At 37.6% G+C, this 144,179-nt stretch overlaps 1 protein-coding gene across 3 annotated transcripts; it reads right to left on the reverse strand.

The window, feature by feature from the left end:
* Positions 1 to 4,248: 4,248 nt before the first annotated feature.
* Positions 4,249 to 89,652, reverse strand: ABCD3 (ATP binding cassette subfamily D member 3). Of its 3 annotated transcripts, XM_082832411.1 has the most exons (23): positions 89,483 to 89,652; positions 65,803 to 65,839; positions 59,470 to 59,568; positions 55,514 to 55,602; positions 46,432 to 46,501; positions 44,931 to 45,028; positions 44,450 to 44,573; positions 42,175 to 42,231; positions 40,087 to 40,229; positions 37,332 to 37,401; positions 34,975 to 35,044; positions 34,793 to 34,890; positions 34,589 to 34,680; positions 32,918 to 33,009; positions 32,768 to 32,831; positions 32,576 to 32,639; positions 19,968 to 20,045; positions 19,797 to 19,862; positions 19,606 to 19,695; positions 19,007 to 19,126; positions 12,350 to 12,454; positions 9,347 to 9,403; positions 4,249 to 7,223 (listed from the first exon to the last, which is right to left on the reverse strand). In XM_082832411.1, the coding sequence occupies exons 1-23, from the start codon at positions 89,590 to 89,592 to the stop codon at positions 7,146 to 7,148; spliced, it is 1,971 nt and encodes a 656-aa protein (XP_082688537.1). In that variant the 5' UTR covers positions 89,593 to 89,652; the 3' UTR covers positions 4,249 to 7,145. The 3 variants fall into 3 exon arrangements, with proteins under 3 accessions (XP_082688537.1, XP_082688539.1, XP_082688538.1); XM_082832413.1 differs by lacking the exons at positions 4,249 to 7,223; positions 9,347 to 9,403; positions 12,350 to 12,454; ... (2 more) ...; positions 19,797 to 19,862; positions 19,968 to 20,045 and adding exons at positions 27,862 to 31,066; positions 31,951 to 32,046; XM_082832412.1 differs by lacking the exons at positions 4,249 to 7,223; positions 9,347 to 9,403; positions 12,350 to 12,454; ... (2 more) ...; positions 19,797 to 19,862; positions 19,968 to 20,045 and adding an exon at positions 27,862 to 32,046.
* Between the last annotated feature and the right edge of the window lie 54,527 nt (positions 89,653 to 144,179).

A 144,179-nucleotide genomic window follows, 5' to 3' on the forward strand; every position in this document is an offset into this window, starting at 1 on the left:
CCATAGGGCTGTCAGCTGGTTTTTCAACAGAAACTCTGCAGGCCAGAAGGAAGTGGCACAACATAAAGTGATGAAAGAGAAAAACCTACAATCAAGAATACTCTACCCAGCAAGGCTCTCATTCAGATTCAACAGAGAAATCAAAAGCTTTACAGACAAGCAAAAGATAAGTCAGCACCACCAAACCAGCTTTACAACCAATGCTAAAAGAACTTCTCTAAGTGGAAAAGAAAAGGCCACAGCTAGAAACAAGAAAATTACAAATAGGAAAGCTCACCAGTAAAGGTAAACATATAGTAAAGATAGGAATCATCCACACACAAATATATCAAAACCAGCAATCGTGAGGAGAGTACAAATGTAGGATATTGGAAATGCATTTGAAATTAAGAGACCAGCAACTTAAAACAATCGTGTGTGTGTGTGTGTGTGTGTGTGTGTGTGTGTGTGTGTGTGTGTATATATGGACTGCTATATCAAAACCTCATGGTAACTGCAAACCAAAATTCTACAATACATATACACAAAAAAAAGAAAAAGCAAAAAAATAAAATTAAATTTAAAAAAAAGCAACCCAAACACAACACTAAAAATGGTCATCAAAACACAAGAGAACAAAAGAGGAAGAGAAGTAAAAAGACCTACAAAAACAAACAAAACAATTAACATGACAATAAGAACATACATATCAATAATTACCTTAAATGTAAATGGATTAAATACTCCAACCAAAAGACAGACTGGCTGAATGGATATAACATATATATGTTATCTACAAGGACCCACTTCAGATCAAGGGACACATACAGACTGAAGGTGAGGGGATGGAAAAAGGTATTCCATGCAATTGGAAATCAAAAGAAAGCTGGAAAAAAAAAAAAAAAGAAAGCTGGAGTAGCAACACTCGTATCAGACAAAATAGACTTTAAAGACTGTTACAAGAGGCAAAGAAGGACACTACATAATGATCAAGGGATCAATCCAAGAATATGTAACAACTGTAAATATGAATGCACCCAACAAAGGAGCACGTTAATATATAAGGAAAATGTTAACAGCCATAAAAGGAGAAATCAACAGAAACACAATAGTAGTGGGGGATTTTAACAACCCACTTACATCAATGGACAGACCGTCCAGACAGAAAATCAATAAGGGAACACAGGCCTTAAATGACACATCAGACCAGATGGACTTAATTGATATTTACAGAGCATTCCACCTGAAAGCAGCAGAATACACTTTCTTCTCAAGTGCACATGGAACATTCTCCAAAATAGATCACATGCTGGGCCACAAAGCAAGCCTTGGTAAATTTAAGAAAACTGAAATCATATCAAGCATCTTTTCCAACCACAACACTATGAGATTAGAAATCAACTTCAAGTCCTCGTGCAGGAAGATCCCACATGCCATGGAGCAACCAAGCCCGTGCACCACAACTACTGAAGCCCGCGTGCCTAGAGCCCGTGCTCCACAACAAAGAGAAGCCACCGCAATGAGAAGCACGCACACCGCAACGAAGAGTAGCCCCCACTGGCCACAACTAGAGAAAGCCCATGCGCAGCAACAAAGACTCAACACAGCCAAATATAAAATATAATAAATTAAAAAAAAAAGAGAAATCAACTACAAGTAAAAAACTGTAAAGAACACAAACATGTGGAGGCCAAACCATATGCTACCAAATAACCAATGGATCACTGAAGAAATCAGAGGAAATCAAAAAAATACCTAGAGACAAGTGAAAATGAAAATATGATGATCCAAAACCTATGGGACGCAGCAAAAGCAGTTCTAAGAGGGAAGTATTCAATATATAGCAATACAAGCGTATCTCAGGAAACAAGAAAAATCTCAAACAACCTAGCCTTACACCTGCAACAACTAGAGAAAGAAGAACAAACAAAACCCAAAGTTAGTAGAAGGAAAGAAATCATAAAGATCAGAACAGAAATAAATGAATTAGAGATGAAGAAAACAACAGAAAAGATAAATGAAACTAAAAGCTGTTCTTTGAAAAGACAAACAAAATTGATAAACATTTAGCCAGACACATCAAGAGAGAAAGGGAGAGGGTTCAAACCACTAAAATTAGAAATGAAAAAGGAGAAGTTACAACTGACACCACAGAAATACAAAGGATCTTAAGAGACTAGTACAAGCAACTATATGCCAATAAAATGGATAACCTAGAAGAAATGGACAAATTCTTAGAAAGGTACATTCTTCCAAGACTGAACCATAAAGAAACAGAAAATATGAACAGGCCAATCACAAGTACTGAAATTGAAACTGTGATTTAAAAACTCCCAACAAACAAAAGTACAGGACCAGACAGTTTCACAGGCAAACACTATCTAACATTTAGAGAAAGTTAACACCTACCCTTCTGAAACTATTCCAAAAAATTGCAGAGGAAGGAACACTCCCAATGAGGCTCCCATCATCCTGAAAACAAAACCAGATAAAGATATGCCTAAAAAAGAAAATTAGAGCCAACATCATTAATGAACATAGACACAAAAATTCTCAACAAAATACCAGCAAACTGAATCCAACAATACATTAAAAGGTTCATATACCATGATCAAGTGGGATTTATCCCAGGGATACAAGGACTTTTCAATATCTGCAAATCAATCAGTGTGATACACCACATTAACACATTGAAGAATAAAAACCATATGATCATCTCAATACATGCAGAAAAAGCTTTTGACAAAATTCAACACCCACTTATGATAAAAACTCCCCAGAAAGTGGGCATAGAGGGAACCTACCTCAACATAATAAAGGCCATCTATGACAAACCCATAGCTAACAGCATACTCAATGGTAAAAAGCTGAAAGCATTTCCTCCAAGATCAGGAACAGGACACGTTTATTCCACATAGTTTTGGAAGTCCTAGCCATGACAATCAGAGAAGAGAAATAAATAAAAGGAATACAAACTGAAAAAGAAGTAAAACTGTCACTGTTTGTAGATGACATAATACTATACAGAGAATCCTAAAGATGCCACCAGAAAACTACTAGAGCTCATCAATGAATTATGATAAAGTTGCACGATACAAAACAAATACACAGAAATCTGTTGCACTTCTATATATTAACAATGAAAGATCAGAAACAGAAATGAAGGAAACACTCCCATTTACCATCGCATTAAAAAGAATAAAATACCTAAAAATAAACCTACCTCAGGATGCAAAGTACCTGTACTCTGAAGGGAGTACACAAAGGGTATCCAATTACATATGAAGTTCACAAACAGGCAACCTAATTTATAAGTCAGGATAAAGTGGCTTTTATGGGCTAACGATTGGAAGAAGACATGAAGGAGGCCCGGAGGCGTGACAACGTCCTATTTCTTGATCTGGGGGGTGGTAATGCACATGAACACTTTCTAAAAATCCAATGAGCGTAAGATTTGTGGGCCTTTCTGCTTATGTATTATATTGCAATAAATATATTGGCTGTGGCTGGAATATGGGCAGCAGGGGATGCCTAGAACTGAAAAAGTAAGAAGTAGCTATATAATACACTGCTTAAAAATAAAACCACCAGGGCTTCCCTGGTGGCGCAGTGGCTGAGAGTCTGCCTGCCGATGCAGGGGACATGGGTTCGTGCCCTGGTCCGCGAAGATCCCACATGCCACGGAGCGGCTGGGCCCGTGAGCCATGGCCGCTGAGCTTGCGCGTCCGGAGCCTGTGCTCAGCAACGGGAGAGGCCACAACAGTGAGAGGCCCACGTACCGCAAAAAATAAATAAATAAATAAAACCACCACAAAACAGTTACAGGTTAAAAATGGTTGCCCCACTGAACAGCAGAAACGACCTCAGCATTGTAAAGCGATTATACTCCAATTTAAAACAAAAAAAAAGAGACAGAGAGAGAGAGAGAGATTGCCCTTAGGGTGTGGGGAGGGACTGTTATTTATGAATTTCTGGTGCTAGATTTTTTTAAGTGGCATGCATACGTTTATAGGTCAGAGCATTTCAACTCTTCACAAAAGGAAAATTACTGATGGAGGTAAAAATGTAAACAGCTTCCTACAACTAACAATGCTAAAGTCCCATCTGATAGGAGAAAACTCACTCTGCTTTTAGGCAAACTATGGTTTTAAACACCAAATTTAAAAAATTATATAAGGAAATGATAGATGCTATAATATCACCACAGTTTTAAGCCAAATGCTAATCATTAAAGGGTGGAGGGGGAAGAGGTGAAGGGTGGTAGGATTTGTCATCCCCAAATATGCCACTTTGGCATAAGGACTAGTTTGAGCTACAGGCACTTAAACATTAAACAGCAGGTGCAGGAAGGGCACTCTGACTCTCCCCTTTTTCTTCCTTAAAACAGGCGATAAAACCCCCATATGGAATATGTCCTCACTACACCCGAAGGAGAATAACACTGTTATCAAGGACAGGATGTTGAGGCTGAGAGAATTCTATACAAAACTTATTAAAATAATTCTTACCTTCTTTTAGCCTCTCCACATAGTTATTTTCCACAATTGCTTGTTTGTTCAGCTTTGTAGCCTCAGGTTTTGCCACTTCTTTGGGGCTTTATTTCCTTACGAGGGCTCCCGTGTCACATAAAACTTATATTAAATAAATGTGTATGTTTTTGTCCTGTTAATCTGTCTTACGTCAATTTAATTCTTAGGCCCAGTCAAAAACACAAAGAGGGTAGAACTTTTGCCTACCTTATAGAGGCAAACCCCAGATACATTTATTCTATTAGTGCATAGCATACAACCCTAGGTGTCTGCATCCCTATTTTCTCATAGAAAAAGTAGAAGCTTGGTATGATACACTTGATATGCAGTGTGTTGCTCATGGATGAAAGTCCTTATCTTCAGTTTATTCTTCAGATTAAACTGCCATTTCCCAGTTCAGTCTATGAACGATACTAACAGGAATTATATGGGAAAAGACGTTCCATGGTCAATCACGTTCTGGAAACACTGGATTCCTTTACTGCAAGCCTTCCTAGAACCAACAAGTTAATGTATACTGTGATTCTCCAGGAAAGGGATCTTTCTTTATACCTCATATGGTGAGGCACTTTAACATTTGTTAAATTAAAAATGGAAGAAAAAATAAAACAAAAAAATTTTTTTGATTCCAAGAATTCATTACAGGGCTTCCCTGGTGGCACAGTGGTTGAGAGTCTGCCTGCCGATGCATGGGATGCGGGTTCGTGCCCTGGTCTGGGAAGATCCCACATGCCGCGGAGCGGCTAGGCCCGTGAGCCATGGCCGCTGAGCCCGCGCATCCGGAGCCTGTGCTCCGCAACGGGAGAGGCCACAACAGTGAGAGGCCCGCATACAGCAAAAAAAAAAAAAAAAGAATTCATTACAGAGAAATAAGGAGGCAGCTAGGAAAATACTTCTATTAGTAGGCTTACGATAACCTAGAAATCTGAAAATCTGAAACTTCCCCTATGCCATAAAATGTTTCCCAGGACTGATACTATCTTTTAAGGTCTCCTGTCTATTTGGTAGCATTTGTGAAGTACACTGAAGGTTTTTTCCTGGCTTTTCTAAAAAGAAATTCATTCCATTAAAACCACATTTGACAAAAATTTTTAAAAATTAGATACTGGATGCTAAAAGGGCTTTCTGAATGTTTATTTTTGTATTTTTCAAGTCAAGACTGTATAACTCTGTATGAACTACCTAGGATTTATATACCAGAATAAAAAGAACAAGCAAAGGTTGTATAGGATATCTGATTCTTTTTTAATCTGAACAGAAAATAAGTAAGTATACAAGTTTGCTAAAGAGAAGTGGTAAAAATTGAATGTTATGTATTATGGAATCAGTACATCAAGTTTTAACTTTGGTAGTCAGTGATTCTTATAGTTAATTCTGCAAAAAAAAACCCCAAACCAGTTATGCAGAGACAAGAATATAAAAAGCCCCTTTCTGAATCCCAGTTTGATAAAACTGATTTCATATCTAGCTTATTGATAATACTCAATTTCAGTTCTCCCTGTGCAAATAATACACATAGTCATTAATGGTGGTCTGGTGAGATGAAATTGATTTCTCTTAGGATATAGTTCAACATAATGACCCAAATACAAAAAAGTTATTAAAGAGTCACAGAGATAAACGAGTGCCTTAGGAAACATAATTCATTCATGTGCATAATTTTATAACATATTTTTTAAACATAAAATCACAGTCAAAGACAGTGATAACATTGCATACTCAGTGCTTTACTTCATGTAGTACATTCCTATGGCTCATCTGGAGTTTAACGCCATGTAACCACCACACTTCTAATGAATGGGCTCCTAACATATACAAATCCATCCAATTCTTTAAAAATTCTAAAAATCTTATAAGACCTCGAGCTTGACATGTAAGGACTTTGTGTTTTCATCTCCCATCACTGAGATTAGGTGTGAAACACAGTAACCATCCCCTGTAAGCAAGACTGCACATATACTTTTGTTGCATCACCACAAATAACCCTCAAAACAACTCAATAATGAAGATTGCGAGTGGCACATTTATTATTTAGCCAAAGAAAATCCAAATGGCTTTCCTGGATTCAAATGTATCCCAAGACATAAGTAAGGAATGAGTATAACTGTGGCAGCTAAAGACATCTGCCACAGGGTAATAAAGGCCATTATGCCAAGATGTACATTTTGATAATACACTATGATTTGTTTGTTTCCCACTATCATGGGGCACAAGAAAATGAAACTCAAGACTATCTTGTTAGAACAGGACAAGTGATGACCCTAGTTTTAAATAGGGTTCTTCATTGAAGGAAAAGATAGAGCCATAAAAGTCAAAGTAGCTGACTTCAAATGGTTTACATCCCAGGATGAATCAGGTTACACTGATTTAAGCCCAATTTAATTTAGGCAGGTTTTTAACCACAAGAATAAGGACATTCTTAGTACATATTAATAATTAAACCAACATATACACAATTAGCAATATCCTATATAATATTAAATGTTTCAACAACTTATTTGTGATTATTTTATATCTAGTTAATTTGTTGTTTTGTTTAAAAAAACAAGCTCAACTTTATTTTACAATGTACTTTGTATTTCTAATTGTATTGTGTAATTATGTCATTGAAGCTGGTTCAATACAGTTCTCTGGATTCTAAGAGCCAAACTCAACTGTATCTTCTGTTATCTGTTTGAATTCATAATTGCCTCTGCCATCCATATGCAGGTAGTACTATGGGAAAGAAGGGGGGAAAAAATCAATAACTGAGAATCTCCATTTTGTCAGGAATTTATGTAGATCTTATTATACGAGAAAATGATTGAAAATAATTATTTTAAGCCACTAAAATCTTCAAAAGTTTATACTCAGAAATGCATACCATTTTCCAAGGAAAGACTAAAAGAAGATGTCCGCTCTCTTTAAAAGGAGCCACAATATACAACTGCTTGTAGTGGATATAGTACTTTCCATTAAGAGAACTAAAACACCAGACTTCCTTATTATTTTTTTTTCCTTATTATTTTAAAGGAACCAAATCTGTAAGCATCCCACAAATCAGAAAGCTTCTAGCACTCCACAACCAACAATCTGATCTACAGAGGTGCAAGTGCACTAAGTGCAAGCCTGTCGTATAGGACAGCCTCTAAAATACTTACTTTAGCTGGTTTCCCAGATCAGCTCAGAACCTCTAACTTAAGGCTTTTTGTTCATTTGTTCTTTGACTTAGCAGAGGAGGATGAGAACTAGAGTGAGCTCAAATATTTCATCCTATGAAGATGCTTAGGACAGCAGTTACAAAGCCTTCCGTTTTATTTAGTGGCTTTTTGTTTACAGAAAAGACTTTTATTTTTCCATTTTCTATATTGTTATTTTTAAGCTATTCTGGACTCTTTTAACATTGCAGTTCTTTGTGTTACCCCTCCTTCACATGATCAATGGCCTGACGGTTATTTTGATAACTGTCTATACACCTCCAGGAGAAGAGGAGAGGGGAAACCCAAGTCCTTTCACTGTCCTATGGCTGTAATGTTTATGAACTTCTGAGAAAACACAAAGGCTTGGGTATATTTTAAACTGCTTTGATTTCTAGTTATTTAGTTTTTCATTCAATTCATGAAAATGGGCAAATTATAATTATGTCATTAAGATAATAAAAGTATCTTTAAAAGTCAACAGCTATATAGAACTTCATTACGGTTTATTAAGAACTTTCATACAGGCTACCTCTTTGATCCTCACGGTAATCTATGAGACAGTTAGGCAAGGATCAATACTTTATTATACGAAGGAAGCAATTAATGCCAGAAACAGTGATGCCTGAACCCAGGTTTTCTGACTTCAAATCCCATGCTCTTCATTTAACCATTTATACACTATCATCTAAACCATAAGGTTCTTGAGTGTAAGGACAGTACTCTGTATCCCTCATGACACTTAGCCCAGTATCTGGTTAAAAAGATAATCAATCAGGTATGTATTTTATGGGACAAAACACCCTTACCATGTTCCAATTTTTCTCAACCCTTTCTGTATCATTTAGGTAGGAAAAAAAGGAAAGAAGAGAAGAGGGAAGGGAGAAAGAAAGGATGGAAGGAAGGAAGGGGGGGGAGAGAGGAAGGAAGGAAGGAAGGAAGGAAGGGAGGGAGGGAGGGAGGGAGGGAGGGAGGGAGGGAGGAAGAAAGGAAGGGAAAAGAAAAGAAAAGAAAAAAGAGAAGAGGAACTAAGCTGGGTTTATTTTTAGGGTTTGATTATTTTACATTAAGAGTTGAAGAGAACTCCCACACTGAGAATGGCACTATGGCACTGCTGGAGCACCTGTACCTATGTAAACCTCACTGTAATATCTTTGTAAATTATAGTGACCACCTAATGAATTCTGTTTATTACAGTGTGATGACAAATATAGCTGACATTATACAGTTTCCTCCTTGTAGTCCTGATCTCTACTAAAACTGTCTCTAAACTTTTTGCTACCTGATCCTTCTTAAAACTTTCTCCTTCTGTCAATACAGAATGGTAAGAAAAAGTTTGTTTGGCCATAGTTGTGATAAGATTATGCACATTTTAGTCAGTTATTATACAACAGTCATTTATAAAACTGGAGAACCACTAACTGGTTCTCTATTATCTATCATATATAACAAGGGACTGTTTACATATATTGTAGCTTTCAAAATCAACAACTACAATAATATTTATGAAAATCCTGTTTTATAAAAATGAATTAGAATCACCTTTTTCCCTTAAGTTATATATTTATAAGGGAATATACACCAAGAAATCTAAAACCATAATCACCTGAATTCATATATGAAAATAAACTCTCACTATACCATTCAATAAGAAATACAAACCTCATGGTGTTTCCAAAGAGACTTTCTATGTGACACAGTGAAGAGGGTAATGCCAACCTAATACAAGGAAAATGATTTAGGTTTATATCAAGAACACAAAGTCACAAATTAAACTAGTCTATATAATTTAAGCTGTTATGATGACTGTCTTCAGTAGCTATAGTTAAAAATCAATGCCAAAGAGAAAGAACTGTAACCGATGCCAAATGTTTAAGGTAATGCAAAGTACAGGCCATTGACCGCATAATAAAAACTAACAAGTATCAACAGAATCTTAAAGAAAAAAAAACTAAAGTAATAGGTACTAGCTTAATTAAGTGTATTATTTTGTTTGGGGCAGGAAATATATATCCTAGCACATTTTGTATTTTATTGTGAAAAATATATGAAAAGAGTATAAAGGTGGTAAAAGTAGCAAAAAGTCAAAAACAGGAAAATTAAATCAATATAGTACTGCCTACAGCAAATTTGTTTTTCAAATACAGGGTCATAATCTTTTATTGGAAACCCTTATTTTGGAATGTCTTAGAATTCAGACTTTGTGAAAGTAGTATTTACCACCCCCAGAGGGTTCTGAGGCAGAATTCAGAAATCAAACACATCAATGTTTCTGCATCAACACATATGGACATGAACATTCAGTGAGATAAATAAGAGCTTAAAAGTCTTCTGTTAGCTCAGGCCAGGTCTGGCTACCCAGTGAGCTTGCTACAAAATAATGAAAAATCTTTTGGTTTTACAAGCTTACTGGATTTCAGACTGTGAATTAGGATTTATAGATTGTTCTTCAAATTTTCAAAACAACACTAAGAGATACAGCTAGTTGCTCTGGATCAGTGATTCTCAACCAGGGAGGGGAGGCAGGGGATTTTGTCCCATAGGGGACATTTGGCAAGGTCTTTTTGATTGTTGCAACTGAGAGTGCTACAGAAGTCTAATGAGTAGAGGTCAGAAATGCCGCCAAACATCCTACAAACAAAGGACAGCCTCCCACAACTAAGAGTCATCCAACCCACAATGTCAACAGTGCTGAGATTGAGAAACCTTGCTCTAGATCAGTGTTTCTCAAAATGGATCTCTCGAGGCTGAGATACATGCTAGGGTAGCCAGGAAATCTCCACCATGAGTTCCAATTTTCATATTCATTTTGATAATTAAAAAGAATTTTGAGTATGTTCTTCTTATCACTTCTATCATGAGATTTAAGTGCCCAAGTTTGTGTTTACACTTCTGTTGGCACCAAGTGGTGACTTAAAGTGGTATCATTTAAAACTTTTAATGTATCATAAGTTTGGCTGCCATGGGAAAGGTTTTCAAACAGGTTAGGAACTGCATGACAAGTATACGGTCCGTTATTAATAAAACATATATTTCGATGGTGCAACACATATCTGATTTTTGAAAGCTCACTTCAGATATTATCTCTCTTACAACTCTAAAATAACTGGATTAGATCTCAACTGAATGAAGACATTCTTATAATAGAATTACTTAAGTCAAAATACGTAAGCAAAATTCAAAACATAAGATCTGGACCTCCTATTATTTTTGGACCTCAGATTAAACCTAAACCAGTGGTTAACTTTCAGCAAAACAGTATCATAGGTCTCTCTAACGCTGCAGTTTTGAAACTGTGTTTTAAAGTTTTATCTGTACTTAACTTATAAGTTTATATTGGTTTTGTAGCTTTTGTAAATGAGTTTAAGTTCATACTTCATTTCATGCTTATCCATATTCAAGTGCCATTATAGTAATACAATTTATCAACTGGGGGCTCCATAAGAATTTTTTTCTTTTAAGTGGAATCTATACATAGGAGAATTGCATCCTTTGTGGGGACTTGCAGCCTACAGCTAGATATAAGAGGAAACTGCATGGACAAAATTACCAGCAAAGTGTCTCTAAATCACTAATCAAGTACAGACTACGTGGTTTTATGTGTAAGAGATTCCACAAACACCTCTAATGCCTATAAATCTGAAAATATGTATGGACAAATGGATAAAAAATTATAAATGACTAAAACTGATTAAGAACAGAAAACCATTAAAGAAATAATCAGTAGCTATAAAATCTTCCTAAAAGATGAACATAGCAAATTTATTCCTCCTTCATTATGCCAATTCTTCTCAAACTTTAATGTGCATTTGAATCATCTGGGGGTTTTGTTAAAATGCAGGCTCTGATTTAGTAGTAGGGCTTGAGACTGCATTTCCAACAAGCTCCGAGGCGATGCTGCCGCTGCTGAGCTATGACCAACCACACTTTGAGCAGAAGGAATTGATACTGTATATATGCATCGTGACTTTTTATATTTATTTTGAACTCCCGAAGAGCAGTTACAAAATGTTAAAAGACTCCTGTACTTCATTTGCTTACACTGAAACTCTAAAAAACAGTTAGGATACACTGCTCTTGTTCTCAAAATCCAACACAAGTATAGATGATGGTGACAATTCCTCACAGGAAAAAAGAAACAAACAAGAAAACTGAGATTACTGGATAATTACTTAAAGAATGGAACCAATGTAGACAGCCTCAGAAAAGGCTACTAAAAGAAGCCTTGGTAAAATACTGGCCAGGCCAGAGAAAAAAATGGATAAATTAAAAGTTGCCAAATAATTACTATCAAATGTTTTTAATTAAAATTTTTATTTTTTGAATTTTCTTTATAAAAAAACAAATGATATTTAGGTAAAGTTGATGGAACAAATTAAGAAAATATCAGTTTACTAACTCTGAGTATAGAGAATGAGTTAAAAGGAAAATAAATGTAAACACTTATTTTATATCTAATACACGGCTAAAAAGAATTATATTCAGAATTCATTGATAATGTTTTTTTACTCATATCTATTAATTATCAGTTTAAAATATTAAAGCAAGATATCATCCTATGATAGTAATTTTGTCCCTTTATAACTTGGAATCTTCTCTTTGGGTAGATATTTGGTTGGACACAGAGTAAACTGAAAGGGGGGACTGAGAATTTATCACACTTACCTTTCGACAATGACTGTAAATGTAGTCTTCCACATCCACACTAACTGCACTTGTGCATTCATCCAAAATGGCAAACTGGGGCTTATGATAAAATAATCTTGCCATCTGAAGCATAAAAAGAAATATTCTGTGCAATCATTTAGAGAGCTAAAATTAGTATGCGAAAGTAGATTTACTTTAAATTAAATACTCATTTACAGTCTTCTAAAGCAAAGATGAAAATTATTCTAACTCAAAAAATCTACTTCTCAGAAGCAAAAACAATATAAAGAAACCTGATTGTTTTTATTATCGTCCCGAACAAAGGGAAAAATGTAACACGTGGGAAATATTGTTAAGAGTAAAGCAAAAACTTTTAAGACTGATGGGAGATGAAGTTGAGTTTTAAACTAGTATTAAAGAAAGCTCTCTAAAAAAGGTCAGAGGGTACACTTTTTGATGAAATCTTAGAATTCAGACTATAGATGACTCATGCAAAAACTGACTATTTTTAAACATTTTGTTGCTAAAGTAATGTCAATATTATGTTGCCAATTAATATTCCCACCAACAATGTTTGAGTGCACCTGTTGTATATATCCCTGTGGTCAGTATTGGGCATGCTCATTTTTAAAAGGCTGTGCTAATTTTATAAGTGAAAATTAACATCAAGGTTATTATAGCTTACATCTCTTTGATTAGCAGTAATGCTGAACATTTTGCTGTTTATTTTCCATATGTATCTTATTTTCTGGGAATTATTTATTCTGATCCTTTGTCTAACAGATACTCCAAATTGTCATCTGCTCCTAACAGTGATCTCCATGTTGCATGACCATGGACACTTTCTATCCTTGCCCAATTTATCTTCTCTGCAACATTCAACGCAGGTGACCAGTCCCTCCTTCTTGAGAAAGTGAAATCATGTTTTTAAGTTTCTTTCCATTTCTTATGCTGTTTTCTCAGTTTCTTTTCCAGCATTTTCTCTTTCACTTGACCATTAAATGTTGGGGTCCCTGAGGGTTAATTCCTAGGTCCTCTCCGCTTTTTCCTATGTTGTTTCTGAGTGATCTCATCAAATCTCATGATTTCAAATATTATTTACATTTGTAAACTCTCGATATATCTCCCTCACCCATACTTCTCTTCTGATTTCCAAACTAATACATAAAAATTCCTATTTGATCTTTCTATTTGGATATCTTACAGGACTCGCAGACTTTAAAAAGGACTCGCAGACTTTAAAAATCTAAAACTCAACGGATTTTCTAGATTTTTCCCTTAAATCCATTCATCCATTTCCCCCACCCCATCTTGAACATTTCAGAAATGAAGCTATCAAACAAGCTGCTCAAGCTAGAAAGCTGTGAGTCCTCCTTGATCTTTCCCTTCTCCTCCTCCCTTCCCCTCCCCCCCATTTTTAGTCCATTCAAGTCAGTCCTGTGGACCCTATTCACTTTCCCCCAGCTCACAATCATGTCCTTAGCCCAGAGCATAATCCTCTCCTGCCTGGACGACCACAAAGAGCCTCCTGCTTCCTCTTTTGCACCTCTTTAACCCATTCTCCATGTAATCAGAGAGGATCTTCCAGAAACGTAACAGAGAATTTCATTCTTCTGCTTAAAACCCTTCAATAACTTCCTATTTCACTTAGAATAAAATTCAAACTCTTTACCATGGTCTACAAGGCCCCGCACAACCTTATTACTACTCACTCTCTAACTTCAACATTCCAGCCACCCTCTCCTCTCAACTACCAGGACACAATGTGTCACAGGTCTTACAGGCTTAGCACGTCACTTTCCTTGTGTCTCAAACGCCTTACTCTGCTCCTTGCATCTTTCAAATTTCTGCTTAATGTCACCTTCTCAGACAAACCTACCCTGATCCCTTTCCCCAATCCAAGTAGGTCCCTTCTGTAACATCTCTGCAGCTCTTCACATACTGTGAATTGTATGTTGTCTGTTTCTTTGTCTACCCCTTAGGCTATAATATTCACAAAAGCCGAGACTCCGTTTTAATCACTACTGTACACCCAACACCTGTATAGTATAGGAAACATTCAAATATTTGATAAATGAATGACTAAAACATAAAAACAGCTTTCTTGGGGTTTATATGTTATTTATGAGAGGTGTGAGGAAGGGGAAGCAGCAAGGACAGACCATCAAGAAGGTCAGCTGTGCAGAGAATGAAAGGTATAAGCTACATGGGACCTTTGGTTAAGGCAGAGTTTGCTTTTTAGATCACAGAGACCTGAAAATATCTTTCTATAAGAGGACTAGAAGAGATTAAATATGGGGGGGGGGGTGTCGGAGGGGGTGCATAACTGAAGGAGAGGGATGTGATAAAGTTGGAGGAGGGAGGGTCCAAAAACATAGATGGAGACATTTAGCCTTTCTCAAGAGGAAGGATGACATATCCTCCACTAACAGTGGGAGCAGGGAGGTCAGGACAGCCCAGTGCAAAGTTATTAAGAGGAGTGATTATTTGAAGGCATTCCACAAATGCCCCTCCTCTGTGTTCCCATGCAATGCTTTGCATACCTTCGTCACCACACTTAGCACATTATATGGAAATTTTCTCATCATGTGTCTTTCTCTCTCCCACTATGCAGTCAGCTACTCGGTTTCTCAATACAAGGAGATTTGGGAGTATATGAACTCTGCAGTCATACTGCTGACTAAGCATGACAGGCCACTCCCACCCCCCACCAGCTTTAACATTTCCTAGATATCTTTGCCTGGCAAGCCACTTAACTGTTCTACATTCTATTTCCTCTGTGAAATGGGACACTCACAGCTCTCATCTCACAGGACTATGGCGAGAATGAAATGAGATAACCTGTGTAAAGTGCTTGGCATACTGCCTATCGCCTGTTTAGCACTCAATAAAAATTAGCAGTCATGTAACTGAAATAACAGCATCTCTTTTTTCTTTAAGGAGGGGGCTTCCCTGGTGGCACAGTGGTTGAGAGTCCACCTGCCAATGCAGGGGAGACGGGTTCGTGCCCCGGTCCGGGAAGATCCCACATGCCGTGGAGCGGCTAGGCCCGTGAGGCGTGGCCGCTAAGCCTGCGCGTCTGGAGCCTGTGCTCCACAACGGGAGAGGCCGCAACAGTGAGAGGCCCGCGTACCACCAAAAAAAAAAAGAAGTAGGAGGAGTTATTCTGCTGAGAGTGGTGGAGAAAGTAATGGGGTAGAAAGCCTGAGACTGGTAGTTTTCAAATGATTATCATGAAAAATGAGACAGAGGGACAAAAATCAGTAATAGGATTGCCAAGCCATGCTGTGAATCCCTGTAAGACTGGAAACCATGGAAGTGCAGTGCCACCAATCCATCTTATTCTCTGATTTTTTTCCAGCGGTGCTCAGAAGCCAATGTACAGAGATGCCAAGGCAAACAAATGCTCTTGGATTGGTGTTTAAATAATATGAGAAAACAGAAAGTGGGAAAGGAAGTTAAGGGGAAGGGATCATTTGTTCATTCCTTTAAGAAATATCTCCTGTGTACCTCCTATGTTCTAGGCCCTGGATTGTTAAGTCTGTGCTGGACAGGAAAGAAGGTAGTCAGAAGGGAACTGATCAATTATAGAGAAGGAATGGGTCAATATTAGAGAGACCTCAGTGAGTCTGAAGAACGGGGACAGCTGCCAATTAGGTAAAAGAAAAAGAATTAATTACAAAAATGAATTTAAAAAAACACTAAAAACCTTATGACAGTGGTATGTCTGGTAAGGTGGTTTGGGCCTTTCTTTACACTTTTATAAACATTCCAACTTTTCTATCATATATACTTTTTCATAATTCAATATAAAGAAACCATCACTGAAGAGGAAGAGCAAGAACAGAAGAGTAGAAAAGAAAACTATGGGTCAGAGAAATAAGACAGCCCAATTTATGATATTTGGTGGAGCAACCCTGGCTGATGTTTGGACCAGGGTTGGACTAGCTGATGGCTGGACACAAATGCGTACAATGGGGCAAAAAGACATGTCACTTGAGACTTCAAGGCACAGTGAGAGAAGAGAACTGGTCAGACAGTTCACCTGCATATTGAAGGCCATATACTGTAATGTACTGGTTAAGAGCAAGAGTTCTGGGGTCAGACTCACCTGCACGTGGATCTCAGTTCTGCCATGCAGCAGCTGTTTGGTATCAGTAAGCTGCTAAGTTCTCCAAGTCTTTCCCTCATCTGTACCTTACTTCACAGGGGCTCTTGAGAGAATTAAATGGGACCTGCCATCCCAAACCAATCTTTCCCTCATCAATATTCTAGTGCATTTTCTTCGTAACTATCACTGAAGACTGCCTGCCTGGTATCACAATTAAAGGAGCATATCTGGCTCTCCTAACTAGATTATAAAGGCAGGCACCTAGCTAAGTGCCTTGCACAGAATAGATTCTTAGCTAATCCTAAACTCTGTGGCAAGCATACCATAATTAATTTTTTTGCTGTTAAAATAATGGAATATTTCCCCCTATATTTATGTTGGTATTTTTCAAGGGACTTTTAGAAATGTGTTCACCAGATCTCCCTTTATTCAGTAGTTTTATTCCATCCCCTCAAATTCAAATCCTGATTCTCCTTACCTAAGACTTCCTTTGGTTCATCTGTTTTATACCAACCTTCACTCATAGATCCACTGTTTTGGTTAAACCTCTTAAGTCTGTTCTTCCTAAAAACTATAATTTTTATAATTTATAAATTATAGGTTTTTATAATTTATAAAAATTACGTCTTCTCTTCCCATCAACTTTTTACTTTGAAAATTTTAATCCTACCAAAAAAATGAAAGAACAATAAAATGAATACACATACATTCTCCACCCAACTTCAGCCATGTTAATATTTATTGCATTAGCCTTTTCTATCTTCCTCCAACCCTTCTAAAGTAGCAAAACAATATGCTCTCTTTTAAACTTCACATTCAATTCTCCAAATATTGGCCTATACAGAACACATCCTGTCAAGGGCTTGGCCATGCAACCGTGTTACAGGTGAGCTCTCCCCATTTCCCAGCTCTATCATGGTTCATCTAGCTTTACAGGGTTCCTTCCCCCACTCCCTATTCTTCCAAAATAACCTCTCACACCTCTAGGCATACCCTTAAATTTTGTATCTTCTAATAAAAACTACCCTCTGTGTAACATTTATACCAAACATATAGAATTCCTTAGTTTAAGCAGATTTATTTTTCTTTCTGAGTCTCCGTTGTGTCCACTTGTGAATCTTGCCTTATCCTTCCATTTTCTTTGAAGTCATAGTATAGGAATGTAAATTAGTTTTCTTGAATTGCAGTTATTTCTATAGGCATCTTCTAAACTGATTCCAGAAATGCTCAATCACTTTAAATTTTCATGCCTTCAGCCCAATTTCCACTTTGAGTATGGCTGATATCTCCTCTTTCGTTTATGATTCATTCATCACTCTAGATTAATCTCACTAGCCAGACAAATCACAATATTAAGTTGATATTAAGTTCATATAGAATGGGTATGACCTGGAGAAAAACAACATGCAAAACAATCATGGAATAGGAGGTAAGCAAAAGGTAGAATATAACCTGAAGATAAACAGTAAGCAATTCTGAAATAAGTCCATTCTGCGGCTATCTTTCCTTGGCTACAGTTTTCTCTAATTTCCACAAGGTTATAACACTCCCTCACCAAAAAATTCCTCTGGATCTGCTCAAATTATGGTATGTCTAGTTAGAAAATGACTCCCTAAAAGTTATCCCCCTTGCGACTTCCCTGGCGGCGCAGTGGTTAAGAATCCGCCTGCCAATGCAGGGGACACGGGTTCAATCCCTGGTCTGGGAAGATTCCCACATGCTGTGGAGCAATTAAGCCCGTGCACCACAACTACTGAAGCCCACGCGCCTAGAGCCCGTGCTCCACAATGAGAGAAGCCAATTCAACGAGAAGCCTGCGCACCACAACAAAGAGCAGCCCCTGCTCGCCGCAACTAGAGAAAGCCCACGTGCACCAATGAAGACCCAATGCAGCCAAAAATTAATTAATTACAAAAAATAAAATAAAAAAATAAAAGTTATCCCTCTTTACAGAGCACTCAAAGAATCACTCTTAATGTGTCACATTTTGTAGTTATGTTTGATTGAGATAACTTTAGTTGATCATAAAATAATTGCTTTGAAATGTTTCTTTATATTAGGAAAATTTTAAAATTCTAAATAACTTTAGGTAGTAGATACTGAGCCCTGAAACAAGGATAAATATAAGGATAGAGGGAAAGGACAAGAACAGAATAAAGAATAAAATGATAATAAAATTAACATCTCTAATACCTTCAGCTACTTTAGAGAGAACAGGCTAAGACAGAGAGGTGTCTATAGGGAAAAAATACTGAAAGTGATCTCATAACCCAACCAGGACCTATGTGCTACAAAGTTCCCCAAACTTTTGGAAAAACGGATTAACGGTATATAATTGGATCTGCATCTTTTCCTTTCATAGGAATATTTTTGAATTTTTCAGAATTCCAAATTTACATGCAAGCTATACTTCTATTATCATATAAACTAAACCACACTATAATAATTGCTAAATAAAAAGATTAGAACAAAACTGTATGCCTTGATTATCAAAATGCTGGATTCTAAGAGTGACTTTATGCAACCAGCTGCATTGCTGTGCAGTGTTTTCAGAGCACACTTACTGCCATTCTTTGCTTTTCTCCACCACTGAGTACATCCATCCAATCCTGAACACTGTCCCAGCCTCCTTCACGTTCAAGGATATGACCCAGCTGGACATTGTCTAAGTATTCCTTCAGTACCTTTCAGCAAAATGATTAAAGATGAAATCATGCTTAATATAAACCAATATTCTCTATCTTGCTTTATTTTTTAAACTAGAAGGACTATAATACTACTGTCAATATCACTAAAAAAAGGCACATTTCACAAAAGAATGTGGCACAAAGGTAAACAAACTCTTTACTTCCTATTTATACTAATTTTGACAAAATATATCTAGAGGCATAAAGAAAATAATACTATTGTACATAATTAAAGGACAAGGGCAATGAGAAAACAAACAATAGTGTAAAGACAAGGTTAAACATTCAACAAGTCATATTTAAGCAAAATGGTTAACGTCTTGCCTCAACCTGGAAAGTTATAATTAATGATCAGGCTGTAGAAGCCTTTACAAAAGGTTAGGATAAACTACTTGAAATCTAAAATACTTAACTGATTAAGATAAAGACTCTGAAGTGGTGTTTTCAGTAAGTCTAGGAAATAAACATTTCCTTACGAGGTCAGAAATCCCCTTCTTTCTCTGATCTTCTCTTCCATCTGGATATATCACTTGGTCTCGAAGTGTTCCAAGGGTCATATAAGGTCTCTGATAGTAACAGAGCAAAAATCATTAGAAGTGATTTTTAAAAAAATAAGTTAAAAGATCTTGAAATCAAAGATTATAAAATAACTCAAACAAGGTCTTACCTGGGGAACATAAAATAACTTTCCCCTCTCGGGTTTAGTTAGACGTCCTCCAAAAAGAGGCCATAACTATAAAAGCAAAGGAGGAGGGGGAAGAAGAGCTGTAAATTTCACAGTGTGGTAGATTATATGGCAAAATAAGACTACAAAACCTTGAGGCCAATTTTTACTTACTTCACCAAGAACACGGAAAAGTGAACTCTTTCCACAGCCATTTGGACCACAAATTAGAACGTTTGCCCCAGATCGAACCTGAAAGGAAATGAGTCTATGAATTGATTAAATAGAATATACACTCAATGAACATTTCCATAGAGTCAAATAGTTCTCCGCTAATGATAAGCTTTCTATATGTCTATAAATGTGATATTAGGTTGAAGCAGTGGAGGGTATGGATGAAGAGACCTTTTATTTTTGTTTACTTTCAATTTTTACTCAGTCACTTTTTTTCCCACTTAAATATCACTATTGATTGATACCAACTTAATCTCAATCAGAATACAAATATCTAAAGCTTGAATTCTTGAAAACAGTAATTATGTATGTAAACACAGTCTTGTTTTAAAAATAGAATTGTACTATATATACTGCTCTACAACTTGTTCTTATTTAACAATACGTCGGGTGCTGAATAGACTCATCCTGCCTAGTTGGGGAGGTCAGTAAAGAATTATGTTTTATTTTGCTTTGCTTTTGAGGTTTTTAAAATGTACTTTAAAAAATCTAGTTATATATTGCTTACAAGAAATATACCATAATAAAACAGCTCAGGAAAGGTATAAATAAAGACTTGTATAAAATACAGATGTAAACAAAATGAATTTCATGGAAGGGATCAAGATGGTGGAATAGAAGGACATGCCCTCCCTCTTGCAAGAGCACCAGAATCACAACTAACTGCTGAACAATCTTATCAACAGAAAAACACTGGAACTCATCAAAAAAGATATCCCACATCCAAAGACAAAGGTGGAGCCGCAATGTGACGGTAGGAGGGGAACAATCACAATAAAATCAAATCCCATAACCACTGGGAGAACACAAACTAGAGAACAATTATACCACAGAAGTCCACCCTCTGGAGTGACGGTTCTGAGCCCCACGTCAGGCTTCCCAACCTAGGGGTCTGGCAACGGGAGGAAGAATTCCCAGAGAATCAGCCTTTGAAGGCTAGCAGGATTTGACTGCAGGACTTCAACAGGACTGGGGGAAACAGAGACTCCACTCTTGGAGGGCACACACAAAGTAGTGTGCACATCAGGACCCAGGGGGAAGGAGCAGTGACCCCACAGGAGACTGAACCAGACCTACCTGCTAGTGCAGGAGGGTCTCCTGCAGAGGCGGGGGGGTGGCTGTGGCTCACCCTGGGGACAAGGACACTGGCAGGAGAAGTTCTGGGAAGTAATCCTTGGCATGAGCCCTCCCAGAGAGCACCATTAGCCACACCAAAGAGCCGCTAGGTTCCAGTGTTGGGTCACCTCAGGCCAAACAACCAACAGGGAGGGAACTCAGCCCCACACATCAGCAGACAAGTGGATTAAAGTTTTACTGAGTTCTGCCCATCAGAGCAACACCCAGCTCTACCTACCACTAGTCCCTCCCAACAGGAAGCTTACACAAGACTCTCAGATAGCCTCATCCACCAGAGGGCAGACAGCAGAAACAAGAACTACAGTCCTGCAGCCTGTGGAACAAAAACCATATTCACACAAAGATAGACTAAATGAAAAGGCAGAGTACTATGTACCAGATGAGGGAACAAGATAAAACCCCAGAAAAACAACTAAATGAAGTGGAGATATGCAATCTTCCAGAAAAATAATTCAGAATAATGATAGCAAAGATGATCCAGGACCTCAGAAAAAGAATGGAGGAGTCAAAGATTGAGAAGATACAAGAAATGTATCTTCTAGAACAATTAAAGACCTAGAACAATTAAAGAACAAACACCCAGAAGATTTAAGAACAAACAAACAGAGATGAACAACACAATAACTGAAATGAAAAGTACACTAGAAGGAATCAATAGCAGAGTAACTGAGGCAGAAGAACAGATAAGTGACCTGGAAGAAATGGTAGAATTCACTGCAGTGGAACAGAATATGGAAGAAAGAATGGTGGGGTTCACTGCTGTGGAACAGAATAAAGAAAACAGAATGAACAGAAATGAAGACAGACTGAGAGACCTCTGGGACAACATTAAACACATGAACATTCACATTACAGCGGTCCCAAGAAGAAGAAGAGAGAGAGAAAGGACCCGAGAAAATATCTGAAGAGATTAGAGTCTAAAACTTTCCTTAACATGGGAAAGAAAATAGCCACCCAAGTCCAGGAAGTGCAGAGAGTCCCACACAGGATAAATCCAAGGAGAAACACGCCGAGACATATAATAATCAAACTGGCAAAAATTAAAGACAAAGAAAAATTATTAAAAGCAACAAGGGAAAAATGAAAAATACAAGAGAACTCCTGTAAGATTAACAGCTGATTTCTCAGCAGAAACTCTACAAGCCAGAAGGGAGTGGCACAATATATCTAAAGTACAACTAAGATTACTTCCCTGGCAAGGACTTCATTCAGATTCAGTGGAGAAATCAAAAGCTTTACAGACAAGTAAAAGCTAAGAGAATTCAGCACCACCAAACCAGCTCGACAACAGATGCTAAAGGAACTTCTCTAGGTGGGAAACATAAGAGAAAAAAAGGACATACAAAACCAAACCCAAAACAATTCAGAAAATGGTAATAGGAACATACATATTGATAATTACCTTAAATGTGAATGGATTAAATGCTCCAACCAAAAGACACAGGATTGCTGAATGGATACAAAAACAAGACCCATAAATATGCTGTCTACAAGAGACCCACTTCAGACCTAGGGACACATACAGACTGAAAGTGAGGAGATGGAAAAAGATATTCCATGCAAATGGAAATCAAAAGAAAGCTGGAGTAGCAACACTCATACCAGATAAAATAGACTTTAAAATAAAGAATGTTGTAAGAGACAAGGAAGGACACTACATAATGATCAAGGGATCAATCCAAGAAGAAGATATAACAATTATAAATATTTATGCAGCAACACAGGAGCACCTCAATACATAAGGCAAGTGCTAACAGCTATAAAAGAGGAAATCAACGGTAACACAACAATAGAGGGGGACTTTAACACCTCACTTATACCAATGGACCGATAATCCAGACAGAAAACTAATAAGGAAGCACAAACTTAAATGACACAACAGACCAGACAGATTTAATTGATATTTATAGGACATTCCATCCAAAAACAGCAGATTACACTTTCAAGTGCATATGGAACATTCTCCAGGGTAGATCAGACCTTGGGTCACAAATCAAACCTCGGTAAGTTAAGAACACTGAAATCATAGCAAGCATCTTTTTCAACCACAACACTATGAGATTAGAAATCAATTACCGGGAAAAAAACGTAAAAAACACAAACACATGGAGGCTAAACAATACATTAATAAATAACCAAGAGATCACTGAAGAAATCATAGAGGAAATCAAAACATACCTAGAGACGAATGACAAGGAAAACACAATGACCCAAAAGCTATGGGATGCAGCAAAAGCAGTTCTAAGAGGGAAGTTTAGAGCAACACAATCCTACCTCAAGAAACAAGAAAAATCTCAAATAAGCAATCTAAGCTTACACCTAAAGGAACTAGAGAAAGAAGAACAAACAAAACCCAAAGTTAGTAGAAGGAAAGAAACCATAAAGATCAGAGCAGAAATAAATGCAATGGAAACAAAGAAACAATAGCAAAGATCAATAAAACTAAAAGCTAGTTCTCTGAGAAGATAAACAGGATTGATAAACCTTTAGCCAGACTCATCAAGAAAAAGAAGGAGAGGACTCAAATCAATAAAATTAGAAATGAAAAAGAAGTTACAATGGACACCACAGAAATACAAAGCATCGTAAGAGACTACTATAAGCAACTCTATGCCAATAAAATGGACAACCTGGAAGAAATGGACAAATTCTTAAAAAAGCATAATCTTCCGAGACTGAACCAGGAAGAAAGAGAAAATATAAACAGACCAATCACACGTAATGAAATTGAAACTGTGATTAAAAATCTTCCAACAAACAAAAATCCAGGACCAAATGGCTTCACAGGTGAATTCTATCAAACATTTAGAGGAGACCTAACACCTATCCTTCTCAAACTCTTCCAAAATATAGCAGAGGGAGAACACTCCCAAACTCATTCTACAAGGCCACCGTCACCCTGATACCCAAACCAGACAAAGATACTACAAAAAAAGAAAATTACAGACTGATGAACATAGATGCAAAAATCCTCAACAAAATACTAACAAACAGGATCCAACAACACATTAAAAGGATCATACACCATGATCCAGTGGGATTTATCCCAGGGATGCAAGGATTCTTCAATATATGCAAATCAATGCAATACACCATATTAACAAATTGAAGAAAAAAACCATATGATCATCTCAATAGATGCAGTAAAAGCTTTTGACAAAATTCAACACCCATTTATGATAAAAACTCTCCAGAAAGTGGGCAAAGAGGGAAACTACCTCAACATAATAAAGGCCATCTATGACAAACCCACAGCAAACATCATTCTCAATGGTGAAAAACTGAAAGCATTTCCTCTAAGATCAGGAACAAAACAAGGATGTCCACTCTCACCACTTTTATTCAACATAGTTTTGGAAGTCCTAGCCACAGCAATCAGAAAAGAAAAAGAAATAAAAGGAATCAAATTGGAAAAGAAGAAGTAAAACTGTCACTGTTTACAGAATGACATGATACTATACATGGAGAATCCTAAAGATGCCACCAGACAACTACTACAGCTAATCAATGAATTTGGTAAAGTTGCAGGATACAAAATTAATGCACAGGAATCTCTCGCATTCCTATACACTAACAATGAAAGATCAGAAAGAGAAATTATGGAAACAATCTCATTTACCATTGCAATGAAAAGAATAAAATACCGAGGAATAAACCTACCTAAGGAGGTAAAAGACCTGTACTCAGAAAACTATAAGACACTGATGAAAGAAATCAAAGATGACACAAACAGATGGAGAGATATACCATGTTCCTGGATTGGAAGAATCAGTACTGTGAAAATGACTATACTACCCAAAGCAATCACAGATTCAGTGCAATCCCTACCAAATTATCAATGGCATTTTTTACAGAACTAGAACAAAAAAATCTTAAAATTTGTATGGAGACACAAAAGACCCCGAATAGCCAAAGCTAGCTTGAGGGAAAAAAACGGAGCTGGAGGAATCACACTCCCTGACTTCAGACTATATCACAAAGCTAAAGTAATCAAGACAATATGGTAGGGGCTTCCCTGGTGGCACAGTGGTTAAGAATCTGCCTGCCAATGTAAGGGACACGGGTTCGAGTCTGGCCCAGGAAGAGCTCACACACCACGGAGCAACGAAGCCCATGCGCCACAACTACTGAGCCTGAGCTCTAGAGCCCGCAAGCCACAACTCCTGAGCCCACGTGCCACAACTACTGAAACCTGCGTGCCTAGAGCCCGTGTCTGCAACAAGAGAAGCCACGACAATGAGAAGCCCACACACAGTAACGAAGAGTAGCCCTGGCTCACCGCAACTAGAGAAAGCCCGTGCACAGCAACAGAGACCCAACACAGCCAAAAATTAAAAATAAAATAAAATAAAGACAATATGGTATTAGCACAGAAACAGAATATAGATCAGTGGAACAGGACAGAAAGCCCAGAGATAAACCCATGCACCTATGGTCAACTAATCTATGACAAAGGAGGCAAGGATATATAATAGAGAAAAGACAGCCTCTTCAATAAGTGGTGCTGGGAACACTGGACAGCTACATGTAAAAGAATGAAATTAGAACACTCCCTAACACCATACACAAAAAATAAACTCAAAATGGATTAAAGACCTAAATTTAAGACCAGACACTATAAAACTGTTAGAGGAAAACACAGGAAGAAGACTCTTGAAATAAATCACAGCAAGATCTTTTTTTATCCACCTCCTAGAGTAATGGAAATAAAAACAAAAATCAAGAAATGGGACCTAATGAAACTTCAAAGCTTTTGCACAGCAAAGCAAACTATAAACAAGACAAAAAGACAACCCTCAGAATGGGAGAAAATATTTGCAAACGAATCAATGGACAAAGGATTAATCTCCAAACTATATAAACAGCTCATGCAGCTCAGTATTAAAAAGAACAAACAACCCAATCAAAAAATGGGCAGAAGACCTAAATAAACATTTCTCCAAAGAAGACATACAGATGCCCAAGAGGCACATAAAAAGCTGCTCAACATTACTAATTATTAGAGAAATGCAAATCAGAACTACAATGAGTTATCACCTCACGCCAGTTAGAATGGGCATCATCAGAAAATCCACAAACAACAAACGCTGGAGAGGGTGTGGAGAAAAGGGAACCTTCTCGCACGGTTGGTGGGAATGTAAATTGATACAGCCACTATAGAGAACAGCATGGATGATCCTTAAAAACTTAAAAATAGAATTACCATATGACCCAGCAATCCCACTACTGGGCATATACCCAGAGAAACCCATAATTCAAAAGACACATGCACCCCAATGCACACTGCAGCACTATTTACAATAGTAAGGTCATGGAAGCAACCTAAATGCCCATGAACAGGCGAATGCATAAAGAAGATGTGGTACATATATACAATGGAATATTACTCAGCCAGAAAAAGGAACGAAATTGGGTCATTTGTCGAGACGTGGATGGACCTGGAGACTGTCATACAGAGTGAGTAAGTCAGAAAGAGAAAAACAAGTATCGTATATTAATGCATATATGTGGAATCTAGAAAAATGGTGCAGATGAACTGGTTCGCATGGCAGAAATAGACACAGATGAAGAGAACAAACGTATGGACACCAAGGTGAGGGAAACGGAGGTGGGGGTCGGGTGGGGGGCAGGGTGGTGGTGGTATGAAATGGGAGATTGGGATTGACATATACACTAATATGTATAAAAGAGATAACTAATAAGAACCTGCTGTATAAAAATAAAATTTAACATAAATAAACAAACAAACAAACAATATATCACAGATATTCTTTCAGGTCAGTATATTCAGATTCTCCCCATTCCTCTCTTAATGCCTGCAGTGTATTCCATAGTAAGGATGTATCATAACGTATTTAAATACTCTCCTTTTGTTAAATATTTAGGTCATCTGCATTTTGCTTGCTCTTTTAATAATACTGCAATGAAGCTCTGAGAGTGCAAACTGATGCACTAGTGAGAAATACTTCTACAGATCAGATTCTTAGAAATTATGTACCAAATTACTTTGTACTAAATTCTTAGAATTATGTACCAAATTACTTTGGTACAGATGTATTATAAATATTTATAAGTGCCACCAAATTGCTCTGCAACAACGTAAAGTTAAATGAAAAATGTCAAGAGTGGTTGATTTCTAAGCTTATGGTCTTATCTGACTTAATCAACCTGGTGATGAATCAAAAAACCTGAGTCATAATTGTAGCTCACACAGCAATGTATCACAGCAGGAAAAGACAACAGAGAGATATGAGTTACCCTGGCTGTGGAACCTACCTTTTTTAAACTGTTGAGCCTTAGGTTCTTATTTTTTAATTCAATGAATATGTATTGAATACTCAGTGTCTGGCTCTGTTCGAGGCAATGCAGCTACATTAGTGAGTAAAAGAGACCAAAGAAACCCAAAGAACAACAAAAAAACACAACAAAATCCTTACCCTTACCAGTACACATTCTAGTGGGAGAGATATACAATAAGGAACATGCATAATAAATAAGTAAATTAAACAGTATGTTAGAAAATAAGTGCTACAGGGAAAAAATAGATAAAGGTAAAAAAAACTGTGTGTGGGGGGGGGGTTGCATTTTTAAGGTGGTCAGGCCAGGCCTCACTGAAAATGACAACTGGGCAAAGCTGTGAAAGAAAGAGTAAACCAAAAGTTTATCTGGAGGGACTGTTGCAGTCCCAACCCTACCCACAAAAAGTAGCTACAAAGGCTGAAGCAGGAATGTACCTGGTCCTATTCAAAAACCAGAAAGGATTCTGCTGAAGAAGAATGAGCAGGAGGGAAGAGTAGTAGGAAATGAGCTCAGAGAGGTCAGAGGTGGTGGTAGGGTAACGGCAGGTAAACACTATAGGGTGCTGTAAGCCACTGAAAGAACTTTTTCTAATGGAATGCAGAGCCTTCTGCGTTATTCAAAATAGTCGAAAGTGGAAGCAACCCGAGTGGATAAATGAATAAACAAAATGTGGCATATACATACAATGGAATATTATTATTCAGCCTTAAAAGGAATGAAATTCTGGTACATGCCACAACATGAATGAACCTGAAGACACGATGCTAAGTGAGATATGCCAGACACAAAAGGACAAATGTTATGATTCCATTCACATGAGGTACCCAGAATAGGCAAATTCAGTGAGACAGAAAGTAGAACAGAGGTTACCAGGGACTAAGGGGTGGGGAGAAACGAGTTACTGTTTAATGGGTACAGAGTTTCTCTTTGCTGTGATGAAAAAGTTCTGAAGATAGAGGTGATGGTTGCACAACACACTAAAGGTACTTAATGCCACTGAACTGTATACTTCAAAATAGTTAAAATGGTAAATTTTATGTTGTATATTAGAGAATGAGCTATTCTGAATGACTTTTCCAGATATTTGTCTTTTTTTCTGAGAAATTATTTTAAAGAGTTATTTTGATGGACTTCTTCTAAATACGTATTTCTTTTTCCTATAAAACTGAATATAGTGAATATTCCTAGTAATACATTATAAATAATAATTGTACTCTACTATAAAAGTGTTTCCCCTAGGAGCACCTTAAAGTTCAGAGAACGATTAATTAAACGGTTCCCTAGCACTCTGATTTATTTAGGTAATGTCAGCCATATGTACTGTTCTCTGCACCTAGCTGCTTACTGTGGCTTTCACTGATATCCAATACCCCTCCACATTACTTGGTGCAACGTGCTGGGAAACCTCAAAACCAAGCTTGTAATGATGTGTATAAATAGCAACTGGAGTTACTGAAATCCTTAGGTACTCTTCTATGCACAAATGTCTTAGACTCAGCATTAACTTTTCTTTACTCCGTGGCTTTTGATAATGTTGGACAAAACTTCCAATTATGACATCAGCCATGGTAAGCCAGTGATAATTTTTCCAAATTAAAGATTTGTAAAAACATGTATTTTTTTTTCTGGGTTGAATTAAGACTAAAAGCCAAGGGTTCCTTTCACTGAAAACCAGTTATTAAGTTCTTAATAACAGTCTATTTTTAAATTTTTTAAATATAAATTTATTTTATTTATTTATTTTTGGCTACGTTGGGTCTTCATTGCTGCGCACAGGCTTTCTTTGGTTGTGGTGAGCGGGGGCTACTCTTTGTTGCGGTGTGCTTCTCATTGTGGTGGCTTCTCTTGCTGCAGAGCATGGGCTCTAGGGACAGGCTTCAGTAGCTGTGGAGCACAGGCTTAGCTGCTCCACGGCATGTGGGATCTTCCCGGACCAGGGCTGGAACCAGTGTCCCCTGCACTGGCAGGCGGATTCTTAACCACTGAACCACCAGGGAAGTCCCAATAACACTCTAGTATTGAGGATCCTGGATTGCTTTACTGGGGCAATGAATGCTTTGAACCACAATATCTTTACCAATAAAAATATTCCCCCAGAAATATCACTTCTTGATAAATCCTACTTCCTATGAATTTACTATAATAAAACATCAAAATATTCTACACATAAATATGATTTAAATAAAAGAGAGATTACATGAAAGTATGCTGTTTACGAAGATTTACTTAGGCTTCTTTAAACATTAAAATATGCTCGCTTACTGAAAAGGTAAAAATTTTATTAAGTTACAAAGTACTATTTTAATGCCCACATTATAACCTGCAAGTAGTTATTTCTTAGGGTTTCTCCAGTCTATATAAATATGCCATTGCTGAGGGAGTTTATAAAGGAATAAGATATAAAATCTCCTATCTCAAAGAAGCTTACATTATTTGATTATTAGGTAACACAAAAGGCAAACTGATCATAAAGTAGGACACATTTATTTGTGATGGCCAAGTCTCAGTTTTATCATGCCTCTTTGCAGGAGAAAGGAATCTTTATTTTCAAGTAAGCCAGATGGATAGAAAACAATCAGATGTTACAAAGAAGTGATGGATGTTTGTTGAATTAAAAAAACAAAATAAAACAATGTTAAAAAAATGATAGAAAGACAAAATAAATGAGAAAAAGCCAAGTCTAACTTAGAATACCCTAAGTCAGAAAGAGACAGAAGAGGAATTTATTAACAGTGGACCAAAAGTACAGAAGTCAAAGAAACAGCTCCAAGTGGAGGAGAAAACAATACAAGAATCACAGAATAGACAACAGTGATATGGAACATGGTCACAGAGTAAAAAAACTTAAACAAGCAGGGGTGTAACTGATAACTAAAATAAGACTTTCCAAAATGAAACCAAAATAAGAGCAAAAAAGTTAGGTCCTTTCTGAGACTAAAAGTGAAGTTATCAGGACTGGCCAGAAGTATACTAAAATTCAAACATAAAGGCTTTAAAGGGAAGGGCGGCTTTGGACTAAGATGAAAGGGACAGCATTAGTGTGGTAACACTATGACAAAGTGAGCATATCACAGACCATAATCATGATCTATTTATTCCACGTGGCTGTACATACAGATCCCAAATCTCTCCTCACTAGGCTCAAGCCATGTGTGCCTCTGTATTGTTGGCGTATTCTATGTCTGTGTAAAGACACAAGTGAGGGAAAGTAGGAGAAAGGGCTAAGAGGATTCTTCAATGGAGAAATCTCATGGCCCTTTTTACTCTTGGGTAGTGACAATAAAGGGGCTACTGAAAATCTATCAAAGATGGAGTTTTAAGCTCTGTTTTATTCCTGAAATCAAGCCCTGTAGGTGGCCACCTACTTTGCCAAGGGAGCAAAGCAGCACCTAGAGCTGTAGCTCTGACTGCAGCACCTGGAGCTAAGTGAGAAAACACTTCTGTAATACTTGTGCCACCTAAATATTTACCAAATATATTCACATTTTCTGTACTTCCCTTTTTGTTTCCTGGCTTTAAAATAAACATGACAATATATAACACTCATTGTTGAATAAGTCCAAAGTACTTTGCATAACCAACACTTTTCATTTTTACAGATCCTTAAAAAGAAAGTGGAGACGTACATAATAAATATACATGACTAAGAGTAGAAAAACTGAAGACTTACCTATAACACTTTGAAAACAAATCCAGTAATTATACTCCTTATTTTATAAACTATCAGACAACATTCCTTCAATAACAGCAGTTGAAAAGAATCTCCATATACAACACAAATTACAGAGGACCATAAACATAAGCATGTAGAGAATTCTAGAGTTGTGCTGTCCAATACAATAGCCACTAGTCACATGGTTATTTAAGGTCAAATTCATTAAAATTAAGTAAAATCTAAAATTCAGTTCCTGAACTGTACTAGCCATATTTCAAGAATACAATATCCACATGTGGCTACTATACTGGACAATGCAGACACAGAACATTTCCATCATGGCAGAAAGTGCTATTGGACAGTGTTATTCCAGAGTAATGGTATCTGGAACTGGAGAGACAGCCCACACGATAGCCATCTGTTACTAATCTTCAAGATTTTCAGATATGAACTATTCGTAAAGTCACAATAGACACATAACCTAAATAGTAACCCTTAGGTCTGTAAGAGTCTTATAAAATCATACAATAACAATAATTCTCATCTTTTGCTTTTTCTTTTTCATTTGGCCTGCCATATTCCCATTTGGTTAATAGACTATATTGATCAGCACCACAATTCACTTGGCTCGAGATGTTATGTGTCTTGGGTGAGTGGCAATCTGCAGCACTATTGTGCCGCTCTTCCACTGTTTTCATCAGTAATATGAAAGTTTATGTTTTGTTTTTACAGGTACAGATCCTCCTATACCATCAAAATACTACCAAATGGTAAATTATTTTAATTTAAAGAGACTAATGTTATATTTGCATGTTTAAATATTCATCTTACATCGGAGATTCCAATTATCTATATCTTCTATGGCTTTCTTCAGATGGACTTTATTTGCAAAAGATTTTTGATAGTAGTATTTGAAACTTTAAAGTCCTGTCAAATAAGAAAAATAAATTTCTATTTCAAAGACTTACTTTTTATTTTTTTCTTCCAGTTTCATTGAGATATCATTGACATGCAACACTAAGTTTAAGGTGTACAGCATAATGATTTGACTTCCATACACCATGAAATGATTATCACAGTAAGTTTAGTGAACATCCATCACCTCATACAGATACAAAATTAGAGAAATAGAAAAAAAATTTGTGTGTGTGATGAGAACTCCTAGGGTTTACTCTCTTAACAACTTTTCTATATGACATACAGCAGTGTTTTTATATTGGTCATGTTGTACATTACATCCCTGGTACTTATTTATCTTATAACTGGAAATTTACAGTACCTTATGACTACCTTAATCGAAGGCAGTCCTCCTTTATAAAGACTTACTTTTTAAAGCAATTTTGTGGGTTCAGAAACTAAGCGAAGCCTTAAAATTATGTTAAATATTCAGACAACAGTTCTCCATTTCACATTCTGAAGATGATTTAAGCTTTTATATAACCATGTAAAAACTTACTTCAAAATTAAGGTCTCGAATCAAGATATCTCCATTTGGCGTTGCTAAAGGAACATGATCAAATCTATAGAGGAAATTAATAAAAAGAGAATAATTTTACATTAAACACTAAGCAGATGTAGCTAAAAGAGAAAGGCTACTGTGTAGTTTAACAGATGTTTATGGTGCTAAAGAACCCTTTTCTGTACGTACTTTATAATGTTATCTGCATTGATGATTTCTCCAACACCAGGTATCAAGGGAATGCCTTGTGTTCCTTCAATACATTAAATGGAAAAATCAGTATTAAAGCATCATGTCATGTCAGCAAAAACTTATGTGACCTAGTGCATTCATATTTACCTTTTTCCTGTTGTGAGACCATGGTGCGTTCATATTTGCCCTGATTTAAATCCTTTAGTACTTGCATTAATTCTGTAATCCGAGCAGTAAAGCTGAAGAAAAAAAGAAGTCATAATCAAAACTCCAAAGGCTATATCTTTAATTTTTATTATTTATTTTGAATATAATTGACATATAACATTAAGTTCATATTTTTTACTTTATACAAATCTAACTGAAGTTTCTAAACTTATCATTTAGTTTAAATGAGATAACTTAAAAGACATCTCATCAACATAAAGTATTAGTACACGTTTTATTATTATGCTTCAATAGGAGAGGAGGAACATGCGGCTAAGAAAAGAGGTCTCATAGGATCCCACCTCAACAGATACTTCATTAATAGGCAAATCAAGAAGGTTCTCTGCCACTAGAATTTTAAGGAATTTTCTAGTAAATACTATAAAAGGACTAATGCTAGTGCATTCCTTAGGTCCAGGAAGCATGGACCCTGAGTTCCTGCTGGAGCGAGTTATAAAGCCTTGGATAAAGTTGGCTTTTCTCTCTGAGGACATCATTTATTTTAAGTATGCCAAATGCACACTACTTCCCTGCAAACATGGAAGAATTTGGAGGATTCCTCTCTTTCTTCCTCTGAAGAGGGAAAAAAGATGAAGTGTTCTTAATATTAGAGAGAAATCACTGTGGTGATAGAAATCAAAACTAATGACAAGAATTTGAGGAGGAGAAGAATGATATGATGGTCGAAGAGAAAGCACTCTAACCAGAGAAGCAAACAGGATCATTCTGTGAATAACAAGCAGAAACTTCCTAAAGGAACAGAAGCATCCCATATGCTAGGAGCTGTAAAGGCATGAGAAAGTTATTAACAAGTAGGAAGAATGTCAGCATTCTCAAGAGAGAGACTCCTCATAGTAGTTTATAACTTCTTCTGTCTTGCCATGAAGACCTTAACTGCCAAAGGAGTAGAGAAGAAGGAACACAGGAAACAGGCAGACTAATCACAGGCCTGGGAAAGATCCAAAGACATCTAATTTCTTCAGATGACCTGAAACTTACGGTGCTCTTTTTTTACATTATTGTTTTTTTGACACCATACCAAGCCCTTTATATTAGACCCTGAAATTTTGAAATATTTAACTCCATTTGATGGTCTAAGAACAATTTTACTAGACACCCTGACCATATTTACAACTGGACCTACAGCTACCATAAGGTAACTTTTCACTTTTTTCATTAAAATCAACTTCATCCTTGTTTATCTTTTGCTGAGTTGCCAGGTATCAAAGACCTAAGGACAAAAAAGTCTGGTAGGGGACAAAAAAGTTCAAACGAGAAAATTCTATTCACTAGCTTAATTTTCTGTGAATCAAGGAAAGACTGCCCCAGTTTGACATTTCCCAGCTTACTGAATACCAGTGTCCACAGAACAGACAACTTGAGAACAACTAACCTAGTTTAAGGCTCCAAACAGCTATCTTAAGGAAACATGGAAAGTTCACTATCAAAGAAAAATCTTCCTACTTTTCTATCAAAACCAGCTTGCAAGAGCAAGAAATACGGGGCTTCACTGCCCCTTATCTCAACCTCATCTGGGCACAATTATTAAGGATAACATATTTGAAAAAAAATTATTCTCTGCAATTGCTCATTATTACTAATCTTACTTACCCAGCCAATCTTGTCATTTCACGGCCAGCCAAAACTATTCGACCCAGAGCTTGAGACATTCGCAAAAGCATTCTTCCACTTTGGTAGTAATCCTGACAAAGAAATAAATATTAGTTTTCACTTATATTTCTAAGATTAAAACTAGCTTTTCTTTATTGTTATATTTAAAATTTCAATTGAGTATGACTACTACTACCACTTTACCTCCAGAAGTTCTGAATGTGAGCTTTTGAGATGTCGAGGATGAGACAAATCTAGGAAAGGACGACTGACAACTACATAACCAACCACAGTGGCAAAATCTGAAACAGAACAGTTAAAAACATCAACAATACTTCACTTTTCCCACAAATTCCATTCCACTATCTCTTTTAAAGCATACTTACATTTGGCAATTATGCTATCAATGAAGCCCATAGAAAACCGAAACAAAATGAAATTATGTAGGTGCTCCACCTGGCAGAAAGCAAAAACAAAAAATATATACACTTTCTGTATATTAAAAAAATGAATCTATCATGAGGACAAAAGAAACTAAATAATTTTTGTATTCAACAAGTATTAACTGAGTGCCTGTGATTACATTATATACATCACATTTCATTGAGCACAATGCTGATCTCAGAACAGTTGCCAAACAAATACTTCATGAAACCATTTTTATGCAAACAGAATGGAAACTACTTAAAGAATATCAATGTGGTGTCCCTTGCATGTAACAGTACAATGACACTGTATTCATAATATTGTCAGATACATACATGTCAAAATTGATCAATAATCAAAAGAAAAAGAACAGAAAGATGAGCTAATTTAGGTGAAACACCAGCTGTCTGGAGATAGCACTCAATGCTTTGCCTTAGTTGGAAACCTCTGGTCTGTGCTTTCTCTAAGAATTATATTACACTCAATTTGAACCAAGCGCTAGTGATGCTGCACAGCTCGAGGCTGTAGCTTTAATCTCAGCATGCATTATCTCAAAATTACAAGTCTAAAAATGTATTTTATTCTGCATTTTTAATGTTCTTGACTTTTCCATCTATCATATTACTCAAGGCCCTGCATGATCCGGCACTGGTCTCTATCTTAAACCTCATCTGCTTCTACTTTGCTCTTTCTCACTGAGCTCCAGAAATATTGGTTCCTCAAACATGCTTCTGCCTTAAGGCTTTTCTCCTGCTGTTCCCTCTGCCAGGATTACTGTCTTCCTAGATATTTATATTCTGTGACTAACTCCCTTACTTCATATGGGCTTCTGATAAAATGCCACCTCTTCAAGAAAGACCTTCTTGCCATCCCTTATCTAAAATAGCTAGGCAACAGCCCCCATCATACTCTACCACTTTATTCCATTTTATTTTGGGTCACAAAATTCACTACAACCTGAAATCATATATTGTAAAATATCCAGTTGTTTACTTGTTTATTGTCTCCCCCACTAAAATGTGGATTTCCTGAGTACAGGGTAGCTTGCTCTTAATATCTTCTGTAAAAGAACAATGGCTAGAACATGTATCAATGAATGACAGATGTTACATACTGAGCTCAATGCTGGAGATACAACAATGAATAAAGCAGACAGGGTCCCTGAGCTCATGGAATTCACATACTAATGAAAGAGACAAACTAGTAAACAAACAAAATAATTATAAATCACAATGTACGCTTTTAAGGAAACAGATCATTAAAATGGGAAAATAACTGGTGCAGGCCATCAGAGAAGACAAGGCCTCAAAAAGGTGCTAACTTTTGGGCTGAAATCTAAAGGATAAGCATGGGCAAGCCATGTGAAGAGCGAACTAGTTAACAGCAGTCCCCTAGAACATTACCTTAAATGCATTTTATCAGTGAATACTATCAAAGTTCAGTCATGTTAAATATAAAAAAGGTAAAAATTCAATTTCTGAAATAATTTAAAATAACTTCTTTAACCTTTAAAAATCACCTCAAATATGTATTTAATTTCAAAAACTTCCACTAAAATGTAAGCTCCTTAAAGGGAGGATGTGGCCCATCACACACACCACTGTTATCACACTAATCACCTGGACAAGCACAGACACCTAGATGGTGCTCCGTATCTTTAGAATGAATAATCAATAAAATTAATTAAATTCAAATTTTCCAAGTGGCAAGTAAATAAAAACCAAGGTATAGTTTTCATAAGAAACAACGTTTATATTCTAAATCAAGGGTCAGCAAACTATGGCCCACAGTTCAAATCCAGCCTGTCACTTATTTTTGTAAATAAAGTTTTATTAGAACATAGCCACATCCATTCATTTACATACAGAATATGGTTACTCTTGAGTGGCAGAACTGAACAGTTGCAGCAGAGACCATATGGCCTGAAAAGCCTAAACTATACATGTATTATCTTGCCCATTACAGAAAATGTTTGCTGAACTGTGCTCACAGTATATCCATAAATGCTACAGGAACAAATTCTTTCTGTAATAATCACTAAATTTATCACTAAATAAGACTCCTAAGTAACCGCTTTAAAAGTACAGACAATTATTTTAATAAAACCTACCCATTTTTATAGTTGGGCAGCTTAATACAATGATTTGATTTTAGGAAAACACAGTATAGGTTTTTAGGAAAGCACAGTATAAAAATTCTTCACAGTTAGTTATTTTAAAAATAAATACTTTAAAGATCAAAGGTATATGTATGTATCTTGGCAAAGGCCCCCAATCTTTTTTCCATAAACACATGAGCCTCCAACATGTTATCTTACCAGTTTTCGGAAGACTGAGTGGATTGTCTGCTTTTCTCTTTTATTTCCATTGTAAAAGGCAATTTCTTCACTATTAAAGAAAATAATTTAGCAATTAATTTTAATGTTACCTAAGCCTGAAAAATAACTGAAATACCGTATTTAATGACTGAATAATTGTATATAACTGGACATTTTGTGACTATGAGCTTATTGGGTACATCTCAAGCCACTATCTGTACCTAGCTCAACTGATCAGAGCGCAGGGATACGCACCTGACTGGATCACAGACTGCACTACCGACATATGTTCCATATGCCATATATAGCCTGGCTGGAAAAGATGTGCTGGGTTAATTCTCAGAAATGTGAACAAAGAAATAAGAAATATAATAAGAAATAAGAAGTAAGAAGGAAATTGCCATGACATATAGGAAGGCAGGACTAGGGCAGCCATTACTACAAACTGAGTACAGATCTAACCAAGGGAGAGGAGAAAACAACAGTTAGAAAAAACATAAGGTAGTGATGCCATGACATGCAGCCTTTAAAAGACAGAAAAGCAAACTAAGTCCTGCCCGCCTCACAGTGCCAGCTCCCAGGAGCCCTAGCTGAACAGTTGTTCTTATTCTTGGAACCCCAGCATAGCCTCGCAACTCCTCTTTCTTTGAGCTGATTTGAATGGGTACACAGGGGCCACAAGGATCTTAACTAGGAAAAAAGGGTCATTTTATGGATGAAAAAAGGTTAAATATAGTTAACTAAATTTGCAGAAGTCATGGAGCTGGCAGGTCAAATAGCTGAAATTATAACTCGTATCTGACACTAAAGTCTAGTTTTCCACTCTATTCAGTATAATGTAAACTCTCCCAGCAAAGTACCTCTTACAGCAGAGGAAAGTAAAGATTTACATAGGCATCTAGAAGGCACAGTTAAAACAGCTCTTAATAAACACACAATATTTCTTTAAAGTCTCTTTTTTCCCTTAAAAACTTATGTGAGTTTTATATTCTAGTCCAAAATGTACCTGTATTTTTTTCCATCATAAAAACAAGGTAGCCCCTACCTCAACCAATTCAAGTAAAATTAACTTTCCATAAAGTTGCTTCGTGTTTGACCTGCCTTTCACAATTTCCCTTACACAATAATACAGGGCCCCAGGGTATCAGAATCCCAGTTTAACACAATTCTATACCTATAATTTGTTTTCTTACTTCCTTTTACCTCCTCTGCACATTTAAGTCAGTGGAGAAAGATGAGGTGATAATTCTACTTCTCCTGAACGTTTTAGCCTAAACCTAAAACCTGAAAGAACAGAACATCCCAGAATACTGACAACTGCCTATCCAACATTTATTCTCTTCCATGTCCTTCTTCCTAAGAGAACCCCAATTTTCTTCAAGTTCTCTATCCTTTTCTATGCATCCAAACGGTTGAGGAATGGCCTCAACTCCATCCACAGGGGAAGAGTTCCCAATGGTCTAAGCCAATCACTTTGCTGTAATTGCTTTAGTGATAATTCTGGCCAATGAGATGTGAAAGAAAGTCTGTTGTGGGGCTTCTGGCGAAGATTCCTTGCTCTCTTAAAGAGACAGCAGAAATGGTCTGTTTTTGTTTCTGGACTTTTTGCAGGGGAGGAGGGCTGGCGAGATCTAAAACTGCTTTTGCCATCTTGTGATCACAAAGAGAACTAGCCAGAGGAAAAGGGTAACATACAGAGGAGGAGAGAGCCAAGAGAAGACCCAGACACCCCGATCATGCTGCGCCTGGAACTGCTCTATCTTTAAGAGTTTTTATGTGAAGTAGTAAATGTCTTTATTGTTGCAGCCACCTGAGTCAGGGTTTTCTGTTTCTTGCAATGGAAAGCATCCTAGCTGATACCATCTTTCATTCACTTGGCAGATCACCTCTCTACTCAACCTTCTATTCTTCTGTCTCCCTACAGCACAAAAACCCTATTTAGAACTGGTACTATTTTAGCAATCCAAGGAAATAAAGGAAGAGGGAACTGTTAAAAGAATAATTTCCTAAATAATTCTGTAATGCCAACAGGGTAGTAAATAAATATTAGGACCCTCAAGATGACTTAAGGTTGACAGATCATCAATATGGGAGAAAATGTATTGAGCACTTGCTACATATTAAAAACAGTGCTGGAAGCTTTATATATATTTCATATTTAATCCTCATGACAACCCTATATTATCTACCTAGCATAAACAAGAAAAGTGAGGCTATAAATAACTTGCCAAAAGTCATATATAACTGATAAGTGGAAAAGGTAGCTTTTGAAACTAGTCAGGCTGGCTCTAACACCCAATACTTCCTTCTTTGGATTTTTAAACTGTCTGGAAAATAGGTAGAGACACATGCAGTGAGACTGAATTAACTTTGAGTAGTCCAAATACAGTCTCGAACAAAAAACATTTGTGGATAAATTGAGACAAAATTTTCTTTGAAGAAGTAAATTTGAATTTAAATTGTTTTTTTGACTTTGCTTAAAGTGAAATCAACAGAAAGTTAGTCAATAGAAGACATGAAGAGGTAAATCAGGGATACTAAACAGTTAACAAGAAACAGGGTTAGAAACGTAGAGGATTACTACTTTATAAAACCGATATCCTTCATAATGTATATTTTCAAAAGAAGTAAATACACACAGACATAATTTCAGTAACAGTGTTACTAGACTTTTTGGAGTCAGCTTACAGGACTTCAATAGCCATACAAAGGAATTTTTAGTACAGCCAAATACATTTAATACATTTGTACACACCTGTTTGTGATGAGCCGAGAATTAACGTATCTATACTCTCCTTCAAGCTTTTGCTCAGTTATTGTCATCTTACCAATGGGTCTTCTAATTCGAGTTAGGAATAGCCCAGAAACAAGCAAGTAGGCCATCATGCTTGCTGGGCCCTGTTATTATTGGGAGAGAAAGATATACAAAGGTCAAGGATATAATAAATTCACTGAATGCAACACACACAATTTATTATAATTAACTCCAGTTACTTTGAGAGAAATTACTCTTTTGACTAATTTTTTCCCTTAATTGTTTCTTTTCTGAGAAATTACACACTGGGTCTTCTTTGTTTTTACTACTCATCTACTCCTCCTCCCACCACTCTTTCCCCCGCTCTCCCAAATTTGCTCACTTAAAAACTCCTAATTGTAGTCCCCACTCTTTTTTACAGCACCTAAAACTCTTCTGATGGAACTCTTCTCGACACTCTCTTAATTCCACAATAACTCGCAAACCTCTTTTTCGCCTTTTCTTTGAATGTTAATACTCCCTGAGGTTTTCTCTTTCACTCCCTTCTCCTCCCAAATTTATACCTCTAATCCCATCACTCTTAAGAATCCAAGATGTTATTTCCAAATACTTACTGTACATCTGAAGCTTACTACTCTGTAGAACCTCAAGCTCAATTCCCCCAAATGAGCTCAATCTGCCTTTCCCTTCTCCTGCGTCTTGCTTCTAGCTGCCGTACTTTCTAATGTGGTAAAGTACCTCATCACGCATTGACCCTTCCAAGAGAGAAGCTTCAAGCTTGCCTTTCCAAGCTCATCGAAGGTACTTCCCTCATTCCCATATATATATCCTATGTTCTGCCATACTGAAATAACTGTTTCCTGAACATGCCTTTCAATGAAGTTGTTCTTATGTCTGGCAAGCCTGACATGTCTAATGGAGGCCTACTCATCATCCTCAAAGCAGTGGAAATATCACCTCCAATTCTTCTGGACAATAAATACATTTCCACACTTCCATTACTGGACTTATCACTTATTACAATTGTCTGAATATCTACCCTTTCACCAGATCATAATCCCTCTTCAGTAGGAACTGTGTCTTACTCATCTTTTTATTCAGACAGTGTGTATGGAATATAGTGTGTATTATTTTTAAATTCAATATGATTGATTCAATGCATTTCAACAATTACTAGAAGTATGGGCAAAAGAGATAACTAAAACATAGTTTCTACCTAAGAAATACAAAATCAGAACACATGGAGATATATTTAAATATAAATATAATACTTAAGTATTATAAACATGTAATAAGTACCATCAAAATATTACAATATATCGGTAAGAGGCCTTAAGCCTATTCACTTGTTTACAGTAAAAACAAGTTTTAAGAATGATTAAACCTGGCTTACGAGATATCAAAAGGTTAGGAAGATAGACAAGAAAATTAAAATAAAAAACTGCTTTCCCCAATGTTTTGGAACAGAACAAAAATCACTAAATAAATTATTTATTAATCAACTACAGAAAGTATATACATACACATGTACATATACACATAAAACAACCACACTATTATATGACTGTTATAAATATATAACAATAATACTACATATTAAATGAGTAAAGTTAGACTTCAACGAGAATACTCAGAATATAAAGGTCATTCTTATTAACACAAATGTCAGAGAGACACCTAATAAGGCTCATGGGATAGTCAACCATTCATATTATTATAAAATATTCTTGAAACTGTTATGGCCACTCTAAAAGTATTTAAACATTCAAATTGCATAGTAAAATAGCTGTCTCCAAATTTCTTTTTAGACATTACTTTGCAACAATAAATACATGTATGTTCAATGTTTAAGCACTTCTGGTTGTTAAAGCCACAAAAATTTTCCAAGTGTCTGGCTTAAGCAAAATTAAAAAGCTAAATTAGAAAACTTTAAAAATCTCTAGTACAGTATTATTTTATAACCAGACTTTATTACCTACACTTGTAAAAAATGCATTCTTTGAGATACATAAAAATTCTTACAAACCATCCAGCTATTCACAGCACAGTACTGTAGCCATTTAGAAGACAGAATAAAAGTAAACTTACCTGAGCTCCTATTGCACTCGTTAACTTGAAGATATACAAAACTATGTCTAAAAATGGCTGTAAAATAAACATCAGAATTAACATTCAGAATTAAAAAGAACTAGACTGATTAAAAAAAAAAAAAAAGAACTAGATTGCCTAGACTGATAGCCAATAAACATGTTAAATACAAAATGCTATTCGACATTTATAATTGTCAACATGCAGAGTTCCCACTATGTATAATGTACTGTAACAGTATGCAGCTCAATGAATACATAAAAGACACAGTTCTTACTCTCAAGAAACCCAAAATGGAGACAGCCTGACCAATGTCTACTGACCATCAACTGGGAAAAGTATTTACCACTTTCCATCAACTAAGGTAGCTCTACTGTGATAATTAGCCATTACTTACTTAGCAATTTCTCAATGTAGTATAAAGACACTGAATAAAATGACCTGAGTTTTAACCCCAAATCTACTAACAGCTTTTCTGGTTTCTATATATCGTCACCTGAAAAATGAGAGACTCTTTCTGCTCTTAACGTTGTCTGATTTTATCACAACATCTACATGCTGAAATATGGTGAGTGAGCTTATGAATCTAATTTTCTGACCTAAAACTCAAGCTTCTAGAACTAAAATAATACATTAATGTACTGCTCCTCACACAGAGACAACTCAACTGACATACCAAAAGTTGTACATATTTTGAACTGTTTTTCAAGAAACCCAAACTGTGTTCATTTACTTTAAGTCCATAGCCACTCCTTTCTGACTATATTAGGATAGGTGGCTTCGTTTATTAATTGGCTTGTACTAAGATGAACCTTTTCTTTCTTGTCTTACGAATTATCAAGAAGTTAGATATATTTAGACATATACTTAGATATGTAAAATTCAAGTACACTTAAGTTACTGACAAAAATAATGACTCAATTGAAGTCAGAGTTCAAACAATCAGATATTTTATAAACTAAATATACTGTCATATATAGCACCACTACAATCAATTAATTTGATAATATTTTTCTTTACGGCAGCTGTGACAAGTCCTGAGCTATGGACCTACTCAAGTGCCAAGATGTAATAAAGAATACACAACAATGTCTACAGAATTACATGAAAAATATTATATACAGCACCTCCCCCCTACACACACACACAGAGAACGAACTAAAATGTGGTGATGGGCGGAGGGAAAAAAGCAGCTGAATTACTGAACAACTTGCAGCTGTCTGAGTTTCTGGAGTTTGGATCAGTAAAGACTTAAAGAGAGCTAAATAAAGAACAAAGTTTGGCATGAAGTGAAAAGGTGTCCTAGCAGTGGGCCTATCAAGAGGGATACAGATCGCTTTTCTTAGAACTGCCTAACCTCCTTCCATCCACATGGTTGAAATGGGAGCATTCCTATTCTTACAATGTGACCCAGCCCCTTGTAGTATATAGTTTTTTGTCTCAAGACTGGAATATTTGGATCAATTGTGGTCAGAGGCAAGATACTACAAATGGTCCAGTTTGAGACAAGCTCCGACCACAAACCAAGAGCAGTCATGTGGACTGGATGGGAAATGGGGCATCTAAGATGAAGAGTGGCGGGGGAAATGCTGGGCAGACAGACAGTCTTATAGATGCCCTCTACATGTGCTAGCCAACGCAGGAGGTAATGGCAAAGAAGATGGCTTAATGAGAAGACCACAGCAAAAACTGTAAGGGTGGTGAGATAAGAAGAGGAAGTAAGAGCTGACATAATCAGGAGGAAGAAAACTAGTTAAGGTCAGAGTCAAAAGCTTTGGCAATATTCTGGAAAGGGGGGAAAAACAGTAATTAGAAAAAACTGAAATGTACTAATATCTTGTGAAAATTTTTTGACTATTACTTAAATGATCTATTAGAGATACTGAAGCAGAGAATTGGGCAAGAATATGTCCTAGCCTAGGGTTATGAATGTGGAACTAAAAATAAATTGACCATGAATTTCTAACAACTGCCAGAAGTACACAGGTCAAGGGATAAAAATCCAAGTTTCTGTCATTTTACTGAAATCAGCCTGCAAAGTTCTTATAACATCTTTATAAGACACTAAATTCTCAGTTCTTGGCCAAAGCACTTCACACCAATAATATAAAAAATTAAGTAACTGTAGTTAAAACTATTATAACAACTCTATAATTTTCTTATAAAAGCATTAAATACTTATATGCTGCTGTTATGTGCATCAAATCAATTCCATATAAATTTGCTTAGATTCAAAGATAAGCAAATTAACAACAATAAAAATAGAAAAACTTACCTTACTAAGATTTGAATACAGATCAACTACACTGTTACAAAACTTTTCTACATCTTGTGTAAGCAGCTGGTCTGGATTAGCTATTCTGTTGTCCAGATTTCCCATTTTATAATACGTGAAAGTTCTAAAATAACAATAAGAAGATGACTTTAAAACAAACGATTTTAAAAACAAAAAAATTCACATTATACTATGTAGTGCAAATTCATAGAAACAGAAAAATCTGGAGCTGGAAGAGGCCCTAAAGATTGTCCTAATTTATTTTAGAGATGCAGATGCAAGTCTGGAGAAGGATCACTGGCCAATTAATGGAAGAGCCAGGATTAGATTCCAAATAGCTGATGTCTTTCTCTATATGCTTCTGGGTCTAAGAGCAATCCTCTTGAAAAACATATCAAATAAAAAAGAAAAACTTCTACATCTCAATATCATAAGAATTATTGTTTAAGTATTTTAAACATAAAAATAGGTTATTACTTACTGGAGATACTCCTCATAGAGGTACTTAGTTAGTCTTACTCGGAAGCACAGTTTGAGCTCATTTAACCCAAACTTCAAGAAGTTATTAACCAGAGAAATCTAAAACAAACAAACACATATTATTGGTTTTGCTTCATTTCTACTTACTAAATTATAATTTATTTCCCTATCATTGATTTTGTCTCCAAATCCTATAAATTTTTATAACTGATAGTACAAATTGATATAATTCAGTTCTGTTTTACTAAACATTTCCAAAGACACAAAGAGAACATGCTAAATCAAATGCAATTAGCTATATTACCCTTTACTTGGAAATTAATTTTAGAATATATTAATATTATTAATTATGAGAAGTACCTTGTTACCTTTTTAATTTTTTTTTGGGGGGGAGGGAGATATAAACAAGCCAAAGAGCAAATCTGTCACCTTTCTATCCAGTGTAAAGAACTTACTTTAGGAGTACTGACATTTATGCTTAGTATATCTTCTCTTTCCTGCTACCAGCACTACAACCCTAGACAACGGAACTCTATACCCACTGTATTTGCATTCGTTAAAAAAATTACTACAAGTTTTATACCAACTAATGCCATCTTCTAGATTATTTCTGGAGTCAACTTTACTACTCTTTTCCACCATTATATTAAAATTAATTCTTCCATAGTTCTGAGGTCACATTTATATAAAAATTTTCTCAAGGAAACACTGGTCTTCTGCTGAATCTCCATCTTTGATTGACATCAATGCTGCTTTTCTCAATTTTCTATTTTAAAAGGTCTTCCATGTATGTCTACCCTCAAGCTTTATTAAATCTGACATATGTTCTAATTAATTAAGTTCTATAATCAAGCTCCTCCCTTTACTCCCACACATACAATACTAAAATTCTTATCGTGCCGATAAAATAGAATAAAGGTAAGACTCAAGCTAAGAAAATTACTTATGATTTGGACCACTTAACGTTTATTTTTAGTAAATTCGGACAATAAATTCCAATTAAATTACATTACATTACATTAGTGGTTTGAGTTACTGTAACAGTTTATGGACTACAGCAATGATTCTCACCCAGGATTTCTGCCCTCAGCTCACTGCCCCACAACCTCACCTCAGCCCCCCACAGGCCACTTGGTAATGTTTGGAGACACTGAAGACATTTTTTTTGTTGTCACAACTGGGGGAGGGGTACTATTTCCATCTAGTGGGATGTTACTAAATATCTGAGAAACCCTGGCCTAATGGTCAAAGAAAAAAATCATCTACACTTGTATACACCTACATATGTATGCAAAGAAACTGATCCAAACATAATTCCTTTAAATTTTTCTATCTAGTGTAAAGGTTTGCCCACTGAAAAACTCCACTATAAGTTACAAAACTAAACTTGAAAAAACTTAGTATATAAATCTTCAAAGAACTTAATAAGTAAAAATCCTAAAAGATTTCAGTAAGATGCAATTTTTTCCCTATGTAAAAATCTTTAAAGAATTAACACTTACGAGAGGCATGGCAGCGATGAAGTTGAATAAGTATTTCTTGAAATCTTTTCTGCTACGACCAATGATACCACTGCAAACCACCACATGCAATGCATTAGTTGCAAAAGAAGCAATATTTAACACTAAAAAAACCTCTCTAAATCTCTAAAACTATTTTTGGAAATTTTCATTGAATCAAATGAATCAATAAGAAAAAAGATGCTAAAAACATTTTCTTACAAAAACATTAACTTTTGAAATTTTGTCATTTTAAACAGCTTGCTTGGAAATCACTCTACAAACGGCAAAATTAAATAAGAATGATAGCTAGTTCTTTCCTTCGTAAAAATGGTAATTAAACAGCAGGCTTGGGCTTCCCTGGTGGCGCAGTGGTTGAGAGTCCGCCTGCCAATGCAGAGGACGCGGGTTTGTACCCCGGTCCGGGAGGATCCCACATGCCGCGGAGCAGCTGGGCCCGTGAGCCATGGCCGCTGGGCCTGCGCGTCCGGAGCCTGTGCTCCGCAACGGGAGAGGTCGCAACAGTGAGAGGCCCGCGTACCGCAAAAAAACACAAACAAACAAAAAAACCCCAGCAGGCTTACACTTAAGCAGTCACAAAAGGGTTTTTATATGATGAAACAATTAACAACTTTATAGACCCAGGAATGGATTACTGTGGATAAAACAAAGTACTATTTCTTTGTTTGCCTTTAAATATTTTAACATCCTGTCATTTGTATGAACTAATGGCAAGGAGACAGACTAATGACAGATGAGCAAATTCTTACTATAAAGGGCCAAGAGCAACCATTTTAAGCTTTGTGGGCCATAAGGTCTCTGTTGCAACTACTCAATTCTGCTACTGTAAAGCTAAAACAGCTAAGAATGAGATTGACTGTGGTCCCAAGAAAATTTTACCAAAAAAGATGGCAGTGGGATTTCAATGAAACCAGATCTTTTATCTATTTTTAATCTATTTTAAATATTTATCTGTTTTTAAAATATCCACTAAGAACTTAATTAAGGGTTCCACTACTTTTTTAAAAAGCTAGAAAGCCATTATATCATTATAAGTAAAGTATCTCTGACTACCAAATGTCTGTGGTCTAGTGCAAAGATAATGTTAATATTCCCAGAAGTAAATTAACCATATTTTGAAAAACAATGCGCTAAATGATTCAAACCTAGCTCTACACAAAAAAAATGACTCGTATACATACTGATAAATAATTTCTTTTTATGAGGGAGTAGATGAATAATGCCAAGTAATATGAACTGATCTTTTAGAGCAAAAAAGTTCCATGGTCAAATAAATTTGCAAAAATCTGAGTTAACGCTAACAAATGTCTTTACCAAAGGCCCTCTCAAAGCTCTAATGTATAATATGCATTGTAAAACTCTGAGAGGGCTTTGTAGCACTAGCATTTCCTCCATCATTGCTAAGATTCCAAAGAACATACTTTGGGAAATGTTACTCTAGACCGATAGAAAAATTAATAGTCCAATTTTGACATAGCTGCTAAAAAGTGTTAAAAAAAATTTTTTTTAAAGCTGAACTAGAAAAAAGTTAAAATAGAGCCACACAAAAATGTTGTGTGAGCAATAAGAATATTAGAGGTGAAAAGTAATTAAGTACAAAAGTTTAGAGGTTTAAATTAAAATTATTTGAACCAAACTTTACATAAAACCAAAGTGCTTTAGTGCTGCCCAAGCTGTGAAACACACAAGATTATCAAACTTTGGTAAAGCACATGCCATCATTCAGCAATGGTTTACCACTGGAGTAGCAGCTACAAATTTAAAAAATGGTTTCTTGAATAAAGCTTTATTTCTGCTTATTATCCCGCTGCAAAAGAAAAATAATCATCAATAAAGTAATTTTAGAGTAGTCGCAATCATAGTTACTTCTAAAACATACAGGAATCTTAAGATAGTTTGGTAATTTTAAAATGCTACTTATAGCCAAGTGGTTAAAAATAAAAGATATATTTATGATTACATACGGCAGTATAAGGGAACAAACTTTGCCACCCCAAAACGTGTTTCTTTGGCATAAGGATTACTTTAGGCTGATTATTTTTAAGAAACAGAAGCCTCAGGAAGTCTTTCTTTTTGCCTCCCCCTTAGCTGCCTAAAGAATTTAGATAAAAGGGCCTGCTCCCAGAATAGAGCTATGACCAGAGATATCTGCAAAGCATATGGGCTAAGCGTGTGTGGGGAAAGTAGGCAGGACCTAGAGATCAGAGTCCACGCTGTGTCCCAGAGCCTCCACGTGGCCCAGCAAACATTTGTTTACCAAACATTTGCTTTTCCATCTTCATGTGAATTGCCTTCCTCCCCTGTGAAGTCCCAAACCCCTACCCCCAACATCCTCTCTGTCGTTAGCTGAAGATGGTATTCAACATGAGGGCTTCGGCTATTCTGGCGAGTTACTAAGTTCTCCTGGGTCTCTCCCATGTACACATGTTATTAAACCTTTGTTTGATTTTCTCCTGTTAATCTGTCTCACGCCTATTTAATTCTTAGACCAGCCAGAAGAACCTAGAAGGGCAGAGGGGAATTTCTTCCTCCCCAGCAGCAGCAACAAGATATGAAACGTTACCTTCCATATCATAGAATTGCCAGTTTCTACCTTAAAGAAGGGGTCTGCCCTATTAAAATCTGCCCCATTCCGAAGTCATTAGTCACTGCTAACAAGTAAGCCTAAAAGATGTAAAGGATATTAAAATTAAGTACATTAAGGACCATAACAAGTCTCTTTGTGACTCTATTTTAGCAGAAGAACATAAATCTAAACATACTTTGCAAGAGGCAAAATGGAAAAGACAAAGTTTACGATGTAGCTTTAGTAGCAAGTTAGAGAAATGTGTTAATTTTTCAAATAAAACTGTTCTATATTATGAATTCACAATATTTTAAAACTTTTAATTTGACCAAATATCAAAAGATCTCATGCACAGCAGAAGCTCAAAAATCTTTATTCAGGAGAAAATAAACAATTAACTTTTGTTTTTGTTTTTTTGGGGGAGGAGCAGAGAAAGGTTTATTGCAGGGCCAAGCAAGGAAAAGAGGTGGCTCGTGCTCAAAAAAAACCCAAACTCAACAATTAACTTTATTTATTTATTTATTTTGGCCACACTGCACAGTATGCGGGATCTTCCCTGACCAGGGATTGAACTCATGACCCCTGCAATGGAAGTGCACAGTCTTAACCACTGGACTGTCAAGGAAGTCCTCAACAATTAACTTTTAAATGACTGCTTCAAGGATTTCCCTGGTAGTGCAGTGGTTGAGAATCCACCTGCCAATGCAGGGGACACGGGTTCGATCCCTGGTCCGGGAAGATGCCACGTGCCACGGAGCAGCTAAGCTCGTGTGCCACAACTACTGAGCCTGTGCTCTAGAGCCTGTGAGCTATAACTATTGAGCCCACATGCCGCAACTACTGAAGCCCATGCACTCTAGGGCCTGCGTGCTGTAACTACTGAGCCCACTTGCTGCAACTACTGAAGCCCACACACCTAGAGCCTGTGCTCCACAACAAGAGAAACGACCGCAATGAGAAGCCCGCGCACCACAACAAAGAGTAGCCCCTGCTCGCCGCAACTAGAGAAAGCCCACGCGCAGCACCAAAGACCTAATGCAGCCAATAAACAAACAAATAAATAAAATGACTGCTTCAGAATCGTGAATTTGGGTTAAGAGTATAAGGAAGCTCCCTGTACTATTCTTGCAGCTTTTCTGCAAGTTTAAATTATGTCAAAATAATATGTTTCTTAAAAACTCTTAAAATTTTTGTTTTTTTCATTTTTTTCTACATCTCATAACTGAATTTTAAGGCTGAGTACCCAACAAGTTGATTAGTCTAGTAGAATTATAAGTTGGCTCATGCTACATAATAACTTTCCTCTTATCCATCATTACCAATTAAATTAATGCACCACATACTCTTAGAGATGGATTTTCTCTAGAGCATTCAGTCTTTGAGAAAATTAAAATAAGCACCTATTTAATTAAAGTTGGAAATCCCTAGCTTAGAAAATTAAATATTATTCTTTTAGGTTACAAAAACATGAAATCACAAAATATGAATAAAAGGGAAAAAACTTTAAAAGATAATCTTCTATACTATACCATGATTGTACAGGGTTCTTTATATGTATCATGTGACTGACTGTACACAGATATCTAATATAATGTTATTCACAGTGGATGTAACCTGTTATTTTTGTCACAGGTAATTAATAACACTACAGTTGGGGAGCCTGTATTTTTATTAACAGTTATGGCATTTAAATAATAAGTAAAGCCATCAAAGGAAAAAAATATAAAATTCTATAATCATGTAAAAGGACATACATGTCTTCTCTATATTAATCATACAAATGACTCAAATTACTTGTACACAAAGCTCATAGAAAGAGAACTTAACAAAACTGATCCTGCTAAAGCTGATGTGCTAGCAGCAATGAACAAACGCTTCAATTACACTCATGCTTAACTTCTTAGAATTCCTTAGAGGATTCCTCACTGGGGCACAAACACACAAAACTGACCAGACTCCCCCTACAAATTCCCTTCAGGGAAACCAGACCATCAACAATCCCACAACTTGGCTTCTAGCAAGTTAAATATGAATACACAGCCAAGAGTGACTGCTTAAGGAAAGCTCTAAACTGAATGACAAAGATCAGAACAACAAAGGACACTGAAAGTCACAGACTTGAAAGAATGACTGCTACAAAAATGAACATTCATACAAAAAGATAGCTCCTGGGAATAAAATTAAAACAAATAAAAATTCACTGGATGATAAAGTTAAAAGAAATCTCCTAGAATATAATATAAAATGTCAGAGATGTAAACAGTAGAGAAATTATAGTCAGAAGATCAGTCCAGGAAGTCCAACACTCAACTAAGATTCCAGAAAAAGTACAGAAAACACTGGAGAGGAAGAACTTTTTTAAAAACACAAGAAAATTTCATTCTTCAGAATGAAGAATGAATTTCTAGATTGAAAAGAGCCCACCTAGTGCCTAGCACAAACACACGGAATGAAAAAAAATTCACACCAACATTCAGTGAAATTCCCATAACACCAGCAATACAACATCAACAATAAAGAAATAATAAAAGCTTCCAAAGCAGGTAAAAGAAGATCCGCTGCTAAGGGCGGGCAATCAGCACAGGAATGGGACTCAACACCAAATGTGGAAGCTAGATCAGTAGTTTCTAACCTTGGCTGGGATCAAGGTTAGGATCACCTGGGATGCTTCAAAAAGTAATGATTCAATAAGTGGTGCTGGGAAAACTGGACAGGTACATGTAAAAGTATGAGATTAGATCACTCCCTAACACCATACACAAAAATAAGCTCAAAATGGATTAAAGACCTAAATGTAAGGCCAGAAACTATCAAACTCTTAGAGGAAAACATAGGCAGAACACTCTATGACATAAATCACAGCAAGATCCTTTCTGACCCACCTCCTAGAGTAATGGAAATAAAAACAAAAATAAACAAATGGGACCTAATGAAACTTCAAAGCTTTTGCACAGCAAAGGAAACCATAAACAGGACCAAAAGACAACCCTCAGAATGGGAGAAAATATTTGCAAATGAAGCAACCGACAAAGGATTAATCTCCAAAATTTACAAGCAGCTCATGCAGCTCAATAACAAGAAAACAAACAACCCAATCCAAAAATGGGCAGAAGACCTAAATAGACATTTCTCCAAAGAAGATATACAGACTGCCAACAAACACATGAAAGAATGCTCAACATCATTAATCATTAGAGAAATGCAAATCAAAACTACAATGAGATATCATCTCACACCAGTCAGAATGGCCATCATCAAAAAATCTAGAAACAATAAATGCTGGAGAGGATGTGGAGAAAAGGGAACACTCTTGCACTGCTGGTGGGAATGTGAATTGGTTCAGCCACTATGGAGAACAGTATGGAGGTTCCTTAAAAAACTACAAATAGAACTACCATATGACCCAGCAATCCCACTACTGGGCATATACCCTGAGAAAACCAAAATTCAAAAAGACTCATGTACCAAAATGTTCATTGCAGCTCTATTTACAATAGCCCAGAGATGGAAACAACCTAAGTGCCCGTCATCGGATGAATGGATAAAGAAGATGTGGCACATATATACAATGGAATATTACTCAGCCATAAAAAGAAACGAAATTGAGCTATTTGTAATGAGGTGGATAGACCTAGAGTCTGTCATACAGAGTGAAGTAAGTCAGAAAGAAAAAGACAAATACCGTATGCTAACACATATATATGGAATTTAAGAAAAAAAATGTCATGAAGAACCTAGGGGTAAAGCAGGAATAAAGACGCAGACCTCCTAGAGAACGGACTTGAGGTTATGGGGAGGGGGAAGGGTGAGCTGTGACAGGGCGAGAGAGAGTCATGGGCATATACACACTAACAAACGTAGTAAGGTAGATAGCTAGTGGGAAGCAGCCGCACGGCACAGGGATATTGGCTCGGTGCTTTGTGACAGCCTGGAGGGGTGGGATAGGGAGGGTGGGAGGGAGGGAGACGCAACAGGGAAGACATATGGGAACATATGTTTATGTATGACTGATTCACTTTGTTATAAAGCAGAAACTAACACACCATTGTAAAGCAATTATACCCCAATAAAGATGTTAAAAAAAAAAAAAAAAGTAATGATTGATTGAATCAGAATCTCTAGGGGTGGGCCCAGGCATTAGTAGGTCTCAAAATTCCCCAGATGATTCTAATTATACTGCAGCCAAGGTTGAGAACCACAGAGCCCTACAGAAGACAACAGGATGATGCTTTCCAAATTCTGACAAAAAGTGATTTCCAATTTAGAATGAATAAATACAGCTAAATTATCAATCAAGTGTGAGAGTAAAAGACTTTATCAGACCCACAAGGTCTCAAAATTTTACTTCCCTTGTAACCTTTTCTCAGAAAAAGACTGCATCTGCCAAAATGAGAAAGTAAACTGAGGAAGAGGAAAACAAAAGATCCAGAACATAGGAGTTATTTAATGCAGGAAAGAAAGATGAAAAAAATTCCTAAGATCATGATAAAAGTAAATTCAAACATGACTGCTATTTAGTGAAGCTAAAGCACAATCAATCCTAATGAGAGCCGGAAGACAGAAAACTAACAAGAGGTATGGGGTGGTAATAGATATAAATCAGTAAGTTATCTAGTGTGTTTGACATATTACAATACTGAGATTTTTTTATTTTTTTTTTTGCAGTACGCAGGCCTCTCACCGTTGTGGCGTCTCCCATTGCGGAGCACAGGCTCCGGACGCGCAGGCTCAGAGGCCATGGCTCACAGGTCCAGCCGCTCCGCGGCATGTGGGATCTTCCCGGACTGGGGCACGAACCCGTGTCCCCTGCATCGGCAGGCGGACTCTCAACCACTGCGCCACCAGGGAAGCCCCCAAATACTGAGATTTTATAGTGTTGTCAATAAGCTTGAGCTGAATTAGTAAGAAGTAGGCAAAAAATTAATGTGCACAAAAACCTGCAATTTAAAAATGCCAGGAAAAGAAGTTGTATATAAAAGAAACTACCAAAGAAGAGCATTTGGCTCAGCTGTAAACAAAAGTCAAAATCATGTAAACAATAAATTCTGATTTAACAAAAAACTGTGATATAACATTGAGAGAATGAGCACAGACATGGGTAGGAGTGGAAAAGAGCTAATTCTCATCTTCCAAAAGAGAAATAAATACACGCATAGTCTCTAAGACTGAAAAATCTAGAGACAGTAACATAAGTGTGTTACAATGAAATGCAGAGACAAAATAAGAGATGAAACAGTAAAAAGAACAGAAGACAACTGGCTCCAGGAATGACAGTTACACATGGGAGGAATGGGGCACAGAACTGATGTTTTTGTGATTAAGTCCTGTATGGCTATTTGATATTAAACTATATTCATGTTTTACTTATTAAGCTTTTCATATATTACTTTGATTAAAATAAAAAGGCATGGGACTGACCAAAGGATTCAGGGCGCCCTGAATTGAATATTGGCCTCTATACCATTTACACATATTCAGAGGCACGTGGTCGGGGCTTTAATCCTATGCAAATAACCTTCTTTGTTCTTCTAGAAGGATGAGTCAGAAAACACCTGCATAAAGCATTCTGCCTCTCCTACAAATCCTCTAAGCCACACACAAATCAAGGATGTCAGAAAAAAACTTACAAAATTTGGGAGCATTTAAAAATTTTAAGTACTGTCATTCAAACAGTTACGTTATACTAAGTACTTTAAGAAATTTTCTGATAAAATACTGCATGCCAGGAAACAAAATTCCAAGAAAAAATTTTTTACTGACATTCAAATTGGTATCATGAGGATACCAATACCTTTGTTAATACCTTTATTAACAGATAAATGTTAATATCCCAACTGTTTTTTTTGTTTTTAAATTCCAAATCATCAATTGCAGTGATTAATATATGTGCAAAGACTATAATGAAAAAATATATAAAGCACTAACTTCAGAAACTGAAGAAAATGTCCAAGAATTTTTTTCTGTTTAATAAACATTCTCAACATGATTCCCTGAAATGCTTTGATATTTTCCTCAAATTATCTCATTAATTTCAGACATCCAGCTTGGTGACTTTTTAAGTTCCCACTACAGCATTTATTATACTGCATATTAATTTTCTTTCTTTCTTTCTTTCTTTTTGGCCGTGCCCGGGGGGCATGCGATATCTTAGTTCCCCAACTAGGGATCGGACCTGTGCCCCCTACAGTGGAAGCGTGGAGTCTTAACCACTGGACCGCCAGGGAAGTCCCATAATTTTCTGTTTACTTGTCTCTGACCCTCTATAAACGGCCAGCTCTGCAGGGCTTGGTACAGGGTCTCTCCTGTTCACTCATGGGTACATCCCTATCACTGCCTGTGGCACAAGGGAGACAATAAATATCTACTAAGTAAATGAACAAAGACGTTAATTTGACTTAAGTATTTATACCTAACTTAGAATCTATTCCTTGCTTAAAATAACACTTAAATATGACACAAATTAGTATTTCATACATACAGGAGGAAGATGAAAAGTACCTTTCAATGAGTGTCCCGTTCTGAATCATCCAAACATCACAATATGTTCGAGACACCAGCATAACAGCAATAAGTATCAAGTAACCTGTCTAAAATAAACCAGGTATAGTAAATTAATTAAATGCATTTTAGAAAGTTAAAAGAAACATTACTTTGGTAAAGATTTTTGGTTTCTAAATTCAAAGCTTTATTCTAGCTTTAATGTAGTTGGCTGACATTTTACCTACAGGTTATTTTTAAATATAATTTTGAAAGAAGTTTAAAATATAATATAAATGGAAAAGGCCTTATAGATCATTTAATCTAATTTTTCATCCAGATTCAAAAGTGAATCCTAGGCAGGTCAAATGACTTGCCTTCATATAATTAGTCAATGACAGAAAGCAGCAGTATAAGTTAGACTACCTAAATCACAGTGTATTGTGATTGTCCTATGTTTTTAATATACAACTCTAATAAAGAAAAATGACAACTACCAATACACAGTTAAGAACAAATACTGAAGCCTAAAATTTTGCTTAAGTAGAATAAATTTGGTTCAGTTTGTTAGAAAAATCTCTTAATAGTGCCCCTGCCCTTGCAGGGCTTTCAATTTAGTTATTAAGGCAAGATTTACACATAAAATGTAACAAAACAGACCAGTGTAGGTAAGTATATTTGCATCACTTCATGTGATACGTGGCAGGATCGAAAGGTCTGAGGTAGCAAAAAAGGCTTATGACGTTAGAAATACATTAAATAACCCAAGTAAAACAAAGGAGAAAATGAGGATTATGAGTAAAAAAAAAAAAAAAAAGATGAAAGATTTAATGGAAAATAAAAAATAGATTAAAACCATATGAATTACAGTATTGCACATCCAGCAGATCTTATAAAACTACTGCAAGCTTTTAGGCAGAACAAAATATTAAAAAGTGTTGTTTACAGAGCATTACTTAAGCAATGCTGGGCAAGATGGATCATTGTGGGGGAGAGATGAGAGGCTGAGTGGCTGGCTAGGAGTCAATTGTCTTTGTGTGGGATGAAAATCTACCCTCCAGCCTCCAACTGCAACACACACCCATTCAAAGGTGACCTTAAACTTTCTAAATGGGAAAAATATGACAGCAGCATAGAAGCTAAAGTCAGAGAAGAGGGTGTGTGGCAGGGGCAATGTTTGTTGGATAAGGTGTTTGATTTCAAAGTTATGGAATTGAGAGGCAAATGCATCTATGACTTTTGTAATTTTTGCAAAACAAATCTTGTTTTTTAAAAAAGGTGAAGGTTCTGAAAATACAGCCCTTAAGTGAAAGACAAGGCAGGGAGTCATAAACATGGAAGTAATAAATGAATCCATAAGAAAGAAGACAATGTCAAAGAAAGTCTACACGACTGAGTTGTGACAGCTGCTCCCCCAACGTTTGCCAGAGTTGTCCAGCAAGGAAGATACCATCTTCCTACCCTCTCCCACCATCTCGAAGTTAGGTATTAAACTGAGAACAGAAGAACCTACTGATTTTAATAAATCCTATCTGTAGATGACACTTTAATGGTAATGCTAACTTTTAATTCAGACCTTAAGTACAGCCTCAATCCTAAATTAATCATTTGAGGAATAAAGGTAACATTAGACAAAGATAGTTTTTTTTTCCTTTATTTTATATACTTTGCTTAATTTTTTCTTTAAATAAGTATCAAGTTTATTGTCTCATTTAGCAAAATCTGCCGAACTCTGATTACTGACAGTCCTGAAATGCCTTTTTGATGCAAAGGCTGTCCTCAGAATCACCATAATTCCATTACTGGGTTCATAGAATATGTCAGAAACTAAAGATAGGCTTGATTTAGGCAGTCCCTCACCTTATGATACAGATGAACTTCTATATGTTCATATGCAGCATTTTTATTTCATAAATTGATTAAATTAATCTCTCTATCTCTACCTCCAATTATCTGTGATTTCTACTGGAGTTTATCTCACTTTCTTGAACCGGGGTTAAGCCCGTATTTTTATATCCCTCAAAGATGGTTCGTAAAATGGCTCTGTGGCATGGATGCACCTTGACAGAACTGGGAGGTTGGCCAAGTTAGGCCCATCTACCTTCTTATTAACTCCCAGAGATCTATTCAATGTCTCACATTCATTTCATATTCAGCAAACCTCTGCTAAAAGGTTAAATGAACATTAAGCTGTTAACTGGTAAGGGGGGGTAATACAAAAATCTTTCCAGAGAAGAAGCTTGTACTTTAAATAAAGATTCTTCAAAGTCAGGTAGATTGTAGAATGAGAAAACAATGAATTATATCCAGAGTCATGGGACGCCTTCACAAAGAAGATAAAGAGCATTAAGCTGTTTTTTAAACGTATTTGTTTTTGTTTGGGGTGTTGTCACAAACATGGTGTCATGAAAGTACGAGGGCACAAGGCCTGGCTACAAAACAGCAAAGGACCTTCCAAGTAGATGGTATGCAAAGGAAGGGCAAAGTCACGTTGTGATTTACCCTACAGGAGAAAAGAAGCCAAGTGTTCTTATTCGGGTTTTAGAAAGAAGACTAGTTAGAAAAGGAGAAGAGATTATAATAATCCAAGCAAGTGAGAACAGTACAAATGGAAAGTAAGGGACTAATCGAAGAGAAACTCAAGGATGCTTGGAAAAAACATTTAAAATATAAGGGACGAAGCAGATTTAAAAAGTGCATTTTCCAATTTTTCTTCAAGAAACACATAGGATCTCTATCTAATTAGAAAAAAACCAAATGTTATTAAATTATTTTTTAGAGTCTCTTTTAAGGGCAGAGTCAACAAGACATGACGCTGAAGTGAGGGGAAGGAGAGCAAGTCCAGTGTGATGGAGGAATGTGCCTTTCCTTTGAGAATTATAGTGCTTTTGGAATGTCTTATCCTTTTCCTGCTATCAACAGATTACAAGCCTAATGCTTTTTAAAATTTGAACAGTGGGAAACAATTATGTTTGAAGAAGACAAACTTGACAGAAAAGATTTAAAAAGGAGAGATTCGGGCTTCCCTGGTGGCGCAGTGGTTGAGAGTCCGCCTGCCGATGCAGGGGACACGGGTTCGTGCCTGGGTCCGGGAAGATCCCACATGCCACTGAGCGGCTGGGCCCGTGAGCCATGGCCGCTGAGCCTGCGCATCTGGACCCTGTGCTCCGCAACGGGAGAGGCCACAACAGTGAGAGGCCCGCGTACCGCAAAATAAATAAATAAATAAATAAAAAGGAGAGATTCTTTGAAATGAGACTAATTAAAGAACACTGTAATATCTAGGTAAGAATATTTAGAAAGAAAAATTAGCAGATAGCAGTGACTGAAAGGATGAGAGGTAGGTATGGGGAGGAGAAAGAGTCAACAGTGATAATATTTCTAGTTGTACTAAAGGAGAATATTAAGGTAATTAAAGATGGAGAACACAGCATTATGCTATTTTTTAATCATTAAAATACTTAATAAATCATGACAAAGATAATCTTGACAAAAGAGTAAATGAAAGAATAACAAAACTTTACTCTAACAACCAGTTCACTTCCTGAAAATACTTGAAGAATTCAGGTATCTTAAAAATATATTTAATCAAATATGAAGAAGCAACTCTCAAACATATTCCATATCAATGTTACTTGTTAACATCTTAATGTAATAAAAAGGTCTTTCTAAATTTAACCTCATTTGCATTATATTATAATAAAGCAACACCATTTAGGCTGGCTGTACTGAAGTACTCTAGTATTTCACATAAAATATAATAATATTTCATAAACAAGAGAAAATCATTTAAAAACTGGTGCTGAACAACAAGGGTACTTGCATGACAGGCAATGACTTAGACAAAAATTTAGTCTTCATTACCTACAGAGGAGACACTTGACCTGCAGTAGAACAAAGGCTTTATAATTCTATCGTTCTGATCTCACATAAGCTTTAAAGTTGAACACTTAATATTATCGTTTCATAAGACTTACCTCTTTACAAAATGTTCTAGGGACCATGATTTTCAGAATTCGTGTGAGCCTTGAAAAGAACACCTTGTCCACCACAGCTCGTTCTTTTTTCCCCTCTTTCTACATTAAAAAAAAAAGAAAGAAAGAAAGCTCTAAAATAGTTATAACAAATTAGATTAAAGAACCATGTTTCATCTAAGGCAACATAAACAACTACTAAGATGGATACTGCATTTGAAGAACATAGTCTTGTACTGCTCTTCATATTCAAACATGCTTTCAAGAAACTAAGATGTTACCAAAAACTGAATAAGGAAGTGAGAACTTCCTTTCAGAAGTGAAGTTGCAGAAATATCTGGAAAAAGAACACTGCAAACAGAAGAAACAGCAAATGCCAAATACCAAGGTAAAAGCTCGTTTAACAACAAAAGGGCCAATCTGGCTGGAGCTGTGAGCAAGAGAAAGTAGTAGAAGATGAGGTCAGAGGACAGCTAAGAAATGGCCATTATCCATCTCATTACTGTTTGTTCATCATCCACTTCCTTATTAACAACAGAATTTTTAAAAAATCCTGAACAGGAGTTTTCCTGCTATCAATTACAGGAAACTTTTGGATTCCTAGATTTATCATTTAACATTTCTAATATGCACTCTTCCTTACAAATGCAAAGACAGACAAGGTTCCCTCACTCATACAGTTCACATTCTAGCAGGGGAAACCCAGATAAAAATAAACCAATAAATAAACTGTTACAGATAGACTAGGCAGGGTCAAGAGAAAAAGAATGATCCAGAAAAGTATGAGAAGAAAGGTCTCTTTGGGGGAGGGTAGTAAAGCACAGGGAATACCAAGCACAAAACCCAGTTCAGGAATAAAATTGGTATGCACACTGAAGAGCAAGACGACAGTGCTGCTAGAGCAGAGGGGACAAAAGGAGAGACGCTGAAGAGATGGGCAGGACCTATAAAAAACAGAGCCCTGAAGCCATAGAAGGATTTAGAGTTTACTGTCAGTGTAGAGGGAAACCACTGAGGATAATTAAGAGCAGTAAATCATTTTATTACCCTCAGATATTTCTTCATTTTCACTGGTCCAAGAAAAGAGAGCTATAAAACCATTTGCAAGGATAAGGAAAGAGTGACACGAACTGGCTACCCTTGGGCTGTCTGGAAGAACAGGCAGAAGAAACTTCTGAATAGGCAAGACTCTCCAGGAGGACCCCATCCCCAATTGAGCTCCTTCCCCAACTCCTATAATCACAGCTCACTTATGTATTAACTACTACGCTCTTGATAAACAAATACCCATGGTATAGTAAATTCTATTTGTTAGACAAACTTTGCTGTAAATATGCTTTAATTAAATTAATATCTAACTTGATAAACCTTAAATGAGTTGTTTGTGTACTGAATTAGAATAATAAGCTACCATCCATATGTCACACACTGTGCTAAGGGCTTTACATATGTAATCCTAATAAACAGACACTGCATGTCATACAGAACTGTAGACAAGAGATGAAGGCACTGGGTGTGTAGAGTTAGATCAGAAAGACTAAGACAGAAAGAACTGGATAAGAACCAACCTACCGTGTAACTGCTGGAACAGAGTTCAGGTCTTTCAAACCATACAAAGGTTGTAAACCCCATCCCACTGAGTCACAGGCCCAGTCTACTTCATTCACACATGTATGTATTCATTCATTCAATATTTACTTGGCCCAAGGCACTGTTCTAAACCATGGGGACACACCAGTGAACAAAACACAAAATGCCCTACTCACAGTCTATTTACTCTAGCTAGCCTATTCTCCCCAAGCCAGACCTTACAACTTCAACCTAAATATCCCCTTTCACCTCCCCAAACTGAGAAAGTATAGGAAGAAAAGAATAAAGAGAAAGCAATGTACATCAACTACCTTTAAAGAAAGTTAGACTTCTACTCTCGTTTCCCTCCTGTCACTGCCTCCCTACCTCACTTCATCCCACCTGTAGTCAGTACCGTCTCCATCCCTAGCTTGAGCCTTAGACAGAAAAATTCCAAAGTGAAACGGCCACCTTCTGACTTAAACAGAGGATAACTATTTCCAGCTGTTCTCAAGAAATGATCTAGGGCAAACAATGAGGAAGGTTTAAAAAAAAGTTATAAGAAAGTAACAATGAAGCACGTCGTATATAATTAGCAGTTTACCTGGTATTAATTCCTCCTCCTCTTTTTCTTCTGTCCCTGTTGTCACTGCTCCTATTTCTTAAGCTGTCTGAAAGCCGACTTTATTATTTTCATTACATTTGAATCCATAAAGGGAACGATATACTTCCTAAAGTCAGGAAACACCAAACATGTGGGCTGGAGGGCTGACTCAGGGTGAAGAAATAATCAAGATGCTGTACCATTCTTTTTAAAAAAAAAAACATGGAACGCTTCACGAATCTGCGTGTCATCCTTGCGCAGGGGCCATGCTAATCTTCTCTGTATCATTCCAATTTTAGTATATGTGCTGCCAAAGCGAGCACTGTACCATTCTTGATACATAATAAAAGTCATACCTGAAACCAATCTAAATGCAAATACTTACAGAGACAGTACATCTCATAAACACTACTAGCTTCTCCTAAGAATTCATTTTAACCACAATTGACTTTCCCCACCTTTAAACTTCCCAGTAATTTTTTAAAAATATAAAAAATACTTTTATGATATAAATCTAGCATGCAAATCATAGAAAAAAAACAACCATTAAAGACCATTTAAGAAGCTAAAGTAATAATGCAGTCAGAAAAAAAAAATGTACCTAACATTCAGGAGGCAACAAGGTCAAAGGGCAACGAGAAGTTCCTATTGATGTGTCAATCAACTTAGAAAGGTGACATGAACCAGAACTGACCAGAAAAGACAGATGTTTGAAATAGCAAATAAAAGGTCATGTGGTGCTGACAAAAGTGTAAGCATTTCTGTATATTGTTAGAGGAAGTATAAATCAACATAACTATTATGTTGCATCTATCAAAATATAAAATGTACACTCATTGCAAAATGTAAAACAACCCAGCAAATTTACTTTTAGAAACTTATCCTAGAGATATTCCTGAACATATGCTTAAACACATAAATGAAAAGACTTGCACATTGTTTTATAATACTATAAAATTAAAAACCTAAATGTACATCAATTATGAGATACTACATAAATCATGGTAAATTTATGCAATGAAGATTCTACACAACTGTTAAAAAAGGAAACAGCTCATATTCATACAAGAGAATACTATAGAGTGGTTAGTTAACTAGATCTATAGCTATCAACATAGATGGATCTTAAGAAAACATTATGCTAAGAAAAAGGAGAACGATAGTACAATGATTCAATTTATAAAATTTTTCAATAAGCAAAATAATTCTACCTATATTGTTTATGGAGATATACGCACACCCCTAAAGTACAAAAATATGCATGGGAATGCTGAAGACCAAACCCAGCACAGTGCTACCTTTGTATATTTTGAATTTTATACCCTGTGTATTACATCAAAAAGAATAAATATTTTAAAACAAGTCAACTATCTCTTTATACTATTCTCTCTCTAAATTTTTTTCTCCTTAAATCTCATGTCTTATGAAACTTGTCTCACCTCAACCCATCCCACCAAAGATTATAAAAAATTTCAATAAAAAGTTCTTTTCAATTGCGTGCCCTCATAAGTGACACACATTCACTGTCGTAAAATTAGAAAATTCTGATGAGGAAAAATAAGGAGCCTATAGCTACCACTGAGAGACATCAACTGTTAATATGTGGCACATCTCTTACCAAATTTCATTTCAGCATATGTCTGTGTGTGCACTTCCTATAGATTTCACAAATGTGGTATCAGGATGTACACTGCCTTAAACCTTTTTTTTGGCCAACCATTTGATCTAAACTAAATTTATTTTGCTTACACTATATGACTAGCAAACAAGTATATATATTTTTAAATGTACAAAAAAATAGGAAGAATTAAAATATGAGTGAATGAATACTGTTGTACTGGATAGTTTCACTGATGGCCTAGAACTTTCAGATACGGTGGTATACAAATAGTAGCTATAACTAAGATAACTAAGGTTTGATTACTCAGGTATAATTTAGATATAAGAGATTATGAAGATGGAAATTTGCCAACTGACTGGAGATAAGCATATCTTATCCCATTTTTCAAAGATTATGGAACTGGAGAACAGCAATTTTGATGTCCATCTCCAGGATATTCAGAGAATAGACATTAATATTGAGGGTTTAGGAAGACCTAAGAGACGCTAATCCCTAGAAGCCAGCAGAAGTTTACTAGGAAGAAGTCATGTCAAAGCCTTCTAATTTCCTTCTTTGTTAAGGATACTGTGCTAGTATATTAGCTGACATGCACAACATTAAGGTCCATGAGGGTAGGAACTTTTGTTAACTGCTATACACGCAGAACCAAGAACAATGCCAGGCATATATGAGGGGCTCAATCAATATTTTTTGACAGGCTGACTTAATAAATGAATTAACAAATTAATCAAGGAATTTGATGTTTCTTATAAAACTATTGTGGCCTTAATGGAGAAATAAAGACCAGATTTTTCTGCAGTTGGATATAGTCACAGCTGAACAAACCATAACCAAAAAAACAAAGATTAAGAGATGCCACAGAGGAATTTTCTGGTCCTAACCTAGTCAATACTATCAGCAATTGTGAGGAAGATAGAGAAGACAAATTAAATTTGTAGATAATACCTTCCACTTAACACACTAGATGTTAGAATTATATTCAGAATTATACTAGGGAGTTCCCTGGTGGCCTAGTGGTTAGGATTCCAGGCTTTCACTGCCATGGCCCGGGTTCAATCCCTGGTCAGGGAACTGAGATCCCGCAAGCTGTGCAGTGTGGCCAAAAAGAAAAAAAAGAAAATTACAGTAATAGAATAGACATATTATAGAATAGACTAATAGTATAGACCCTATAGGCTGACATTTACAGGGCAACAACTGAGTTACCATATGACCTAGCAATTCTACTCCTAAGTATATGCCCAAGAGAAATGAAAACATATGTCCACACAAAAACTTGTACATGAATGTTCATAGCAGCATTATTCATAATGACCAAATGGGGGAAACCACTTAAATTTCCCTCAACTGATGGATAAATACATGTGGTATATCTAAACAATGAAATACTATTCAGCAATAAAAAAGAATGAAATACTGATACATTCAACAATACATATGAACCTTGAAAACATCATGTTAAGTGAAAGAAGCCAGTCACAAAAGGCCACATATTACATGATTCTATTTATATGAAATGTCCCAAATAGGCAAATCAATAGAGACAGAAAGTAGATCAGTGGTTACCAAGGGCCAGGAGGAGAGGGTAATGAGGAATGACTGCTAATGTGTATGGAATTTCCTTCTGGGGAATTGAAAATTTTCTAAAATTAGATAGTGGTGATGGCTGTACAACTCTGTGAACATACTAAAACCACTGAATTGTACACTTAAATAGATGGATTTTATGGTATATGAATTACATCTCAATAAAATTGTCATTAAAAAAAGAAATAAAGAAATCAACTGATGAATACAGACGTCTGTCAAAAGAGCTGTTCATCAGAAAGACACCTGAAGGCTTACAATTTATCACAAACTCCACTTAATATAAACAGAAGTAATGGCTAAAGAAGTAAAAGCAACTTTAGGCTGAATTTTAGCAACATGATGTTCATATCAAGAAAGGTAGTAGTGCTGATGCATTCCACGCTAGTCAGACCACGTCTACATTAGACTACATTCTATAGACCACAGACTACATTCTATCCTAAACATAATGTCTAGAGGAACTAACTAGTATAGATCCAGAGGAATGTACACATAATTGAAGAACAATTAGAAACCATGTCACCTGAGAAACACTTGAAGGAATGAGGATTGCTTAGCGGGGGAAAAAGATTCAGAAAATACAACCATCTTCAAACAATATGAGAGTCTATTAAGAGAAAATAGAGTAAACTTGTCCTGTGTTTCTACAAATGACAAAATAGAGGCTTAGAGAGGGAAGATTAATTCCATCATGGACTTGAACTAATACAGTTATGGCTATCTCCTAGGTAGTACTTTCCATCAAATGAACAAATTCAAGTAAATACGAAAAGTCACCTACCAAGGATTCCTATTTTAGGAAGAATTCCTATAATATGTAGTGGATTAGAGATGATATTTAAGTTCCCTTCTAATTCTTAAATTCCGTGATTTTATCCTAATTCAAAAATATATAATGAAACAAATGAAATAAATGCACGAAATCCCAAAGAGTAGACAACATAAATTTTACCTCATTGTTCCGTAATGGTGGTTTTCCATTTTTCTTACTGCAGAGAAAAAGAAAAAAGAGCAAGACAGCTTTATTTGCAAACTGTTCCCATCATAAAATATTATTTTAAGATATCAAAAGAATATACCAAATTCTCCAAATGAATTTCTTCTTTTACATTTCATACTGAGATAGACTATATTAAATACAATAGTCCAACTGTATAATCCACAGTCCTCTTACTAAGTATAAATCACAAAAAGTGCTCAATAAATGTTAACTACTACTATAATATATCAGGCATTACGTTGTGATTTTTTCATACACACACAACTACACTTATTTTACAAATTCTCCCATGGAGATGCAGAGTCTGTTTTTCCATCCTTGAATCAAGGCTTGGCCAAGATATTAGCAAATTGACACAAGGAAGGCCTTGAAAAACATTTGTGCATTGGGCTCACTCTCTTGATGCTGGGAATCTTTTCCCAGCCATGTGAGCAATCCCAGGTTAGCTGCCTAAAGGATGGGAGACCATGTGTCATTTCCATGTTACAAATGAAAAAACTGGCTTGGGGGACTTCACTGGCAGCACAGTGGTTAAGAATCCGCCTGTCAATGCAAGGGACACGGGTTCGAGCCCTGGTCTGGGAAGATCCCACATGCCGCGGAGCAACTAAGCCCGTGATCCTGCACTCTAGAGCCCGCTCACCACAATTACTGAAGCCCACATGCCTAGAGCCCGTGCTCCGCAACAAGAGAAGCCACCGCAATGAGAAGCCCGCACACTGCAACCAAGAGTAGCCCCCGCTCACCGCAACTACAGAAAGACCCAACGCAGCCAAAAATAAATAAATAAATAAATTTAAAAAAAAAAAAAAAGGAAAGAAAAAACTGGCTTGGAAAAGTCAGTACCATGCCCAAGGTTCACGCTACTCAAAACAATATAATAGCACCCCAAAACAATATAATAACCAGGCTTGGCTTCTTTTTATACACACTACCATAGCACCCTATGCTTCTATATAACATTAATCACGTATTAAATCTCTTGTTTAACATATATTTCCTCCCAGTATATTAGTTCTATGAGATCAGGAGCTATTGCAGGTTGGTTTCTCCAAAGTAGAGGCGAGGTGGTGTTTGGAGTACAAAATGTTTATTAGAGATCAGTATCTGTGAAAGGAAGGCAAAGAAAGAAAGTTTGGGCAGAACTCAAACTGTGATATAGGCCAACAAAATTTCAGCCAACCAAGTGGGAAACCCTGAATCAAATACTGTCCGTCATAGTGCTCTGTGATGGGATGAAATGGTCAGGTCTTTAAACCTCTTTCTAGCTCAGCATGCAAATGTATGCTGCTCCAGGGAGATCATGACCTTGAGGGAGGTAGCTCTGCAGGTAAGGCAGGCCCTAGAGATGTGTGCAGAAGGGGCTACCTGGTAATCCGCACTCCTCATAGCCGGACAATGAGCCCTTCTTTGAAGGGGAATCTGGGTAGCATATCTCCTTGTCTACTACAGGGGTCATATATTACCCAACCCTGTATGTTCAATACCTAGTTGAGCCACAGCAATCTGTACAGCAATCAGTGAACATTTTCAGTAATAGGATACCACGTCACTGAATAACGCTAGAAAGGCAAACAACTATTGATACAATTCGGTAGATGCTATCATTTTTAAAGTGCTTAGGTTTATTACTGTTTCTAGTTTCAATTATACTGCAGGATTGTTCATCTGTTTTTAAATTTCCATGAGACCGCAAAACTTTCACAGAATGCCTTTTATATATATGTTCAAGCATGCACAGTTAATTATGAGCCCCTTTTATAAATAAGGCTTTCCAAATTCCTCTTTTTAAGAATTCTTTAATGTTTCCTCAATTCTGAAGATACCAGCTATATAAATACATATAAATTACTTAGGATAAATTAGAGCAGTATACTATATTTATGAACTAAATCCATTAAAATAAAAGTATTCAGCATGTTCGAAATATATTATCAATATGCACACAAAATGGCGAGGTATCTATAATACCTAGAACAATCACTAAATATCAGTTATCTTGTTACATTTCAGGGTATAACCAACTGAAGTTATTTTTAAATCTAATTTTGTGACTATGTGAATGATGACCTTAAACCAGTCTATTATACCAGTATCAGTGTCATGTTCAGTCAGGAGCTGCTCATCTATCTTCTTCTCACTCAATAAATCAGCACACTTTCCAAAATACGACGGCACTCCTGCATCAATCCTTTTCATTGCCTTGCCCAACATCCAGGCGTGGGCAAAGGCAAGGAAAAGAGAATCGCAGTACCAGGTTAAGATATATAAAAACAACTTGGTTGCTAGAGTATGAAACAAAGGCACACAGAAAAGATACATTATCAAGTGCATGTGGTACTGAAAAGACAGGTAAATTATAAAAGTGACATGGTCAAGAAGCATTCAAACGTCTACTAATTGCTTACTACATGCTAGGCACTATTCTAGATCAGCATTTCTCAAACCTCGTGGTCTCAGGATCCCCAAGAACTTTTATATATTTGTGTTACATGGATATTTATCATATGAAATTTCAACCTCATAAATTTTAAAAATACTTATTTACTCATTTAAAGACAACAAACACATTACATGTTAAATAAAATTTTTATAAAAATAGCTATATTTTCTCAAACAAAATAGTTTAGTAAGAAAAGTGGCATTGTTTTTACATTTTGGCAAATCTCCTTTATGTCTGGCTCAATAGACGACATATGGATTCTCATATCTGAGTCTGTATTTGTTCTATCTACTGCAATTCAGATAGGTAGTTGTAAAACAGGAGTATTCTAATAACTGTGGATATTCTTCTGTGATACTATAATGCTGCAATGCAGTCTGATAATTATATCAATGAACTTGTACTCTGATACAATAAAATTCACTGGTCTATATTATATTACACTTTAAAAAAAATAAATTTATTTTATTTATTTATTTTTGGCTGTGTTGGGTCTTCGTTGCTGTGCACGAGCTTTCTCTAATTGCGGTGAGCAGGGGCTACTCTTCGTTCCGGCATGCGGGCTTCTCATTGTGGTGGCTTCTCTGGTTGCGGAGCATGGGCTCTAGGCACATGGGTTTCAGTAGTGGCAACTTATGGGCTCAGCAGTTGTGGCTCGCCGGCTTAGTTGCTCTGCAGCATGTGGGATCTTCCCAGACCAGGGATGGAACCCGTGTCCCCTGAATTGGCAGGCGGATTCTCAACCACTGTGCCACCAGGGAAGCCCCTATATTACACTTTCAATGGCTCTTTTAACCCACTCGAAATTTTCTAAGATCATGCATTAATCATTTGGAAAATGCTGGTTCACTGAGTTATATAGTAGGCCTTCCAAATGTAATACATTTTATTATACAATATTTTTAAAATTATATTTGTTAATATTACCACCAACCTCATCAGAAAGGTCTTAAGCACTGGGAAACTAGCAAGCTCATGGTAGCAGACAAGATTTCCAAATTCTAATTTTCACTTGAAAGCTTAAACTGTAACATTAGCAACAAACACTGCCAGTTGTTTTTCCTTGAAGGCATTACAAGAAAATGTCTCCAACATTCAAGGCTGAATAACCAGAGTTATTCAGTCTTTCTTTCAAGTAAAAATGATGTTCCACCAAAAAAACAACAAAAAAAAAAGCGGCTAGTTCAGTTCACAACTCAAACAACTGCACAGTGCTTTCCCTCAAGACAACCTCTGTATTTGATATGCTACAAGAAGTGCTTTTGCAAATTTCTCATTTTTCTTTGGCAAAGACATTACAAAAAAGAAAAGACAAGAGCAGTAACCAGCTATAAAAAGTATAGGAAGGTTTTATCCAAGAAATGTAAAGTCAGGTTAACATTTGAGAAAACAAGGTAAATTCATCATATTAACAGTCTAAAGAAGAATAAACATATGATCATATCAATAGATACAGAAAAGGCCTATAAAACCTGACACCTACTCATCCTAAGAACTCTCATCAAACTAGAAATAAAAGGAACTTCCTCAGTCTGATAAAGGACATCATCAAACACCTACAATTATCATCATACCAATTAACAAAAGACCAAGTCTCTGTAAGATCTGGGACATTGCAAAGATGCCAACACTCACCACTTTTATTCAATATTGTTACTGAAGGACACAGTGCAATAAAGTAAGCAGAACAAACAAAAGGCACATAGAATGAAAACGAAGAAGTAAAACTATCTTTATTGCAGACTCTATACACACTATATAGAAAAGCCTAAGGAATCTACAAAAAAGCTAAGTGAGTTCAACTGGTTTCCAGGATACAACATCTATATATAAATACCAACTGTATTTCTACATATGAGTGAAGAACAATTGGAAATTGAAATTTTAAACATACCATTTATAAAAACATCAAAAATATTAAATACTTAGGGCTAAAATTAAAAAGAAAAAAAAAGACGTGCAAGACTTGCATGCTGAAAATTACAACACATTGCAAAGAAATGTTCAAAGAAGACTAGATAGAGAGATATATATCATGGTCATGGATCAGAAGATTCAATATTATTAAAGTGTCAATTCTTTCCAAATTGATTTAGAAATACAATGAAATCCCAATCAAAATCGTACCAGACTTTTCTATAGAGAGTAACAAGTTGAATCTAAAATCCATATGTAAATGCAAAGGACCTAGAACAATCAATAAATTTTTACAAAGAAGAACAAAGTTGGAGGAATTGCACCTGATTTCAAGGCTTATCATAAATCTATGCTAATCAAGAGTTTGATAAGGGAGTATAAACAGAGATCAAAGAAACAGAAAAGTCCGAAGTAGACCTACACATGTAAGGTCAATTGATATAAGACAAAAGTGCCAATGGCAACTCAATGAGGAAAGGATAATCTTTTAACAAATGGTACTGGATCAACTGGACAGACATATGCAAAAAAAATCAAAAGGAACCTCAGATGTTATTGCACACCATATACAAAAATTAACCTGTAGTGAAACAGAGACCTAAATGTAAGAGCTAAAACTACAAAATTTCTAGAAGAAAACAGAAGATCTCAGTAATCTTGAGTTAAAGACTTGTTAAATAGAACAAAGTACAAACTACACACAGAAAAAAAAAAATCAATAAACTAGAATCATCAAAATTCTAAATGTTTGTTTCTCAAAATATACTACTAAGAAAATTAAGACAAGCCACCAACTGGGAGAACATATATGCAAAATACATACCCAAGAAAAAACCTTCATTCAGAATACATAACAGACTCTTATAATCAAATAAGGTGGCAATTCATTTAAAGATTTAAACAGACACTTTGCCAAAGAAAATGTATGGATGGAAAATAAACACAAGGAAACATGCTCCAAATCATTAGTTCTTAGGGAAACTCAAATTAAAACCACAGTGAGAAACCACTACACACATCCACTAGAATGGCTAAGATTACAAAGACTGATCATAGCAAGTGTTATCAAGGATGTGGAGCAACTGGAATTTTCTTATACTGCTGATGGGAATATAAAATGGTACAATCACTTTGGAAAACAGTTTCTTAAAAAGTTAAACATACACCTACCATACAAGCCAGCCATTCCACTACTAAGTATTTACTCAAGGAAAATAAAAGCATATTTCCATACATAAACCTTACACACATATTCATAGATGCTTTATTTTTAATAGCCAAAACGTGGAAACATCCAAATGTTCATCTACAAGTGAATGGATTTAAAAAATTGTAGTTATTTCCATAAAATGTACTCAACAATTAAAAAAAAAACCTATTGATGCACGCAACATGGATGAATCTCAAAATCATTATGCTGACTACAAGTAGCTAGACAAAAATGTACATAGTGTAGATGCCACTTAACATGAAATTCTAGAGCAGTCAAATCTAATCTACAGTTATAGAAAGCAGGTCAGTGGTCGCTTCAGGCTGGTGCAAGGGAGAAGACTGACTACAAAGGGGCATGAGGGATCTCTGGAGTGATGGAAATGTTTGCTATCTTGATGGGTGTGATGGTTTCACAGGTGCTTACATGTCAAAACTCATTAAGTTGTGTATTTTAAACATAAGCAGTTTATTGTACATCAGTAAAGTTTCAATAAAACTATAAAAGAAAAAGATGACCAAAACCTAGGGGAGACTTTTTCCTAAGAACACAATAGAAAAGTACATTTTCTTTGTTCTTTATTGTTGGAGGGGTGAGGGAGAAGGAGATGGAATTAACTATTCCTTAATAATGCCAACAAAATATGTAAAACTAATAAGCAGAAACTTCCCCCAACAAACTATGAGACTAGGAAAAAGAAATTGCCAAAACTTAAAAGAGAAGTTTTCAGATAACTTTCAGACTAAGTAAAAAAAAAAAAAGAAAACAATTCTGAAAACTTTGATCAGAGTTTTGTTATCCAGAACAATAATTCTGACCCTAAAGTTTCTCACTTAGTTCATTTTTCTAGGCCAGTGTTTCCTGGACTTCAGATAATATATGAACCTCTCCTGAAGGAAAAAAAAATTCTTACAGACCCCAGCGTTGACTTAATTTGGTGCTTCCTTAAATATGTATAAGCGGGCTTCCTTGGTGGTGCAGTGGTTAGGAATCCGCCTGCCAATGCAGAAGTCACGGGTTCAAGCCCTGGTCCGGGAGGATCCCCCATGCCGCAGAGCAGCTAAGCCTATGCACCACTGAGCCTGCGCTCTAGAGACCACGAGACACAATTGCTGAAGCCCAGGCGCCACAACTACTGAAGCCCATGCACCTAGAGCCTGTGCTCCACAACGGGAGAGGCCACCGCAATTGGAAGCCCACACACCGCAACAGAGAGTAGCCCCCGCTTGCCTCAACTAGGGGGGACCTGTGCGCAGCGACGAAGACCCAACACAGCCAAAAATAAATAAATAAATTTTTAAAAAATGTATAAGCATAAAATTAAGTTAATTGACCCTTAAACATGAAGACTTAGGAGCACTGACCCTCACTGCAGTTGAAAATTCACCTATAACTATACAGTAGGCCCTCGTATCCGAGACTCCAGATCCTTGGATTCAACCAACCATGGATCATATAGTATGGAAGTACGTATTTAGTGAAAAAAATCCACACATAAGTGGACCCTCACAGTTCAAAAACATGTTGTTCAAGGGTCAACTGTATACATTCCTTTTGTTTACAGCTCTTCTACAACCACAAAATAAAATTTATCACTTAAAAACTAACAAAAATTTTAAAGCCAATAAAAATGGAATCAACATTCATTTAAAGTGATAGGTGAGATAACATTGCTACAACTAATCACCAGTGCTGGGGTAAAAGAGTAGAAGGAATTATTTATGTGTTATATGTTCCAGTTAATAGCCAAGATTTTTAAATAATCTTCATTATTTTTCTTTTGTAAACAATGAACTGGCTTTAAATCACTGCTTCATTAATGTTGATGGGATAATCAATTTATTAGTACACCCCAAAACAAAATTCTAAAAATTAAAATACTCAGTGAAAATGTCATAGAACTTACTGCTAATAATACTACTACTAATAAGTGTTACAAATTGGTATTTATAGAGACAAATGGAGATCCATGCAATGTAACTGCTCACAAAAATATAATCTGCATATATATATAACATACATATACATACATACATATATACACACATATCCACCCACAATACATATATATACACACAGCCACAATGGGCCACATGATCAGTCAGCTCTCCCATCTTTTCTCTCTTCAAGCTACCATGAAATACCTTATTCAGAGTATACCATGACATCTTATGAGGCCTTCACTTGGTGTAAACACATAATCTACATGTCAGCCCTATGTTCTTTTATCAGTTTGTGACAAAGCAATACACTACTCAATTGCTCTACGTCTTTTTCATGATTTCAAACCAAAGCTTCATTATAAGATTTCAGTTACTTAGAAATTCTATGAAAACACCTTTCACCCGTAATTACCACTACAAAAGAAAATTTTAATAGCAAAATAATTCAGTATGAATACTAAGGTTGAAGATGATTTTCTTAGTTTTACATTACTACACTTCAGCCTGATGTAGGTTCTAATGCAGCAGATTTGTCTACCATACATGTGGTCTCTTTTGATGATCACTTAAGCAACAATTCAAACACAAATACGGGCACAAAAATCTGCAATACCATGGTAGTCATTCAGACGATCCAGAATGTGCTTATACTAATTTATTTATAATTTATCACCAAGATGAAAACACAAAGTTAGAAAATTCTCATAGAACTTTAGGACCCTGAAGAATGAATCATTAGATCCATTATCTCTAGGCCCTAGAGATACTACATTAGAACACCTCGGTCAAAACCATGATATCAGCTATCACCCATTCTCTAATGACTCCCCAAATCTCTAGCTCCCTCATCTTTCCTAAGCTCCTGACTTGAATAATCTATTTTTTTAAATAAGGTATCTGTACCTGGATCTACTGAAATCATTTTAAACTCAACATGCATTCTATGTCTGAACTTACCTTTCCACCCCAAATCTACCTTTCCACCTTCTCATTCTGAGCTGGGCCCTAACTCAGTGAATATACCTTCTTCTATCCAATCACCTAAGCCACAAACTTGGGAATTATTCTTAGATATTCTCCCTTTCTCATACTCGCCCTATCCAATCTCTCTCTATGCTCTCCTTTTCCTCTATTGCAACGACTTCAAGTTCAGGCTATCAAAATTTCTCACGTAAACTAACAATTTTCTCACCTGCTTTCTAAGTAGGTTCCTTATCATTTCTATTGTCCCCCAGTTCAAGTCCTTAGCCATATCAAATATAGCTCTGTGTGTGTGTGTGTGTGTGTGTGTGTGTGCGCGCGCACGTGCGCGCACACATGTGCACGCACACAACCAAGGTCAATCAGGGCCCAGAAATGATGAAGATGTGAACAAAGGTGGTGGCTATGGAAATAGAAAGATGAAACAAAATTGCTAGAAATAACAGGGGAGAGAATAGATAAGAGCTAAGACCTAACTGAATATGGAAATGAGAGGAGAAGAGCAAAGACTTAAAAGAACTATGTAAAGATACAGGAGGTATTAGAAACCTTCTGCTCCAAACTTATGCCCTGAAAGGCAAAGATCATTTTTCCTCAGGTCTCACAGCTTGCACCCTAAGCGACCCGAGGACAGTCATTCCATTTACCATAATAAAGAATAACAGTAGAAGCATGCAGGGAAATAATAATTGGACTCATTATAAATGTGTTAAATTTCAGGTTCCAATAAGATAACAATACGGAATTGTCCAGAAGATTTTTTTTTTTAAGTTCAAGAGTGGAGATGTTGATTTGAAAGGAATTAACATGACAATACTGTGAATATACAATGATATAACTCCTTTGGGAAACAAAAATATGAAATCTGAAATGTGAGTCTTACACCTGTTTATTAAGCTACTGTACTAAAAATTTTAGTATGTGCTCTTAAGAAACTTGGTTTAAGGTCTTCCCTGACTGATACTGCTCCCAGGTACTTTAACAAGTAAACTTTCCTCTTAAAATTAAAGTATGTTTACTATAAGCCTCAAAATTATTCCTACAAGTAATTTTAAATAAAATGTCTAGACCATAATCAAAAATAACCAAGCACACAGGAAACTACACTCCATAACCAAGAACCAGTAGAAATGACAGAAAACAGGAGCAGACCCAAAAAGATTTCAGATGTTGGAATTTCCAAACATACCCTATAAAACAATGCAGACTATATTTAAAGAAATAAACAGATAAAATAAAACAAAGTATCTACCAAGATAAGAAAATAATAAAAAGCTACACAGACTTAAGAAAACCAAATGGAATTCTTAAAAATAAAAATACAATTAAAATTAAATATTTAATCAATAGGTTTAACAGATTTCACACAGCTGAAGAGAAAATTAATAATCTAGCAGCTAAGTCAGAATTGACTATACAGAGTATAGCAAGGAGAAAACAAAAAGACAGCAAAGAAATAAGAGACAGTGGTTACAATAAGACTATCTCAGTTGGTGTCCAGGAAGAATAAAGAAAGAAAACGAGGCATAGGTAATGGCCGAGAATATTCCAAAATCGAAGAAAGACACCAATCCACAAAAATTAAAAGGCCCAGTGAATTCTAAGCAAGACAGATAAAAAATAAATCCACACCTAACCATTACTGCCAATCTAGAATTAAACATTCAGGAAAAAAGACACTTACATGAATGAAGGCAAATAAAGACATTCCCTGGCAATATGGAGAGGGTTCATCATCAGCAGACTTGTACTAAAGAAATTTATAAAGGACATATTATGGGGGAGAGGAGGGTTGATCTCAGTTGAAAGGTATAGATTGCAAGAAGGAATGGAAAGCAAAGAATGTGGTAAATATATAACTCTAAGTAAATATTATATAAAACAATAATAATAATGTCTTATAGTACTAAAAAAAAAAAAACCACAACAAATGCATCTAAATAAGGAGGAAAAGTTAATGGGGTCACTGCTCTGAAGTCCTTTTACTGCCTGGGAGAATTATGAAGTATTTCTTATTGATTAATATTTAGACTTGAAAAGGTAAACAGATGGCAAAATTTCTAGGGTAACCAGTAAAATTTAAAAAAAAAAATTTATATAGAGAATAACTTCCAAACAACTAAAAGAGGTAAAAATAAAATGAGGAAAAAAATCAATACTCTAACCACAAAGCAATTATGCTGGTAATTAACAGCAAAAAGAAAAATACAAGAAAAATTCCCAAATGTTTTGAAATTCTGGTATATTAAATACTGAGACAAATTCCTAAAAAGGAGGAATCTTTTTTCCCACCCTTGAATCTGGGCCAGGCTTGTGACTTGCTCTAGCCAACAGAATGGGTGGAAGCCTTTCTGCTTTCACCCTGGCTTCTTGGAACGCTGACCTGAGACCACCATGTAAGGAACTGGTATAGCCTACTGAATGATAGAGTCACTTAGATGAAAATCAAGGCATCCCAGCCACCAGCCAGCACCAACTACCAGATATGAACCTTCCAGTGCAGCCAATCCTCTACTGGGTTCCTCATAAGGGAACCCAAACAAAACAAGCAAAGAACTACCCAGCCATCCATAGAAATAAGGGGGAAAAATAACTGTTGGGGTGGTTTGTTATACAACAATAGATAACCGACATAAATAAAGAGATTCGCTTTGGTTTGTGAAAAGTCATGGGTCAAAGAAATTTTTAAAATATTTGAAACGAATGATAAACATATCAAATGATATGTTTACAACATAAGAGTTTACATATCAAAAAAACTGTGGGATGCAACTAAACAGTGCTTAGAGAACTTTATAACCTTAAACGAATACATTAGAAAAGACGGAAAATTCATCATCTATGTGAACATTAGAAAAAGAACAAAATTAACTGAAGTATAAAGAATAAAAGAATACAGATAAAAGCAAATAAAAATGAAATAAAAGACACTCAACAGAGGTAAAGCAAAACTGAAAGTCAGATTTTTAAAAAAACTGACACATGTTACAAACTCATGGCAAGATTGATCAAAAAAAAAGGGCACTATAACCAATTTTAGAAATTAATCTATAAATTAGATGAAATCCTCATCAAAATCCCAACATGCTCATTCTAAAATTTAAATAGAAATAAAACCAATGCAAGAGTTGATACCTGAGGCACATTTCATATTTTTATAAGATTCACTGCATTCACAAAGGTTCCTCCAAAGCATCTATAAGAGAGCATTAACTACTTATTTACAAGTAGTGAATCATTAGGTTCATAATGACACTTAAGAAGAATTCATTGGTCACCTCCAGAGAATAACAAGAAACTGATGTATAATAAAGAAGCAAACATCCATCCTGCCTTTCCTAACTGAACTGTACCACTGGGGAACCAAATAGATGAAGAAAACTTCCTTTTTACAGAAGCATTCCACCTTATAAATGAAGTAATAACCGAATTCAAATATCATCATTTTGTAAGACCTAATAAACTCATTGTTCTAGGTATCAAATATCAGTGGCTGCTCAAATGACAAAAAGAAACCACCAGACATTATAGACCTTGTGACAGAGAGTATACCACATCAACACCTAGGAAGCATTCTTGTCCAAAAAACAAAAACAAAATCTAAACTTTAGATCCAACTAGCAATTTACAGGAAATAGAGAATGAAGAAAAATTATACAACTGGCATAATCCAAATTACAGAATATGTATAGGTGAAAACACCTGGCTGCTTCAACAAATAAACTATAACAAAGGGGAAAGAGAAATGGCATGCAGACTCATAGATTAAGAGAGACTTGAACAAAAAATCCCACAAACACATCTGAATTATACTGCTTAGGAGCGCACCTTTGGGTGATAAAATTATAAAGAAATGCAAAAATGTAATTACTATAGAAGTCAGGATAGTACAGGGAAGGGGCTGTGACTGGGAAGGGGCATGTGGCTTCTGGGTAGATGGCAAAGATATTTCTTGACCTGGGTGGCAGTTACAAAAAAGTCATTAATTTATATACGTGTTTTATGTACTTTTCTATATTTGCTGTATAATATACAATAAAAATGTTTTAAAAATCTTAAGAGTATTTCACCATGACTATATTTTAAAATTAATATACTACAATAAAATTGTTAATCTAACAATTAACATAACTTTGAATTTAACATAAGACTTTTTCTTAGCCCCTGAATGATTCTTGACTGTTCTTCTGAATCTGAAACCGAGTTCCCTTACTGAGTCTATGGTTACTCTCTCTATCCAATTCTTTATTCCCTTTTTTGTCCCCTCTGACCTCAATCCTATGCTAACTGAACACTAATCAACCAGAGTCAGAGGACGAAGACTGCTACTGTCGATAACATCGTTAATGTACTAAAATTGCTATTATATATATCATCATTAACATACAAACCCAGGTTGTTTCTCCAGGGCAAGATGAGCTGATGGACCCCCAAGCCACGGACCACCTGGTCTGAGCCTCATAAACCAGAACATCCCAACTCCCGAAACTATGATGAAGAAACGTCACAAGATGATGATTAGTCCCAGCTTTCGTTCTTCCCCTTAAAAAAAAAAATCCCTAACTCAGAGACCAAGATGGAGTGGATCTGAAGCTTGTCTCTCTCTCTTGCTTGGCGCCGCGTAATAAACCCTTACTTTGCTGAAAACACCTGCTGTCAAGAGTTTGGCTTTCTGTCCAGGGGCGCATGAGGCCTTGCTTGGTTACAAATCTAAGTATATCTGAAGGATCTGATAAAAATGTTTTATTCTGTCTTTTACCCTCCACATGGCTAATTCAAACGTAAGAACTCTTATAATCAGGTACCATTTTTACCTTTCTGATTACTCACCGATAAAATAAAACAACTATCTCAAACGACTGTTGTCAGGAATAAATGCAAAATACTTAGAACCTATAATATGGCAAGTGCTCAATAAAGAGTTAATAGTAAGGTTACCAGCTTCATGTCTTTGCAGTCCCTTCTTCTCAAATCATAACTCCACTAACGCCATGCCTTTGCTCATGCTACTTTCTCTACCTAGAATGCCTTTTACACCTTATCTCTTAAGATCAGGCACAAAAGTGAAACCTCCCCAGGTAACAACCAAAACAATCAAACATTCCCAATTCAGTGCTCCCTCCCACAGAATTATTATTAGACCACAGGTCTAGTCATACTGACTTGTACGACTTTTCTATATATTTGTATTTCCACAAGACAGGGGTTAGAAATAATGTTCATCAATTTGGTATCTCAATGCCTAGCTTAGAGACATACAAGAAGCATTCAATAGAATGTACTGGATAAACATTGTATTTCCTTCCACATTGAAAGTTTCTTCACTGAAGTAAGGGGAAGTAGCTATTTTGTTGAGCCGGTGATAAAATACAGAGAGAAATGTATTCACTCATCAATAGTTAAATTGGAAATTATCTGATACGTTAAAAATGGGATCATTTCATTGATTCTGTCCTACACTTGCCTCCCCCAGTGCCTCCACTGTTTTACTAAACACATCTTGGGCATTACTGCAGGGGAAAGAAAATGAATAACATAGTTGAAAACACCTTAAATCTAATTTCCTGATGCAACAAAATTGTATCACAGGTAAATGGAGAATAATATTTTAAATAAAATATACCAGGAGTTTCTTTTTTTAACTAGAAATTTGGCGTGAAATGTCCAGACACAGGATTCCCTCTTTTAATAGTCTGTGGGTTTCTTAACAGCAAAAATCTTGCCTAATTTAATTTTTAATCTTCCCAAGTGCCCAATACAAAACTAAAATGAAATGGGTTCTGTCTTCTCTCACTACAGGATCCATCTAGGAAACAGACCTACTCTCATTCACTACTGTGTGTTCTCAGCACCTAGCACTGAATGTTGAATGAAGGTACAGACTTGTATCATACCCCCCAACGCTCGAGAATAGGACCTTTTTTTCATCTCTATAAACCCAGCATCTGACATGTAGCAAGCACGAGATGTTTTGTGAGTTAGTGCATGATCTTTGGGTCCCTTTCTTTGAGTGGTTCATTGATTCCCATGCCACCCTACTTCCTCCAGTCCTTGCTCTGGAATGAGGAAAAGATCTGATTCTACCTCAACTTAAGTTAACTTAAGTTAACCTCTAAGATATAATGAAGAAAGAATGACAGTAACACTGAATATGGAGTCAGAAGATTGAGTTTGATGTAAATTACCAAGAAGCATTTTTATAAGCAAATTAAAAACATGCACAGTAAAACGGAAATGTAACAATATGCCAATACCATATTAATCAAAGCTAAGATGCATCGGCTGTAAATTGCATCCTAATTTCAGAGAAGCTGAAATGTAAGAACGTCCTACTCACTAAAGTATGATAAATTTATAGGACCACACTTTTCCTTCTGAGGAGACACTATGTGTCTCGTTGCTTACTTCATAGGTTTATGAAAGTGTAAATGTTTTAAATAGCGACATGCAGTGACCTACCTACAGACACAGTATGCTGATTAAATAACCAAATTATGATTTACCTAGAGAAGCTGCCTCATTCCACATAGTACATTAATTTTTAATGCCAACAGATAACTATTGGCACTAAATTAATGCCAATAACTTCTTAAGCAGAGAGTAAATCATACAACCCATGTTTATGTCTATTATTATGGTACCATTACAGTGGTATGAGAGATTGTTACGTCTATTCACAGATATCAAATTAGCTGAATGCTTTGATGAGCTTTATTTTCAATTTTATACTTTATTAATTTAATTGCAATCATTCAGGACTGCTAATTAGCCAAACAACAAATGCATGTTATTTTTAAAAAAACACCTTTACCACACTCACTAGTTTTATCTAACAAGGCTTCAAACTATCTTAATATGCATCATAGTTCCCAGTGAAGAGCGCAACCATCAGTTATCCAGACCATTTTATCTTAATGCTTATGGAAGGCTATATTCTTAAAAGAGATGCCTAAAACAAGTTATTTCCTCATAAAAAGAATGTTATGATAAAAGCCATATTCTTAAGCAAGGGCCTTATGTCTAATTTTTTGTAGAAATGACTACAAATGTCATTTATAAAAACTCTAACATTCTGTAAAAAAATCACTCCAAAAAAAATAACAATAGGGAAATACAGTACCCATTTTGCATAAAATTTAATTTGCCATATATAACTCTAAAGAAAATTATAAAGAGCGCCTATCTCTCTTCTTCATAACTCCAGTTTAGGGAATTCCCTGGGAGTCCAATGGTTAGGACTGACTCCATGCTTCCACTGCAGTGGGCATGGGCTCAATCCCTGGTCAGGGAACTAGGATCCTGCAAGCTGCGTGATGAGGCCAATAAAATAATAATAATAATAATTCCAGTTTATATTTTATTGCAACAGATTAGAAGGTGGTGATATTCACCATCCATGACCGAAAAAGGAAGACCATTTCCCACTGACTCCACAGCAGAAACATCACAGAGGAGGAAGGATTCTGACTGGCCCAGTATGGATCAAATGCCTAGCCCTACCGTCAGAGTGCCAAATATCACCAGAAGGAAAGGTGTGAAAAGGTACCAGGTAAGTTAACGATGAGAACCAATACAACCCCCAAAAGGTATCATTTAAAAGAAAGGTTATAGTGACATAAATACATTGTTCTATACTTAGTCCTGTCCGATAACTTATTGACAAAATATACAGAAAGAATACTAATTAAATGTGCAGGATCTACTGTATAGCACAGGGAACTCTACTCAATGTCTGAGGTGACCTAAATGGGAAGGAAACCCAAAAAAGAGGGGATATATGTATATGTATAGGTGATTCGCTTTGCTATACAGTAGAAACTAACACAACATTGTAAAGCAACTATACTCCAATAATTTTTTTTTTAATGTGCATGATGAAAAAAAATTTAGGAGAAAGTGATGTGCCCAAACAAAGATAAGTTGTAAATACCCACACCCAGGTTAAAAAAAAAAAAATCAAACACAGCAAGCTAAGAAGGGGAAAGGAAGGGAAAACAATTGTGCAAACTAAAATATGAGTGAAGAATACTGTCACAAAAATGAACGTAACCTCACCTATTTTAACAAAAGTTTTGGATTTACAAAGCAGGTAACAGCCCACTCTACTCTGTCAGTCAGACCACACTTAGAATAATGAATTCAGTTTCAGACCTCCCTTTAAGGGGTAGAGAAATAGAGTATCATATTCAGGAAGCAACAACTGAAAAAACAGAGGACTGAAACCATGTCATATAAAAGTAACTTAAATACTTTCCAACTCTGAATGAGTCTATCAATCTGAAAGGTTTCTTCAGGGAGATTTTGGTGGGCATATTTGAGGAAATTTTTATGAAGGCTCAATAGTTACTGAGTACATAACAATGGGATGTTTTGCTGTCCTTTGGCAAGCACAGGGAAAGCTAAAGCTATCTTCTATTTACTGAGCTTTGTTCCAGCTATTGAGTTAGGACATTTTCTCATTTGATCCTCACAACTACTGATTAAGTAAATACTATTATCCCTGTTCTACAGATGAGAAAACTGAGGCTGAAAGAGGCTGAGTAAATTGACCAAGATCACAGGTCTAGCAGATTGCTGAATAAAAACCTGAACCCATATCTAACACCAAAGACCATGTTTTATACTATGCTGAGTGCCTCCATAATAAAGACAGGTTTCTGCATATAAAAATATGCATTCTTGGAAATTAAAATAATCCTGAAACATTATTTTACATCTCTAAAGCAGTTCCCCCTCCAAAAAAATTCAAACATCCCTTAATGATGATTAGAGAATTAAATTAGCACTCATTCATAGTACTCTATGGCACAATTCTTAGAAAGTAATATGTGGAATTTGTGTAGCTCCAGAATGTTTATGTATTCCTTTTCCACAAAAACTAAAGAAAGCTTATAACCTTCATTCATTAATCCTAATTCTGGCAATTTATTCCAAGGAAATAATTCAGCAGACAGAAATGTTCACTCACAAACACACACAGTATTATCTGTAAAAATTACAGAAGCAATCTAGATACCAAATATTTAAGGGTAAAATAAATTATGATATAGACACACAAAGGAGTATTTATGTATTTCTTTTAAAATATGGTAATGAGGTTCATGTAGAAACACAGGAATGATGTCTATGCTTTAAATGAAAATAGCAAACCATGTATATAACTGTGTAAAAATATATGTATATAAATAATAAAAGGTAATAAAAATAAAACAATATGTGTGTTATGGTGATGACATTATGCATGATTTTTTAATAGATCTTTATTGGCGTATAACTGCTTCACAATACTGTGTTAGTGTCTGTTGTACACCAAAGTACATGATTTTTAATTTCTTAAAATTGTCTTTAATGTTTCTACTCTATTGTTAACTGTCAAAAGCAGGTTATAAAATAATGATACTATTTTTATAAATTTCTAAGACTTGCTTTACTCATGCATATAGAAGGGGTCCGGCTCCTAAAGAGCTCATAATATACTTCAGGAGACAACATTTACATGTGTAGCAAGAAAAAAATTGTTATTTAAAACAAACAGTAACCACAGCTCTAAGAAAAATGGGAGGGAAAACAGTGAGGATGTATGGGGAAAGAGAATTCCAGGCAGGGGAAAAGCAACTGCAAAAGCCCTAAAATGGTATGCCTGGCCAATGATGCTAATGTGCCCAAAGCTGAGAAGTTTAATTATAATAATTAAAAAGTCAGTACCCAGTTACCCCCAGCATACCACAGACAGCTGCACAGTTCTGAGAACATGACCTGCATCAGCTGGTTTCTGTATAGAGCTGCTTTTCCTGGCAAATCCTTTAAGGCCTTCTTTACCTATAGCTGCTTAAGCATCTCCTTTTTATTCTGAGGATCCATATGGCGATGAACCCTACAACATCCACTCATGGTTCATCCTAAGGGTCTCATGCAACTCCAGCCCCTCACCTGACACACGCCTGTACTTTGCAGAACATTCAGTGGGCCTGTGAAACTGAGAAAAGTGAAGCCAGCCCCTTCTAAAGCTTGATATGAAAGGGGCAGATCTCAAGAAGGAAAGCTGAATTCAGTATGCAGGAAAGCTGTAGGGAGGTTAGTGGGGACAGAGTACAGGGAGTAGAAGCTAGAGATATGGAAACATCCAAGGGGTACAGAAAAGACCCAGCAACAGGCCACAGGGCTGAGGCTCAGGGGAAAACAGACAACAAATTTCCAACAGTGGGAATGTACAAGAAACTTGTAAATAAAAGAACTTCTCCATTTTAAGCTGTTCCCTATGTTGCAATATAATCCCTGCCACTACTCCCAAATTTTCAGTAAAGCTCTACTACAAATACTGCTTTGTGACTGATGCTTTGGAGGAATCAAGGCAGATACCAAAATGACAGGCTCAAGAGACAACATACAAGTGGGTTCTAAAATAGAGCAGAAGCATAGAAGTAAGGCATGACTAAGAGAAACACAAGCTCCCTGAAACTCTCCAAAAATATTTGGTTATTCCTACCATCTATAGATTGGGGATTTGAAAAAGGACGAAGGAGGACCCCATAAGCTGGTGGACATGGCTACACTCCGATGGCTAACAACTAGATCATACCCAGTCAAACAATTAATAGATGAAAAAAGAAAAGCACCTAAATACATGGTTCATAAGATTAAAAAGGGGTTGTTTAAAATTACTTCATGGAAAAGGTGACCTTGACGTAACCCTTAAAGGATAAGAGTTGAAGAACAGAGGATACAGGAAGAGATATTCCAGGTATGGCTAATATCATGAATAAGGCTCCAAAGCCAGGAATGAGTGTGGCCTGTTCAGAAAACAGTGCAGAAACTGGCCTATTTGGAACAGAGAGTAGTCACTGGCAGGCAATGGAATAAAAGATTAGCCAGGTAAGGTGAGACCAGATAAAGGAAGGTTCTGAAATCCAGGAAGAGAAATCTGAACTTTGACAAGCATTCATGGGTAGAGAAAGAAAACTGCTTTGTTCTGTTTTTGTTCTTTGTTTGGTTTTATTAAGATTATAAAATAGTTTGGCAATGTAGACTGGTCTCTTCCCTGCCTTATAATACTGGCCCACTGATTTCCTACCCCTCCCTACCCCCCCCCCCCCGTTCCTGTTATATAATCTCAGGTACACAACTATCACTTCTCTGAAGATAATGCCTTTACTCATGTTTGAACTAGTACCCCATCTCCAACTGCCTGTCAGACAATTACCCTTAAAAATTCTTCAAATGGGCTTCCCTGGTGGCGCAGTGGTTGAGCGTCTGCCTGCCGATGCAGGGGACACGGGTTCATGCCCCGGTCTGGGAACATGCCGCGGAGCGGCTAGGCCCATGAGCCATGGCCGCTGAGCCTGCGCGTCGGGAGCCTGTGCTCCGCAAAGGGAGAGGCCACAACAGTGAGAGGCCCGCGTACCGCAAAAAAAAAAAAAAAAAAAAAAAAAAAATCTTTAACTATCCTACATCATTTGTCCACCCTATAAATACTTACTGAATGTCTATCCTATGACATGTGCAAACTAGGAATTTAAAGATGACTCAGTCCATGTCCTCCAGAAACTCACAGTCTGATGCAGGTAGAAGCCAAGAAAATAAACTACCATACAGAGTGGTAACTAGAGTAGGGGAATGCTTAGAGCAGCCTGAGAGCAGAGGACAACAACATCAGTTTGGAGATCAGGAAAAGACAGGAAAGTGCTAACTGAACTGAGTCTTGAAGTAAAATAAACATCAGAGGGTGGGAAGAAGTGGTGGGGATGACTGTGATTACAATAAGACTGTAACGGCTGGGCAGAGCCTGTCCTACTCAGAGTGTGTTAATTCCATATGGCTGGCTGAGTCGAAGTAGCAAAGGACCAGATCATGAACATCATTCACTCATGCTAAGAATTTTGTATTTTAGAATAGCTGAAAGATTTTAATGAAGAAATAACATGATTATATTTGTGTTTAAACTGAAAGAGTACCACCAAGCTTCTTCCTCCCATAAAATGCAACAAAAATCTAATAAGGGCTGCTACTGACATTCAATTTATCTCCAGTTATTCATTCCTACCCTCTTTCTAGGCTTAGCTCACATTCTTCATAAAACCTTCCCTAACTCTTCCCAAACACATTAATCTCTTCTTTCTCAGAAATTTTAATATATGACTGTCTGTACACTGCATTGTCATCATCTTACATTTTTAACTAATTCACACTTAAAGATGTCATATATTTTTTAATGTATGTGTAACACACACACGCACACACACACACCTCTCCATCCCATAGCACCTAGTAATACAACATTCAATACTTCCTTTGCACTGAAATACATGGTCTCCTTTATCCATGAGTAAAAAGATTCCACTATTCCCCATATAAATAATAAACAAAATAAGATGTACGATTAAGCAAAACTAGGGTGAAAAAGGTTAGTACGGTGGTCATGTAGAATGAATACAAAAGAACTTTCTGGGGAGATGAAAACGTTCTAGTTTATGAAAGGGATGTGTTATACTATTGTATCCATTTATTTTAAAAATGTACAAGATGTGTACAGTTCAATATATATAAATTTTACCTAAACATCTGTAAAAATCAGGGGCGGGGAGCAAGGAGCTATAAGAAACAAGAATGGTAAAATGTTAACAACACTTCTTGTGTGAAGTGTATAGGAGGCCCATTATATTATTCTGCTTACTTTGAATGTGTGTGAAATTTCCCATAATAAAAAGTAAATTTCACCCAGTCAAATCATATGTAACTAAAAAATTATTCAGAACATTAAATTACTCATTCTCCCAATGTCTGGAATAAAATGACACTGTAACTTTTAAAGTGATTTTATTATCTTTATTAACTATCTGGTTCTAAGGAATATCTTCTAAGACAAATCTACTGTCAATAGCATAGACAAATAAAGGTCAAGCACTCACAGGTTCCTTCATTAGGCACCAGATAGTAAAATTAATTCGCCCTGTTACCATAGTCACCCGACAAGCCAGTATAAAGTTAGAATTTTCTCATCTTCAAACTATGATGCCAAAGATAGCAACTGAAAGATATCCAAATGATTATGGAAGTATATTATCTACAAAGATAGATTTGACACCATTCTTAATGGTTTTATAGTAATTCAACCATTTTACCTCAGTAATTTAAACATCATGCTTATCTGCTCATAATTTGCACTCTCCTCCCACAAACTAATGTGTAAAATAAAGATTTTCCTCACTACTGCCAGTGCAAAAGATTAACAACAATCTTTTGTTCAGTAAATTAACTGTTGCATAATTTAATCCCCCAAAAAGTTTACAAAGTTTCTCAAAAAGAGGTGTTTGTAAAGCATTTTATATAATAATGAATAAACACTTAAATTATTTAATAAAACTGATTGCATTATACCATCTTGCTATTATTGCTACTATTTCCCATTAGATTATATTTAAAATTTCCCTCGCTCAATAATCTATGGCCTTATTAATCAGTAACTACTTTAGCTGTGACTGGAAGGGACTTGAAAAGAGCTTCTGGGTTGCTGATAATATTTTTATCTGGGTGCAGATGACGGCGATGATTACATGAGTGAGTTCTATTTGTGAAAACCCTTCAAGCTCTACACTTATATGTATTTTTCTACAACTATGTAATACTCCAATAAAACAAAGTTTTTAATTAAAAAAATCATAAAAGCAAGCCAGAGCTGTTAGGGCTGTCCTCAAATCCCCCTCTCCCATACTAAAACACCTGTTCTATGCACTAAAACACTTCTCTGTAAAAATGTAATTCAAAGTTATTTTATAGCATTCAGCATTTTCTATTGGCATATTCCCAGATAATAAATAACTTCCATTTGCAACTGGGAGATCAGAAAGCACACAATCTAACAGAAAATTTTGTTTATATTTTCCAGAATAAATCATTTTAAAAGCAAACTGAAGAGAGGAAAAGTGAATAGGTACTGTACTGTCCTGACAAAGAAGCAAATCATTTTCAACTTTGTTAAGCAGATTTGGGAAGGAAAAGAACGACCACTGCTTCAGACTAATAAAATAAAGAAGCCAGGGGAAGGTTAGTAAGAACTTCATGGGAAGGAAGGCCACTTGTCAGTGTTTTAGTCCAAAATCTACTACTAATAAGGTACATTAGGCAAGTCAAAACCGAAGGCAACAGTACCTGCCCAAAGAAATGAAGTAAAATGGATGAAAGCACTATGCTAAGATTTAATATGAAATATCCAATAGTAGCAAGAATGCGTTGGAAGTAGCCTTTTCTCATTCATTTGCTGAAGGAAAGTGACTCCCAGCAAATAAAAAATTATGTCTTGTAACGCCACAACAGTAACTCAATTCTCTCTCTTCCTTCTCTAATCTTATAATCTCCCAAAGTTAAATTTAAACATTAAAATTCTCGAGGGAGAAGCAGCGGAATATAATCAAAAGGGATCTGGATCCTTATCTAGAACACACTTTCACGTTCCACCTGCGAGTCAGGGAAACGAACCTTGCCCTCCAAATACCTCGGAACCGATTCAGCTTTTCCGATGAAATGCTAGGGCGTTCACTGGCCAACTCGAAGGGGACACCACTTTAGAAAGCAACTTTGCCAAATGGACCCAGGATAGTTCACACAAACCATCCTCGCGACTTTCAACAGCAACTACTAAGGAATCGTGCCAAACCTCACTCATCCAATGACTTAGACAACAGCCTCCAGCCTGGTGAGTCCAATCCCCTTCCTCAAATCACACATACACGTCCACAAAGCAAATCCACGGTCTGTCAGGAGATGAGATGGCAAAACAAGAATACACCCATAAAGTTGATGCAAAAAGGAGGTGGTGGTGCTGATGCAAGAATGGGGAGGACATCAGGGGCGACGGCCTCGGGGCAGAGGCACGGGTTTGCTAGCGAGCGCAGGAAAAAGATTCGCACACCCGGGGGCAGAGTGAGCAGCCGGACAGGCCGGCGGAGCGCAGGGAGCACGGGGGACGCCCGCGCCGCGGGGACACCGGACATCCTGACATTGGAGCCTGGCAGCGGCCGCAGCCGGCCCCCTCTCCGCTTGACCTCGCGGGGCAAAGGCACTCGTCCGCCGGGCAAAGAAGAAGAGAGCGCGGGGAGCTCACGTTCGGGCCCGGGAAGGCGGCGCGGCCACGGGCCTTCTTACCCGTGCAGGCCGAGGGCGCGGCGCCGCTTGTGGAGCAGGCAAAGCAGCAGGAACGCGGCCCCCGCCAGCGAGGAGTTTCGCACGGTCAGGTACTTGCTGAAGGCCGCCATGGCACAGCCTTTGCTAGCGAGACGGGGACAGGCACGGGGACACGGCGGCGACTACCGTAGTGCAGGAAGCGCGGGGGAGACTGGGAGGAGAGGAGCGCGCTGGGGGCGGGCAGTGCCGGCCGCGCAGGACCGCCCCCTGGCGCGCGCCGCCGCACCGGCCGCGCGCCGGAGCCCACCTCGGACTTTGGCTCGTGGGGAGCGCGCGCGGGCGCCACGGAGGCCGGAAAGGTCCCGGGACGCACTCTGCGCACGCGTGGACCCTCGCAGGGTCTCTGGGAAAGAGGGCTCGGAGACGGCCCTGGGCCTGCCTCTGCTCCTCCTGGCTGCTGCTGGGTCAGTGTGTCGCCCCTAGCTCACCCCTACCCCCCACCTCCGCGCGCACACACGCGCAGGCTTTCACACGAACTGGAAAAGCGGGCCTGGCCTGCGCCGGGGGCTTCGTGGGACCTGCCACTCCACCTCCAGGATGGGCCGTTACCACCCTCTTAAAGGAGCCAGGAAGAAGGGAAACGGCCCCGTCACAGAGCATTTACACAAAACTGAGGGCACAGTAATCCTTTAGATGAAAACAGCTGTCGGGAACTCTCCGAGGTGTACGGAAATGTGGAAAGAATGACTACAAATCAAAAACCTTTTGCCAAGCCGGTGTTTTCTAAACCATAGAGTATAGTCTCTAGGGGATTGTTATATCGGTTTGATAGATGGAGACCACCACTTCTTTTTTTTTAATGAAATCTAGAAGAATAGAACACAATAGAACAATCTGAGAGTGCATTACATGTAAAGGAGTTGTTTTGAGAAATTTTTATACCAGTCTTTTATATCTGTGTGTCCTGAGGAGTGATACAAAATGTATTTCTTGGGCTTCCCTGGTGGCGCAGTGGTTGAGAGTCCGCCTGCCGATGCAGGGGACACGGGTTCGTGCCCCGGTCCGGGAAAATACCACATGCCGCGGAGCGGCTGGGCCCATGAGCCATGGCCGCTGAGCCTGCGCGTCCGGAGCCTGTGCTCCGCAACGGGAGAGGCCACAACAGTGAGAGGCCCGCGCACCGCAAAAAAAAAAAACAACTATTTCTTAATGTGGATCTGATCAAACAAAAAGTTTGAGAAACACTGTTCTCTGCAGAGGGACATTCAGACATAACAAGAGTGCATTGTATTAATGCTGGCCTTACTCTCAGAATCAGAAGGACATTACAGATTACAGCATTCTTCTGTCAGGCCCGATGATACAGAATTTCTTATCCTTAGCATTTAGACTCGGGTATGTACAGTGACTAGCGAGTCCCTGTCTTTAGTTGAGGAAACGAGAAAAAAGCAAGTGTGTCAGTCAGAAAATAAGTACATAAAACCTTGCATAATACACATATTAAAGTAGCCCACTCTGAAGTAGCCCACAAAACAGTGGTTTCCTAGGTGTTTTCTCAATATAAATTGGTAGTTGCCTAATAAAGATTACAAGAGTCACTCAGTAAGAGGAGGGAAAGTTACTAATTCACTAATAAATTGCATAGTACTGTGAAAGTGTTAGGGACCTTGGGAGAAAGTGACTGTATCATCTTGGAGTTTGTAGCACTGAAGGAAGGGCATGCAAGGTTAGTCCAAAACATGTCTAATTAGTAAATAGATTATATTTCAAAGAAAAGATGTATTTAGGAAGTAGACTATAGTTCAGAGGAAAGATAAGAATGACTCATTGGGCAAGATATTCTAAAAGATACCCTTGTTCAAGGAGCATGAGTGATTCTTAAAAAATGAAATTAGTTAATAATGAGCTCAAATAATTTTAGTTGTTCATAAAGCCCATCATATAAAGACCACCAGGGACAAACCTGTAACCCAACAAAGTTAGGTTTATTAACTTACTGCAGCAAAGGAAACCCCACACAGCAGAGGAAGCAGGAATTGTGGGTATGTCTCCAAAACAGGGAGGAAATGGGGATCATTATGGTATCAGGGGAAGGGAAGCGTTTAGGTAGATTCTAAATAAAACAGTACTTAATAGGCTCAGAGCAAATCAGATCTGTATGTAAAGGGGTTAATATCAGACCTGGCTTGAGAAGCAGACTAGTGGTTCTATTTTCTTGAAAGATAAATTTAAGATTAACGTAGAGTATTGTGTCCAAACCCCCGCACTGAAAATTGAAGCCAATTCTCTAAATCAAAGTGACCTGTAGGGTATACACCCCCCAGGCAAGAAAGGAATGTTCTGTTCTCACTAATATGAGTTCCAAACAATGAAGTTTCTGTCAACCTAGGATTTTAGAGAAGGTTCCTTAGCACTGTGTCCTTTGATAATTAACCAAAGCAATTTTTCGGATTTATACTTTATAATACTAAATGATTATTTTAAGTGTGAATTAATTGGGAGATCTTCAGGAGCTCTGATTTTTAAAGAATTTGAACTATTGGGAATAGGGAGGAGAGGGGCATACGGAGCTAGGGAATCTAGAAAGCCTCTTGAAGAGATGTTGTGACAGCCAGCCTCCAACACTGTCCCAGATGATCCTTGCTTTCTGGTATTTATGCCTTTGTGTAATCTCCCTCATGCTAGGACTGGTCTGTGTAACCGAAAGAGTATGGCAAAAGTGATGGTATGTGACTTCTGAAACCAGATCATAAAAGGCATTGTGGTTCCCGCCTTGGTCTCTCAGATTGCTGCTGCTGGGGAAGCCAGCTGTGCAGAGAACAAATAGCCCTAGGGAAGAACTGAGGACTCCTACCAAGAGCCAGCACCAGGTTCCCAGCTTAGGAAGCAGATCTGCCATCCCCAGTCAAGCCTCAGATGACTGCAGCCTCATGAACCATCCCAAGCCAGAACATTCAACCAAGATGCTCCTAAATTCCTGACTCACACAAACTGTGGGAGATAATAAATGCTGGTCGTTGCTTTCAACTACTAAATTTTGGAGTAATATGTTATGCAGCTGATGTGATTTGGGCCAGGCCTTGAAAAATGGATGGAAGAAAAGGCTTTAGGAGAAGATATAATAGGAGCAAAGCTACAGAGACAAGAAGGTACAAAGCAGATTCAGGAAGATGATTAACTCTGGTGTGGATGGAGGTTCAAGAAGGGGTGTGAGGGCTTCCCTGGTGGCGCAGTGGTTAAGAGTCCGCCTGCCGATGCGGGGGACACGGGTTCGTGCCCCAGTCCGGGAAGATCCCACATGCCATGGAGCGGCTAGGCCTGTGAGCCATGGCCGCTGATCCTGCACGTCCGGAGCCTGTGCTCCGCAACGGGAGAGGCCACAACAGTGAGAGGCCCACGTACAGCAAAAAAAAAAAAAAAAAAAAAAAGAAGGGGTGTGAAATGAGAGAAAAGGATGAAATGTTTAATGGAAGATCTAGAACACTAAGTTAACCAGGTGGGATTTTCTTCTGCATGTAAGAGGGAGTATTGCAGGGTTGGGGGAAGGGTAGTGACCTCAGCTATCATTTAAGGAAGACCATGCTAGTGGCAGTGTGTAGGGCAGATTGAAGGAGCGAAGCATCAAGTAGAGAAACCAGTTTGAACACTCTTGAAATAATCTAGGTAAAATGTTGTGGGCATCAGAGAGTGCAGCACAGAGCAAACAGGAAGGAAAGGACTTTGTGGATTCAAATTGGGTGGGGATGGGTGAGATCATTACTTAGTAGGAAGAAAAATTTTTTATTAACTCCGAAATTTCCTGGTTGAGTGCCTGAGAGGATAATAATATTTCCCAGAGAGCAGGGGCACACAAATGGCACACCTTGTCAGGAAAGATATTGAGATGCGGATGAATAAATTCCTCACTGGTTCCTCATCACCAAGATAAACCCCAAGACCCTTAGCATCTTACAGAAAGGCAGTTATGATATAAGCTCTGCCTACCTCTCTGAATTCCTAACTTGGCACTCTTCCCCTCCAACAGGTATATTCTACCTCTGCCCCAGGACACACTTCTATTCCCCTCTGTGGTTTTCCCTCGAGTATGCTATTCCTTCTACCTGAAATACCAATCCCGTTCTGCCCTAACATCCTTTAAGCTGAAGCTTTGATGGTCTCCGACCCCAAACTGTTTTCTGACCACTTCCCCCCACTGCCACCCCCACTCCCTGCAAAGTTAATCACTCCCCGCTTTGTACTACTTATGTTCATATGTAGTTCTATTAATGTAGAACTAGGGTGTTGGGGAGGCAGATCTTAAAACTTTTTTAAAGAGAAACAGCCAATCATTTCTCTGACAAGGTAAACACCTCTAGTCACAAGGAACAGTTCATCTTTGCTTAGAAAAGAAGCACTTGAGAAGCCCTTCTTACTGACACATTTATAGGAGAGTTTGGTACCCATTGGATTGGGGAAAGTATGTAACAGGACATCTGGACAAGACCATTCCTCCAAATAACCCTAGTTAGCCCAAATTGGTAATGTGAAAATTTGCCTAGGATTGCCTTCTGGGAAGAAAGACTGAGATGTCAACCTCTTTCCTTTTGAGGTTCCATATTATTAGAACCTTCTGATAGACTGAGATAGTCCTGTCTCATAAGCTCGGGATCCTAAAGAGAAACTCCCAGGGGAAATAGGAAGCCTGGGCTGGTGAACTAGTTCAAAAACAGCCTCATGGCCACAAGGAGAACTGGTTCCAGCACAGTACTTGGCTAAGTCATGAAGGCCATCCAAATTCAGCCATCTAGGAATACCCGTGTTCTTTGGGAACAGTATCAAAGCATAGAAAAACTTTGGGAGTCCATGCTTCAGCCACTCTACAAGCTGTGCACCCAGGACGACATGACAGGGGAGCAAGGATACTGAGGAGAGCCAACTCGCAATGGCAACAGCAGCTAGTACCCCAAGAGTTTTGGCAGTAGTTCCCTCTCTTACCTGGAGACGGACAACTTTTAACTTCTCTGGGCTAAATTACTGCCTGTGGTTTTCGGTGAATTAGGTGAGAAAGGCAGCCTCAAGGGTAAGACACAGGTTTTCCTAATAAGGACCTAACTGAGCAATTAATTGGAAAAATAAATGATATGAAATGATATGTGACTATTACCCCAAACTGATGGAGCAGGTCATACTGATTAAAAGCATTCACACACACAATTGTGCTTTTTGTTTCTTTAGAATAGATATATCTTTAGGCCCTATATACTGTTGGCACACGGCATATGTTTGTTAACCTGAACAAATATTTTGGAGTGTTAAGAGGAATACCAAGTGGAAATGCCCAGTACGTAATCAGAAAATTAAGATCTAGTTCATAGGAAAAAAGGTTAGTATTAAACATTTATTCATATGAAAATATTTGTTAATGACTTACTGTGTGCCAGGAACTGAGGCCATAGGTGAGAAAAACAGAATAGTCCTAACCCAGAACAGTCTAGTAGGTGAACAGATATTAAGCAAATAATCAAATAAATATAAAATTCCAAATATAATAAGAGTTTCAAACACACATTTAGAAAAAATATACGTGGATTTAGAGGTCTTCCATATACAAAACAGATGAATCCTTGGAACTGAATAAGAGTTAAAAAGAAGAATGGGCAGTTGAGAAGAGGAGTGTAATCCTATGAAACACCTACATTTTAAGGATAAAGGAAGGAAAAGGAGCCAGGACAGTGAGAATACTTTAAAAGGTAGTATGGGAATGCAGAGACATGAGAATCAGAGAAGTCAAGATAAAAGAGAGTTCCAGTAGGATATAGGAGCATTAATTCTGATCAGTAAGTATTGGAGATACATTCCTTTGTGAAGCCTTTTCTGGACTCTCTTTTCCTCTCTTTGGTGTCCCCAAGGCACACTGTTCTGATTTCTGTCACAGCTCCTAAAATGCTAATTTATTTAAATGGCAGTAACCATTACAAGGGAAGAAACCAAGTCTTATTTTTCTTTAATCCTGCATCATCTCAATAAAAAGAATTGGATCCATACCTCATAAGCCAAACAAAATAAAGAGAATAATTTCCAAATTGATCAAAGGATGAATAAAAAGAAAAAAGAAATTTAAAGAAACTATAAAACTATTGGAAGGAAACATAAAATAATTCTTCATGAAATAATTTTCTTATAACCTTGGCATGAGAAAGACCTTTACAAGTATTAAATCCAGAAACTGTAGAAGAAAAAAATTGATGCTTTGCTACTAAAAATAATTTCTTCATGACAAAAAACAATAAACTGGGCAGAAAGAAAACTGTAGGAAACAATTGCACTTTATTTCATAGACTAGTGGTTCATTTTCCTAAAAGTACATCAAATCAGTAAGAAAAAGACCATAGCTAAATAGAAATGGGTAAATAATATGAAATATAGTTCATAGAATAAAAAATTAAAATTAATATGAAACAATGCTTTTTGTCACACGATAAGTGATACAAAATAAAACTACACTAAAATACAATTTTCACCTACCAGATTGGCAAAGATCCCAAATTTTTTAAAACATACTATGAAATTTTTAAATTAATATTTCTGAGGAGCAGGTAAATTAGAGCAAACTATAAAATAATTGATCAAAAGCTTTAAAATAGTCACAAATGCACATACCCTATGACCTAGTAATTCACTTCAGGGAATTGATTCTGTAGATGTACCCTCAGATAAGTGAAATGTCATAGATACAATGCATCTTCGTAAAAGAAAGGAATTGGGAATATTCTTTAATTCCTATCAGTGAAAAACTGGTTAAATAAATGTAATGGAATATTGTACATGCATTAAAATAATGAAGCAATTCTGTACGTACTACTATGGAATGATATCAAAATATAATATCAAGCAGAAAAAAAAAAAACCAGGAGCAGAATAGTATGTGAAATGTGTTACCATTCATAAAAGGAGTGGGGAGGTGAGCAATATATACTTACTTGCTTATAGATGAATGTAATATCTTTGGAAGGATACTCATGAAGTTGATCGTATTGACTAGTTGCAGGAAGGGTAAAATTGTGGTGAAAGGCAGGAAGAAATATTTGCACCGAATAAATTTGTACCTTTTATATTTTTCACCCTGTGAATATATCGTCTATTACATTTCAGAAAAAAATTTAATGAGGTGAAATTCACATAACATAAAATTAACTATTTTGAAGTCAACAATTCAGTGGCATTTAGTACATTCACAATATTAGACAACTGCCGCCTGTATCTAGATCTAAAATATTTTCATCACCTCAAAAGAAAACCCCATACCCATTAAGCAGTTACTCTCCACTGTCCCCTCCCCTCAGCCTCTGGCAACCACCAATCTTCTTTCTCTATGGATTTATCTATTCTGGATATTTCATATAAATGAAATCATACAATAAGTGACATTTTGTGTCTGGCCTCCTTTACATAGCATAATGTTTCCCAGGTTCATCCACATTGTAGCCTTCCTTTCTATGACTGAACAATGTTACATTGTATGGATAGACCACATTTTATTTATCCACTCGTCAGCTAAGGACATTTGGATTCTTTCTACCTTTGGGCTACTGTGAATAGTGCTGCTATGAACATCCGTGTACAAGTATTTGCTTGAGTACCTGTTTTCAATTCCTTTGGGTGTACACCTGGGAGTTAAATTGCTAGACATATAGTAATTCTATGCTTAAAGTTTTTGAGGAGCCGCCAAACTGTTTTTCACAGCAACTGAACCATTTTGTGTTTCCACCAGCAATGAATGGGGGTTCCAATTCTTTGACATTCTCACCAACACCTGTTATTATTTGGGTTTTTGATCATAGCCATCCTAGTGAGTCTGAATACTCATTGTGGTAATGATTTGTATTTTCCTAGTGACTAATGATGGTGACTACATATTTATGTGCTTGTTGGCCCTTGTGTATCCTCTTTGGAGAAATGTCTGTTCAAGTCCTTTGTTCTTTTTAAAATTGGGTTGTTTTCGTTGTTGAGTTGTAAGAATTCTTTATATATTCTGGATACTAGATCTTTATCAGATATATGATTTGAAAGTAGTTTCTCTCATTCTTTAGGTTGTCTTTTCACTTTCTTGATCATGTCCCTTAATGCACATTAGTTTTTAATTTTGACCAAGTCCAGTTTATCTGTTTTTTCTTTTGTTGCTTATGCTTTTGGTGACATATCTAAGAATCTATTGCCAAATCCAAGGTCATGAAGATTTATCTGTTATATCTTCTTCTAAGTGTTTTATTGTTTTAGCTCTTATATTTAGACCTTTGATCCATTTTTAGTTAATTTTTGTATATGGTATGAAGTTGTCTAATTTTCTTCTTTTTTGTGTGGATATCCAGTTATCCCAGAACTATTTTTGAACCTATTATATTTTTTTAATGAAATTTAAGTATAAAAAAAATAAACTTAGTCTTTTCAGGCTTTCCTCCTTTTGGGGGATGTAAAAGTTTTGGGGTCTCATACATAACTAAGGAATTGTAGAGGCCCCTTCATTTATCAGTTCTCTGTCTGTACTATCTGTGACTGAAGCGTCATTGTCTCAGCCTGCACAGTTCCTTCCATGCCAGGAGATTTTGGATGAGGCTAGGATCTTCCAACCTAGCATTTAGCTGACCTGGTACACTCTGCAGCTAAAGAACCCCTCTCTCCTCCTGTCTCAGGCAAGATCTTTTTATTCTCTTCAAACCCCAGTCTCAGTTTAAGCTTTGACAATCAAAAGTCATAAAGCCATCCTACCAAGCCCAGCTGAAACAATGAAGCATAGAGCTTGCTCCATGAATGGGAAAGGGAAAGGGGAAACGATAGGGAGAAAACATAAACTGATATTATGCTGCTACCCATGTATTGGGAACCTACTTACAAGAAATTTGAAAGCAAAGAAGATAGTCCCCACCCTCTTGAAATTAACAATGTAAGGACAAACACAGGCTAGGGAGTTATAAGGCGCCAAGTTTCTGATAACATTTATTTCTGTATTTACTTTTACATTTACATTCACTTCAGTTCTCTGTCTGGTCCACTGTGCCCCACACTTGCATGCTCAGTTCCAATCATTTTTAAGCAAATTCTGATTCAAATAGTAGTTACAGTATTGATGCCCTATCTGACAGGCTAAATTCTCAGTCATCCACTTGTATGTGGGATCCAGTCAACCAGACACAGCTCCTGGGCCTCTGTAAAGCAAAGTTTGATTCATTATTCAACTGAATACCACCATCTCTCTTTTAGAATTATTGTGCTGCCCTGACCCCGGCTGGGACTGGACACTATGCTGAGTATTCTCAGGCCTCCTTCACAGAACTAGAACTTTGCACAATTCCATGGCCAGCCTAGGGTCCTGCTCCCCAGTCCCTTTATATGACTATTGGCCATTGTCTGATTCCTGGATTCTCTACCACTCTATGCTATCCACCAGAATGGAAATTTAAAAGGCTGCTAGAATTTGGTGTGTCAGGAAAACCATAATAAAGCCAGAAAGATATGAAATAAAAAAGCTATAAAAAGGCCAATGAAGTCTTTACTATTTTCATTTATATAATTTTTAAAAAACTGAAAATGCATACTGTTTTACCAATATAGTTGACCCTTGAGCAACATGGGTTTGAACTGAGTGGGTCCACTTTCATACAAATTTTTCTCAGTAAATATAGTACCTGTGTTTTCATTTTGCAGGTCTTTAAATTAACAAGTTTGGAGGAAAGTTTGTCTTCGATAAGGGGTCACAATATATGGAATCAAAAGAAGTAGGGTTTGAGCCCTGATTCTATCCAAACTGTTTCACCTTTCATCTCAGGTGAGTCATTGATCGATTCCTTTGTTTTTGAGGCAGAGAAAGCAGCACTGATTTTCAGCTGGGCAGCGGGGTCAGTGCCCCTAACTCCCACATTGCTCAACGGTCGACGGTGTGGCTGTATATTGTAGTGATAAATTGTGAGATAAGAAAAATGTAAATTGGCTTATAATTAAATTGCAGATCTAAATTAATTCATCCTATGTTGTCTCAATTGCCTATTCATGCAATGTTTCAAAGATCTATCAGGGATCTTTAGGGAAAAAGGACTGAAACATAAAACATTTAAAACTATAAGGTGACTTATTTAATGTAAAAATGAGCATAGGCAAAAATGCCTTAGAAGTTTCCAAAAGGAGCAGAATAATATGAATGGAATTAGCATGGTGAAAAGTTCTCTGTTCTCTGAATGTTCCTTTTATAGACTCTTATTCTTACATGATGGTTGTGGTATCATTTCTTGTCTCTCTGAGACTATGAATGATAGTTATTTTTAAGTTGTCTTCTCTCTGCACACTCTGTTTTCTCCAAGTTATTATTTCTTTTTTTAAAAAATTTATTTATTTAATTTATTTACTTTTGGCTGCGTGGGGTCTTTGTTGCTCGTGCAGGCTTTTCTCTAGTTGCGGCAAGCAGTGGATACTCTTCGTTGTGGTGCGCAGGGTTCTCATTGCAGTGGCTTCTCTTGTTGTGGAGCACAGGCTCTAGGCACGTGGGCTTCAGTAGTTGTGACACGCAGGCACAGTAGTTGTGGCTCGCGGGCTCTAGAGTGCAGGCTCAGTAGTTGTGATGCACGGGCTTAGTTGCTCCGTGGCATGTGGGATCTTCCTGGGCCAGGGCTTGAACCCATGTCCCCTGCTTTGGCAGGCGGATTCTTAACCACTGCACCACCAGGGAAGTCCCCAAGTTGTTATTTCTATCATGCCTTTATCTTCCACATAGGAGACTTTCCTTGGATGTCTAATAACCCTTGATTGTGTGTTCATGATCCTTGATCGTGTGGAACAATTTTTAAAGCCTAAAAATTAGCACTGATTAAAAAGAAAAATACCACCAACATGTAGGTATTTTACTTTATTCAACTGACTTAGTTTACTTTATTTACTTTATGCCTTCGTGTCTATTCCTATATTTACTTGGGCCCTACTTTGTGAAACAGGTTCAAGAAGATGATTATTTAAATCATAATGATAACTATGAGGGGGAAAGCTATAAAAAGGTAAGCATGAGCAGAAGATTGTAAAGCTACAATGGACCTTTTTTTTGATGCTAATGCTTTTTTAAAATTGAAGTATAGCTGATTTACAATTTTGTGCTAGTTTCAGGTGTATAGCAAGTGATTCAGTTATACATGTATCTATATCTATTCTTTTTCAGAATCTTTTCCCTTATAGGTTATTACAGAATATTGAGTAGAGTTCCCTGTGCTATACAGTAGGTCCTTGTTGATTATCTATTTTATATATACTAGCATGTGTATGTTAATCCCAAACTCCTAATTTATCCCTCTCCTTTCTTTCCCCTTTGGTAACCATAAGTTTGTTTTCTATGTCTGTGGGTCTATTTGTTCTGTATATAAGTTCATTTGTATAACTTTCTTTTAGAGTCCACATATAAATGATATCATATGATATTTGTCTTTCTCTGTCTGTCTTACTTCACCTAGTATGATAATCTCTAGGTCCATCCATGTTGCTGCTAATTATATAATTTCATTCTTTTTATGGCTGAGTAATATTCCATTGTGTATATATACCACATCTTCTTTATCCATTCATCTGTCAATGGGCATTTAGTTTTTAAAAAACTAAAAGTAGAGCTACCGTATGATCCTGCAATCCCACTCCTGGGCATATATCCGGAGAACACCATAATTCAAAAAGCACGCCAATGTTCACTGCATCACTATTTACAATAGCAAGACATGGAAGCAAACTAAATGTCCATCGACAGATAAATGGATCTTTACATCTAGACCCATGGCCTTATTTACAGATGAAGAAACTGAGTTAAGGAGAGGTGAAGTGACTTGGCCAATGTTCTGTGACTAATTAGTGACAAAATCAGTATAATCTTCCCTATTCTATTTTTTGTTTCTATATTCTTCCCAGTTCCTTCCTCTGTAATATAGTTACAGGAAGACAGACCCATTCAGAGTAGTGTATAAATGTTGGTACCCACTTGAATTCAAATATTTCTGTTTAAAGTTGTTAACTTGAGGTTTTAATAATCAAAGCAGGATTATTAGAAAATAATGAGATTCATTAAACAAATTAAGAAATTGCCAATTAAATATATATTTTTAAAGAAAGCTATACATAGGAAAATTGACTTGATTACCAATCCGTAACCATTAAGAAGGTTTTGATTGTTTTGTTTAAATTTTTTGTTTATTTTCATCTTATGAGCTATTTATTCTATTCTCTTGGTCTCAATTAATTGCTCCCTAATATCCCTGATAGCACCTTGGAGCAGCTTTGTTCATAGTTTCATTTGTGCTACAAGAATGAATGGAGGGATTCCCTGGTGGCGCAGTGGTTGAGAATCCGCCTGCCGATGCAGGGGACACGGGTTCGTGCCCCGGTCCGGGAAGATCCCACGTGTCGCGGAGCGGCTGGGCTCGTGAGCCATGGCCGCTGAGCCTGTGCTCCGCAACGGGAGAGGCCACAACAGCGAGAGGCCCGTGTACAGCAAAAAAAAAAAAAAAAGAATGAATGGATATTTTTTCATCATGACAAAATATATGAACCTTACTCCTAAAGTCAGCTCCGAAACGAGGAAACTCTAGCAGCATTCTCACTAAAGTCAGGAACAACAGATGCCTGCTATCTCCACTATTATTTAACATTCTCTGGAGTTACTACCCAGTGTAATTAGACTACTGGAAACAATGAGGCAGAAGAAAATAAGAAGTAAATCTATCTATTTGCAGATAAGATGGTGATATACCTGGAAAACCCTAGAATAGGGGTCAGCAAATTATGGACCACAGGTGAAATTCAGCCCCTCATCTGTTTTTTAAATAAAGTTTTAATGGAACACAGCTATGTCTACTCATTTCTGACTTGTCTATGGCCGCTTTTGCACTACAATGGCAGGGTTGAGTAGTTGCATCAGAGACCTTTAGACCATCAGGTCTAACATATTTACTCTCTGGTCCTTTACATAAAATGTTTGCTGACTTCTGCCCTAGAGAATCAATGGTAAAATTATCTCAAACAATAAAAGAATTACAAAAGGTAGCAAGATATAAATTTACCATGCAAGAATCAATAACATTCATATATACAAATAACAACCAGTTAGAAGAGATAATGGATGAGAAGACCCCATTTACAATAGCATCAAACAAGAAAAAATATTTCAGAATAAACCTAATAATAAATGTTCAAAACCAATATGAAGAAAATTATAAAACATTCCCAAAAGACACAATAGTAGTTTTGAACAAATAGAAAGACATCCCCGTTCTTGGTTAGGATGTTTCAACATCATCAGTATGTGAGTTCTCCCTTAGTAAACACTGCAATTTCAAGAAAAATTCCAACGAGCTTTGTTTGGAAGTAGATAAGTTAATCCCAAAGTTCATATGGGAAAATAAACATGCAAGAACAGCTGACAAGAAAGCATTTAACCCTTTCAGATATTAAAATATACTATAATGCCTCTATAATTAAAAGTGTGGTATTGATACATGAATAGATAGACCAATGGAATAGTATAGAAAATCCAGAAATGGAGCCAACTGCATATAACAGTCTAGCATATGATAAATGTGGTATCTCTCATCACTGGGCAAATATAATTTTTTTTTTAATAAATGGTGTTGAGACAACTGGATAACCACTTGAAAAAAGATAAATTTAAGTCCATTTCTCACACCATACACCAGAATAAACTCCAAATGGATCAGATATCTAAATGTAAAAAATAAATTACACAAGTACTCCAAGAAAACATGAGTGAATTCCCCTATAACACAGATATCAGAAAAGTCTTTCTAACTATAATTAAAAATCCAGATGCAGTAAAAGAAAAAGATTGATAAATATAAGGACTAAAAATTTAAAAACTTTGATATGTCCAAAAAACAGCATAAGCAAAGTCAAAAGACAGATGATAAACTAGAAGAAAATATTTGCAACTTACATTCCAGTTAATGGGATAATATCCCTAATTTATAAATAACGTATAAAACCTGAAAGAAGAAAAGCCTATAGAAAAATGGGCAAATGACAAAACACAGACAATTTACAAAAAGAGATACAAAAAATGGCCTTTAAACATATTGAAAGATGTCTAATAAGAGAAGTTAATGGAAGTAAATTTCTTACCAATAGCAAGTTACCCTCTGGCAATAATATGAGGAAAACAGACACCCTCATACATCACCATGGGAATGGAAAAAAAAAAATGAGGGAAGTTGGGAAATACAAATACAAACACAAAATTATACATGCATTTACCCCTTGCCCAGAAATCCTACTTCTAGGAATTTAAATGCCCAAGGAAGTGGAACCACTTCCAGAAATACAAAAATCCATGCGCACAAAATTCTCTCTTGCAGCATTATTTGAAACTGCAAAATAATGGAAACCAGCCGAAGATTCAAGCATAGGACATTGATTGAAGAATCTTTGGTACAGGTACACAAAGAAATTCTATGCAGCTTTAAAAAAAAATACTAGAGAAGATCTCTGTGAATTGAAATGGAGTAATTTTAGGAGGTATGACTAAGTTTAGAAAAAGCAGAAGGGCTTACATAGGATATTATCTTTTACGTACAAAAAAAGGGAAAACAAGGATACATACATTTTTTTGCTTATCTTTTTTTTTCTTAAATTTATTTATTTATTTAACTTACTTATTTTTGGCCGCGTTGGGTCTTCGTTGCTGTGCACAGGCTTTCTCTAGCTGCGGTGAGCGGGGGCTACTCTTTGTTGTGGTGTGCAGGCTTCTCATTGCAGTGGCTTCTCTTGTTGCGGAGCACAGGCTCTAGGTGCGTGGGCTTCAGTAGTTGTGGCACGCGAGCTCAGTAGTTGTGGCACAGGGGCTTAGTTGCTCCGTGGCATGTGGGATCTTCCCGGACCAGGGATCGAACCCGTGTCCCTGCATTGGCAGGCAGATTCTCAACCACTGCGCCACCAGGGAAGCCCATTTTTGCTTATCTTTACAAAAAGAAACACAGAAGGAGAAACCAGGTAACAGTGAAAGTGGTGGCATACAAGGATAGGAGGAAATAGGGTGGAAGGAATGTGAAGAGAGAATCCCTTCTCTGAGGATACCTATTTGCATAATTTTGATACTTGAAAGCATGTTTATGTTCTACATATTCAAAAATTAAATTCAACCACTAAGAATGGGGAGAAAATCAAAAACTTAAAGCAAAATAAAACAAATGAATCTAATTGTACTTCAAATGAATACCATAACCACACTGAGGGAAGAAAAAGGAAGGAAAGAGCCCAGGAAAGAAGGAAGCCTAGACACTTATGAACAAATATTTGACTACACACCCTGAGTCTTGACAGGGTGGGGGCTAGGAAAGAATTACAAGTGAATCCTGAGCTCATTTTAGAGATTTGTTTATTGTAGTAGTACGGGAAAATACTGAAGCTATTGAACAAATGTATTGATGTTCCTGGGAGCTGGAGATCTCACAGAGGAAGAAAGGACACACAAATACGGAATAGAAGAAGACAGAAAAGAACCCTGAGGACATGGAATGGAACTGGAGATCTCAGGTATGAATTTATGATTTCTAAAATATGCATATGGGGTGTGTGTGCATATATCAGTGCATGTGTGTAAGTATGTAGGTATAGGTATTTAATTCTGTCCACTGAAAGGACCAAGAAGCAAAGATACTGGCAGCAAAGATCATACCTAGTACTTAGATCTTGGTCTTTAATACCATTCTTCACTAAGACGAACCAGGGCTCCTCAAAGAAATGGCTAATACCAGGGATGGAGCAAAGCAGATGTTAGATGAACCTGAAACATCTAGTTATACTAGAAAATAAGAAAGTGATTTAAAAAATCATGGGGGAAAGAATGTCACAAGAACACAACAGCCATCTTGAAGAGACTTCTCTTAGCCAAATCTGGGATAATTTGTGTGTCAAAATATGTAGAGCAATGAATTGTAAGCCATTGAAAAAATAGAAATTAATGAGTTCGTACCTATAATAAATAAATAAATAATAGTGCAGAGGAGAGAGCTCTTGATTACAGTTGAATGTTGAGGGCCAACTGGTAAATGTGGAAGAGTAAGCAAGTTGGAAAATGATCATTTTGCAACAATCACAGTAAAGATTGTATCAGGTAAGAATCACCAATGATGCTAAATCTAGGAGGAAATTTTCATAAGGAATAGGATATTTTCTCAATTCTAAATTATCTCTGCATAGTCCACCCATGATTTACAACAGAGAGGAAAATAGTAATTTTACACTGAATAAATTAGACAGCATCTTGACAGGGCAATCCAAATTAACATCACCAATGGGGGACAGATGGACAGTTCATGCCTCTAACTGTGCTACCCTGAGAAAGAGCATCTCCCATGCAGTATTCTGGGCTAGACTGCATAATATAAATCTAATTCTGAGGAAACATCAGAACAACGTGAAATGAGGAACACTTTTTTTTTTAAAGAGAGGGGGGTACCAATTTGTCAAAAATGTAATGTTATAAAGACAAAAAAAAGGCTTTAGAAATATTCCAGATTAAAGGAGGCTACAGAGAGGTGACAGTTAAAAGCAATAGCTGATCCTAAACTGGATTTTTTATTGGGGGAGTAGGGGACTTTGTTAAGGACATTATTGGGTCAATAATTGACAAAATTGGAATACAACTGATAGATTAGAGTATTACACTGATGTTAAAGTCACTGGAATTGGTAACTATACTGTGACTATATTAGAGAATATCCACATTCTAAGGAAGTATAGACTGAACTTTTTAGGAGTAAAAGGTCATAATTTTGGAGCAAAGGACCTTCAAATTGTTCAGGGAAAACACACACACACACACACAAATGATAAAGCAAAGTTTAAATAGTTACAATAGATAAATCTGGAAAAAGGGTATATGAGTGTTTTGTGCAACTTCAATTTTTGCTACTTTTGGTAAGTTTGAAATTATTTTTTATAAAGAAGTTTTTTAAAAAGAGAAAATTTAGGGCTTCCCTGGTGGCGCAGTGGTTGAGAGTCCGCCTGCCGATGAGGGGGACACGGGTTCGTGCCCCGGTCCGGGAAGATCCCGCATGCCACGCAGCGGCTGGGCCCGTGAGCCATGGCCGCTGAGCCTGCACGTCCGGAGCCTGTTCTCTGCAACGGGAGAGGCCACAGCAGTGAGAGGCCCGCGTACCGCAAAAAAAAAAAAAAAAAAAAAAAAAGAGGGAAAATTTAAAGACATTCGAGAACATCCGTAGCAGCCTTATTCATAACAGCCTAAAAGTGGAAACCCTCGTGTCCATCAACAAGAGAATGAGTAAACAAGCTGTGATATAGCCATACAATGGAACACCACTCAACAACAAAAATGAAGAACTACTGACAAGTACAGCAACATGGATGAATCTCAGAAACTGAAAGAAGATACATGCACACGCACATGTGCACACACGCACACACACGCTACTTGATTCAATGAATATGAAGTGCAAGAACAGGCAAAATACTATAAACGTATCACAGAAGTCAGAAAATGGTTGCATTTGGAAGTGGGGTAAAATCGACCAGAACTTTCCGGGGTGATGAAAGTGTTCTATATTTTTGTTTGGGGTCAGGGTTTTATGGGTGTTTACAAATGTCAAAACATCAAACTGAACACTTAAGATCTGTGTCTTTTATGGTCTACAAATTATAACTCCAACTAAATGAATGAATGAATAAACAAACAAACAAGCTAATTCTTTTTTAAGGGCAATAACTTAAGGTAAATTCAGGTTCAAAGAGAAGTTAACATCCCTGGAATTTGTTCCAATGTTAAGACCATTATGTCCTGAGAAAGATCTGGAGTTTCTAAAAATAGCAAAGGGAAATAATTTATCTTAAGAAGACCTAGGGTATCTGAAAACATGGAAGGGAAATAATTTATCTTAACCATCCCTCAAACAACTTTTAGAATATTTAAGAATGTCCTGTGGGATGTATGGTTAATTTCAAAACATAACTAACCAGTTTGTTAACCCCAAAAATGCATATATTGCTACACTTGTGAGGATGCCCAGATTTTGCTGCTACAGTTTTTTATTTTCTCTCTTACATATAAGGAGTGGCATGTCTTTATAGAATTGGGGCCTGTTTGGGCACCATTCTGTGCTGGGAATGTTCTCCTGATTTGCTCACACTGGGCCCAAAGCAGGGCTGCAACTACGTTTGTTACTGAGTTCCACCCAGTTCAGGCATCTATCTTTAGCAGTACATGAAGGAGTTCATTTTATTCAAGTGATAAAAGGATTAGTCCACAAAAACTAAATTGTGCAATGGAAATAATGCTAGTTTAAATATCTGTGCCATATTTCAAGTACTCACAGCTATAATCATAGCATAGCTTTAGAGTTGCAGCAGCGCCTCTCCTCTAGATGCTGGTGTAGGCTTCATCCAAGAGGCACTAGGGTGATGCTCTATTCCAGTCCTGTGGCAGCTCTGCATCTTTGGTCAGGCTGGCTATGAGATTTCTCTCCTTGACCTCTTTTGTTCCAGAATGCCACACTGGTGCAGTTGGGGGGTCATTTCCTATTATCACAGCTAGGATACAAATTCTGAAGTTTTCCAATCTCTTCAGTTCATCAAAGTTCAGTTTCAAGGGCACAGATTTTATCAATAGTTCTTTTATCGTTCTAGAATATTGTGCTTCTAATTGCTACTGCTCCAATCTTTGCAAAACAGGGACTTCCATGAGAAAATCCTTGCTGGTGCCTTCTGTCTGTGAGCTGCTCTATGAATCCCTACTAAACCCCTGCTGTGGCCAGAGTGGAAAGGTTTTTTATAGACCTCCATGGCATAACACGGAAGATAAAAATCATACTCCCCCAACACATGACTGCCCCTTTATCCACAGCTACCACAGCTGAGGTCAAAACGGTCTACTTACCACCTCACGGGTGTTTTACAAGTTGTCCATTTCACACTTATCTATATTTGGGTTGCAGATTGATCTGAGTACGTGCCTTTGAACAAAAACACCAGGAAGTAGAAATAACAATGATCTGGTAGTCTTGAGTCTGAGATCCAGCTCGGTTTGTCATAACAAAACTTGTGTGGCCTTAATCTCTGATATGTGAAATAAAACAATCAATACCAGTTAACTCTGAGAGTGGGGCTTGGAACCATTATTAACTACTAGGACATACCAATGGAGATAAAAAGAACTACAGAAATAGTCAAACCCTTACATATTCACACATACAAACAACTGAGGGAGAATTGTTTTCATATTATACCTTTCTTTTCCATTAAACAAAAATGTGTGTGTATTTTGTAAACTTTAAAAATACAAAAAAAATTATAAAATAGAAAAATTTTGGACAAGTTGATTCCTAATATTCTTTATTGCTTAAAAATGTTTATTATTTTACCAGAAGGTGTTAGAGCAGGGGAAAGAATGTATGAAAAATAAATGACACAACTGCATGGGGATGGGAGAAGAGCTGACCCATCTGGGAGAAGAGTGTTTTTACTGGAAACTATAAGACTACAGACAAAAAGAACTGATGAAAACACTGATATATTTTACTTGGTAAATGTGTGTCACACAAGAGTACAGTTTAGCAATTCCGATACTGCATTACAAGTATACTAGGGTTGAACAAAAGTAAGTAAATTGTAGATAATGGAAATCATGTTTCTCATTGTCAGAGAAAGTAAATTACAAATAAGTAAGGGAGGAAAGGTTAGAATGAACCCTGTGGAGTTGAATGAGTCAAAGATATCAGCATAAACTCACATAGTTGTTAGATAGATAGATAGATAGATAGATAGAAAGAAATGATACAGAAATAAAAAGAGCTTCATTGACCAAACTTGGAGGAATTTGAGCAATAAAATTAATAACAATAGTATTGGATTATAACTCAAAGAATAAAATAAGTATCTATTAATTCATATTGATATAAATAAATAATTGAATAAATAAATGGAGAAGGGAAAACTCTTCCTTACAGAAAAATTCCAAAATTCCAAATAATAAATATAGAAGGAATGAGGGCAATAGAAAAATCACTATTTGAACACCAGAGTAATAACTACTGTGGGCAAGATTCAAGGATGTGTGCTAAAATTAGTGGGTGAAACTTTAAGGAGAAACAGCATAGTTGCACAGCCTCAATGTATCTCCCCCCAAATATTTACTAAATGCTGTAGTGGTTTTAACATATGTCCACAAATTCTTTAATACTCCTCCCTCCAGAAGGTGTCATTTATTTCCCCAGATCTTGAGTGTTGACTGGACTTAGAAAGTCACTTCTAATGAATACAGTATGGAAATGGAAAAAAAATTAGTAATTTTACAGTGTAGAAACCTGGCAGACACCACTGTAACCAAGTGATCACCAGTAATAAGTTGATTAGTACACGCTGATATCATGTATCCTTGATATGATGCAATGAGAAGGACACTTCATCTCTGTGGTATTCTAAAAACTCCACAACCCCAGTCAGATCATGAGAAAACATTAGACAAACTCAAATTGAGGGACATTCTGGAAAATACCTGGCCAGTGTTCTTCAAAAGCGTCAAGTTCATGAAACACAAGGAAAGACTGAGAACCCATCAGAGATTAGAGGAGACTAAGGAGATATGATGACTAAATGCAGTATAGAATCCCACTCAATCCTGGAGCGGAAAAAGCAGAAGTGGGGAAACTGGTGAAATTCAAATGAAGTTTGTGATTTTGTTAATAATGCTGTACCAAGGTTGATTTATTAGGCTTTGATAAATAGAATACGCAATGTAATAACATTAAGGGAAGCTGGGTGAAACATATGCAAGAATTCTCTGTACTATCTTTGTAACTTAATCTCTGCACTATGTAAATTATCTTTGTAACATTTGTAAATCTAAATTGTTTCAAAATTAAAGTTCAGAAAAATGTCATGATAAAATGCATTCAGTGTTGCTATACAAAATACACGTGTCTAATCAGGAGCCTTACTGTTGAACCCAGAAATCAAGAAAGAAACTAGCATTAAAAAAATCCTAAAAAAAATGTTAAATGTAAAGAAATATAGACGACTACACTCTTTTTTCTTGGAATACCAGCCAACAACATCTTGGACTTATCAACAAAGCCTGGGCACATACCTTGCACATCATGTAAGGCTAGAACTCATTATTTTGTCATAAGCTTGCTTTTCATATCTCTAAAAGAACCTCAGGAGATCATTGAGTCCCAGGCTGGGAGACCGTTTCATTCCCATCCACACGCATAGACCCATAGAAAAACATAAGCATTAGGACAAAACAATTTAATGCTATTTCAGTTGTTAGTTGTTTTTTTTTTTTTAGAGATAGAAATGTGTAACATTATATTCATGTGCATCTAAAATTAAGAAGAGTTTACATAAAATTGTTCCATAAATGTAGAAAGAAACGACCAAACAAACTTCTATCCACACTAGGAACAGTGTATGGAGTAAGAAGGAAAGGAGAGAGGAAGGGAGATGAGGATTAGCTGCCTGCTACCCTAAGATGGGCACTGACTTCATGGCTAAACTTCTTGTGGTGCCCTAGAGAATGAGGTTGGATGAGGTGTGTATGTGAAACAGCCCTTGAGAGTAGCTGCAGTCGGTGTCCTGGTAAAGAAGAGTGTTAAAGTTCACTATCAAGATTTTGTTATCTGGTCTGAGGGGTGAAAAGGGAAAGACTGAGTAATTACTAGAGCCTCCACTTATAGGAACATATCTCATTTGATTTATTTTTAGGGAAACTAAAGCTTAGGGACAATAAGGAACTTGCCCAAGGTCACACAGTAACTGGAGAAGCCAGCACTGGAACCTAGGTTTATGTGGCCTCAGCGTTGGAGCTCTTAACCACAACACAAAAGGAGTCAATAGCTGAGCAGACACAGAAACAAAGAACAGAAAGAAAGCCTGGACAGGAATAATGTGAGAGAGTTTAGCATTTGCCTCAAATACCTGAGATTCACTTCTAATGGCTGCTGGATTTTCCAGGTTGCTGGGTTATCACTGGCACAAAGAAATGTCAGTGGACGTAGAGACGTAAAAATGCTCCCTTTCTCTCTCTCTCTCTCTCCCATACACACGCACACACACTCACACACACACACACACACACACACACACACACACACACACACAGAAACCTTAGCCTCACAGAGGATGTGGAATTGGAGCCACCACATGTAACCACACACACACCTACAGAAGCAGTTTTTCTCCTTTTCTAGGGCCAACCTTCCATCTGGCTCCATCCTGTGAGGGCCTTGAACTTGGCAGAGTCAAAGCTGGTTGGGGGGCTTCCCTGGTGGCGCAGTAGTTGAGAGTCTGCCTGCTGATGCAGGGGACACGGGTTCGTGCCCCGGTCCGGGAAGATCCCACATGCCGCGGAGCGGCTGCGCCCGTAAGCCATGGCCGCTGAGCCTGCGCGTCCGGAGCCTGTGCTCCGCAACGGGAGAGGCCACAATAGTGAGAGGCCCGCATACCGCAAAAAAAAAAAAAGCTGGTTGGATAGTGGCTGGGAACTCTTTCACCAAGACAGAGTGGTATCTGGAAGTGGTTTGCTGCTCTCACACCTGCCAGCAAGATACTGTTTCTAAACTGGCCAAAACATCTAAAAACCTAGAGAAGAACAAGATGGTGTTCAAAGCCTCATGCTTCTTGTGATCCCCTTCCCCAACCTCTTTGTCTCAGGTGACATCTTGTGTGTCTTCCCCAGAAGGCATCTTGTGCTCAAACTCTACCCCCGTGCCATCTTCCTCTCTCCTCCTCTGTGAAAACCTGACACCTTAAAATCGGACCCTCTGAGAATCCAAATGCACAACCCCTAATTCTGTTTCTAAGTTAACTGGAGCAAATAAACAACTAGAAGGAAAGATTAAAATAGCAATTACCCTTGATTTTTCATAATAGACAAATATACTCCAAAACTCCTAGGAGAAAACTTGCTTTCTGTTTCTGTCAGTCTGTTTTTTGAAGGCTTTTGGCAAGTCACCCATTCCTTTCAAAAGGGGGAAACTTTGTTTTAAATAAGTCTACCTTAAGGGGCATCCTTAAAAGAGAAGAGACAATGGAATCTATTTCTTAATTTTTATGCAGAAGCTTCTGAAAGACAAACTGACTCCAAAAAACAGCTCTAAAAGGATCCTTACAGCATACAAAAACAAAAACCAAACAAAAAACTTTGACCACCTGGGCAAGTAAACTTAATTTAGTTGTTGGTTTAATTAAAAACAAGCATGTCTTTGGAGTTATCAAATCTGAAAGTAATTGCAGGCATACAATTTTAATCCTATCTGGATGTATTGACCAGAGAAGTTCATGTTATTTTTTTTACAAAATTTGTCAGCCAGAAAAATAACTTAAGATGGCTAGCTGTTTGAATGTCACGTGAAAGTTTTTGTGAATAATCTAAACATAATTGTTGGAAACAAATGATTTAGGTAGAGGAAAATAGAATAAGAGTTTTTGGTATAATAATTATGTTTTGAGGTATATGTGCTTGAAAAGTAAATTCCTGAAACCTTTTTGGTAACTTGAAACTTTGGAGTCTTGCTAAGATTAAATTAAATGATGAGTAGTCTAGATCTCTATATATGGAAATATCTAGATCATTTCCAAATAAGTTAAAATACTGAAACGTTACTAAAAATAGATTCATCAACTTTTGGCTTTCTTTACAAAGAAATTAAAGGTATTTGGGTTTATTGGTTTTTTGGTGCCACATTGGAAAATTTACTATGAAGGAAATATACTTTTATACTGGTCCACTCCTGATGACAGATTGTGAAGGATTTTTCTTTACCTATTAAGTAATCTGCTTAGAAAACAAAGATTTGTGTTTTATGAAAATAATTTCTTGCCCTTCATGTGGTATTCTTTTTTTGTCCGGGCCTTATGGCTTGTGGGATCTTAGTTCCCCAGCTAGGGATTGAAACACAGCCCTGAGGAGTGAAAGCACAGAGTCCTAACCACTGGACTGCCAGGGAATTCCCACCCTTCATGTGGTCTTAATCAGGTGTTTGATTACTAAAGGAAACTGCATCTTCTCAATATTCAAAGAGCTAAGTTTTGCTACAACTATGTAAGCTATTTGTGTTTGCCTTTGAAATCTTTTGTTGTTACTTTCGTCAAATAGATAAATTTAAGTACCATTTCATAATGATCTATGGTCCTGTTTGGTCAAGTGTCCAAAACTTTTTGATGTTTTTGACCAATTTCGCAAAAGCTGGGTTCTAAACGAAGACTTCGTGTCCTTGAACTAACTTTGGGTTCATACAGAGGGCCAAAAATCTTAAAGAATTTGTCTCTCACCTGTAAAATGTTAAACTAATCAACATTATGTTATATACAGAATTACATGGGAAGCTTGTCAAGAAGGAATACTAACACTTTTTTTTTTAACATCTTCATTGAAGTATAATTGCTTTACATTGTTGTGTTACTTTCTGCTGTATAACAAAGTGAATCAGCAATATGTGTACTTATATCCCCATATCCCCTCCCTCTTGTGTCTCCCTCCCACCCTCCCTATCCCACCCCTCTAGGTGGTCACAAAGCACTCAGCTGATCTCCCTGTGCTATGCAGCTGCTTCCCACTAGCTATCTATTTTACATGTGGTAGTGTATATATGTCCATGCCACTCTCTCATTTCGTCCCAGCTTACCCTTCCCCCTCCCCTGGTCCTTAAGTCCATTCTCTACATCTGCTTCTTTATTCCTGTCTTTCCCCTAGGTTGTTCAGAAACATTTTCTTTTTTAGATTCCATATATATGTGTTACCATATGGTATTTGCTTTTCTCTTTCTGACTTACTTCACTCTCTATCTGTCATACAGAGTGACAGATAGAGAGTGAAGGTCCATCCACCTCACTACAAATAACTCAATTTCATTTCTTTTTATGGCTGAGCAATATTCCATTGTATATATGTGCCACATCTTCTTTATCCATTCATCTGTCGATGGACACTTAGGTTGCTTCCATGTCCTGCCTACTGTAAATAGTGCTGTAGTGAACATTGTGGTACATGACTCTTTTTGAATTATGGTTTTCTCAGAGTATATGCCCAACAGTGGGATTGCTGGGTCATATGGTAGTTCTATTTTCAGTATTTTAAGGAATCTCCGTACTGTTCTGCATAGTGGCTGCATCAATCTACATTCCCACCAACAATGTAGGAGGGTTCCCTTTTCTCCACATCCTCTTGAGCATTTATTGTTTGTAGATTTTTTGATGATGGCCATTCTGACTGGTGTGAAGTGATACCTCATTGTAGTTTTGATTTGCATTTCTCTAATGATTAGTGATGTTGAGCATCCTTTCATGTGTTTGTTGGCAGTCTGTATATCTTATATGGAGAAATGTCTATTTAGGCCTTCTGCCCATTTCTGGATTGGGTTGTTTGTTTTTTTGATATTGAGCTGCATGAGCTGCTTCTGTATTTTGGAGATGAATCCTTTGTCAGTTTCTTCATTTTCAAATATTATCTCCCATTCTGAGGGTTGTCTTTTGGTCTTGTTTATGGTTTCCTTTGCTGTGCAAAAGCTTTTAAATTTCATTTGATCGCATTTGTTTATTTTTGTTTTTACTTCCATTTCTCTAGGAGGTGGGTCAAAAAGGATCTTTCTGTGATTTATGTCATAGAGTGTTCTACCTAGGTTTTCCTCTAAGAGTTTTATAGTGTCTGGCCTTACATTTAGGTTTTTAATCCATTTTGAGTTTATTTTTGTGTATGGTGATGGGTAGTGTTCTAATTTCATTCTTTTACATGTAGCTGTCCAGTTTTCCCGGAACCACTTATTGAAGAGACTCTCTTTTCTTCTTTGTATATCCTTGCCTCTTGCCTCCTTTGTCATAGATTAGTTGACCATATGTGCATGGGTTTATCTCTGGGCTTTCTATCCTGTTCCATTGATCTGTATTTCTGTTTTTGTGCCAGTACCATACTGGCTTCATTACTGTAGCTTTGTAGTATAGTCTGAAGTCAGGGAGTGTGATTCCTCCAGCTCCATTTTTCTTTCTCAAGATTGCTTTAGCTCTTCGGGGTCTTTTGTGTTTCCATACAAATTTTGAAATATTTTGTTCTAGTTCTGTGAAAAATGACATTGGTAGTTTGATAAGGATTGCATTGAATCTGTAGATTGCTTTAGGTAGTATAGTCATTTTCACAATGTTGATCCTTCCAATCCAAGAACATGGTATTTCTCTCCATCTGTTTGTATCATCTTTAATATCTTTCATCAGTGTCATAGTTTTCTGCATACAGCTCTTTTGTCTCCTTAGGTAGGTTTATTCCTAGGTATTTTAGTCTTTTTGTTGCAGTGGTAAATGGGAGTGTTTCCTTAATTTCTCTTTCAGGTTTTTCATCATTAGTGTATAGGAATGCCAGAGATTTCTGTGCATTAATTTTGTATCCCGCTACTTTACCAAATTCATTGATTAGCTCTAGTAATTTTCTGGTGGCATCTTTAGGATTCTCTATGTATAGTATCATGTCATCTGCAAACAGTGACAGCTTTACTTCTTCTTTTCTGATTTGGATTCCTTTTATTTCTTTTTCTTCTCTGATTGCTGTGGCTAAAACTTCCAAAACTATGTTGAATAAGAGTGGTGAGAGTGCACAACGTTGTCTTTTTCCTGATCTTAGAGGAAATGGTTTCACTTTTTCACCACTGAGAACAATGTTGGCTGTGGGTTTGTCATATATGGCCTTTATTATGTTGAGGTATGTTCCCTCTATGCCTGCTTTCTGGAGAGTTTTTATCATAAATAGGTGTTGAATTTTGTCACAAGCTTTTTCTGCGTCTATTGAGCTGATCATATGGTTTTTCTCCTTCAATTTGTTAAGATGGTTTATCACATTGATTGATTTGCCTATATTGAAGAATCTTTGCCTTCCTGGGATAAACCCCACTTGATCATTGTGTATGATCCTTTTAATGTGCTGTTGGATTCTGTTTGCTAGTATTTTGTTGAGGATTTTTGCATCTATATTCATCAGTGATATTGGCCTGTAGTTTTCTTTTTTTGTGACATCTTTGTCTGGTTTTGGTATCAGGGTGATGGTGGCCTCAGAGAATGAGTTTGGGAGTGTTCCTCCCTCTGCTATATTTTGTAAGAGTTTCAGAAGGATAAGTGTTAGTTCTTCTGTAAATGTTTGATAGAATTGACCTGTGAAGCCATCTGGTCCTGAGCTTTTGTTTGTTGGAAGATTTTTAACCTCAGTTTCAATTTCAGTGCTTGTGATTGGTCTGTTTATATTTCCTATTTATTCCTGATTCAGTCTCAGAAGGTTGTGCTTTTCTAAGAATTTGTCCATTTCTTCCAGGTTGTCCACTTTATTGGCATAGAGTTGCTTGTAGTAATCTCTCATGATCCTTTGTATTTCTGCCTTGTCAGTTGTTACTTCTCCTTTTTCACTCTAATTCTGTTGATTTGAGTCTTCTCCCTTTTTTTCTTGATGAGTCTGGCTAATGGTTTATCAATTTTGTTTATCTTCTCAAAAAACCAGCTTTTAGTTTTATTGATCTTTGCTATTGTTTCCTTCATTTCTTTTTCATTTATTTCTGATCTGATCTTTATGGTTTCTTTCTTTCTGCTAACTTTGGGTTTTTTTGTTCTTCTTTCTCTAATTGCCTTAGGTGTTAGGTTAGGTTGTTTATTTGAGATTTTTCTTGTTTCTTGAGGTAGGATTGTATTGCTATAAACTTCCCTTTTAGAACTGCTTTTGCTGCATCCCATAGATTTTGGGTTGTCATGTTTTCATTGTGATATTTTTCTAGGTATTTTTGGATTTCCTCTTTGAGTTCTTCGGTGATCTCTTGGTTATATAGTAGCACATTGTTTAGCCTCCATGTGTTTGTATTTTTTACAGTTTTTTTCCTGTAACTGATATGTAGTCTCATACTGTTGTGGTCAGAAAAGATAATTGGTATGCTTTCAATTTTCTTAAATTTACCAAGGCTTTATTTGTGACCCAAGATACGATCTATCCTGGAGAACGTTCCATGAGCACTTGAGAAGAAAGTGTATTCTGTTGTTTTTGGATGGAACGTCCTGTAAATATCAATTATATCCATCTGTTTAATGTATCATTTAAATCTTGTGTTTCCTTATTTATTTTCATTTTGGTTGATCTGTCCTTTGGTGAAAGTGGGTGTTAAAGTCCCCTACTCTTATTGTGTTACTGTCGATTTCCCCTTTTATGGCTGTTAGCATTTGCCTTATGTATTGAGGTGCTCCTATGTAGGGTGCATAAATATTTACAATTGTTATATCTTCCTCTTGGATTCATCCCTTGATCATTATGTAGTGTCCTTCTTTGTCTCTTGTAATAATCTTTACTTTAAAATCCATTTTGTCTGATATGAGAATTGCTACTGCAGCTTTCTTTTGATTTCTATTTGCATGGAATATCTTTTTTTCATCCCCTCACTTTCAGTCTGTATGTGTCCCTAGGTCTGAAGTGGGTCTCCTATAGACAGCATATAAATGGGCCTTGTTTTTTTATCCCTTCAACCAGTCTATGTCTTTTGGTTGGACATTTAATCCATTTACATTTAAGGTAATTATCGATACGTATGTTGCTATTACCATTTTCTTAATTGTTTTGGGTTCGTTATTGTAGGTCTTTTCCTTCTCTTGTGTTTCCTTCCTAGAGAAGGTCCTTTAGTTTTTGTTGCAGAGCTGGTTTGGTGGTGCTGAATTCTCTTAGCTTTTGCTTGTCTGTAAAGGTTTTAATTTCTCCATCGAATCTGAATGAGATCCTTGCTGGGTAGAGTAATCTTGGTTGTAGTTTTTTCCCTTTCCTGACTTTAAATATGTCCTGGACTCCCTTCTGGCTTTTAGAGTTTCTGCTGAAATATCAGCTGTTAACCTTATGGGGATTCCCTTGTATGTTATTTGTTGCTTTTCCCTTGCTGCTTTCAACATTTTTTCTTTGTATTTAATTTTTGATTGTTTGATTAATATGTGTCTTGGCATGTTTCTCCTTGGAATTATCCTGTATGGGACTCTCTGTGCTTCCTGGACTTGATTGATGCTTTCATTTCCCATGTTAGGGGAGATTTCAATTATCATCTCTTCAAATATTTTCTCAGACCCTTTCTTTTTCTTTTCTTCCTCGGCAACCCCTATAATTCGAATGTTGGTACGTTTAATGTTGTCCCAGATGTCTCTGAGACTGTCCTCAGTTCTTTTCATTCTTTTTTCTTTATTCTGCTCTGCAGTAGTTATTTCCACTTTTTTTTTTTTTTTTTTTTTTTTTTTTTTTTTTGGTACGTGGGCCTCTCAGTGTTGTGGCCTCTCCTGTTGCAGAGCAAAGGCTCCGGACGTGCAGGCTCAGCGGCCATGGCTCATGGGCCTAGCCATTCCGCGGCACATGGGATCTTCCTGGACTGGGGCATGAACCCGTGTCCCCTGCATTGGCAGGCAAACTCTCAACCACTGCGCCACCAGGGAAGCCGTATTTCCACTATTTTTATCTTCCAGGTCACTTATCCATTCTTCTGCCTCAGTTATTCTGCTATTGAATTTTAAATTTCATTTATTGTGTTGTTCATCATTGTTTGTTTGCTCTTTAATTCTTCTCAGTCTTTATTAAACGTTTCTTGTATTTTCTCCATTCTATTTCCAAGATTTTGGATCATCTTTACTATCATTACTCTGAATTCTTTTTCAGGTAGACTGCCTATTTCCTCTTCATTTGTTTGGTCTGGTGGGTTTTTATCGTGCTCCTTCATCTGCTGAGTATTTCTCTGTCTTCTCATTTTGCTTAACTTATTGTGTTTGGGGTAACCTTTTCTCAGGCTGCAGGTTTGTAGTTCCCATTGTCTTTGGTGTCTGCCCCCAGTGGGTAAGTTTGGTTCAGTGGCTTGTGTTGGCTTCCTGGTGGAAGGGCCTGGTGCCTGTGTGCCGGTGGGTCGGGCTGGAACTTGTCTTTCTGGTGGGCAAGGCTGCTTTCCGTCGTGTGTTTTGCGGTGTCTGTGAACTTATTAGGATTTTAGGCAGCCTCTCTGCTAATGGGTGGGGTTGTGTTCCTGGCTTGCTTGTTGTTTGGCATGGGGCGTCCAGCACTGGAGCTTGCTGGTCATTGGGTGGAGCTGGGTCTCAGCGTTGAGACAGAGATCTCTGGGACAGACTCACCATTTGATATTAGAGGGGGCCGGGAGGTCTCTGGTGGTCCAATGTCCAGAACTTGGCTCTTCCACCTAAGAAGCTCAGGCCTGACACCAGGCTGGAGCACCAGGACCCTGTCAGCCACACGGCTCAGGAGAAAAGGGAGAAGAAAAAAAGAAAGAAAGAGAAAAAATAAAATAAAATAGTTGTTAAAATTAAAACAATTTTAAAATATATTATTAAAATAAAAAATAAAGAAATAATTTAAAAAAGAAGAAGAAAAAAGAGAGCAACCAAACCAATAAACAAATCCACCAATGATAACCAGCACTAAAAGCTAAACTAAGATAAACATAAACCCAGAAACAAATTAGATGCATAAAGCACATCCCAAGTCTACAGTTGCTCCCAAAGTCTACCGCCTCAATTTTGGGATGATACATTGTCTATTCAGGTATTCCACAGATGCAGGGTACTTCAAGTTGACTGTGGAAATTTAATCCACTGCTCCTGAGGCTGCACAGAGAAATTTCCCTTTCTCTTCTTTGTTTGCACAGCTCCTGGCGTTCGGCTTTGGTTTTGGCCCTGCCTCTGCATGTAAGTTGCCCTCTGATATCTGTTCTTTGCCCAGACAGGAAGGGGTTGAAGGAGCGGCTGACTAGGGTGCTCTGGCTCACTCAGGCCAGTGGCAGGGAGGGGTATGGAATGTGGTGCAAGCCTGTGGCGGCAGAGACCAGCGTGACATCGTACCAGCCTGAGGCACACCGTGTGTTCTCCCGGGGAAGTTGTCCCTGGATCACCGGACCCTGGCAGTGGCAGGCTGCACAGGCTCCCTGGAGGGGAGATGTGGATAGTGACCTGTGCTCGCAGCACACAGGCTTCTTGGTGGCTGCAGCAGCAGTGTTAGCGTTTCATGCCCGTCTCTGGTGTCCGCATTAATAGCGCGGCTCACACCCATCTCTGGAGCTGGTTTAGGCGGTTCTCTGAATCCCTCTCCTCACGCACCCAGAAACAATAGCCTCTTGAATCTTAGGCAGGTCCAGACTTTTTCCCGGACTCCCTCCTGGCTAGCTGTGGTGCACTAGCTCCCTTCAGTCTGTGTTCACGCAGACAACCCCAGACCTCTCCCTGGGATCTGATCTCTGAAGCCCAAGCCTCGGCTCCCAGCTCCCACCCGCACCAGCAAGTGAGCAGACAAGCCTCTCAGGCTGGTGAGTGCTGGTTGGCACCGATCTTCTGTGCGGGAATCTCTCCACTTTGCCCTCTGCACCCCTGATGCTGCGCTCTCCTCCATGGCTCTGAAGCTTCCCCCTGCCACCCCACCCCGTCTCCGCCAGTGAAGGGGCTTCCTAGTGCATGGAAACTTTTCCTTCTTCACAGCTCCCTCCCGGAGGTGCATGTTCCGTCCTTATTCTTTTGTCTCTGTTTTTTCTTTTTTCTTTTGCCCTACCCAGGTACGTGGGGAGTTTCTTGCCTTTTGGGAAGTCTGAGGTCTTCTGCCAGCATTCAGTAGGTGTTTTGTAGGAGCTGTTCCACATGTAGATGTATTTTTTATGTATTTGTGGGGAGGAAGGTGATCACCACGTCTTACTCGTCTGTCATCTTGAAGGTCCTCCTAAGACTTTTTACCTTATATTTGTATAGGTACATATCAATATAAGTGTTCTAAAGTTGTGTGAAATCCCTGAAACTTTAATTTGTCCTGATATAATCTTACTGGCCGTAGTTTTAAAATGTATGTCACAGAAATAAGCAGATCCCCTTGTCAATCTCATTATAATGAACTCTCAACATGTCTTTTTTTTTTTCTCAACATGTCTTTAATAATGGGCATCTTCAAGTCCTTTTGTCATTCACAGAGTTATTTCTTTACTCAGATGCTTTTGCAAATGGGTTTCATCTTCAGAAAAATTCATGGAAAGGATTCTGAGAGACATTCTGGAATACAGGGTTTTTTTTGATAACTTTAAGATTATAACACTGAACTGGGTAAGAATTTCTAAAACTCCAATAGAAAACTGATTACCTTAATGTTTTATGTTCCAGATGTAAAGGACCCCTCTTTCTCTTCTCCTGTAAGCTATCTATAACTTACAGCAATTTGCTAAACTATATCTTCACAACAAAGGTTGAAGCAATTATTTTTTTCTCCCTACCTGATCTCTCAAGAGTTCTGAAGCTCTTGTTCAATATTCTTGTTTTTCATGACAATATATGTATTTGCATACATTGCAACCTACATACATAGGTTCAATGGGAGGCTGTTCTCCTTGTAATGGGGTGCCCACTGCACTTAGTTCTACATCTTTTCATCTACAACTGTTAAGGGGAGACAGACTTCTACACTGTAAATGCCTAAATTGCTTCTACTAAAAACCATCTTGCTCCAGTAGAGCACTCTTTTTGCAACATGCTCCCAGAAGGCAAAGACCCCAAACATCCACCCTATAACCTAGAGATTTTGTGTACTGGAAAAGGCACCTCCAAGAGGACTATGTCCAGCATTGCTGGAAGGGCAATTATCAGGTTCCATTAACTAACCCCTATGCCACCAAACTCCAGGGAGTAGACTCCTAGATCCACATGTCACACCAAAGGAGACACCAAACCCCAACTGGACCTGCACACTGCATGGCAACCTGAAGATAAAGCTCAGTAGGATCTGAAGCAGATGACATCTGAGGCTGACAGCTTTCCCAAGATGTCCGTACCAGGCCTGTATACCTTTCTTTCAATAATCTTTTTTAACTTATTTTCTCACTCCCTTCCATGGAAGGACAAGGCCCTTGTCCATATTTCCCAGTCCCTTCTGAAAGAGGGAAACCTCTCCAATTGCTGGATCTGCCATTGGAAACCTCAGTCCATCCGAGATAGCAATGACCCTTTGGTTCACTCTGTCCAAGATTGCAATGACCCTTTGGTTCACCCTAGAAGTAATTTCGCTGGGGTTTCAGAGGCTGTTATCTGTCCAGATTGTTCTGTGTTCGCATTTTATAGAGTCAGTGCCTGCCTAAACTTATTCCTTGCTTCAACTTGACCCAATCCTGGAATGGGAAAACAAGATCTTTTGAATATTTATATGAAAGGTTCTCCAGAGTTGGCAATGCAAGTTGGATTATTTGTAAACTTGCTGACATATCTGTGCATCTAGGTAACCTCTCAGAGTATAACAACATAATGTCTAAGCCTTGGTTAAGTAATGTTAATCCCTCTATGCCAGTGAATGGATCCATAGGTACTATCCCTTATGCAGGCACCTTATGTACCCCCGCTGGTTATACCTTCACATGTGGAAGTCTGGGGAGTGGTCTTTATGCTTGGGCAACCCATTGCCTTGATAGCTGGAGGATACAAGGACAATATGCCTCTGTTGTATTCACTGTCCTATTCTCCCTACATAACTGAACAGAAGCCTCTCATTGGTCTGTACCATTAAGCCTCTATAACTGCCTTAAGTGAGAACTTCTGGGAGGTGTACATAATTCTGGCTTTGTCTCCACAGGGAGAGCTTTCTTCCATGGATTGGAGTGAGTGCCAATGAACAAACGATCAAGAGCCTCTCCCTGATATTAGGAAAGTTAGCTTACTCTGTAGCCAACGCAGTTTCAGCTCAGCAATGATCCTTGCTAAGTCATTGGCTAAAGTGGTTTTAGATACCCACATAGCCCTTGATAACCTATCTGCTGAGCAAGGAGGTGTCTGTGCAATAGCAAACACCTCTTGTTGCATTTGGATAAAAGCCTCTGAGATAGTAGAGACCCAATTACATAAAATTAAAGAGCAAACACACCGGTTACAGCAACTTTTACCAGACAACCTACTGTCTTTTGATTTATTCACCTGGCTACCTTCTGGTCTGGGTTCCCAGTTTAGAACCATCTTGCAAACTGGGTTTATTATGTTGTTTTAAATTCTGCTGTCTCTACTTGTTAAGTTCTGCATCTATTGCTTGTCAAGCCTTTGTAAAAATGACATGCCTAATAAGGTGATGCTAGCTCATCGCTTTGAGATAATTTCTAACATTTACAACCTTGATTTAAAACGGACTTTTAACAAAAACCTCCTAAGAGTTCTCCCTACTACTTTCCTTGTTACTCAGATGCAGGCTAATGAGGTTTCTGACTTGTGTACTTTCCCTTTGATATGGGACATGATACTAGGGAAGGTCCTTCCTGGCACGAAGGACCTTCCTGGTCCTTCCTTCACTACTTGCGGAGGTCCTGACTCAGTCAGCAATCCTGAGAGGAAAGATCTTGACCAAAAGGAGGAAATGTAGAATTAATTAAAGAAACTTCAGCTAAAATTGGAGTTGGAACAGGCCTGTACGGTGAGCTCTCACTCTCAGCCATGCATCATAAATTACTCCAAACAGGAAGAGATGTACAGCTACATCTCTGACAGGAAAGTGTTGACTACTTTACTACCCAGCAGGCAGAAGAAAACTTCTCTCCGCCCAACAGCCCAGTCAATCAGAGACTATAGCAGCCCAACCAATGAGAAGCTTCTAACTTTGTACTCCCAGCTTTCTCCAATGGACTCTTTGGTTATACAGCCCATCCCAGCTCCCCCTTTTCCCTATAAAAGCAAGATTCCCTTCCTTGTTCTCTGGATTTGCCTATGGTCTGCCATAGTTCTCATATCCCAAATTGCAATTCCTCTTTCAATTCCCAAGTAAACTTGCTTTTGCTGGTAAAATAACTGGCCATTATGTTACTAAAGTTGACAAGGTATAGCAGAACAAACAAAGGACCAGGAGCAAGGAGACCTAGATAATAATTCTAACCCTACAGCTGAACTGTTTGTAATTTTGTTCAATTCATTTACCCTCCCTTGGCCTTGTTTACTTGTCTGACAGGTGAAGATACTTATCAAGATGATCTTTTCATTCCCTCTGAGCTCTAAAATTCTTTAGACCATGTGAGGTACAAGGGTTCTAAATCCCTGTGCTATGGAATGTGAAGTACCTTATAAAATGTTCCCTTCATTCTATCCCCACTGCCAGGATAATAATTCTAACACATAATAGGTATTTAAAAAGTGTTTGTTAATCAGCATTTACCTCATTGAATAGTCATAATAATCCTCCAAGGTAAATAGTATTCTTCTCCTTGTGCATTTAAGATGATCTTATAGAGGTTGAATTTATATGCCTGATAAGTAAACGAATGCCATGGTCTGTCTGCTCCAAAGTCAAGACACACTTTCTGATACATAGGCAAATTAACTTCAGTGCAGAATGTCTGTTACAATTCTTAGCAACAGGATCAACTTTAATCTAAAAGCAAAACTAGAACATATCTGTAATATTATGAATTATGGAAAATATTTAGTCAAATGACTTTTTTATAAGAGACAGTAATAGGCATGCGGTTGTTTATTGAAAAATTAGTACTCTGGTCCTTCCCTTTGAAAGACTTTCAGATTAGTTGGGAGACATGTAGTATATATGTGAACAATGAGAAACATATATAAAGCATGTTACAAAACTGTGCAAGATTATAGGGCAAATACTGATTGTTGTCCCTGAACTCTTCACCCTTTGCAGATGTCAGTGATTAGACATCTTGGATGATCTCCGATCAAACTGCTTTCACTAAAAGAGAAGATAATATTTACATTGTATTAAAAACCAGATTAAGTAATTCTGGTATTTCTGTTCCAATCGGACGGGTGACCTTACAAACTCCCTCCTTTACCATAAGCAAGATTGCTCCTTTAGTATGTGTTAATATTTAGGTCTTTCCTTTGGTTCCTAGACCCATCTTTGTCCAAGACACTGTCTTGGCTCCCCTCTTTATTCCAAATTCTGTAACTTAAAGCTTATTTCACCCCATTCCAGCTCCAAGCAAAAAATTTAATTACCTAGGTAAGCCCTACCCCAGTGTCACACAGTAGGGAATTGATCCCCTCCTAGCAGGGAAAGGCTTAAGATGGCATCCCAACACTGAATTCTTCTGTGGAGGGCACAAATGTTCCCAAAACAGTAAGTCCAAATAGCTTTTCTTAAACTGCTTTCAATACAACTAAATTATTGAAAAGAATGTTTTCAGGCAAATTCCTCAATATTGAATGCTTTCAGTTAAAATACAGATTTTGTATAAAAATTGTATACAAATTCTTCCTTAAGCTAGATTTTAAATGACTTCAAGCAAATTACCGTATACACGGAATTCTAAATTCACTAAATTTTATTCATAGCTGCTCACCTGTTTACATACATAGACATCCACAAACACATTGCCTTCTCCACGTGGTTGGGAGTTACTATAGATTAGAGGGCTTATTAAGGGGGACTGCTTCTAGAAGTGCTGTCAAGGAAACTTTGACTGTAATTTCAATGAAAAGCACTTCCATTTCCAAGAGTCCATCTTTAACCAAAATGTAAAAAATGTAGTCAAACCCTTCTGCTTACTCAAGGTCTTCACCTTGACTCCCATGTCTGAATAAAATGACTCCATTGCAAGGTATATTTTAGTCTTATCTGTTTGGTGTCCTCTCTTTTGTGGAGTATTTTATAAGCTTGATTATATATATTTAGTTTGTTCTTATGTTAGGATTTTATATTCTCTTTTTAACTTCCTACATGGCACAAACCTTACCAGGAGTATTGGATGTCCATGCCAATGTCCTAGAGAGCCGAACCGACTTTTCACAGATCTACAGTAAATGGGATAGACTGCTTTTTTCCATAGTGGCAACTGGCACCAACCCTCTCTTCACTAGTTCTTGACCTTTGTAGAAGAAAGCAACATTCCCTTGTCTGGAGACACTTGAAAAAAATCATACCTGAGGCAGGTTCTTCTCAATGTTACGCTTATCTTCCTCAAGGTCTGATCTGCTTTCCCTCATTGCCTTCAGACCGATGACTGTAGTAAGAGCTCAGCTAGTCCCAGAGCAGAAATACAGTTCTTGCTTTGGGAGGGAGTAGTCTACGTGCCAAAGAAGTTTCAGGACCTGGTGAGTATGAATATTTCAGGAGAACACATGTATAGGGATCTTGAGGATACCGGATCTGGGATGGTGGTGGCAGGTGGGGATATAAAGCTGCGTGGAGTATAGTTTATTGACACGGGAGTGCTCCCCCATGACTTAGAGCTCAAGGTTCTGGCAACGACACAAGGAGCCCATCTAACATGCTGCTAAGATGGATCTTTGAAGCTGTGCACGATAAGAGCCTACTATAAATGAGGTGGAGATGCTGGAACCGCCTCGGCAAAGTACTGAGGAAAGAAGCCAAAGATTCAAAGAGGTAAAAATATTAGAATAAACTCATTATGTATGATCAGAAAAACTGGCCCTTGACAATGTTCTCTGGGAGAACCGAGAGGACACTTCTTTCACTAAAGCAATGAGGAATACATTGCTAAGGAGCACCAGTTAATTTAAGAAGCTCTGCGATAACGAACCCATTCAGGCTGGGGTTGAGAGAAGAAGGTGTTGCGAGGGAATTGAGATTACTAATATCAAGGAGATGGTAGGATTCTGGAATGGCAGAGGCCAATGACAGCACTTAACTCAGAATAAAGGGGACATAAACCTTAATGGGCATCAAGGCTACCTGTAATAGGAGTCAATATGCCTTGACCCTCAGGAATCGGTAGCAATAACTAATAAGTCATGGTATTCCCTGGGGAGAGGGAGACGGAGAGCCAATCATAATGTTATTTGACTTGCAAAAGAAAGAAAAAATCAAAAGCGGGTGAACAGAAAAACCTTCACCAGCTTTCACTTCAGAGGAAAAGAGTCCCTTACCCTGTTTCCAAATATGTCATTTCACAGACCCAAAGCCCACTCATTGAAGGAGAGGTGGATCCCCTTGAGGAAAGACAGTGCAATGCTACTGCAAGTACATATGGTAAACATTCCCATGATCCTTCCCAAAGGGAATCTAAGGTTTATCAGGGTTTATATATATATATATATATATATATATATATTGACAAAAAGGGAATCCTCAGACTTTTAAAGAACTGCTGGATATAGGGACTATGGTTCTGTGTTCATACTGACTCAAGGGTCTTGAAGTACCTTCATTATCCTCCAGTTGAAAAGGGTCATAGGGAGGCCAGGTTAGAAATGGGGTTCAGTATGTCTCAGATGGGTTCAGTGGATCTATTGGATCTACCCGGTGGTTATTTCTCCGGTTTCTGAGTATGCAGTTGGGATGTATACAGTTAGTAGCTGGGAGAACCCTCACATTGGTTTCCCAACCTGTGAAGAGCCATTATGGCAAGAAACTTGAAACCGTCCCTTCCCTCAGGCAAGTTAGCATGCTAAAATAATAATACACACTGGCAGAATCGTGCACCAGCTACCCAGTGTGGTTGCTAAATCAATAATACATCATGGAATTTGGGGGTTATTTTTTTCCTTCCCTGTTTTACTCCTCCAGACCCTCAATCTTGCTCCTTGGGATTACTTCTCAAATAAACTACCTGCATACAAGACTGATTTGGGGGAGACTTGGGATAAGATGATTCCTCAGTGGCCTTGCCTGTGTTATTCCACTTATTTGGCGGAACTATACCTTTACCTTCGGTGGCCACGTTATTTGAGTGGAAGCTACCATATTCTTAGGGAACTTTGTTTTCCTGGTCGTAGTAGTTTGTCAAGGGATGGATATGGGACACAAAATGGGCCAAGTAGAGTTCTTCTCCAAATTTTCTCTATCTGGAGTTATTGGAAAAAATAGCCTCAAGCCTGGGCACTACTAGCAGAACAAAGAGTCTGGCCAGACCTGCAAAAATCTCGTATCTGCTAAAGCCGCCATGTCTGTTTACACCTCTTTTGGAAGAATGCATTTGATCTCCCCTCCCTTTCCAAAATATTTTGAGTGTATCTTATTGAGGCATTTAAATTACATCCAGAAATATAGTTCTTGAGCTTCCAGTCCCTTGAAAGCATAGAAGAGGGTGGAAATCAATGTCGATTGCTAATAGACAGTATCAACATGGGAGATAGTGTATACTTCATAGGATTGGGAATGATTCAATGAGATTATATGCATATGGCTGGTTCAGGGTAGGAATTAAATATATGACAGCAAATTCAACTCAAAAAACAGGAAAAGCTATATTGCCATGGGGAGAGACTATATCTATTATGGCCTATTTCCCTTTAGCAATTCTAAAGGGATAAAATAATCAGCCATTTCTATAAACAGGTAACATAAAAGATGGATCATCTTTTGTGCCATTATATTATTGCTGTAGGTATTATTTAATCTGTGAGATAGACATTATTATCTCCATTTTACAGACGGAGAAACAGGCTTTGAAGAACTATGTATTTTGGTCTCGTTTGTGTGGTAAGTGAACAGACAGAGGCCTTGAACCCAGTGTTTTTAGCTTCAAAATTTATGGTCTTTTCTCTGTACCATGATGAGTTATTACAGAAGTACAAATGGCCTTTGGAGTATAAGTGAATTAATCCGAGTTGGGGGAATCTGGGAACCATTTTGGAGGAAGCAAGCCTTACGTCTGGCCTTTTGAAATAACCAACAGGTGACTATGGGGAAGGAAAATACATTCCAGTTGAGGACAAGCCTAGAGCGAAGAAAGCATAAAGCCTATCTGGAGAGTGATGAGTGGCTTGGGGTTCAGAATTCAGTTGGGGGGCAAGAAAGCATGTCCCAGATGAAGCTCAGCGAGGTCAGTGACTGGATCTGGTGTTGCTCACCGTTGTGTCCTCAGGGAGCAACAAGCACCTGGCACAGAGTGGACCTAATGAATATTTGTTAAATAAATTGACTGACGATAAGTCTAGAAGTGTGGCTGGGGTCAAGATTTGAAAGTCTTTGAAATAAGAGATCTTTTAGTAATAAATTCTTCCTTTAAAGTTATTTTTAAATGGAAAACATCTTTAGAAAAGTTTAAGATATATCTAGGATAAATTATTTACAAGTTATTTTGCAGATATCCTTTTATGAACATGGATTCTCTACAAAAAGTGAATATTGTACACGCTTGACAATGTCCACTTGACACCTTCACCCATGCAGATTAAAAGTTGCTATTTTTTCTCCTACAACGATGTTTTATGAATACTTGATCCTGTATTTGAATTTTTGTGTGTGAGTTAAGTACCTTAATGGGTTTTGCTTTGCAAAGGTAAATTCAAAACTGAATTTGTGGGAAGTGTTCAAGAAATAGAATTGTCCTTCAAAATAGGAGTTTGGAGTTCTTCAGGGAAGGCAGAAGGGGAGGGGTGGGGTGAGGATGAGAAACAGGAGGAGCAAGAGAGAGAGACAGCGAGATAATGGTCATAGCCTGGTGCCATGTAGGGTGAAGAGGGAGCTCTAAGAACTCGAGGGACAGAAATCGCTGACTTTGCATCTTTTTTTGTTGTACTTCCCCCAGTGAAGCCACCACCACTTCAGGTCTCCAACCAACCAATAGTAAATAAATAATATGAACAACGTCAAACCACTCAAGGCCTATTGTTTTTTGTTTTTTGCCAAGGCCTATTGTTAAATAGAGGCTCAGAGAAATGCAGTGACCCACCCAAGATGACAGTGTTAAGTGGTGTTGTCAGTAGCATGCCCAGGCTGTCTTACTCCAGGACTTGACAGAAACATTGGGGAGGGCATCAGACTTTCCTTAAATTGTGAAATGGAGGTTCAAGCATATCTTAGTAGGATAAGTTTCACATAGAAAAAAAGTTTGCAGGTATAGAACCAAAGGCAAATAGTATATCTGAGCACAACGACTGAAAAGAAAATGTTAGCACATCAAAGAACTAGTTAAAATTCTTATAGCAGCTCAAAATGATCATCACAGACTCTCTGAGACACTGAACTCTGAAAATTAAATCGAATAAAAGAAATGTTGCTCATAGAAAACCTTAACTGTTCCAGTGAATTTTTTTCGTGAGTTTCTTTAATGTAATGATAAAATACTTGACTGCTTAGAAAACCCAAATAGTTATATTTGTAAACCTCCTAATGACTCTGAAGGATTCAGAAAGTATAAAAAGTTATTATGAGCATCCTATAACATTATAACTGCCTTTGCTGAATTGATTGTGTTCTGATCTGTGATATTGTTATTTATGTACTTGTATTTTCTCTTCCACTAGATTTCAGTTCAGCTTGGCACTCCTTCAAACTGTGTTGTATATAGTAACTGATGAATAGATGCTGAATTCAATTGACAGTATTCCCAGTGCTAATCACATGTAATAGAAGAGAATAAAACCTAAGTTATCTTAGTAATTTAACATTTGCTTGAAAAGGGTAAGGATGTGTTTTTGAAACTCTTAGAATTTTATTGTTTCTATTATGAAATTAAAATATAATTTAGGATCACCTGAATTATCACACCTTTCTTCTAAGGAGCTCATTGCTCCCCGTGGGCTTCAAGGCCACCACTTAAGGAATAGACAGCCATTGCTGATCCCACAAAGACTTCTGCCACCCTGGCTCAGAGAGAGATGTTTTGCTTGGAATGGAGAAGCGGCTCTTGCATTGGGGGGTGGAGGGGGGTGGTGGGGATACAAATACGTATTAAATACGAAGAAGAAAATGATTATAACCTTTGTAAACATTTTGGTGAATCTTAAGATTCTTTTTTCCTGAACTTTTATTTCATAGTTACAGTTATATACTATATGGTCTATTGGTATCTGTGTGTGTGTGTGTGTGTGTGTGTGTGTGTGTGTGTGTATTTCCTCACTGTTCAAGACAAGTCCTTAGTGACACAGATAAACATCTCCTGAAGTTGGATTAGGGTGAGATTTCTCAAGTTGTAGGTAATGACTGATAGAAGATTCATAACTCAGACAAAGAGGCTTTGAAACGTAAAGTTATTTGGAAGATTAGTTTCAAATATTTTCCATGGGCAGGAAAATAGAATTTGTCCCTGTTTGAGGCAGTAACTGATACATAACAGAGTACCTTTGTACCATCAGGTGCATGACAGTGAAAGGAATGTTGACAGATGGCAGAGGATGGGTGGCAGTGGCTGCCCATCAGGTGGTAAGTACTTTGTGTAAGAGCGTGTTTATAGTTTTCTGGCCCTCTTTTTTCACAACTGCTCCACTTCACGTGTGGTCTTTTGAACCACAAGGGTGTTTGTTACCCTCCTTCCTTCTTGGCTTGCTCTCTCTCTCTCTGCTTTGTATTCTGGAGTCACAACAGGGGCTGTAAAATCAAGGTCTCACATTCCAGTCCACGATTACATTTTAGTTGGTCAAGACTTCTAGACTTCCTGGAATGCCAATTCCAAGAGAATTTCCTTTGTTTGCCAACACTCACCTTGAGGTATGACCACTTGCCCTTCCCCTGGGCTGAGAGAGAATGCCTCAATGCTCACTCTGGAATAAACCCCCTCAGGTGTTTCAGGGAGGACAAGATTCAACCTGCCCAGATCTGGTTCCTGCTACAGAAAAAAACTCAGTTTTCAGGGCTTCATCTTTGTGGCTTCCACTCTGCTTCTTCTCCTGGATGTCTTCAACATCATCCACAGTGGCCACCATTTTTTTTAACCAAGCTCAGTCTCTGAGCAAAGTACCTGGTCTTTACGTGTTCACTGCCCTTTAATGCTGGGTGGGTCAATAGCTCTACTGCTCCTGTCTCTCAATCCACTCCGGACTTTAGAGAGAGACCCAGGCTTTTGGCTCTATCTTTGCCTGCATCGCTTCCACTAAGGATTCTGAGCAACCATTCACTCCAAAAAGTGGTTGCCTGTATTAAGAGGCAGCTACCTCTGAGTTGAGAAAGCCTCTTTTCTCACTCTGCTGGGCTTTTAGAATCTTCCTGGTATATCTGAGACTGCTGGGCCTGGGGAGCAAAGAAAGTCCCACAATCCTCCTGAGATGTTATGCTCTTAAGACATTGTCCTTCATTGCAGAAATGCCCACAGTAGTCCAGGGATTGGCATTTGCTTTAACCGAGGGCTTCCCTGGTGGCACAGTGGTTGAGAGTCCGCCTGCCAATGCAGGGGACACGGGTTTGTGCCCCGGTCCGGGAAGATCCCATGTGCCGTGGAGCGGCTGGGCCCCTGAGCCATGGCCGCTGACCCTGCGCGTCCGGAGCCTGTGCTCCGCAACGGGAGAGGCTACAACAGTGAGAGGCCCGCGTACCACAAAATATATATATATATATATATATATATATATATATATATATATGTATATATATTTATATATTTATATTAACTGCTAATTATTGGGTTCTCAGGTTGGGCCATGTTCTCACATATGTTATTTCATTTTTATCATCACAGAACATATGGGAAAATAGATATTATTTATCCTATCACTGGTGAGTAGAAGCTGAGAAGACTGATTGACTTTCCAAAGGCACAGAGTTAATAAATGGCAAAACTGAAACTCAAATCTAGGATAGACTGACTCCAAATTCTGGCTCTTAGTCACCATACTAACAGCCTCCCACAGAGAAAACACTGAGATCCACTCCATTAGCATGAAAGCATGGGTCACATTATTTTAACACAGGTTATTTGGAATCTGCACTAATCAGTCAATGATTCACAGGGTCCAACTATATGCAAGATACATCAGCAGGTACAGTGAAGGACAAGCCAAAGTATGACACGGTCCTTGCTCTGAAGTTGGAGAGCTGGCATCAAACTGAGTGCAGAATCAAAACGCAAGCGTTAAGAGAACATTAGGCAACAATGTAAGAGATACCACAAATAAAACAGAAAGTTTACTATGTATCAGACCCTGTTCCTTTAAAAACATTTTTATTGTGGTATAATATACTTTTTTTTAACCTTTGTGTGGTATAATATACATAACAAAATTCACCACTTTAACCATTTTTAAGTGTACAAGTCAGTGACATTACATACATTCACATTGCTGTGCAATTATTACCACTTTCCATCTCCAGAACTTTTTCATCAACCCATATTGAAGCTCTGTATCCAATAAACAATAACTCCCCTTTCTTTCCTCCCTCCAGCCTCTGGTAACTCCTGCTCTACTTTCTGTCTCTATGTATTTTACTATTCTAGGACCTCATACAATATTTGTCCTTTTGTGTCTGGCTTATTTCACTGAGTGAAGTAAGGTCGATCCATGTTGCAGCGTGCATCAGAATTGCATTCCTTTTTAAGGCTGAATGATAAATATTCCATTATATGTTTCTATGACATTTTTTTTTGGTCCACTTGTCTGTTGGTGAACATTTGGGTTGTTCCAAGCACTTTTACAAGGGTTAACTTAACCTTTGAGGTTATTAATATTATCCCCATCTTCAGATGAAAAAACTGAAGCTGAGATAAATTAAAGAACTTGCCCAGTAAGTAGCAACTTTGAATCCAGAAGCCTGAGTAAAGAGCCTCAAGTCTTAGCCGTTACGCTCTGCTGTCCCTATGTTTTTAAGTGAAAGGTACAGTTAACTTAATTAAGTAAGTCTAAGGAGGAAATCCCCACAGGTTGGATTGGGAGAGAGCTCTTCATGGCAGCTGTGGCTCTGGCTCTGAACCCTATAGGAAGTGAAAGATTGAAATAAACCGTGGGCTACAAGAGCCAAAGTGTGAAAAGGTGGGGACAGGGTCTGCCTTGAGGGGAAGAGTTACATAAGGACCTGCAGGGTGAGTCATTTTCCACAAGGGAGACCGTGTGCCAAGAAAAACACCTGCTGCAAAAGTAAGGCAAGCAGTGACCCAAGCAGCTCCCCACAGCCTGCTTGGCAGACACAGCCTTGTCAGGACTGCACTTCCTTAAACACAGCCATTGAGTCCAGAGGATTAAAGGGCTTTGAAAGCTGAATACACATTTCCCCCCAAACCTGTAGTACATCTAACTTTTTAAATCAAATGACATTTTAAGTGCACTAGAAAGACTGGCTCTTAAATATGTCATTCCTTTTTATTGTAGCGTGGAGTACAGACTATTTCCTTACGTTATATTTCACGGAGTCATTCATCAACACTGTCTAAAGACAATCCACCTTTTCACTGGTTTACCTCCTCCAGTGATTCTTTCAACTGAGGTCTGGGTAGATGACAGCAGGAGCAGTTAAGAATTGGCCTGGAGCCACCAATGTTTAAATGAGGCTTTAAGACTGAGCTCCTTGAAAGCAAAATCTCTGGCTTCTTTTATCTCCGTCTCCCTTGGAGCCCAGCACCAAGTAGTCATCCGAAACTTTGAAAATACAGCCTCTTGGATGGAATGGAACCAAAAGGCAGGGATGCTTGGAGTGAAAAGGAAACAAGTCCCTGGTCTGGACTCAGCGACTCTGACATTGTGACCACCAGCAAATTACTTAAATGTTCTGGACATCAGTATTCTTAGTTGAAAAATGGAAATCATCATGCCAGTTTTTGAGAATAAAAATATTTTTTTGTTTCTCTTTTCTTTTTTAGCCCATGATTCCTCAGCTTAGATGTCTACCCACTCACTGAGAAACCAGTGCCCCAATCCAACACAGCTAGCATTGTTTTACTAAACTCACAGCTTCTAGTTCCTAAAGGTAGAACGCTCAGGCAATCACACAAAAATGGTTAATGACAGACTAACGCTATCCCAAGTCAGAATGGGATAAACTCAGCTAAGGCAGGCAAAATGCTATGGGATAGGGGAAAAGGAAAGTTATTGCTTAATGGGTACAGAGTTTCAGTTTGGGTTAATGAAGAAACTCTAAAGATGGTGTTAGGACTCAGGGGGGCCACCCCAAAACATGCCACAGTGGCATATTGATTACTTTGAACTGAAGTTGCTTGAAAAGCAGCCAATTCAAGAAGGAGACTCTGACCCTCCTCTCTCCAGCTAAACAAAGCAGGAAATAAATCTCTCATATGAAGGGTGTATCCTCTACATCTGGAGGTAGGAGGATACCCTTATCACCAAAGATAGGGAATTTGGAGCCAAGAAAACTGTATTAATAACAAACATTGTTACTTACTTTAATTTACTACCTCAAGCCCAAACTCTATTTAGATTCTTCACTAATTAACCACCCAAAACCTAAGTTTCTTTGTCCTGTCAAGTCCTCACAAATTAAAAAAATTTTTTCTAAAAAGCATGAAAGCTGCCTACTTTGGCCACTTCTTAAGTCCATTTCTATGGGACTTCCATGTGCATAAATTAAAATTTGTTTCTTTTTCTCCTGTTAATCTACCTTTTGTTAATTTTATTATTAGTCCAACCACAAGAACTCAAGAGAGGTAGAGGGAGAATTTCCCCCTCGCCGACAATGGGTAGATGATTGCACAACAACGTGAATGTACTTAATGCCATTGAACCGTACACTTACAAATGGTTAAGATGGTAATTTTTATGTTATGTCTATTTTTCCACAATAAAAAAATGCTTTAGGATGCCTATACAAACTGTATATTTTCTGAAGCTTTTGAGATTATAATAAGGATTACAAATTAACATTTGGGGTTTTCTAAGCTTTATCAGAGAGAGCTGTGTTATGGGCTGATCGGCAGCTTACGACATGACTCAGCACAAAAAGATGAAATGGAACTCTCGTTCTCTCCCCCTCTCTCTCCCTCTCCCTCTCCCCTCCCATCTCATTGGGAAATAGTGAAATAGGTTTTGAGGACAGCAGAAGTAGATGTTGAAAGGAAGCACACGGAGCAGCCATGATGTAGTAACTGTCAGGGCGACAAGGGAGGAAACAAGAGTAGAGAGGCCTTGAGTCAGAACAAGCCCTAGCTACTATCATAAAATGGAAACTGTGAGCAAGCAGGTGCTATAAGGTAGAGAAGAGATAAACAGGGGACAAAAATAGGCAAGTTTCAAAAACAGCTAGATCCCAAGAGGAGCAGACAAGTGAGGCAGAGCAGAGCGAGGTGAGCAGGCAGCCTTGTAGGGTAGGTCCCTGAAAGTCTGCTGCTCCCACTGTGGTCTTCATGCAACCCAGAAACTCAGATTTTCTGTGTCCACATAGTTAGGATATTCACGGGGGTCCATGCACAAACATCCCTGCAGAAACAAACCCACCATACCAGGCATTACTCAGACCTCTTTTATGTTACTTACTCCATTTGTGAGGGGTTCTTCAGTTTGAGGTGTAGAAATGAAACACAATATAAAGAAATGCAGTAAAAATGAACATTGATTGTGAATGGTAATCTATTGGGAACTTTGCTAAAAATAGGATAATTTCATTTGAAGAAAATACAGCTGAGATGATGTTAGTAAATAAGACCTATAACAATCATCACTGCTACCACATTAATAGCTACTCAGTTACAGGTCTAAAGAGGAGTGCTGGAAGGGTGTTGCTAGCAGTAGAGCCTGAGACAAAGGCTTGTGTACCCTTAGTTGATATAGAAATGTGATACTTAGGAACACGGAATGAGGGATGAGAGTAAAAAAGGGAAGAAGAGAAAACCAATACAGGAATGCATTATCCCTATGGGTTGGTTACTCCTAAGGGTGACCAGTTATTTTGAGAATCATGAAGCATGCCTCAAAACTATTCACTTGCGACTTCCTTGGTGGTCCAGTGGTAAAGAATCCGCCTTCCAGTGCAGGGGACGTGGGTTCGATTCTTGGTTGGGGAACTAAGATCCCACATGCTGTGGGGCAACTAAGCCCTCGCACCACAGCTACTGAATTCGCGAGCCTCCACGAGAGAGCCCGCGTGCTGCAAACTACAGAGCCCACATGTCCTGGAGCTCGCGCGCTACAACTAGAGAAAGAAAACCCGCATGCCGTAACTAGAGAGAAGCCTGCCCGCCACAATGAAGAGCCTATGCTGCAACGAAAGATTCTGCATGCCTCAACGAAGATCCCGCAACTAAGACCCAGGGCAGCCAAAAAAATTAATTAAATAAATAATTTTTAAAAAAAGCTAAAAAAAAAAAACCCTATTCACTCAGGGGAGGAAGAGGGAAGCATTTATCCATAGGTTCCTGGCCTCTTCTGAACAAAGGTTGCCACTTGGAGAGTTAACAGCCCTTCATGGAACAAGTCCCCAGGAGTATCAGCATCAGAGAAGCCCTGACAAAGCTGATTTAAGCTTGCAAGGCTCTCATCGTGGCAGCACGGCTGTTTATATAAGACGTGTCTGATACAGCGTATCTGCTTCTTTTAGTCCAGGCCGGCCCCCTTGACCACAGTAAGCCCAGAGACATGGGTTTTTCTAAGGGAAGTTAGGGAGAGAGACCTCACTAAGGTAGATACCAAAGGCCTCCAACCCCAGCTATCCAAAACTTTCTTCTGACTTCAAGTTCAATACAAATACTCTATCCATAGTTTAAACTCATTTCCTAAAGAATATTATAGTAAATGAGAAAGCAAAAAAGTCACAAAGATGGCACGTACACATTTGTATGAAAGACATTTATTGTGTCATGATCATGGATAGGAAAGAAAAATTTGCGCCCTCAAAATGTCTCTTTGGCATGCAGACTTTTTGGAGCCGAAGACAATCAGAAAACAGAAGACTCAGGAAGTCTTTCTTAGTCTTTCTTTTTGCCTCCCCCTTAGCTGCCCAAGGCATTTAAATAAAGAGCTTGTTTTCGGAATAGAGCTATCACCAGAGATATCTGCAAAGCATGTGGGCTAACTGTGTGTGGGGAAACTAGGCAGGGCCTAGAGATCAGAGTCCACGCTGTGTCCCACTGTCTCTGCATGGCCCAGCAAACATTTATTTACCAAACATTTGCTTTTCTATCTCCATATGAATTGCCTTCCTCCCCTATGAATCCCCAAACCCCTACCCCCAACATCCCCTTTTGTCTTTAACTGAAGATGGTATTTAAGGTGAGAGTTTAGGCTATTTTGGCAAGTTACTCAGTTTTCCTGGGTCTCTCCCTTGTATACATGTTATTAAACTTTTATGGGATTTTCTTCTGTTAATTTGTATTATGTCAATTTAATTCTTAGACCAGCCAGAAGAACCTAAAAGGGTAGAGGAAAATTTCTTCCCAACACATGGAAAGGAAGGAAATCTACCCCTCTGAAATATGTTCACATCTTTAGGATTATATCTTTTTCAGTGTAAGTGATAATATACTTATGTGGAAGTAGGAGAAGTAGTCTGGGGAAAGTTGTATATAACATATGAAAATGATACTTCTTTTATTAGTTTCTGATTGTTTAAATTATAAATTTAGAAACTCATTTTTAAGAGCCCTTACTAAGAAACTTGGGGCTGACTCCATTTCAAGATAATATAATAGGGGCTTCCCTGGTGGCGCAGTGGTTAAGAATCTGCCTGCCAATGCAGGGGACATGGGTTCAAACCCCAGTCTGGGAATATCCCACATGCTGCAGAGCAACTAAGCCTGTGCATCACAACTACTTAGCCTGTGCTCTAGAGCTGCAAGCCACAACTACTGAGCCCACGTGCTGCAACTACTGAGCCCGCGTGCTGCAACTACTGAAGCCAACGTGCCTAGAGCCCGTGCTCTGCAACAAGAGAAACCACTGCTGTGAGAAGCCCATGCGCCGCGATGAAGAGTAGCCCCTGATCGCCACAACTAGAGAAAGCCCGTGCACAGCAACAAAGACCCAACACAGCCAAAAAAAAAAAAAAAAAGATAATATAATAAATGACATGGCAGAACTTGGAGACTTCTATTATAAGAGATTCATTTCAGAGATTTCAGTCAGAAAATAGCAATATTGAGAGGTGTCCGGGAAGTGATGATTTATCCAGTGAAGTAAGCACTTGCCCTTGCCCTATGTACTTTCAGTGCTTGTCCTTCCCAAGTGCCTGGCATAGTCATATCAGCTTATCACTCCATAGAACAAAGTTCATGTCCTCATTTTAACTCAGTCTCTCTTCACAGTCTGTGTATTAAAACAAACACAGGCACAAATGTCAGAGCTACAAAATATGTGAAGCCAAAACTGCTAGACCTGCAAAAATAGACAAGTTCACAATTACAGTTGGAGATTTCAACACTCGTCTCTCAACAACTGATTGAACAAGTAGACAGGAAACTAGGAAGGATACAGAAGAACTCAACAAGACCATTAACCAGCAAGATCAAACAGACATTTACAAAACACTCCACTTAACAACAGAACACATATTCTTTTCAAATACCTATGGAACATATACCAAGATATATGCTACCTAGAGTGGTAAAGATACTATCACACACCTATTAGAATGGCCCAAATCCAAAAATCTGACAACACCAAACGCTGCTGAGCATGTGGAGTAAAGGGAATTCCTCCGAAAGTTATGCACCTGGGCCTGGAGGCAGGTAGCCTGGATTGAAACCCGGCTCTGCCGCTTAAAGAATGTGTGACCTTGACCACATCATCGACTCTCAGAAACTCAGACTCCCCATCTGTGAATGGAAATAGTAACTATTTTCTCTTTAAGCTGTTGCAGGTTTTAAGCTACACTGAAGTTTCACGAACTTAACACACCCAGGTAACCAGCACCTTGATCATGAAACAGAACATTTCCCTGACTCCAGACATACTCCTGTGCTCTCTTCCTGTCCTTATGTCCCAAAGTACCGACCTTTCTAATGCCTAATGGCACAGATTAGCTCTGCATGCCTTGTACCTCATGTCAATGGAGTCATGTAACACGTACTATTTTGTATTTGGCATCTTTCCTTAACGCTATGTTCAGAGATTCTTCCATTGTATGTAATTATAAATTCTTCACGCACATTACAGTATAGTATTCCATTGTGTGAATATTCCACAGTGTGTTTAAAATTCAGTTCTTGATGGGCATTTGAGATCATAGAGATGTTTTGGGGATTAAGTGGTGTGTACTGAACTTTCACACGCTGAACACACCCAAGTAACCAGAAGTCAAGTAACAGAAGTCTTCTTCCTCTTCCCTTCCAGTCACCATGCCCCAAAGGTAACTGCTATTTTTATTTCAAATACTACATAATTTTTTAAAGTAGTGCCTGACTATTATTATTGTTGTTGAGGTCAGAAGAGATCTGATGTTATTTTTTCTCTTTAGCAACAGCTGTGCCAGAAAATCACTTGTAATCAATGAAAGTAGGCTCCCACTCTAAGAGAGGGTATTAGTGCCTTGAAATCACTTGTGCAAGGGTGACGCTGGGGCTTTGCTGAGGAGTCCATCACTTTAAACCACTGAGCATGACTTCCTGATTCTGGGAACAGGGCCCATGGCCTCTACATGTAGCCACCTAAAGAGGATTAACCTTATTTCTGTTGTCCGAGGAAATGGGCATAACCAGACCCCCTGTGACTTTGAGGTTTAAATAGAAAAGCCGGCCAAACAGGGCAATCAGCTCGGTGCTTTGTGACCAGCTAGAGGCGTGGGATAGGGAGGGTGGGAGGGAGACGCAAGAGGGAGGAGATATGGAGATATATGTATCCGTACAGCTGATTCACTTTGTTATAAAGCAGAAACTAACACACCATAGTAAAGCAATTATACTCCAATAAAGATGTTAAAAAAAAAAGGAAAAGCTGGACAAAGTTTAGATCAATGTTTTTCAAACTATAGGTGTTGAACCATTAAGGGATCACCATCAGTTTTTTAATAGAATGACAGAGTAAAGGAAGAATGTATCAGTATGGATCGTTTATACTAAGGGTAACTTTTGTGAAACTTTTGTTTCAAATTCATCTATATAAACATGTGTGAGTGTGCGCTTGCATGTATTGGGTTGAGTAAATGTATTTCTCACTGTGGGTTGAGATACCCAATTTATTTTATTTATTTCTTTTTCTTTTTTTTTAAATTAGTTATCTATTTTATATATATTACTCTATATATGTCAATCCCAATCTCCCAGTTCATCCCACCCCCCCACCTCCACTTCCCCCCCTTGGTGTCCATATGTTTATTCTCTACATCTGTGTCTCTATTTCTGCCTTGCACACTCGTTCATCTGTACCATTTTTCTAGATCCCACATATATGCATTAAAACACAATATTTGTTTTTCTCTTTCTGACTTACTTCACTCTGTATGACAGTCTCTAGCTCCATCCACGTCTCTACAAATGACCCAACTCCATTCCTTTTTATGGCAGAGTAATATTCCACTGTATATATGTACCACATCTTCTTTATCCATTTGTCTGTCAATGGGCATTTAGGTTGATTCCATGACCTGGCTATTGTAAATAGTGCTGCAATGAACATTGGGGTGCATGTGTCTTTTTGAATTATGGTTTCCTCAGGGTATATGCCCAGGAGTGGGATTGCTGGGTTACATGGTAATTCTGTTTTTAGTTTTTTAAGGAACCTCCGTACTGTTCTCCACAGTGGCTGTATCAATTTACATTCCCACCAACAGGGCAAGAGGGCCTTTTCTCCATACCCTCTCCAGCATTTGTTGTTTGTGGATTTTCTGATGATGCCCATTCTAACTGGTGTGCGGTGATACCTCATTGTACTTTTCATTTGCATTTCTCTAATAATTAGTGATGTTGAGCAGCTTTTCATATGCCTCTTGTCCATCTGTATGTCTTCTTTGGAGAAATGTCTATTTAGGTTGTTGGCCATTTTTTCATTGGGTTGTTTGGTTTTTTTAATTGAGCTGCATGAGCTGTTTATATATTTTGGAGATTCATCTTTTGTCCATTGATTCGTTTCCAAATATTTTCTCCCATTCTGAAGGCTATCTTTTCATCTTATTTATGGTTTCCTTTGCTGTGCAAAAGCTTTGAAATTTCATTAGGTCCCATTTGTTTATTTTTTATTTTATTTCCATTACTCTAGGAGGTGGGTCAAAAAAGATCTTGCTGTGGTTTATGTCAAAGACTGTTCTTCCTATATTTTCCTCTAAGAGTTTTATAGTGTCCAGTCCTACATTTAGGTCTTTAATCCATTTTGAGTTTATTTTTGTGTATAGTGTTAGCGAGTGTTCTAATTTCATTCTTTTACATGTAGCTGTCCAGTTTTCCCAGCACCACTCATTGAAGAGACTGTCTTTTCTCCATTTGTATATCCTTGCCTCCTTTGCCAAAGATTAGTTGACCACAGGTGTGTGGGTTTATCTCTGGGCTTTCTATCCTGTTCCATTGATCTATATTTCTGTTTCTGTGCCAGGACCATATTGTCTTGATTACTGTAGCTTTGTAGTATAGTCTGAAGTCAGGAATTCTGATTCCTCCAGCTCTGTTTTTTTTCCATCAATATTGCTTTGGCTATTTGGGGTCTTTTGTGACTCCATACAAATTTTAAGATTTTTTGTTCTAGTTCTGTAAAAAATGCCATTGGTAATTTGATAGGGATTGCATTAAATCTGTAGATTGCTTTGCGTAGAGTAGTCATTTTCACAATGTTGATCCTTCCAATCCAAGAACATGGTATATCTCTCCATCTGTTTGTGTCATCTTTAATTTCTTTCATCAGTGTCTTATAGTTTTCTGAGTACAGGTCTTTTATCTCCTTAGGTAGGTTGATTCCTAGGTATATTTTTCTTTTTGTTGCAATGGGATTGTTTCCTTAATTTCTCTTTCTGATCTTTTGTTGTTAGTGCATAGGAATGCAAGAGATTTCTGTGCATTAATTTTGTATCCTGCAACTTTACCAAATTCATTGATTAGCTCTAGTAATTTTCTGGTGGCATCTTTAGGATTCTCTATGTATAGTATCATGTCATCTGCAAACAGTGACAGTTTTACTTCTTCTTTTCCAATTTGTATTCCTTTTACTTCTTTTTCTTCTCTGATTGCCGTGGCTAGGACTTCCAAAACTATGTTGAATAAAAGTGGTGGGAGTGGACAACCTTGTTTTGTTCCTGATCTTAGAGGAAATGCTTTCAGTTTTTTACCATTGAGAATGATGTTTGCTGTGGGTTTGTTGTATATGGCCTTTACTATGTTAAGGTAGGTTCCCTCTGTGCCCACTTTCTGGAGAGTTTGTATCATAAATTGGTGTTGAATTTTGTCAGAAGCTTTTTTTGCATCTGTTGAGATTATCATATGATTTTCATTTTTTATTTATTTATTTATTTTTGTGGTACGTGGGCCTCTCACTGCTGTGGCCTCTCCCATTGTGGAGTACAGGCTCTGGACACACAGGCTCAGCGGCCATGGCTCATGGGCCCAGCCACTCCACGGCATGTGGGATCTTCCCAGACTGGGGCACGAACCTGTGTCCCCTGCATCGGCAAGTGGACCTTCAACCACTGAGCCACCAGGGAAGCCCGATCATATGGTTTTTATTCTTCAATTTGTTAATATGGTGTATCACGTTGATTTGCATATATTGAAGAATCCTTGCATCCCTGGGAAATCCCACTTGATCATGATGTATTATCCTCTTAATGTGTTGTTGGATTCTGTTTGCTAGTATTTTGTTGAGGATTTTTGCATCTATGTTCATCAGTCTGTAATTTTCTTTTTTTGTAGTATCTTTGTCTTGTTTTGGTATCAAGGTGATGGTGGCCTTGTAGAATGAGTTTGGGAGTGCTCCTCCCTCTGCTATATTTTGGAAGAGTTTGAGAAGGATGCATGTTAGCTCTCTTCTAAATGTTTGATAGAATTCACCTGTGAAGCCATCTGGTCCTGGACTTTTGTTTGTTGGAAGATTTTTTTTTTTTTTTTTTTTGTGGTATGCGGGCCTCTCACTGTTGTGGCCTCTCCCGCTGCGGAGCACAGGCTCCGGACACTCAGGCTCAGCGGCCATGGCTCACAGGCCCAGCTGCTCTGTGGCATGTGGGATCTTCCCGGACCGGGGCACGAACCCATATCCCCTGCATCGACAGGCGGACTCTCAA

The sequence above is a fragment of the Leucopleurus acutus genome, assembly GCF_964270905.1.
Source record: "Leucopleurus acutus genome assembly, chromosome: 2".
Classification (NCBI taxonomy): Eukaryota; Metazoa; Chordata; class Mammalia; order Artiodactyla; family Delphinidae; genus Leucopleurus; species Leucopleurus acutus.

What these genes read in the sequence shown, in the direction of transcription:
- ABCD3 (XM_082832411.1), bottom strand. Translation starts at nt 89,592, where the DNA reads ATGGCGGCCTTCAGCAAGTACCTGACCGTGCGAAACTCCTCGCTGGCG. An exon ending in CTCTATGAGGAGTATCTCCA is followed by an intron (nt 44,574 to 44,930) that starts GTAAGTAATAAC and finishes TTGTTATTTTAG; the next exon opens with AACTTTCACGTATTATAAAA. An exon ending in TTTACAGTCATTGTCGAAAG is followed by an intron (nt 9,404 to 12,349) that starts GTAAGTGTGATA and finishes TCCTTGTATTAG; the next exon opens with GTTGGCATTACCCTCTTCAC.